The following is a 140,851-nucleotide window of genomic DNA, read 5'->3' as shown; positions in this document are numbered from 1 at the left end:
GATCCAGATTAAATCTCCGAGGAAGGAGGAGGACATGAAGGACACAATAACTAAGATATGGATCATCGGGTCCAGCTACGTTCGACGAGCGGAGGAAGGAGCGCTTCAGAACTTCGGGGAGAACTTCGGACTCAACGCCAAAGTTGAATGGTTTGGCAAAGGAGGCCTTTGCTGGAGCGGCATCCTTCCTCGCTTTAATGCAGAGTTAAAAACTCAAAGTCCGCCTGACATTTTGGTGATCCACGCCGGTGGCAACGACCTTGGACTGACCCCCGCCAAGGAACTCGCCTCCATAATGACAAAAGACCTGATGCAGCTGCACGCAAAGTTTCATCAAATGACAATTGCATTTTCCTGCATCAACGAGCGTCAAGTGTGGAGACACGGTCAGCCAGGGAAGGTCAATTATGATAGGAAGATCGTCAACAACTACGTGAGGAAGGCTGTTGGTAACTGTGACGGCGAAGTGATCGAGCATCCCCAACTGAGATACAACGACAAGAACATATTCGTGTCCGATGGAGTTCACTTCACCAGAGAGGGGAATGGAATATTTGTGAGCAGCATCCACTGCGTCCTGATGAAGATCCTTCAGAAACGCCACACATAACTGCTCAGCATGCTTATTTTCTCTGGTCTCTCAAACTGTATGTGTTAATGTAAATGCCTGTCTATTTATATGTGTCATCAAATAAAAATGTACAGCGTTGCAATGTTAAAACCTTTTTTTTTTTTTACAAGTACAGTAGGTTAAAAGTCTTCCGATTCATAATCCGCAAAAACTACAAAAGACTTGCAGCCTTTTATCTGTTTACATCCCTTGATAAAAGCTCTTTTGTATTTGGGTCAGCTGTGGTCATGTGATGCACAGAGCCTTGACGGCCTCTTTAGTCAGAAGCCGTGCAGCGATTTAGTTAATGGTTTCATCATGTTGGTTATTTGCTTGTGTCTCATCCACTATAGGATGTTTGCATGTGAAACAAAGCTGACGGCATAAACAAAGTAAGCTGGCCTGATTTCAGAGTCTGAAATCAAAATGTAATCCGACACCTAAACACGTCTGCCACACACACATACATAACCAGAGGACCGTCTATACATTATTACTTCAGCTCAGACTGCATGAAACTTTGATGATCCCCGTGAGGAATTTGGCTACACGCAGCTAATTTTGCAGTGTTAATAAGTGTTGATTTTTCTGCAGCAATTATTCCAAGTTAATTGGGGAGCTGTTTGTCTGCTTTTAGGGCTGAAACAGCTCTGAGGCGACCGCTCCAAAAATGATTGCAAAATGGTAATTTACCCGTGCCACTGTGGAAAAATAATTTTCTTATTTTGAGAACAGACTTATTCAAGCCATTTAAAGGATTCCCCCCCATACATTTCTAAGTAGTTTGTCATTTTTCTGAGGGAAATTAAAGATATTTTTCAGGATTGTTAAGTTAACTAGCTGCAGGATGCATTAAGGAAAGTCAAAAAGAAAAAAGTATTGAAACTAGAAAGCCATTAGGTGACTAAAAATATCACACAATAAGCCCTGTAGATCTGGAGAACAAGTAATCACTCAACAATTCTTTCATTCTTTTCAGTGTAATGGATGTTGCACACCTTTGAACTATGTTGACACTTGGAATTAACACTGTTGTATAGTTTATTCTAATCTGTTACTACCTTTTCAAGGTGATACACTGTGTGATTCTGTGAAAAACAGAACAGTAAAATGCAATCACACAAAGGAAGATTCAAATTACTGATTGTACAAGTGAGAAAAAAAGCTTGAGGATGTATTAAAGAAAAAAAGAAAATGTAGGATGAGAGAAAATAGTTGCATTAAATTAAAAGGTTGGAGATGCATTTGACGTTGTAAGAGGAAGAGGTGACCTACAGTATGAAGTGACAGCGTCCGATGCAGTTTGACACATCCAGTACTCTAAAGGACACAATAGTGAGCCATTTACACAACATGAGGCTTCATGCTGTCACAGCATCACTGCTGACTCTGCCCGGACTTCTCCTTACATCACTTTCAGAGCAGCACGGAGACAGGACGGGAACACACAGCCCTTCTTGTTTCAGCACCGCCACGCTTTACGGCACGCCTCGAAGGGATAACCGGAGCCAAGTCGCGCCCTGCGCCCGTCGACTCGTGATCTCTGGAAACACGCCCTGCACCCTGCCAGGTCGGATGTGAAGCCATGCCAGGAGATGTCTCATACCAGCTGGGGGGCGATTCGCCACGGCTTATTGTGCCCCGTCACCAAGTGTTTCGCTCTCTCTTATCAAGTGACACCAACCGCGGACCTCTGCGTCTTTACATCTTCCTGCTGTGTCTAATCAAGGCCCAGCAGTTTGGTTTATCCGGACTGCAATCTGTGATATCCATGAAATGTTCGGCCTAGTTCTGCCGCTGCGACACATTTCTGCTCTTTAAATCATCTTATAGGGTGAAATCACACTTTAAGAGTTTGTTAAAAAGGCAGTTTAACCATTTTTGCTGCAAGGATTTTACGAATATCTGACACGTCTGACAAAGCAGAAAACCTTTCAGCCACTACATTAATTGTACGGCACTCAACAATCATACAGAGAGAAATCATCAGAGGCAAAGCAGAGATACCACTTACAGTACAACACCCACAAAAGACCTCACTGCCGTGCTTCCTGCTTTTGTTTTGCCATCTCTCCTGCTCCCTTCTCCTACACATGCAACCCATAGATGGATTAAAACACTCCACGTCTCTTTATGCGCCCTAAACGCCCACTTTTGATGCAACAAGTTGTGCTTGTTCTCTGAGGGCTGTCAGAAGGCATTCTGGGAGACGGGGAGAAGTCGCTAAATAGACGAGGCAGGTGGAGGCAAACTAAGGTTCACTAAGAGAGTAAATCACTCCAGGAAACGCAAAGAGCATCACAGATTAATGCGATTTGAAACCATCAGAGGGTGGATTTTCCTCTTTGATTTCCACTAGAGAAATCAGCTTGATGTTCCACCACTGTGACTTTGCTGCGGACTGATAACACGACACGCAACCATGAGCACCCGTGATCTTGAGTCAAGAAGGCAGGCTGCAACAACAGACCATCATGAGCTCTCTCTCTCTCTTTCCAAAAATATGACAGCGAGCATGCATTCAAATCGGGGCAGATGTCAAACAGCAACAGTTCTGTGCCTCAGATATGATCAAGGACAGGGCGGCGGTGACATAACAGCATCGACAGAGTGGGTTTAACCCTCAGATTTAGCTTGTGACCCTGCAGAGGAGAAACTCTTGCATGAACAGCGACCACACGGCTCCATCAATCATCCGTATCGACGTTCGGTGAATTTACTTGGACGACGCTTTAGGTGTTTCTAGCCCTTAATCGTAGAAATCAATCCGAGTGTGCAGAGCGCTGACTTGGCCCAGTTGTTGTTGTTTTATTGAGTTTTTTTCTTCCCACCCCACCCCCCCTTCTCTATCTTGGGAGGGTTTTTTTTTCGCTGAGCATGCATGTTCTTTTTCAGCAGCGCCATGCGTCACATTCAGAGGGACCCTGCTCTTACACCTGGTAGCTGCACAACAACAGTCCGCTAGTGTCTGAAACGGGAGACAAACGAGTCCTGGGATAATTATCTGATAAGATTTTAGCAGACAGGATCGATATGTTTTAGAACTAATGGAAGATTGACTTGCTTTGTTTTTTTAAAGTGATGTTATTGCTGTTCATTGAAAACACATTGTTTGGGCCACCATTGCAAGTTCATGCTGTTCAGCCAAACATATTTTTTATTGTAGTCAAGTAAACAAAACTTCCAATTTCATGAAGTATAGCTAAACTCAGTTACAGAGAAATGTGTAAAATTAGGAACAAGACATTTAGAATATTTACAGTTGTAATTTGTTGTTTTATATTTTACGCATTTGTCCGTCCATGCTTAAAGAAACATTGAAAAAAGTGTTTCTGTCAGGTGATGTTGATGAAGAAGTTGAACGTCTGTCAGTTAAATATCAAGCTACAACTAGCAGTTGGTTAGCGTAGCTTAGCACAAAGATGACAAATCTGCCTCCAAGCATCACTAACTAACACATATCTTTTATTTAATCCGTACAAAAAAAGAAATGTAAAAGGCTACCGAGCAAGTATGCTGATATGCAGTTGGAGGTCAATTTCAATGTCAACCCAAACAAGCCCAAACTCTCATAACTCAGTACTTTGGCACGGTGAAGCATCATATTGTGACAGCGCTGTAAACTGTTTAGATCTGATATCAGAGACACATTTCAGTCTTGATTTCACAGAACGATGCAAAATAGCAGCGACACACGTCTCATCTTTCGTTTTGGAGCATCTCTGCTGCAAGCTGTTGTCTCTACATCTAATCAATCTCACAGTGTTTGCTCAAGACGTGACAAAATCAAACTGCGCACTGTCGCAGCGTAGGTTTTAGGTTTCCAAGTCACCACATATCTCCAGCTCTGGTATTTCCCCGCTCGCGTCTATCACTCTCCCACTTTTAATGGGCTAAATGAAAGCAAAGTGGCGACGCGTCGGGGCCCTAACACAATGGTAGGCCATAAGTGATGTGCTCCATTTAGCATGCCTAATTTGACATTTCTGTAGAGGAACTGCAGGCTGGCGGTAGATATAACGCTTGAGCAGCGCTGATGCTTGCATTTCAACAAATAAAAAAGGTAAAGATACTTGATTATATTTTCTGTTCGCAGCCAAGACAGCTACACGAACTTTAAAGTAAAAAATGCAATCACGCTTAACGTTGTTAGCTGTTCATCCTCCATATAACGCTGTCTTGTTATCAACATGCTGCTCCTGTAATCTGGTGATGAATTAAGCTTCTGTATGCATGCTAACTATGAATGAATGATCTCATCATTAAGGTATTAGAGAGAGCTACAAATGCATCGACACAACCCATGCATCTCCATCACTGCAAGGCCGTGCATGTGCAGGGAAATGATGCAGCAGTCTAGGATCCTCATGTGTGAAATGAGTGGGTTTCCAGCAGCAGGCAGAGCTTTTGAGGCATTAAGTATGATCAAGGGGTGACGAAGCAGCTCCTGCTGTGCCCGACGAAAACCAAAGCTACATGAAGGAAGCCAAACAGCCTAAACTCCACATCAGTTGAGATTTAAGAGCAATCTGAGGCAGGCGTTTTTTTTTTACTGATATCTCCAAAGAGATTGTAGATTAAAAGTAAGAGCAGATTCTCGTTTCTAGGACATCATAAGCCTTTAAATAGCAGTGCGTCTGATTCAGAGTCACACACCCGGAGTGGAGAATATGGCCACTGTCCAGGCATAATTAAGAGCAGGATAACTGACAGGCTCCCATGTCGACGGGACAGAAAGCCGCATAAAAATAACAGCAGGGATGGAGACAGACGGAGACAGACGGAGAGAGACGGAGGCGGTGTTCACACTGCAGCTGCAACTGTCTCTGTATATGTCACACAAATTCGATGTTTTTCAATAGGCTGCAAAAAGTTAGTGGCAGGAAAAGCAGATCTCTGACTGTCACTTCATATCAATGTACAGACCTAAAAATATGTCAGTGAGACATTAATAACATTTTCCATAATTTAACCAGAGACGTTGAAATCGCACATTGCCTTAGCAGTGATAGCGAGGTCGACAACTTGACAAAAAAAAGAGGAAAATATGAAATACTGGAGTCCACTATTTGGGGAGAAGCTTTCAGTTCAGTGAAAAGCAGCAGACACAACTGTAACTGAAGTGTGTGAAAGGAAACAGGTTCAAAACACAATTTCTTTCTTTCGCTGTCAGTTCGTATAAAGGCTTATTCTCACAGCACAAATATTAATATCTTTTTGTATTGTCTTACACTTTTTCCATCCTTCTTGGGGTGCAGAATTATGGGAGTTCTGGGAAATTGTTAGTGAGAGTTTTAATAGAATTTGGGGTGCGAATTCGGGAGGCTCAGCATAGAAAGGAGACCCATTATTGTGTAGTCTCATCTGGAGATAATCCTCAGGATTTGCTCAGTAAATTTGAGTGAATCACAGACTTCATGTATCCCGTGAGCAGGGGCGGGACCAGAGCGGTGGGGCCAGAGCGGTGGTGCCCCCCAACAGGCCTATTGGGTCCATGCACCAGAGCCTCTGTATGAAGTGACTAAAAATAGATGCAAAACGACCACAAAGAGATGCACACGACCACAAAGAGATGCAAAACGACCATGAAGAGATGCAAAACGACCGCAAAGAGATGAAAAACGTGAATTAAGAGACGCAAAACGACAACAAATGGATGCAAAACGACCACAAATAGACACAAAACAGCCATAAACGGATTCAAAATGTCATTAAGATATGCAAAAGTACCACAAAGAGATGCAAAAGGCTGTTAAGAGATGCAAATTTCCACGCTGCGGGGACTAATAAAGGATTATCTTATCTTAATACGACCACAAAGAGAAGCAAAATGATCATGAAGAGACGCAAAGTGACCACAAACAATATGGCCACGTTTTGTGTCTCTTTCAGCCTTGGTCCTGTTGTTATGTAGGTGGTATCGGGGCCTTTTACATGTCAGTAATCAGGGACCCATTGTCTTACAATCTGTCTATTTAGAGATACAAACAGTAGCTATTTATTAATGCTATTTTAAATACTGTAACTATTAATTATGTGCAGTTATTTAGACAATTTTAGTCCAATGCAATCAGGGGCACATTGGTTACATCCTGGAGAAGATAGGAGCTCCAGACAAAAAGTAAGAACGCTGTTAGCCACTAGATCGGAAGAGAATGAATATGTAGAGTAAAGGTGAGAGAATAAAACACACAGGACAACAAGGGTGTGACTGCAGCATCTTCTGCCTCCTACCTGCTCTTTGACAGAAGCCAGGAGGTTGGTGGTGGTGGTGCTGCTGGCGTTGGGCTGGAGGCCGTGACCGCTCGGCACTTCTCTGACCGCCACGGGCCCTTCCCCCTCCGCGTCGCCCTCCTCCATCTCCTCCACCTCCCCACGATAGTCCAGGGCCGGCTGGCTGATGAGGTGCCCTCTCTGACCCTGCAGAAAGACTACAAGCCGGTTAGGATGTGGACAAGGAGGACGCTCGGTGAACAGAAGATCAGTGTCGAGGCCCCGGGGGGCCAATGAGAGGGTCAGCATGCAGGTTTACAGGGATCACTGTGTTTCACCTGCTGTAATAATCCTGCCGGGACTCATAGTGGATTTATGGCGACTTCAAATATAAATATAATAAACCCCAATGGGGACGTACAGCGTGGCTGCTTTTTATGCAGCGATAGTATCCATTCCTGTAGGGATTCATAATAATAATAATATCATAATGCTTTAATCTTCTTATTATGAGGGGATTTAACCCTCACTGAGCATGTTATTGTACATTTACCCATAAAGCCATAGTTTCACCTTAAAAGGGTATGCATTGCATGTGCAGGTGAGCATGCATGCTGCACAAAAACCATGTCACGTTCATGATTTTTCTTTTTTTTGGGACCTTGAGCATCCTCTATGAGCTTTTTCATTTATTTATTTTTTTCCCCCCAATCACATGCTTCAAGCTGCCTCTCTGTCAAACGTGCACATCAATCACTCATCCAGCATCCTGCGGGCCAAGGACGAGGTCACACACCGACCGACCCACCGGAGACCTGAGCCTCTCCATCTCCATCTCCATCTCCATCTTTCTGTGCCCCTGGTACAACCGTGCAGAGCGGCTGCGGCTGTCAGTGCGACTCACCGGCCAGATGTTGCCGTCAGCAGCAGGCCACAGCTGGCTCAGTCCGTCCTGTCACGCATCCATCCGGCTCCTACATCCCCCACGCGTTGTCACGACAGAAAAATAAACAAAAACAATGAAAAGGGACAGTCCCCGTGCGCGTCCACGCTGTGTTTGTCCTCCTCTTTCTGTGATCCGGTGTGATGATCCAATGCACCCGTCTGCACCCTGACGTCCGTCCGTCCAACCAAACCAAACCCGCCCAGAGACTGCTTACCGATCAGCGGCGTGACGTCACCATGCGGACACGGGGATCGGTTTCCGATACAGTGGGGGGGGGATCGATCCGCCGTCGTTTGCGTCCGTCGCGGCTGCAGGAGAGAAAGAGTCGTGGAGCGAAATGAAGAGGATGAGATGTCGGGAGAGGATGCAGCCTGCAGGGCGACTGTGCACGTGAGTGTGCATGTGTGAGTGAGTGTGTGCATGTGTGAGTGTGCATGTGTGAGTGTGTGTGTGTGTGTGTGTGTGTGTGTGTGTGTGTGTGCATGTGTGAGTGTGCATGTGTGTGTGAGTGTGTGATGTGTGTGTGTGTGTGTGCAGTGTGTGTGCAGTGTGTGTGTGCATGTGAGTGTGCATGTGTGTGTGTGTGTGTGTGAGTGTGTGTGTGTGAGTGTGTGTGTGTGTGTGTGTGCATGTGTGTGAGTGTGTGCATGTGTGTGTGTGAGTGTTTGTGTGTGTGTGCATGTGTGTGCATGTGTGTGTGTGTGTGTGAGTGTGCATGTGTGTGTTTGTGTGAGTGTGTGTGTGAGTGTGAATGTGCATGTATGTGTGTGTGTGAGTGTGCATGTGTGTGTGTGTGCGTGTGTGTGTGAGTGTGCATGTGTGTGAGTGTGCATGTTTATGTGTGTGAGTGTGTGCATGTGTGAGTGTGCATGTGTGTGTGTGCATTTATATGTGTGTGTGTGAGTGTGCATGTGTGTGTGCACACATGTGGGGCGGCTGTGGCGTAGTGGAGAGCAAGGTAGTTCTCCAATCAGAGGGTCGGTGGTTCGATACCCGGCTGTGTCGATGTGTCCTTGGGCAAGACACTTAACCCCAAGTTGCTCCTGAAGGCTTGCATGGTGTGACTGGATGATGAATGTTAGTTAGAGTCTGATGGTGGCACCTTGCATGGTAGCCTGTCATCAGTGTGTGAATGGGTGAATGATATGTAATATACTACTGATTGTAAGTCGCTTTGGATAAAAGCGTCTGCTAAATGACTGTAATGTAATGTAGTGTGCGTGTGTGTGAGTGTGCATGTGTGTTTTCTTCCACTCCACAGTTGCTGTAGGCCTGACTGGTCCTTATGGGACCCACACTGGATACTGAAATAGTGAAAGTGTATGAAGTATGTCTGAGTAAATGATGCAAGTCTGTTAAAAATGATCATTTAAGATAAAATAATCCTTTGTGTTTCCTTAGATGGCTTAGATTGTTTTCTAGTAATGTACAGTACCAGTCAAAAGTTTGGACACTCCTTCTCATTCAATGGTTTTTCTTTATTTTTTTCTACATTGTAGATTAATATTGAAGACCTCAAATCTATGAAGGAACACATGTGGAATTATGTGGTAAACAAACAAATGCTCAACAAGATTTTAGATTTTTCAAAGTAGTTGGATGAGAAGGTGTGTCCAAACTTTTGATTGGTACTGTATAAGATTTTCTTCCTGAATTGTTTCATTTGGTTAAAGAAAAGAAACACACACGAGTACATGCACATGCCCATTTATTGAAATGATAATTGAGAGTGTGTGTGTGCAGTCATCAAGAAATGCGGGGTCTTACATTGTGTCAGGTGGAGTTTCGCCTCACTACAAACACTTGAGGGATCTTCTATTTAAAAGCTGCCTTCTTCATTCTCTTCTGGTACATTTGAATTTTAAAAAAAATGAACCATTTGCAGATGAAAAATAAGCAAGAGGGGAGAATACAAGCGACAAGACTTCAGGGAGGACTTTGTAGAGTTAAGCCACTAAAGGTTCCCGCTAATGGTTTGTAAACGTATATGCCACCAGCTCACACTGGGAGAAGAGGAAGCAACTTGACGAAAACACTATTTGAACTAAACATACTGTACCTGAATATCTAACGGTTCATAAAAGATAAACCTTTTCTTTAAAGCAAACTATATCAAAAAGATACATTCGCTATTCCTGCAAAATAAAATCCAGTGCGACTAGTTTTCAATACTTTTTAGTACCACAGGTAAATTATGCATCAACAGTTAAATATACGGAGATGAAAAAAATAAGTGACGGCCCTAAATAGGACAGTTGTGTTGAACATGACACATATCTTGTTAGAGTTTTACTGCAGGTTCTTTCCAAATGACAGACTGCTACTGCTGCATCATTTTTTTAGAGACGCAGGTGATGAATGTGTTGGATTTACGAGGACAAACTCAGAGCTTTAATCTTGCTGTTAACACCCGAATAAATCATTCCTATCCTTTTCAATTTTAAAAGAATTCTCTCCGCCTGACAAATGTCCCTGTAGGATTAGGATTTTACTGTCAGTTAGGTTCACAGTTACAGCTAAAAAAACAAAACTAGAACTGTTAAATGACTCAAAGCTGAACTGGCAATCAAATCAAAAGAAATCAATTTTTGAGATGTCCTGACAGTCAAACTACTTCTGCAACCTTTCCTATTGTCATAAAGGAAAGACTCCTCCACTTAACTTGAGGATTTAAGGCAAAAAATGTAACACGTTTTTTTTATTAAAACAAAAGGTGTGAAAGTGCTTCAAACGCTCTGTCGACTGTTTCTTCAGAGTTCAAAAAGTCCAATTTATGACATTTTAAGATCTTATTAATGCCACATGAATTGGAATATATAACAATAATTCCTAGTGTTATAATCAATGAAATGAATGCAACCTGGATGTGGATAGATGCACTCATTGATTAGCAATTAAGCCTAATTAAGTTTCTGCTAAAATCTACATTTGCCAATTACGTAACAAGGAGCAATGCTGACAGTTTTTGTTACACATAAAATGAACTTTTAAGATAAATATAGGTTAATTTATTTATTCCTTAGTATGTTTTGAGAATATTTTAAACAATCGACCTGCAGCAGATGCTTTTTTTTACGCTGCTTCCAAGATTAAAGTTTTAAAATTCAAAAATGTTGCCGCAGTAACCGTTTCTCTCATCTGAACAGAATAGACACCGGATGGACAAACACGTCATGAGATGGAGGGTTTGTTGTGATCAGGCTGTGCACTAACACTAACTTCTCCTACTAAAAAAAAACACTGCATGAGCAGGGACAAACTGCTTGGTTGGCATATTCAGAACTCACTTTTTAAAAACTCGTCTGCCTTAAATTTCACAGGGAATTACACTGGACTTGACTTTCAACTCGGCAGTCTGCTGAAGGTGGCCCCTAAATTACCCAGAATGCTTTATCTGTTGTTGCATGAGTGTTGGGTGTATAAGGCTGAATGGGAAAGCATAAACATTAACACTGGAGGGCTTTAGCATGAAGAATAGACCTAATTTAGTTCCATCATTAGCAAGCTTCTGACACATTTTGGACTGGCATCAAACACATGGCACTGTTATTGATTTACTGTCCAGCTTCCTAATAAGGAGGAAATTGATCCTGCAGCACCTGATAGCATCCAAACAAACTTGAATTCAATTTCTTGATTTTAGATCTCAAAAACAACAGATTTGTGGGGGAGTATTAGAGCAGGGCAACCTTTTGCAGAGCAGCAACCTAAAGAAATCATCTCTGGCCCCTTTTTATCCAATCAAACCACGGCGGCTGTGGCCATCAGGATGCACTTTGGCATGTGGTCACGGCTGCAGGGAGGCTGTCTCAACAAATGATCGTTCCCACCCCGCAGCTGAAAACACACAGACCTCCACAACATCCCTTCAGAGAGAAGGAGCCCTTGATCGAAACAAATAATATTTCACGTCACTGGAACCACATTTCATTAGCACAAACACTTTAAATTCACTAACTCGATCTTCATACAACCAGGGAGGGAAACTAACAGACACCTGTCGGAAACAGGTGGATTTAAGCTTTAGCTCCGCTTTGGGGTCAAAATCAAACTGGCCGGTAAAACAGTTGGGATTTCTCACTCAACCAGCTTCTTTGGACCCAAAATCAGTTAGTTTCCTGCCCTGTGCACAACTCGTCTTTCAAATCGAGGAACAACAACAACAACAACACGGAAATAAAAAATACTGCGAGCACCAACACGTCTACTCAACAAAATCCGCGTGAACTCTTTTTTACAAATTAAAGCAAATAAATAGAGGACAGTACCTTTTGCATAAACATGAGTACAAAACCTAACAGTCAGTGGATGTACAATAAATGCGAAGTGAATCCGAGGAGGAGCGGAGTAGTGTGTTCGTAGATTTGTAGGGAACCATGAACCAGTGTTAGGACGAACCCCCTTTTCCCTCCAGACCAGGAGCCTGAATGCACTACTCCAGGTCTTCCACGTCCTCAGTCATGATGGTGCTGGTCTGTTCTGAGGTCACACCTGGAAAGTAGAGCAAAACATCAGCATTTGAAAGAAACTGGACTCCAAATGCCTGCAAACTTTCCCTCTAACTAAATTACTTTTAGTTTAGTTTAATTGCATGACCCCAAAAAGAAAACCACATCATACTTGAAGCATCGTCGTCATTAGGAGACTTCTTCTTGTCCTCAACATAGCCATGACTCAGCAGCTTGGTCATGCTGACCGGTGGAGCCTTCTTCTCATAACACCTGAAGACGAAGGCGAGACATCTTTAGAACATCCCTGATGCTGAGCAAATAAACTTTAGTCTTATGGAGCTTTCATGGTGCAGTCACATAGGATTTTCATTGTTGTTAAAGATTCATACTCACGTTCTCTTGTACTTGTTGGTCATGGACAGACCTTCCATCTCATTGGCAACTCCATCAGGAGACATCTGTTGGATGGAAAAGTTACCCAGATTAACGATATTTGTGCAGCACTTAATGACAGTTACAACATTAATATAGCAGCCACATTATTAGACCAAAACATGAGCGCAGCTCTGACTTCTGCACTGCAGAATTAACTTTATTGCCAAATATACAAGCAAGTTAAACAGATTGTGGTGACAGAGCAAAGGATGGAGTGATGGGAGGAAAACTTCAGATGCAGTTTATCATGCAATGGGGAATGATTAATGAGAATGGCATGAACAAGAACCGGCTTGAACCCAACAGCAAAAGCAAATATTATTTCATATTCACTAATTTCATTTTCCTACAAGATAAACTGATTTAAACCTGACCTGATACTACCAAAGGGTTACTTTAATATGTATACTCTCCTATAAATATGATATGTATATACACACATAAGAAAAACAGGGTTTCTATTCTCTCTATCTGAAACCTCCTCAGTCTAATACGAAACATTTTCAGTTACTTTGACATAAAAAGAAGAACATTGCTTGAAATATACTTAATATTTTATCTGTATTTTATACAGTCCTTTCGATACATCGCTCAAACTTACCTGAAACTTTTAGAAATATTTCCACAAAGCTACCACACAGCCAAAGCACGGGCAGGAAATGAAACCCAAATGAATTTGAACCAAAAATTCGGATGCGACGATGGAGCAAAATTAGGTGAAAAAAAGGGGAAAGGTGGTGGTAAAAATGTAAAATAAATAAATAAAAGGATGGAAGACACGGTATAAATGTTTGGGGGTGACTAGTTTGGTCCATTCACCTTCTCTTTATCAGGGGAATTTCTATCATCTTTTTCCCAGGACGAACTGATATCAGTGCCAAACGGTGCAGCCAGAGGCTGCATGCCCGCCTTCATCTCGCTGTCGGGAGACGTTGCTTTGCTTCCGCTGTAAGCACAAAACCACGGTGATATATATACGATGTGAAATTACTGCTCATCATATTTCTGGGAAATGTTGGCTGTGGCCCGTTTGCTCGGAGAGAGCTGCACCCGGCTCTTAGGAGGATCAAGAAGCATTTAGAAATGGTGTGTTTAATCTTGAAGAAATCCAGTTGGCTGATCAAATACTTGATCAAATTCTCTTTGACTTTGATCCAAGTAAATCCCAGTGAAAGATTTGTGCTTTTATAAGCTTCATATTTATTGAGCTACCATATGTTTTCCAGGTTAAAAAAAAAAGGGTGTGGTGAGCGTGTGTCGGGAAACGGACTTTTAAAAGTTGTTTGGCTGGTTTTGAAACGCACACAAACACATCATCTCCTCGTTAGATTGCTCATTTGTGTTTGCTCTCACCCCTTTGACTCATCTCCAAACCAGTTGGGTGGATTGTAGGACATCATGGGCTTGTCATCAGCATCGTCATCATGACTCAACAGCCCTGCAGGAGGGAGGGAGGGACAATGTTGGCAATGAAACACTGCCAGCAATTATGTAGCACTGCACTGTATCTCACCTTTAGAAAAAGCTCAGTTGGTCATTTAACTTGCAGTCTATTCAGCCAAGGGCATTAACAATTACTCAACTACAAAACAAATGTTAGACTCATTCTACTAGGCAGCATATGCTTTATTTTATGCTGCCATTTCCTAACTCTCTGCTATACTCCAGCAAAGCTAATACAGTGGTGAAAAGAGAAACATTCATATAGAGGGATTTAACTTTTCAGTACAGGAGACTTAAGTGTGCACAACAAAATATACATAGCAACAGATTTTATTCAACATATATCCCAAAAAATGAATGCCATTTGACTTTTTCTCTAACACTACAAAATCATAAGGAGAAATTGAGATTTTTTTTTTTTAATAAGTTGCTATTTAGTAGATACTATGTGTGCCAAATTTACAAAAAGAATAAATAAAAGATAGCAGATCGGTGAATAGAAACAAAGCAGTCTTGAATTGGCAATTTTTCTAATGGAGTTTGGCAGACAAGGACAACCCCTTAACATCATACTTTTTATTATGCACAACAAACATGACACAAGGTCACTGAAAACAGAGATGTTGCAGTTTCAACAAACAACAGCGGTTGTTGTTTCCCCTAAATGCTTATAAAGTATTTTTGGAATATCCTCTTTAATGGAGTGAACCGGCAGGCTACGTGTTCAGGATTTGCATTTCAAAGAGTGTTAACATCAATCAAATAACTTTTGTTAGCGTTTCTTTCACAAAACTGCATGAGGATACTGTAAAACAACACATTTTAAGTTCAAACCTTTACCTTTGTGTCCACCTCCCTTTGCGAGCTTGACATACTCAGAGTCGGACTCAAAGATCCCAACACGCCTCCCGCTGGTCCTCTCCACCGGAGAAGTCTCGTCAGCAGTCTGGGACAGACCCGGGATCTGGGATGTCGGTCCAGTCGCGCCGCTGTTCACAACCACGGTCTTTAATCCTGCAATGACCTGAGAATTAAGCTCCATCCAATTTGCTTTGCTCCTAATATATGCATACTCAAAAATATATGCAGTCCTGGAAAACCCACATCTAAAGCCATTCTTTTTTTCTTTTATTGTTGTAACATGCATGCAAACTGTATTACAGCTACAATACACTTGAAAAATGTTGAATGATTTAGGTGATGGAGACAGGAAATCCTTGGAAAGTTTAATTTAGCCTCACCACCGGGCTTGGTCTTCCGATGGTTGGGCACTGCAGCGTTCATTTCAGCTGAAGACATTTTAAATCTGATGAGCAAAGGGAATTATTTACAGCCTGTTAACAACGCATTCAAACAAAACATACATTCAAACCCACCTCCCTTATTAACAAGCATTTAAAATACAACTGAAGGCCTACATTAGTGAAAGTAGTTTATTTTAAATCTGACACATGCAAAAGTCAAAGCACTACTTGTTGATCACATCATTTCTACTATGGATGTCTTGTCCATTTTTCCTTACTCATCTTCCACCAAAATGGACGGACAGGGACAGTGGCCTAGACCTATTAGGATTAACAGATACTGTTATATGCATGAGTTAATATGCATTTATATCTGTGCCGAATGCACCCAGAATACAGAATAGTGCTAAAGCATTGCAAGGGCTGTTAATCAAGTATGGACAGGCTACAGCAAATGGCCAAGCCTTCTTATGTCATCGATTATTCTGATGGAGCCTGGCCTTCTGTTCCCTGCAGCCCCATATGGACCAGAGCGGCCTGTCTGCGCCCTCACATCCCCACACATGCTGCAATGATGATGCATAATTAAAACATTAATATTTGTGCATGTGAAGCAATAAACTTACCCAATAACACCATGCATTTCTCAAAAAATGCATTAATTTGAATAGAAAAGTGAGCCCACTTTGCAGAGGATGCATAATGCTGCAAAGGAGGCTGGCGTTCAGATGCATTTAGAGCATGCATATAGTGTAAATATTATATATAAATGCATTCAATACTGACAGACATAGAATAAGCATGTTTTCCAAGCGGTGTAGTTTAACAAAGCCATGCTAATCCAGCTAGCCGCCTAGCTAGCTGCCGCAGTGGCTTCCCCGCCGCTTAACCTCACTTCTCGCTCAACAAAGCTCTTTTTTCACGTATGCAAGTATTATTATAACAGTTTGAATATATAAATTAAAACACATTACTTACATTATATGCTGTTTTTCTTTTTTTGTTTTAATTACTGGGCGGCTTGTTGCAATTAAACGCCGTTAGCTCCCTCCCTTTCTGCAGGCAAAGGCTGGGTAGGACACACTTTCCGGTGGCACCTGCTGCCGACTTCCGGTACGCCAAACAAAGATCGTGTGTGTGCAACAGAGGGCTGACGCGGTTTTGTAGGCTGGGACGTTTTTCGTTTGTGATCCGCACGTTGATGCACAGCAAAATCGAATCTTGAAATAAGACAGAGTGAGAGCTCATTATGATATTCATGTTGTTACTACATAGTACAGACGATCTTTGTCTGTTCAGAGGACAATCTGGACCAAAAGACATTTATTAAGATAAGATAAGATAAGATAAGATAAGATAAGATAAGATAAGATAAGATAAGATAAGATAAGATAAGATAAGATAAGATAAGATAAGATAAGATAAGATAAGATAATTTGCAGGCTTACAGCAGCATAGAGTAAAGTGCACACAAGAGACATAGTAGAAAATTAAAAAAAAAAAACCAAGTATGATAAATAAGCAATAAAAAACAGTAGAAAATCAATAATAACTGAAATATTATATTTACAGACAGAAAAAACTATTTTAACTATTATTGCACAGTGTAATGTATTGCACAGGTTTTTATTGTCATGTTTTTATTGTCATGTTTTTATTGTCATGTGGTCAAGTGGTCTGCTGGGAGCAGAGCTGGTTGTGCAGCCTGACAGCAGCAGGAAGGAAGGACCTGCGGTACCTCTCCTTCACACACCGGGGGTGAAGCAGCCGGTGGCTGAAGGAGCTGCACAGAGCTGCCAGGGTGTCCTGCATGGGGGGGGGAGGTATTGTTCATCAGGGATGACAGCTTGGCCATCACCCTCCTGTCTCCCACCACCTCCACCGTATCCAGTGGACACCCCAGCACACTGCTGGCCTTCCTGACAAGCTTGTTCAGTCTCTTCTTGTCGGCTGCTGAGATGCTGCTGCTCCAGCAGACCACTGCATAAAAAATGGCTGATGCCACCACAGAGTTGAAAAAGGTCCTCAGGAGGTCTCCCTGCACTCCTGAGGACCTCAGTCTCCTCAGCAGATAGAGTCTGCTCTGACCCTTTTTACAGTTTAACGGTTACAACCGAAAATGTATTATTTATTTTATTATTATTTGTATTAGCTTAATAGCATTAACTTCCCACTTGTAAAAATACATGAGATTGTGTTGATGAATTACAATATTTCTAACTGTATTAATGTCACAAGTTGACAACCCAAAAACTATTTAAAATTAATTCATTTCATAAGCCTTTAGCTACACTTTAAGGGCCATTCATTATTTTACTTTGAAGATGCACAATTCTAAAAACAGAACTTTTAATAAAGTGTTATTCCAGTATGGTATTGTGGTGCATGTGGTTTTAATCATGACCAATAAACATTCATCAAATCCAAACAATCTTTATTATGCTTGACAGTTTTAACTCCATTAAACAGAATGTATGTATTTAGAACAAACAGTATTAGTAGCATTATATAGTTGAATTATATTAACTCTGTTAGGAACAATTGCAATCACTGACATGTGCTTAATATGCTTTAATATAGCTATCAAAATGGTTATTTTGGTGCAACACAGACAGTTTCATACCAAAATTAGATAAACATTCTTCTTGACATTGCTTTTCAAATGGGAATGTTTCAGAGAAACAACAATACATTCAGCAAAACAGAAAAAAATACATTTTAGAATGAAGGCTTCAACTCATTTACATTAAACACACTCTCATCAGCACATGTAGTAAACGTCTTAGTAGTAAGAGCAGGTTAATGTGTGACAAATTAATACATGGGAGGTTAGGAGAATACTGCCAGTGCTCTCTGATTTGGAGCTCGGTAGTTGAACTTGGAGATCTCTCAGAAGTCTTTGACGCAGTCGGGGCAGATGATGTCCTCTTTGCACGTCATGAAACCTCGACCCACCAGAGACACGCAGCACCTTTTGCAGTTGAAGCAGTCGTTGTGCCACTGACGCTGCTCAAACGAGATGTACTTGCTGCCCCCGAGACCTGAGAGAGAAAGCAACAAAGTGGAGCCATGAGTGGCCGACGAACAGTCCCATGATCTCTGTAATGTAATAATCCTGTAATTGATGGTGATTTGATACACCGAGGGATGCACATAAAGGTGTCATTTATGCTGTGGTTGATTGTTCACGTTACAATGCTACACGTAATGAGATTTTAGCAGATGACATTACAGTATGGCATGCAAACATTAAACCCTTCTGACCCCATGTCTGGGTCAAACTTTACCACTGATCGGGGTGGTGCAGGAGGCACATTTCTTGGCAAACAGGTTGCAGAAGCAGTCAAGGCAGTAGGCGAAGTCGTCCCGAGAGGTGAACCGCTGGCCGGCCAGCTGCTGCTTGCAGCCGATGCACACAAAGCACTCCTTGTGCCAGGGCTGGTCCCGGTAGTTCACTCCTCCAGTGGTGATGGGCTGAAAGATATAGTACCAAATGTGTCATGTATATAGTCTGAATACCTATTGATTAAAGTATAGTTAGACATAACTACTATGTGTTATCCAGACATATAATATTTAGTATCAAAGACATTTATAAGCATTTTTCAACAGGAAAAAACATCTCAAGAGATCCAATGTGTCATTTATGCTGTTTGGAGCCCAATGACCACCAGCTTTTAGCACAAAAAGACACTTCTGATTGATTCTTGGACATGCGTTTCCAGCCCAAAACTGTTATATATACATACAACTCTCATTGAATGTCTATCTTCTCATAAATGCACCAGTGATTTGGACATCAAGGCTCCCAGTGAGCACAGTACTTAAATACTAAATTCCAGTCAAAATCCACAACGTTCAATCATCCATTTTTGGGAAACTTCTTCAATTTGACGCAACTGTGCAGCCCGTGCTCTTGTGTTTGAATATTTGATTCAATAGCAGCATTACAGAACCACAGTGTCTTTAACTTTAAAGCTACCCTAGGGGACTTCTAGGGGAATTATTCATGGTTAACTCTGCTCTTAAATGCCTCTCAAACAGAATATTGATCTAGTTAGGATCTCCCGGATGAAAGAATTTCTTATTAGAGATCTTTCCACAACCTCAGGAGCATTAAGCAACAATAAAATCAGTTGCATTTGAACAAAACTATTGATTTTTGGGCTACTTTTAGGGTTGTTTTACCTTCTTGCAGTGGATGCACTGCATGGCAAACTGCTTCTCATAGCAGGACAGGCAGTAGTTGTTGCATTCCTTCTGGATGAAGCTCCTGATGCCCATGGGCTGCTGGCAACGGTTGCAGGTGAAGCAATTCTCGTGCCAACTGTTGCCCTTATGCTCCATCTTTTTGGAGCCTGGTGGGTGGAGAGAGAGAGGGAGAGGGAGGGAGAGTGGGGGAGGGAAGGAGAAGGAGAGAGATCGATAATTAAATGTACAGTATGTTCCACTACCGGTAGTCAGATCAGCCTCAACCAATTACAGCTAATTGCAATTTCCTGATGTCATGTGAGCTTGTTAAAGTGAGTGTGCAGTGAAATGTAAAGACTATCAAACCTCCTCGTGGCCTTTGTACAGTAGTCCAACAGTAGTCAGACGGTTTCTAACCTGATTCAATTTATAAAAATATAAGCATAGAGTCCTGAGAGAAAAATACTGAAAAAAGGCATATTCACCTGGCATGATGGTCTTGAGGCACGCATGGCACTTGGAGGAGTACTCGCTGCTGTAGCACTCGATGCACATCGGCATGTCGTCCTTGGTGGAAAAAGGCCGATCCACCAGCGACCGCTCGCACTTGATGCAGAGGAAGCATTCGCTGTGCCAGTGGCGGTCCTTGTACGAGAGATCCTGCAGAGACCATGATGGGAGAGGGTGCTTGTTAAGCTATAAATCAGAGACTGTTATATTTGTGCATTTGCTTGTGAAAGACCTGTTCAAGCCTTCATGCTGGTTCATATGGGAACTAAAACTGGCCTTGGGTGTCAAAGTTTCAGGTTTTCTGCAGACATGAATGGTATAACATGGGTGAGGGAAGTTAAAGTGTGACTGGGTAAAGAATAATTTGACCTTGCTGGTGCAGCTAATGAGCTTGTGGCACACTTCACAGTTGCTGGAGAATTGATCCTCGTAGCACATCACACAGTACGGGTTGTCGTCCTTCAGGATGTACTTCTGTCCATACAGAGACTTTGTACACTCTGCACAATCGTAGAGCTCAGCCATTGTGACTGAATCTCCTCTCTGAGTCTTCTGTCCTGTTAAGATAAAATATAAAGACCTTTAAAAAAAGCATTCCTCAAGATGATGTAGCTGCAGCCGAGATGTCTGGCGAACTAAACTTTGAAACTTGGATTGGATTTCTGTAATTTAGCTGACTCCTTTATCAGAAAGCACTAAACATAATCTGATAAATTAAACGTAATGCCTTCATGTCCACGTACTAGGTATAAAGAAACTTAATTGAGCACTGTGCACAACAAATTAGTCCAAGGAATGTAACAAACAGCCCCTTATTTGGCACATACTGTAGAGTAAATGGCTTCAACGTCATTAATGGACATAATGTGACTTTTAAATTTGGTTTACTTGCTCCGAGAGAGACTTAATCCAGGTTTTAGGAGGTCTTAATTTGCTCGGCGTCCTTTTAAATTCCCTGGAGAAAATCGAATGAGTTGAATCATGAGTAAGACAAAATAAAAGGAGGTTTGGATGGAAGAGTGCCAATGAGGAGAAAAGGATAAGGAAAGAAACAACAAAAGTTATTATACAAATTAAGATAGAAGAAAGAGAAGAAACGAAGGAGCAGCAGAAAAAAAGCAAAGAAACATACAAGAAGAAGAAATGAAAGAAACACTTGCATCATCATCTACAGCAGACTTTTTAAACTTTTATTCTGCTGGAAGATGACTTTGAGAGCCATTGGTCGGCAAATAGCACCATTAGAGGTTTAAATATTTAAGAGGTAGTAGATTTTCTTTGAAGAAGGATTTCTGCATAAAATCTTATGCAACCTCTGAAAGTCAGATCTTGGAAGAAATGCAACTGGAGGCTCTTTAAAAAGGAATGATCATGCTCTTCTAGGTCATTTCAGTACACATTTGATATCATCAATACATTTCTCTGAAACCACCAGACAGCTGAGATTATTCTCAATGAAGCGGCCTCACGGACAACAAACAGGAAGTTGATTTCAGGAGAGCGAATGTCTTGCTCTGGCACAAATGGGAAGGAAAAGCAGCGCTGTGTCCTTTCCCAAGAATTCAAGTAATTTAATAAGGTGTGCTCGCCAAAACACAAAATTGATTGGATAATTAATTAGATGCAATGCAGTCAGAGTTGTCATGAAGCCATGTAGATGAAAGTCACTGATGTAATTCATTGCCAGATAGTTTTTGAATGACTTTCATCTAATTTATTTTTAATCTAATATATATAAGACCTCTGAAACACTTTTCTCTAATTCTTGACAAATAAAGTATTCTATTAAAGAATGAGTTTCTCACCCTCTATTTGAAAGACCTCAGCAAGCAGCTTCAAATAAGCCTCCAAAAAACCTGGACTATGCTGAGTATACATATGTGGATTCTATTTAATCAAAAAACCCTAAAACCCCTCTATACTCTATACAATTCATACCCCTATCTAAACCAACTACACTCTTCTACAAACACAATACACCCTTTTCTAAATCCTCTGTACCCCCTATTTCTCCTACAAACTTTAATACATAATCTTCATGATCCTAAAAACCCACAAACATCCTGTACCCCTTCATATCCTTATTTAAACCCAATAGCATCCTATAAAGCCCCTGTAATACTTTGCTGAAGTACATTTTAAGATATAGTTATTAAGTTGAAATCTTAATACCTGACAAAAAACACCACAACTTTCAACTCATTCAAAAACGTGGAACTGAAATAATCCTCTAATCCTCTTTATACACCACAATTAGATTCATCTAATGATGATGAATTTAGCAATACAATGACTTTTTAGAATGTGAGGCTGTCACAAGGTATTTTATGAGGCACACATAACACACAAAGACTTGAAAAATTCTTATAGATAACTTGTAAAATAACAGAGAAAAAGCAGGAAGACAGAGAGGGAAGTGTAAAGAACATCGGGTCAAAGAAAAGACAAGAAGGTGAGGAAAAGAAGTCTTACCTGTCAGAGGAAGAGCCGGCGTGCAGACTGTGACCAGAGGTGTCGTCTGAGCGCTGTCGTCCATCTGCCTTTTAATATTAAGGGCTAAATGTGACACGCACCGGGGCAGGGTTGGCCCAGAGGGGGCAGGTCAGATTATATTTAGATCTCTATATATTAAAGCCCAAATGCAGAGAATCCCAGCAAACCTGTGCTGTGAAATGTGGAAACTTTTGAGCATGCAATCACTTATACAGGACGCAACTTGTAGAATATGAATACAATGTCAGAATAAATGTGACATAAGCAGAAGAGGTGCTCAGAAAAACGATCATCTACAGCTTCATGACAATTTAACAAACTCGATAAAGACTGTGTGATGTGGTTGAAAGCCCCGGAACAAGTTTAAAAACTCAAATAAACACACATTAATACTGGAGTTATGTTTGATAAGCTGAGAACCAAATTGTAAATCAAGGACAACTGATTTATCTTCATCTCAACAGTTGAGGTCATAAAAGAACCATTCAGATGAATGACCTGAAATCCAACCAGCATGATATATAAAAAAAACACCTTGATCTGTTGATTTGATTGCATTTAATTTAATGATGATTCATAGGGAGATCAGTTGAGTTCGGTTTACGGACAGCGTGCTTTTCATTTCACCATTCTATAGTTAACTATTGTGCTGAGATTGCTTTACTTGTATCTATTTCTGCAACTTCAAATAAAAACTCTAATGAGACAAAGGAGTAATAGGTTATATAAAACAAAAATCCCCATGCCAGCTTTGTGTCTTTTAATGGTTCAAAGAATCATTAATCAGTCATGTAAGAGCTAAACAGCAGCCACTTGATAGTCCTTAGCTTAATTTCTGCAGCGAAAAAGTTTGACTGGAATAATCTGTCCATGTGTGACTCCAATGAGTGTCAGTGTGTGCTGCAGTTGACATTTAAGTAGTTCTTGTAGAATTACGTTTTCTAAAGCGTCATGTTTGTTTGAACCCTTTGTCTCTGTACACTGAAACAAAGGCCACTTCAAAATAAGGTAAAAGAAACAATACATGCAAATCATTTTTGCTTGTAATAAGTAAAGAAAATCTTCCAATTGATCAAATTTTTAAGGCTAAACATGAGTTCTTACTCAGAAAGATCTTGTAAACAACTCATTAAGCTATTTGCCAAAAGACCCCAATGTACCACAGGCTGAAGAAAAACACTGTTCTGATTTGAAATACAGGGTTGTTAAAAGCAAACATGAGGAGATAATCAAGTGAACAGACAACTAAGTAAGGAATTTTTCCAAGGGAAAGCAGTTTATTAAATTAAGTAAATACCGAGCTGTTATTGCATAAAATGTGGCTTTGATTTCAGTTTTATATTTCCGGCTTGACTTCTTTTGGTTTTGACATTGATTGGGCTATATTTGGATTGTTTGTGTTTTTTACCAGCTGTTATAAAAATGAATACATACAGTACCAGTTAAAAGTTTGGACACACCTTCTCATTCAACTACTTTGAAGAATCTAAAATATTGCAGGAGCATATTCTGGTTGGTTGAGCATTTGTTTGTTTGCCACATAATTCCATATGTGTTCCTTCATAGTTTGGATGTCTTCAATATTAATCTACAATGTAAACATTTTTTTTTTTTTACAAATAAAGAAAAACCATTGAATGAGAAGGTGTGTCCAAACTTTTGACTGGTACTGTATATTTCAATAGCCTTTTGTATTTAAATAATGCAAGTTGTGTACAAGCCTAACTATATTTTAGAATTGAAAACTGTCAAAAATTAGCACACAAATATTTAGTATTCTAATTTTATTGTTGTTTCAATAATAATATATATATATAATATATTTGGAAGGGGGCAGCTTTTTATTTGACCTTGAAATCAACTTTTCACACATTGTTTACGTGTTTTTTTACCAGTTGTTATAAAAATGAATGCCTTTTGTATTTAAATAAAAGGTCTGATAATATGCAAGTTGTGTCCAAGCCTAACTATAATTTAGAATAGAAAACTGGCAAAAAAAAAAATTAGCACACAAATATTTAGTATTCTAATTTTATTGTTGTTTCAATAATAATATATACATATATAATATATTTGGAAGGGGGCAGCTTTTTATTTGACCTTGAAATCAACTTTTCACACATTGTTTACGTGTTTTTTTTACCAGTTGTTATAAAAATGAATGCCTTTTGTATTTAAATAAAAGTTGTGTCCAAGCCTAACTATAATTTAGAATAGAAAACTGGCAACAAAAAAAAATTAGCACACAAATATTTTGTAGTCTAATTTTATTGTTGTTACAAAAAACTAATTCCGGTGCCAAACATTTCCGGTTACAGCTTAATAGTTCCGGGGAAGAACATGGAAGACGAGAAGCCGTTCCAGGAAACAGGGAACCCGGACTGGATGTCCTGTCTGCCTGAGGAGCTGCAGGATGTCCCTCTGTGGGACCTGGCTTTACCTGGTAAAACAGGAGAACCATGTGGACAGGAACACTTGTTTGCACATGCATTGTTTTGTCTGAAAGCCCTCCATCTCTCACCACAGGGAGCCACGACAGCATGTCTTTCTGCCTGGATGTCTCTTCTCCAGTCCTGAGATCACAGCCCTGCATCCTCAGAGCCACAGACAGGCTGTTTCCCTGCTGGACTCGACCCTGTGTCTCCAGCTGGGCCACCACACAGGTAGAGGAGCAGACATTTCTGCCATTTGAGCCCCAATATAGTCAATAAATGAAGTGGCCACCACTTGAACGCACCATCAAAGTGGCCTCTGGAGGTGCGTTCAAGGGGTGTCAAACATTTGCAAGCTTATAATCACTGTATGTGCTCAAAGCCACCTGGAGAAGCACCTTTACAAAGTACAGATTATGAGCAGATAATAAAGCATTTTGCATTAAAAACACACTTTGCTACTACTAAAAGTACTTCTTGCAAAATCTAATTGCAGTAGAAGTACAGAGGTTTCATCAAAGTACTCTTAAAGGACTCATTTAGCAGCAGGATTACTATGTATAATACATTACATTACATTACATTACAGTCATTTAGCAGACGCTTTTATCCAAAGCGACTTACAGGAAGTGTATTCAACATAGGTATTCAAGAGAACTACTAGTCACCAGAAGTCATAAGTGCATCTCCTTTCTTAAACAAGCATCTTAAAGCATAAACCAGAGCAAAAGTATAGTGCAGAGGCAAGTTACTACGAGAACAATAATTGCAACAGACTAATACGAATATAATAAGTGCTACAAACTACTACATAATATATTTATATACATAATATTATTTGATCACTAGTGTTAAGATGTAAACAACATTTTAACAGTGTGGCTGGTGGAGCTAATTGTAATTACTACATATATAAACAATATGTATATAAACAAATACACAGTTTGCCTCTGAGATGTGAGGTAGGAGTACTTCATTATCTGGTTAAAATGTATTTTGTTGAATCTAATCTGATCTAAAGTAGCACTCACTGCAAGACCTGTAAAATACAAGTGCTCCTCTTTTGAAAAAGACACTGCTGAGTTGCTGCCACGTGCATTGAGTTATTGTACATTTTTCAATGTTTTATATTTATTTGTTTCTCTTCTTCCCCGTGTGTGTGCAGCAATCGGTCCTCAGTGATCAGTGTGAACTTGGTGTTCGTTTCTTGGACCTGCGGATCGCCAGGAAGCCATCAGGTGGCAACAAATTGTTCTTCGCACACGGCATCTACACACTGATGACTGTGAAGGTACACACAGTCTAAAGTTTGAATGAGATTTTAGATTCAACCACATACACACAATCCAGACGCAAGAAAAAGACGCAGTTACTGAGAAGAAATTGAATTACAAATGATATGTTTGTGTTTCCGCAGGAGGCTCTGGATGAACTGGCTAACTGGTTGGACGCTCATCCAAAAGAGATTTTAATTATTTCCTGCTCGCATTTTGAATCGCTGACCGATGAAGATCACTTCCACCTTGCAGAGTTCATCATCACACTGTTTGGGAAGAAACTCTGCCCCCCACAGGTTACTGGGCCTCTAGGGAGTCAGAGACAGAGAATTAATCCACAATCATATTTTTGATAAATGAAATCCTCAAAACATGAAACATTTGCTGCTTCCAGCTTGAGGATTTGCTGTTTAATATAATTTTAAATTGAATATATTTAGGTTTTAGTTTTGAATATATGGAATACTTACTGCGTTTATGTGATTATATGCAGGACATTCCCACTCTGCGTTCCTGTTGGTCCAGAGGTCAGCAGGTCGTTGTTTCCTATGGCAACCAGCAGATGGTGCTGCAGCACCCTGAGCTGTGGACTGGAATACCTTACTGGTATACACAACAGGGATGCTTTAAACTTTTATCTTGAATAGTTCTTACTTAAAGATGTGTTAACGTATTATGTTCACATTTATCACACTTTGCTGGCTGCAGAATTTATCATGTTTTGCTAATTTAGGTTTCCATGACCTTGCACAACAACATCTTTGCTGTAAGCTTCTCTTTAATAGGAGATATAAATCAAATAAGAACTAATTCAAACTATTAAACTGACTCCAGGTATGCCGACAGCCCTGATCCTAATAAGGTGATTGCCTACCTGGAGGACCAGAAGCACAGAGGAAGACCAGGTATGCAGTGGTGGAGGAAATCACTTTTTCAAAGTAAAAGCAAAATTACATTATAAAACATTTACAATTACAAGTTAAAGTTCTGCAGTAAAAGTAAGTACAAATATAGAAGCATGAACAACACAATTTATGTTATAATAATATATATATAATAATTTATAATGCAAAATGGCCCATGTTACTGGATCATTAATATTGGTTTATAAAAATATTTTAATGGTACTCTAATGTTAAAGTTGGTCAAGATAAAGCCACTTTGCATTATATTCTTTTATACTTACTCTTTACTTGTTTGTTTTCTAGCTGGTTTCTACGTCAGCGGTCTGAACCTGACAGAAGACGCTCCTTACGTCCTCCTCCATCCCCTCCAGGGCATGAAGAAGATGACGATGAGGGCTCTTTCTCTGCTGCTCCACTGGGCGAGCGAGCAGCTGCCGGGCAGAGAGGCAGGCCGGGTCAACATCCTCTGCTGCGACTTTGTGGCCGTCAGTCAGTTCTGCTCGCTTGTGATTGGACTAAATTACAAACTACTGGGTGCTCATCCTCCTCCCGTCTGAAGGATGCCACAAACTCCCACAGATGGCATTGGCTGTTGTCGTAGCAACCAGACTGGAGAGCCAACATAGAAAGACAAATCGGAAAAACTTTTTTGCACTATTTTCTTTGTATTATTTTCAGATTGTACATATTGTTTTTACCAATGTTTTGGAATTTTATACACTTTTTTTTGCTTTGCACACTGTTTAAAACATACACTTTTATATTTATTATTTTTGGAGCTCTCTATGTGTAAAAGTATAATGTAATCACATTGTTTCGTTTGCAAAACTTTCATGTCCCTGAGGGGGCTTAAGGCAGCAGTCAATAATAATATATGCAAAAAGAAAGCAATAAAAAAAAAAAAGCAATAAATGAACAAACGAACAAAACACAAACATCACTGTTTCTAATGTAAATGTAAAAGTATAAATATTTTACGGTCTGCTCAATAATTTGTGTGTGTATTAACATGTTTGGCCATAATAGGATTGTTGATACAGAATTATATCTCCTGAGAACAAACACAATTTCCACACAGGTTTATTCAATAAGATTTCAAAATGTTGCTCACACAAGGAGAAAAAACAAACAGAAAATGATACAAATCTTGCTGCATTTGTTATGGCACATGAAAACATCACTATTCTCCACTTAAGAATGAAACTAAGGAATGATAAAGTCTGACGTTTTACCATAGTGATTGTAAGATAGCTGCAGTGCATTTACTGCAGAACAAATAAAAACAAGCAACAGTGCATAGACAAACATTTATGGCTGAATCCTATCCAGATATCTAATTTTCAATAAGCTTTACACATCTTTGTGTAGGGTTTGCACATTTGCTGGATATATTTGGAAATGTTATTCTTTGTGAAAGCATTCACATCACATTATAGAAAATGCACGGTTTATAAAAAATAAATATCCCTTATGTTATTTTGAAAAAACATCTTCCCAAGAAAGACAGTCGCAAACATAAAAAAAGGCTATAACTCAAGTGCTATGGGTTACAGATAACATCAGTGTAAAGGAAGAGCAGTTAAAAAACATATTTCATATACAATAACTCAGGTTTATGTTGCTCTTTAACGCTGAAATGTGTTAAAAAAAACTGTGCCGATACTCAACTGAGTATTTCAATTACTCTATTTTCAACTACAGCACCGACAAATACTGTAAAAAAATAAGTATTTGAGTTGTAAATGTGCTGTGTTATATACTTTTTTCAGGTCTTTGTGGTATGTTCAAATGTAATTTCTACGTATGATCACAGTGGTATATCCCTCTCTGAGATAAACTTTCTTTCTGGACATATGGACAAGAATGAGAGGGGGTTTGCTGTTGTGTGACAAAGATATTCCTTATTAATATTTTGTCCCGCCAAAATAAGATAGAGATCACAGGATTGAAAAATGACATGCTATAATAGCAACATGTCTTACTAGATTCGCCCCGACTTGTGCCTCTCGTACCATCGACTATCCTCATCCAGCCCCTTTGTTTGAATATGTTACTGATTTATTTTGCAGTAGAAATTTGGCAGAACACAGTTCATTTCCAGCTCCCATCTTTGTTTAATTTCATCCTGATCATGAAAGGTAAAAGGGTATAGAATAATTTCTATTGTGCATTCAATTTAACTGTTTTTAAACCTGATTGTTTGGGGGGAAAAACCCATGAACATTAGCTCTGTGACTTCAATGTAACGGTCAAACATGAGCGGCACAAACTGGGGGAATCTAGAACCTGTGAGCCTGTTACTTTGGATAATCCATTCATCACGCTGTTAACAGTTTTGGAACTACTAATAGATCTTTTTAAATCAGTCCTGAGCTTAACTTAGGTTCAATAAGTGGGATGATCCTGTTTAGCACCATATAAGAGGGGCTACCAAACAAACTATTTATTCATGAGAAAAAAATACTTATTTACAGTAGATAGAAAAGTATGTGTGGACAAAAGCATGACTCCTTCGTCTAGTGTGTGTGTGTGTGTGTGTGTGTGTGTGTGTGTGTGTGTGTGTGTGTGTGTGTGTGTGTGTTGTGTCTATCTCTTGGCGTGGCTGGTGTAGCTGTTCTCGATGCACAGCACGACGTAGGAGCTGGAGCAGCTTCCGGCGCTCTGCTGCAGCAGACTGCCGCTCTGCAGCGACGAAGCCATGCCGGTTACCGCCCGGTTGTCCACGCGCCACATCTCGCATAAGCTGTCCATGTGGCCCTGCCCGGCGCCGGTCGACCCGTGCCACAGCATCTTCTCTGGCCTTGTTATTAAAAGAGAAAAAATGGCATGAATTTAGAAAGTTTGGTGAATTTTTTACGTTTAATTTGTGATTTTTCTCCTTTGTAACAGAGTACGTTTCTCCCTTTGTTTATATGTATATTGTGTTATACATTTATAGGACATTTTCTCACCATGTGCTGTCATTAAGAACGTCTTTTCCATCAAAGGAGTAGATCGGCACGTTGTCCTTCATCCTGCCATCATTGAAGACGGCGTCCCAGCTGTCAAACAGAACCTCGTCCTGACAGAGATTAGATAATTAGTAACAAAAAAATATTGTATGCAGATTTAGTTGCCCTTGAACAGAGCCAGGCTAGCTGTTTCCACCTGTTTCCAGTATTTGTGCTAAGCAGCTGCTGTTTTTTATTCATATGCGCTTTAAAGTATTCCTTTAAATGGTAGCAGAACCACCATTGGATACCTTCAGGTTGACTATCGGCATGCGGTCCCTGTCGGCCCTGCGGACGATGCTGTGCAGATCCTGGAGTTTGGCGGACAGGAAGGCCCTGAACGTCCCCTTCATCCCGATGGCCTGAGCCTGAGTGAAGCACATGTAGTCTGCACCGCGGATGCCCCGCATGGAGCCGGTCTGAGGGCTGTTCAGGGCGATGAGGTGGAGCTGCAGGAACACAAATATGCTCAATTGTAATAGTTCAATTAACAGTAAAACCTAGAGCAGAAATGTGATGGTTTAAAAGTGGCCTCTCTTACCCCTGGACCTGAGGTATGATGGTGGACTGGGGTCTGGGGCACAGGAGGAGGTGGTCTCCGCTGGGTGACTGCGTACCGAGTGTCCGGGTAGGCAGGGCGTTCCTGGGCCGTATTCACAGAAGACCTACCGTCTGGTTGGTTTATCCGGTCGGTGTAACTCGGAAACCTTGGATCTGTGGGAGCTGGGAACCGCGGATCCGCCTTGTACCGGCTGTCAGGTAGGTATCTGGGATCAGAGTGGGTTGGGTATTGGGGATCAGAGTGTGTTGGGTATCTGGGGTCAGGGTTTGCCGGGTATCTGGGGTCAGGGTTCGCCGGATATCTGGGGTCAGGGTTCGCCGGGTATCTGGGGTCAGGGTTCGCCGGGTATCGAGGGTCCGGCTGACGGGGGTCCGGGTGTGACTGGTGCCCAGAGTCGCCGTGGACCGGAGTCTCAGGTTGCCTCTGCGGGTCTGTGTTGGAGTGGTGGTCTGGGGAATAAGGGACAACTGGAGGGGGCTCCACCGCTGCTACCTCATTACCCTGAAGATTAAATGCATTAAATGTATTAAAACACGGCATTATATGTTCTGAAGAAGAGATAAAAAAGGAAGAATTTCACTCACATCCTCACTGGGCAAAGCAATGTAGCTCCCAAGCTGAAAAAATAAATGAGAAAACAGCATGAATATACATAGGAAGTGTTTTAATGACTCTCCTGCAGATTTACATTTTTTTTATTTTTTACCTGGACTTGACGAACTCCATCTCGGACCCGTAAGTAGAGATCTGTTTGTTCTATGATGTAGACCAGAGAGCCCTCAGGCTGCCTTCTAGCGGTGGCTGTCATGGTGTCATAAGACCTCAAAATTGTCACCTGCAAACACATAAACAACACTCTTACGTGAACCAGGCTTTTGTCCTACAGCTAAGATGACAGTGAATTTGTATTTCATGTAATAAAGTTAGATAATAAAGCAGAAAAATCTGACCCATGCAAACAAGTTCTTACCCCTGATGAGCGTCCAGGTAGTCCAGGGACTCCAGGTGGTCCAGGAATATTGATAGCTGTCATTCAAAAATAGGACTGAACTTTCTGTTGTTCTTTTATAAAACAACAGAAAAATGCAGAATACTTGCATACGAATGTTTTGCATACAAACAGCTGTTACTGGCAGAAATGCAAATCTGCAACAATTGAAACACTTTTAAATAAAAGTGAATCTATGTGAATTTGAGTCGCCTCTGGCAAACTGTTACGCATGTCTAAGGCTTTTATTGTGAAAGGTAAGAACAGAGGTTTGGGCAGGTGGAAAGGAGTAATAAAGTCTTTGGAGCCTCCATGTTGTTGTACAAGTTAGTGTCCTTTTTGAAGACTTTATTACTATAACTATGTTACTTTTTTGACACATAATATTCACGTTCTGTGTGAAAGTATTCATGACAAAAACGACATAAAGTGATGTGAGCACGAAACAAACGCCCCCGTTTTGTAAGGGCGTTTAATGGTGAATATGTGTCTGTGTTTATGGTCATAACTCACTCTGTGCGCCCCAGGGAACTCCAGGTAAGGAGGCTCCTGGAGGTCCAGGCGGCCCTGGTGGTCCAGGTTGGCCATCATAACCTCTTCCTGGTTGACCTGATGGCCCCTGAGGGCCTGGTGGGCCAACGGTGGATTCTCCTTTTGGGCCCTGATGGAACAAGGATGGAAAAGGGTTTTTTTAATTAATATTTTGTCTTATTTAAACATAAAGGTTAATGTTTTAACAGAGGGATCTTACAGGAGGTCCAGGTGCTCCTGGGACTCCGGCTCCGCCTGCTCCATAAGGACGGTCATAATATCCTCCACCCGGTTCTCCTTTCTCTCCTTTGAAACCCGGACTCCCTGATTCACCTTTCAACTCATTCTGGACACAAACATCCAAGACATATTCATAAAAAATCCTACTGATGCTAATAGTGAACCAAAATCTTCAGAGTGGAAGCTTACCCTCAAAGTGTAAAGGTCAAAGGTTGATCCGGCACCTGGATCAGAAACAAAACGCTTTGCTTTGAATTTGTCCTAATTTTTTTTTTTTACTTTTCTGCTATTTCTGCAAACGTGCACAGACGAAGAGGTGCTACCTGTAATTTCAACTCTCCCCGGTGGTCCTTGATCACCTTTCTCTCCTTTAACAGCTACAAACAAGAGGAACAGCAACAAAGTATTAACAGGCTATCTATTTACCCCCGTTTCCAGTCTTTATGCTAGGCTAAGCTAAGTGACATGGGAGTGGTATCAAAAAGCGTCAAACTATTCCTTTATGAAGTAAGTTTACCTGGGTAAGACCTGGAGTTATCCTCAAATCCCTGAAAAAAACCCAAAGATGATCATTCACAAACAACTTATTACTTTTTATATATTGGACAGAAATAAGAAAAAACAATAAATAAAAGAAATGCTTCGTGTGTTGACTCACTCTGAGTCTGTCTGTGGGACCAGAAGGTCCTGGAGGTCCAGGAGGGCCCGGTGGACCTGGAGGACCCTGGAACACAAGAACAAACATTGATTACTGTGTGCTGATGGCCTGATGAGAAAAGGTTCAAAGCAAATGGGACTGAAGCTCAGGGAACTTTAGTGTCTGCTAAATGACTGTAATGTAATGTAATGTAACTTTTAAATAGGACAAAATCTGTGATACTCACATGGTAACCAAATCCAGATCCAGATCCAGTTCCTGAGTCTCCCTTCTCTCCTCTGGCGCCGTTCAGCCCCGGTCGACCCTACGAGGAAACACATCTCGACATCAAAGATGAACAAGATGAAAGCTCCTATGTGTATAAATTAAACAAATCTGACTCCTCGTGGAAGGGTGGACTTGTTTGTATTAATATTAAAGTGACTTACAGGTCTACCTGGTATCCCAATCTCTCCCTTCTGTCCTGAAGAACCAGAAGGACCCTGGAGAAGAAAATAATAATCACAAAGGTTTATTATACTGATTTGATGCTGTAAGTTACTCAAAACATGGTAAATAAAAATACTGTACGCACTGGCGGTCCCTCAGGGCCAGGAAGTCCTCTATCGCCCTGTAAATAAATACACAAACACACTGTAAACTTTGGCATTATAGGCAATTAATCACTTATATAAAGAAAGCTACATGTAACATGTCATATAATTTGAGCTGTGATGCAGAAATGTCGTGATTGTATCCTTGTAGCTCGTTATCCGGTCATTCATAAAGGTTTTTACCGGCCGTCCTGCCAGCCCACCGATGTACTGAGGTCTACCGTCAGCTCCAATGATTAGACCCGGCTCTCCTTTCTCCCCCTGAACAAAACAACATGTGGAACTCAAAACATACCAACAACTACTCAGATAACAAAGTACAGTATTGTGATGCTTTTAATTTGTAGGGCAGGATATTGGCATCGTTTTCCAAAACTTAATTAAACATCCCATATTATCCAGAAAAAAGTCATGCTTTAACTTGCAATCTCTGTCGTAAAGTTGCAGAAAATATATATTTATGTTTTCTAGATAAATAGAAAGTAATAGAATATTTATACTGTAATCATAGGGAGATACTATTCATATCTCAAAATAACAAAATACTCTATCTTAAAAATGTATATGAATGCAAATAAATTATGATTTTTTATTTAATTTCACAATTATGAGATAGTTTAGTCATGAATTTGAGCTGTCAGATGGACAGTAGGTAAATTAAACTGACAGATTATGTTGATGATAATAGTAATTATTTAATAGATTAACTTGGAGTAATTATGTGTCTTTTTTTGTTCTTTTGTGTAATGTTTTAGTCAATTTGGATATCTTTTTGGTTTGTACACGTCTAACTGATCTAGGGTGGATCTATCTACGCAATACTGCTCAAAGAAAAACATTCAGCATGCATCTTTCAGTGTATGAAATGCTACATTAACTTATTAAAATATGAATTATCTTACTTTAGGTGCATATCCTGGAGGACCTGAGTCTCCTTTGTCTCCTTTTGGTCCTGAGGGCCCCTAAATAAAAACACATAATACACTCACTTCTGTCTTTTTTTGTCATATTCATTTCTAATCTTTGGGATATTAGTAAAGATACATACCGGGAATCCTGCTCGACCTGGAAGTCCATTCCCTCCCTGGAGAAGAGAGAGTGATAACACATGAAGAAAGTATATAAGAAAAATAACATGCAAACATGTTAAAACATCTTTAGTTTAGTTAAGCTGTCTGGTGAGGTCAGTCAGGGAAAAACTCACCTGCCACCCTTCGCTCCAATAAACGTCATTATACTACAGCAAGACAAAGTTAGGACAGTTAGTGTGGCGGTGAACAAACAGCTCTGCAGGCAGTGACCGTTAGTGAATATGAGTAACTTACACATTAATGAGTGATTAAATGGCAGGCTTTAGTGTGGGGGTTAAATTAATTCTTCATATGTTATGGATCTCTGACTCACATCGCTCGTCTGGTAGGTGACTTGTCCTGGAGGACCGGGAGGCCCTGGAGGTCCAGGTAGCACACTATCTCGCCCTGGAACACCCTGCCGCAAAAAAAACATCCAGAAGAAGAGCATGTTGACATTGACATAGGTTGAGAAATAAAATAATAACTGTGGTTTATGAGCAAATTGGAGTGCTATTATATATTCACCACCAAAAAATGATGCTCATAAAGGCTAAACAAATTATATATATATATATATATATATATAATATTTATCCCATGACTCACCGGCTCTCCTTTCAGTCCTCCGTCTCCCTTTTCACCCTTAAAATAATAAAAATATATTAACATTATTAATTAAATTATTAAAATACGTTTTATCGTTTACAAAAACTCCCATAATTCATCTGGGCTCCTACCGGCTGTCCTGTGAACCCGTCCAGACCTGGAATCCCAGGAGCTCCCCTTGGCCCCTCTGATCCCTTGTCTCCATGGTTACCTGGCAGACCTGGCCTACCCTGGAAATCATGATAAAACATTTCTAATACCAACAATATCCCTCCATTAATAATTATACCAACAATAACAGCTACTCTGCAGTACTTACAGGTAGACCTGCGATACCAGTTGGACCCTAGAAGACAGAACAAATAGAAACATGAGGCGAGGCGTCGTCTGCAAAGAGAAGGTTTAAGGTTTGGGTGATTGGGTACCTGAGGTCCAGGTGGGCCACTGAGTCCAAGCAAGCCATTGTTGGTCTCATATCCATCATGGTTACCCTGTAAGGAGAGAGGAGGAGAAGGTTTCTGTCCATCACAAATGTAATGATACGGTATAATCTTCTTTTATACATTTGTACATGGCATTTCCTTTCTCCTACTGGCTCACTTTCTACATGTTTTTATTGATTATTTTACAGTTAGAGCAGTTAAATATTCTCTGTTTGGATTCATGTCTAAAACTGTGTGCAGAAATATGCATCATTTTCAGATTCATAAAGTCTGTGCACCTGTATGTGTTTCACATGTACATACCTGACCAAAGCGGTGCGGAGGCCCTGGTGGCCCAGGGGGTCCTGGTGGTCCCACTGGTCCCATTGGACCTGGAAGCCCTGCCAGCCCAGACTGCCCTGAGGCACCTGGCAGTCCTAGGTCACCCTGAGAACCCTGAGGTGAGGAAGGACAGTTTGACTCTTCTTATCAGCGGGTTAAGAGACTTTTAACACAGGTGAGGGTAAATGCAGGAGACGTGTGCAGAGATAGAAAGAAGTCTCAACAAAAAAACAGAAGTGAGATACATCAGACTGGAAAAGTGAAAGTTTCAGAATAAAAGTGGACTCACTCACAGCGACATATGTTAAGAGGTGAAATGGAAACTGATTAAAGCTTGAAAGAAAGGAAACCACCAAAGCAGAGCCCCCCCAGTACCTGCTACCCATTACACACCGTAGAGGATGGAGCAAAATAAGAAAACAGGCCGCTGAAAAAGTCTTGCGAGGTTTGCTAGAGGAAGGCAACAAACACGGAGGACAGAATCTATCCAGATGCACCCGCCACAAATTTTGCTTTTGAAATTTAAAGTTCAGGAGCAAACATTAAGATTTAATTCTCTAGTATAAAATCACCTTTTCTCCAGCTGCTCCTGGGAGACCAAGGTCACCGCTGTCACCCTGCAGGGGAAAGATTTTTGTGATGAAAAACAAAGGTTTTATTTGCAATCTGTGAGAAATATTCAGCAGTTGACATCAATCTGTGCTTTCTCACCTTCTCTCCTGTAGGACCTGGTTGACCTATTCTACCAGGAGGACCAGGAGGACCCTGTAACAGCACACAATCAATATTATTATTACTTATTATCACAAAATAGTGAGGAATGGCTTCACAAGTTCCCACAACCCAAAGTGAGGTATTTAAATGATTTGACACTTCTGACAAAATCTGCAATTCTTCACATTGAGAAGCTAGAACCTGTTTGGAGCATTTTTGATTAAAAAAATGACTTTAAACATTCATTTTACAATAATCTATTCCATTAAAATACTAATCATTTCAGCTCTCTAGTGTGGAATGAAGACTGTATCATATTAACTCACTGGTAGACCGGGGATTCCATCCTGTCCAGGTGGTCCAGCGGGTCCGAAAGTGACTGGACCGTTGGGTCCCAGTTCCACTGAAACCCCAGGAGGGCCAGGAGGTCCTGGGGGGCCCGGAGGACCACGGCCACCCTGGATAACAAATCACACCGTCATTATGTTGTAAAATAAAATCTAAATCATATTTAGTTTGAATGATCGTCAATGTACCTGGATTTTGTCCAAATCTGGGAATCCTGAGCCCTCCATGTCGAAAAACGTCTGTTGAAACAAAATAAAATACAGTGAAAGAGTCTTGAAACAATAAAAACTGAATAAAGAGGGTGTTTAGAGTGTGGACGTACTGGGCGGTCACCGGTCCCAGGTCCAGGAGGTCCTGGTAGACCCGGGGGGCCTCTGGGTCCTGGTTGACCCTCTCCAAGCTCACCCTAGAAATATCACACATTATTACGCTAAATAAACCTTTTTTTTTTTATATATATATATATATATATATATATAATATAAGAATTTAACATAATGGATCCATCTTATTCCTCTACAACCTTCTCGCCTTTAGCCCCAGATGTTCCTGGACTTCCTGGAAAACCTGGTGTTCCAGCGGGACCCTGAGAACAGGAGCAAAACCACAGAATTACCCTGCTGATATTTTTATTACCTAGAGAAGTCCATAACTAAATCTGTGCAATAAAAAAAACAAAAACACTTACAGACTTTCCATCTTCTCCTGGATCACCCTAGGAGATAACCAACAACCAGTGAGTGAAGTTTAAATATTAAAACATAACATTTGTTGAAAAGACTTTGTGTACTAACAGGTTCTCCATCATCTCCTGCAGGTCCCAAGGGTCCTTGTGACCCCGGTGGTCCCGGTGGTCCCGGGGATCCAGACACCTGCTGCACAACAGCACCATTCCCAAGTCGGACCACCTCAGCTGCAGGTCCGGGAGGACCAGGGGGCCCGGGAGGCCCCTGAGCCCCACGCTCTCCTTTATTACCAGAGTAACCGAAGCCAGAATTACCCTGGAGAGGAAGGAGAACATCTTATTCAGCTAAAACTGTTGTGTGATGAGGTTGAAAGCTTGAGAAAAAAGCTGGTAAGTGGATCTCCAGCTGGGATTTCTTCATCAAACTACTATTTTTTAAGAGATCGCATGCAAAAAGAGCCAAACTAAATTAAAGTTAACGTACCTTTGCACCTTTATCTCCCTGAAATAAAGAAAAACACACAAATATTAAGTATTATTTGCAGCTGATAACACATTTCATGCACACAGAGTGATGTTTTCTACCTTCTCTCCTCCTTCTCCACCCTGAGAGGAGGAACCGGAGGAACCAGAGCTGGAGCCCGACTCTCCCTTCGGCCCTGCGAGGCCCGTGTCCCCCTTCGAACCTTTCTCTCCTCTGTCACCTTTCGCTCCGCCGGGACCTGAAGGACGGGTCACATTAGAGAAGTCAGGAACTAATTGATTCAATAAATCGTGCAGAGGACGGTTATCTGCTCCGCTTGCAAATGCACGCTCAAAACAAAAGCAAAAGCAGACATACTGACTGCACATTTTATGCACTGAAAGCATTATTGATTATGGGATTATTGTCTTCAGTCACATGTACTACAATGTCTCATCAACACAAGCGTAAAATGTTGTAAGAAAAATGTAAAAATAATTATTCAAGATAGTCTTGATTGCCATGATCACTGTATGAGATGAAAGCAATGCAATTAGCAAAACAAAAATGTAAGTAAATATATAAGACATTTCTCTAATTATTCAGCATGAATTTTACACCGACTGTGCAGAAATCAGCTCAAACTGATCCACTTTTTATGAGAAAGAATAAAGAGTCATACAGCAATAATAACAACAACAACAACAACTATAAAGTGTAAAAAAAACCACCAAAAGAAAAGCCAGTGTAACTATGAAGGAAAAGATGTGTTTGCATCAGTTTGAGACAGTTTAAGGTTTTTCTCACTACTCTGGCGCCATCTAGTGACCAAACTCCGCTCAGTGGAAGCAGTGAAGCCATCTGTTCTGCAGAGGGCACTACTGCTTAACTCATAATTACCAAGAACATTTTCACATGTATATTTACTATTTGTTCTGTATTCATGTCAGTTTTCACTGAGAACCAAACAAATAAACTAACTTGTGAGTTAAAACTACATTTTATTTAATTTGGTAGATATTTATTTTGGATTCTTGTAGCTTCTGTTGCTTAATAAAGATAACTTAATGTACATAAACTGATTAAGTTAGAATAATGATGATTTATTTTACGAATTACTTACAGCAAGTACTTCTCTTGAACATTTCCTTTACATATATGGTAATACTTGATTACTAATTGTTGGAACAACTTTTTTGGATCCCACATCAGATGCTTTGTGAGCAGCAGCATGTTTTCTGTGATAATTTGACTAAAAACACATTCATTTAGGAATAAGCAACATGTAAGCACAATATCCTCTGAAATAATGAGTCATAAAGTTAGATTTTGACACTGGGCCTTAATAAATGTCAGTGGATGTTGTACTTTAACAGAAAAAAAAAACTGTAAAACTGTAAACTTTGACTGCTTGCACTAAAGCATAATATGTTGAATCAAGCACAGATTGTAAAGAAACCACATGTAAGCCTCCACCAACATGCTCACAGCTCCAACACCTGAGAAACCACAGAAGCAGGAGACACACTGCTCATTCTATACGGTGATAGGATGGCCACATGTGGATCAGGACATAATCCTAATCTTAATCTGCATTTCTGCAAGGCGCGACCCGATCCGTTTGCCCCCCAGTGACCCACCTCTCTGGCCTTGTGATCCGGACCGACTGTTGTCCACCGACGGCCGCTGATACCTGACATCTAAAGTCAACACAGACACAATTTAACCGGCTGCATGAGGCCTGCAAGTGTTGGCCTGTAGAGCGGAGAATGTGCTGACTCATTAATGTCTGTCTGAAGTTTTTGAATGAGGTGACGGAAGAAGAAACTTGTAGGATTTTCAGACGTGTTTATCTGCAAATGCAGGTCTCTAAAGAAGATTTTAAAGACAAAAGTGCATTTCCTGAACCACTTCTTCAGCACTTAAGTGACATTGTTAAAGCAAACTTCTCTAAGTATCCACTTGGGGGCGCTGAAGAGTTTAATGTCACCAGAACATTAAAACCCTGCAGCAAAACTCCCCTCACCTTCAGGTCCAGACAAGTACCCTTTTGCACGTATTAATGCATTCAAGCACGGTGAATCTACAAGACGTTTTATTGGCAGCGTCTGTCGTATGATTAAAAACTTCCATTACACATTTTTTCCCGCAGTGTGTTGGTCGACTTGGCAGCTACACACTGAAGATTTGCAGGAGTAAGCGATTTACTGATGGAGATGAGGAGGTTTTACCTGATTCTTTAAGTCTGGTTCCATCTGAGGATATCAGAGGGGGTTCAGGTACCGGCCTCAAGGGAGGAGCTGTGGTCTGGAGACATAATGCAATAGTTAAAAATGATAAATATCCCCAAACTTTAATACCTCATTATCAGATGTTTTCACATATTATTTGTACATTTGCGTATGATTGTGGGGTTTTTTGCACAAAGCTACAAATAGCTTGATATTTAACATATATATTCACTATTTTCCATCAGCTTTATTCTTGAGACTCTGAAACATTATTTAGAAAAACAAACGGCGTCTTTACACGGACAACTTTTTTTTTGCAAGTGGGTTAAATTCACCTATATTTTGTGTATCGAGTTCTGCAATTAACTGAAAGGTTGCATGCGACATAAGTGCTTAAACATTTTGCACCAGGCTAAAATAGAACTGCGAGAAGTGAAAAAACAAACCTGTCCCGTCTGCCTCCTGTCGCCTTCACCGCTGCCAAAGTCTCCAGAGGCCTACAGACAGAGAAAGAAAATATGTTACACACAAAAGCATTCAGACACTTTGAATGGAATATTGTCTTCTTTATGCTCACAGCGTCAGAGTCGTCCTCGTCGTCACACAATCGCTCCGCTGCCCGATGGTTTCCCACCACTTTCAGATCTGCAATTTCACCCTAAAAACAAAACACAGAATGCATTTTTCTTTGTGTGACTCATCAGTCATGACTTTAGCTTCCTCTGAAATCTCCAAAGAGAAGGAAAATATGCTAAAATGAGTCAGAGCAGAATATTGTGTCAGCTGCTTTTAACACCATCTTTAAACACTTTAACAGAGCCCGTATGTTGGCTCTTTAACACGACACAGACATTTGCAGTCAAGGTTGACTTTATGATGCTTTACACGTGAGAATATTCTGCCTTAAAGACCAGTATGTGACTTGAACATGTATTTTTTTGCAGGATTTTGGCCCAGAGATGCAGCTCAGAATAGAAGAATTTGGACCAAATTTCATCTTTTATCATGAATCAATTTCCTCTCCACTTCAAAGGCCATGTGATCGTCACCTGGGTCACTGACTGGGTGCAAGCCGAGAGGTCAGAGGTCAAAAGGTGAGAGGGGTCAAGTAAAAGATTTACAAGAACGATCAGGGTGAAGTCCACCCTTCCTGTTGCATAGTGCGCCCCTGACCCGCTATGAGGTGCAACAGGGAGATATTAAAAAAGGGATCTGACCCGACGGAGAGGTCAGACCTCCACACACAAACCTGCTCTTTAAGCACACAGTGAATTACTCTGACTTCTCCAGCTCCCGTGGGTGACATCTGGACGAGGATTCGTGGCTGTTTTTCATTAATTTCTGTCAAAAATGTGATGAGCAAACATCTCTTCAGCACTTGAGCATTTCCTCTGCTGGTACCCTGGAGTGTATGGTCAGGAGATAGACCTCTCCAAATGCTAAAGTGTGAAATCTGTCTGTGAAAAGTCTGTAAAAGTGATCAGTTTGCTAAAAATATGTGTTGCTTAAGTTATATAATGTACTCTGGTGTTGTGCATTTATTTTATATAAAAGTAGGTGTTATTTTTCCTTGTATTAATAGATGAATATGTTCCTATTTTGGATTTAAAGTAAGATGATTTTGCAGCCGTCTTCTGTCCAAATTTGGAAAAGACAAACCTCATCAGCTCCTACAATAAATGTGTGACACAAATCCTCTTTTTTTTGTACCTCCATTTGGGATTCAAACATTACCTGGAACTTGTCAGTGTCAGCTCCTCCCGCCTGACCCACAAAGATCCCCGCCGCGCTGTCGAGCTCCATGGGATCCGGTGAGCGCTCGAACTTCACCACCTGTGGCTCAGAGTCGCATCCCTGGTAGAAAGTCACCTGCTCCTCATAGACTGACAGCGAGAAGCGGCTCCAGGTGTCCACCAGGCTCGGCACCTCAAAGCTCGCGGCCTCGTACGAAGCCTCGGAGTCGGGCTCGGTGTAGAAGAACTGCACCCTCTGGCGGCCAGACTTCACCGCGCTGAGCTTGACGCCGACGTACATGAGCCTCTGGTTCCCGTCGGTGATGGAGAAGAGCACGGAGGCGGCGGGGGTGGAGGGCTTGATGTGGAAGAGGAGGGAGAAGTGGCGGTGGAAAGGGTTGGGGACATGGGCCAGAGCCGGCTGGCCCGACACTGCCCCCGAGGTGAAGACGTAGGCCGTCTCCCTCCTCGGCCCGTAGGTCTTGGTGATGGAATCTGGTGGAGGGTCTCCGATCAGCTGGAGCAAAGAAACGCCGCTCTCCTCTGCAGGAAGGAAGGAGACAGAATGCTGAAAGACATACTTTTTAAAAAAGCAGCTTCAAATGCAGCTGTAAATTAACTGAACATGAATTCATTTCTAGAGATTCCTGAACAAAATCAGCAGCCAACAAAAACTACTTTGTTTCTACAACATATTTTATAGTTATTTCTCCTTGAAAATGTGTCTCCAAAAAGCTTGTAAAGTAGGAGTTTATGAGGTGCACTTGAAGGCAGCATGAGATCCAAAGTTTGAAGCACAGAAATGATCAGCAAATCACAAGTTCTTTGAAAAGGAAATCTGTTCAAGTGGTTCAGAGCAAAGTCTCTCCGACATGATGTGTCCCTTAAGTTGTTCTTAGGAATCTTTCTTGACACAATATAGGTTCAGATGTGTAAAAACTTTCACAGCAGAAAGCGCTACAAGTTAGGAAACTGCTTTTAATGAGTCACCGACTCAACAGACCCACGACAAGCGCCTCTGGAAAAACAAACACACTGACCTTTGAGGTCAAACCACAGATCAGTGGTTGCTCTACAGTAGTTTGTCTGACTAGGTGGTTTAACCAATGCTGGATTCCACTTTCTACTTTTATGCAACAATGAGAATTAATGGAAAAAACTGCTGATGTTTCAGTTCCCATAGATTCAAACAGCCCAAGAGACCAACAGATAATATTCCCATAAATCCACATCACAGGGGAGAAAGCAGTTATAGACCGCGGACACTTCTCCTCTGAGGGCGGCCTGTCACCGAAGATTCATGAGAAGGGACGACCAAAAAGTACAATGTGTGCATGAAATGGTGACAGGGGTCAGAGGTCTTGGGGGTTTCCCGAGGTTTATTAATGATGTTAAAGTATTACATGAAGCTAAGTTTAGTGTTTAGACAAAGAACGTAAAGGAAGCTGTAACTCTGACAAAGACCAGCTGCCTGCACAATTAAAATAAACATAATGTTTAACAGAAAATAGTAAAATTGTTGCAGATTAATTTCCTGTCGATTTGCTAATCTTTTTAGCCTTAAAGTTAAACAGAAAAAGAAACATCACATTCTTCATATTGACACATTTTTCACCCTCACATTTACTTTAAAGTTATAAATGGGTGTTGATAGGATAAAGCGTTTTTTCTGTTTCTGTTTTTTGCACACGTTTCCACTTGCTGAGAGTAAATTCACATTATTCTGACCCACATTCCTCAGCTCATATCAAACTGCACATCTGCACTCGCCAACTTAAATCCTCAACACTTGTTCTCACAACCACTTGTTGCATGAATGGTGGTGTTATCTGGTGTCTAGATGCACAGCAACTACAGCTAAGCCTTGTATTCTGTCGGGATTTCGTCCAATTGGAGGACACGCCGGGTGGTCAGCTTCCCACTGAGGGCACCTGCTATTGATTCATCTCACAGTGACACAGCTGCTGCAGCTGTTGCACAAAATCAGCTGGTCAAATTATGTAGAATTACATTTCTTGTTAAAATCTTAATAAGGAAACTTCCTCTTCCGCAGCAGCGTTATAACTTAACATCCTGTAACGCTGTACACATTCACATCTGGAAGCTGTACAGTCCAACCACAGCTCTCCCACTAAACAGGCCAAGTTAAGGCTCCCACGAACAAGAACAATGTCTGCAAACTATTCTGTCCTCCAGCTACACACTTTTCTAATTTCTTTATCAGAGTTGCAATCTCAGTCTCAGGCTCTGAATTTATTTATGTTTTTCCTGTGAACCAAACTGCAAAGCAGGAGAAATGATTAACAGGAGACAATTTAGGCTGTTCATTTCTGCATAATTGTACCCATTTATAACTATTTTTATTAGTCTAGCAGTATGTGATCAGCTGTTTCTTCATCTGTAAATGCTCCAGAGAACAGATGGAAGCTGGCATGACACCCAAACGTGTGAGCTTGGCCTCTGAAACTGTTAACCCTGCTTCTGTCTGCTCTCGTCTTCATGCTAACATGGGTCTTTGTGTGGAGGAACAACATACAGCACTGTTTCACAGCCCTGCTGAAGGCATGGGCAATTAAAACATGACCTCATGTATTCTGTTACAGAGGATTACTGAAGTGCCATGTCTGTAGTTTACAACATTTAACCCCAGAGAAATCCGATGCCTGTTTTACCGTGTGAAGAAGGAAAAGATGCTGCCAGTGAAGAGAGGCTCAGGCAGACAGATGTAGAGGAAATGCGTGTCAGATGTCCATGGGAAAGTGGACCATGAGGGACTCTACGATGAAGCACACACACAGAATGAATCCAAAAAGTCTGTACGGACACAACATGCCAGATAAAACAAGCTGAAATGTCATCAAGGAACTGATGGACCCCTCCAGGAGCTTAGGAGTGTAAAGTCCCTCCTCAGTGGGAAGAAAACAGCTTCCCTGGAGGCCAAGAACCATAAAGAGAAGATGCACAAGTAATACTTTTAAAATATACAGTAGATCAGAATTTGCATCTATAGTCTCTTTTAATTGGGGCCAAAGAAGCTGTTCATCAGGGATGGGCTAATCAAAGGAAGTGAAGAATGGTTTGATGCATTTTGGGGATGGATAGTTAGTCTTTCTATGTATGACCACAATGTGTGCAATGCCACGCCAGTATATCACACGGTGCACGAGTGTTTTAGCGGACAGAAAGAAACGTTTGAATCTTCAACACCACAAACTTGCAGAGGAATATAATTCCATCCAGACAGCAACCAAACAAAGCTGAAAGCAAAGAAAATTATGGAATTTCTTGTTCTGGATGACCCTTAATGGGCTGCAAAGTATGAACAGCTCAAGTCTCACTGCAGACTGTATTGCCAAATCTCAAAATAAGCAGTTCCACATCTGCACAAGTAAGTTTTCCTTTTAAAACAATAGTGGCCTTTATTGCTGTTATATGATGTGGACTATGTGATAACCAAATCTGAGAGCAGACTGGACAGACTCAAGTATTGCAACAGAAATGTCATATAAAATACACATTTTAAAGATTTAAGTGCATGTTATCTTACAATACAATGCAAGCTGCAGATAACTTAATAACAACAATGAAATACTGGACTGCTATTGGTATCTCTGCTGCAGTATTTATATTTTTGGAGGAGGACTTCAAGGTACATCGCAACCTAAATTGACCGAATTTACAAAATGAAAACCTTCTCATTCCACGTCTATAATTACACAAAAACATTTATTTCTATTCTGTGTGAGCAAACGTTGAACGAAAAAGGTTACAGAACATTACGCCATTATCAAAGTATGCCTCAACCAGAGCGTTTGACTTTACCTCCAGTTGAAAGCTTCAGTCCTTATTTGGAAAAGTAAGCGCTGCACTAAAAAGATAATTTAATTGTTTCATGATACACTACAAGGAATCTGAGGTATTTATTCAGTTGAGATTGCTTTTCCATCTTAGAACACATTAGGAAGCACAAATGTTTAGCCTCAAAGTCATGAGTGTCTATCAGATACCAAACAAACCAGTTAAACCAGTGGGTTTGACCATTAACACCACCAGCTGTGGGTCTACCCTCTTGGGACCGAACCAACTGGACTTCACTCATGTGAACAACAGAGTGGCATCAGTTAACTCTTCAAACGGAGGCGACGCAGCTGTGACATCTACAGCTTCTCTGCTCCTCCTCAGACCTTAATCCATGTTTGAACACACAGATTAAAGCTGACTGATGGGGATCAGTGAGGAGCTCAGACAGACATTATCTTTTTATTCCCATCTTGCTTTTCTTAAGATTTGATATAGTCTGGTTTCTTGGCTGCAATCCAATTTAAATATTATTCGTGCAGTGTGGAGAAATGTTTCAGCAGGTACAATCTAGTTGAAGTTTTTATTTTTATATATTTTTATTTTATTCCTTTTTAATACTGTATTTCTTCCCCCCCCAAACATGGGACCATCTGATAAAATGCTTGCAGCAGAGGCAGCCAAGTCCTAAAAGCAACTCCATAATGTCTCTGCAATAAAGATATTTCAGGATATACCACTGCCTGCACATTAAATATGAAGCTCGAACCAGCAGCTTGTTATCTTAGCTTAGCATAAAGTATAAAAACAAGGGGAAACAGCTAGCATGGCTCCATCTGAAGCTCATGCAGCTGTTTCTCCCCATGACTAACAGGTGAATTTCTCCTTAAGGGCTTTGCTTTTGTTTCCTGCATACAGTTTTCCAAGTTTGTTGCTATGGCTACAGGGGCCACAACCAGCTCACCACAAACTTGGGTCAAACAGGAAGGACTCGGATTAATTCTGTATAATTGCAAATTGGCCCAACATGCAACTTAAAACCATTTAAGTGTTTTTAAAGAACCGACTGTGAACCACTTCTCTTAAAGAAGAGGGTAATTCCCACTCTCATAAAAGTCCCCCTTTATGTCCCACTCTCTGTCTCTGCTCATCTTCTAATGCTCGGATGAACACTTAATTACCACCCATCAAGTGTCACTGGTTTGAGAGGGTAGGCGACTGGCGGTGCCCTCTGACCCCTGGCAGAGACTTCGAGCCGCCCAGTCTCCTCCCGGTCACAAGGCTCTCTTGTTACTTAACACCGCTGACCTTTTCTCACAAACCGAGCACACAATCGTCACACTCTTTCTTCGGGTGCAGACCGTTTTCCCTCCCACACAGCCGCTATCATGAATGCCATCCTCCCCAACACAGACGACCCGATTGTTTCCGTCTCTGGGACTCTAGAAGCTTTACCAGGATTCGCCCCTAAATCCACACAGAATGCCTCGCCAGCTGATCAGAAATATGACGACTAGTAGATAACCCAGGACAGAAATGGGTGACAGGCATGCATGAGTAGGATGTGATGGAATGGAATGATTATTGTTGGACCAGACTTATGCTGCATGTAGGAAACCAAGAGAATAGAGCATAAAGACAATTATATGCAATAAATAGAACTAATAAATACATCTTATTTTCCCTGATAAAACATAATGTCCTTATAACCTAGTTGTTTAGTCCATTTATTCACCTCCTTGCATGCATGAGGTAGCTAATGCAGGTGTTTCCACAATTCACACCCAATAAAAACAGTCTAATGACAAAAACATTGATGTCTCATATCCTGTACTGCATGATGTCAAAAGTGTCCATTTAAGGAGCTACTTTCACTACATTTTATGTTTATAATATGAGAATAACAAAATTTTCCACCTCATAAAAGGACTGTAGATGTAAGAGTAAAACTATCATCCCACGTATCTGTGTTCAACAGTATGGTTTATGTCTGAGGTTAAAGGTTATCCAAACAAGAACCCTACTTGTGGAAAATTACAAAAAAGCTGCCACTTAAACCCAGAACATTTCCATTAAATTATCCTGTGGGAAAACACATAATAAAGCTGGTTTTATGCAGCTACAATTTATGACGCCACCGAAAGACCGGACGTGGGCCTCTGGAGCATTTCCTGTCTTAAGGGTTTTATACTCAGGAAAAGGCTTCTGATTTTCTATGTAATGTCTTTTCTTAAGATAGATGAACTTTGAAACCTTTGACTCATTGCAGAAAGTACTTCTAAAGTGGGTTTATGCACCCAGAATGGACATAATCATATAATAAGTTGCTTTTAAGCATGTTTGGTCTTCAAAATAAAAGGCTGCAAAGAACCTGTAACCTTGCTGTCCATTGCTGACACACAAAAACGGTGCTTTTTGCAGATGCACTTCTGCACGGTGCAGTTGACAAGACAATGACATGGAGGTGGCATGCAGCCTGGGACAGTGACGTGAACATCCTCACGACACGTGCAGTGGACAGAAAGCAACAGTTTTGCATGTTTTAACGTATTAATTGCTGATTATTTTACCTTAAATTATTGGGAATTATTTTCCAGCTTCCAGGCATCATTCAGTTTTAATGTATGTCTTGGAGATTCAACGTGCAGAGCCTTGAAACATGCCCGAGTTGGAGCATTCATCACCGCAAACATCATGTCAAATCAATCGGCACCTACATAATGCAACAGAAATGTAACAATGAAAGCAGACATGATGTTTACCGTGATGGATGGCTTTAAAGGGGAACAGAGTTGGTAGGGTTTAGAGACTACAATTAAGGAAAAAAAAAAATAATCTGGGTGTGTGGAGTTAAAGCCTGCTGCTCATTTCTGCATAAGGCTCCTGACTACATTAGCTGTTACTAGCGTAACACACCTGAATATCTGAGTGTGTGATGTGGGTGCCAGTTTTTGACCTGGAAGAAGAATGTGTGAATTAAATATTCAGGTTATTTTGATTTGAAGACTTTATAAGTTTGATAATGTTATAACTCAAGTCCCTGCAGGTTGAATAAATGTGCAAAAGGTTGCTTAAAATTTGCAATTCAAGCATTTTGAACACTAAATGTGGTTTGAAAAAAGGTCAGCTGTGATGTAACGTATTCTTTAATGGCATTAAAACATGCAAAATCAAGTTTAAAGTGAATCACGAAAGCCAAAATGTGCTTGGACACGTGTGTTACCAAAACAAACACACACACAGAGACGGAAACGCTGAAACACCGACAAAAAAGTGACGTGACATCGGATTCAAAATGTATCAGCAAACCGGATACATTCTAACCCGCCGGGGTTACCTTTCAGGTTACTAACTGACGCGCACGCTCTCTCGGGCAGCAGGTGACACTCCACCGGGAGACGCCCGTCCTCCAGAGACGCCCAGCAGCTGTCCTGCAGCACCTGGCAGAAGCTGCGGCAGGGCAGGTGCAGGGGCGGCACGGTGGGCGGCGGGCACCCAGGCGCCAGCAGGAGGCAGAGGAACCACTCGGCGCTGTGGTGACACCCCGCCCTTGCGAGCCACACCCACTCCTCTAGGACCGCCCTCGCCTCCTCCACAGATGTGTGGTTAAAAAAGTTGGGCAGCGTGAACAATTTGGGGCGTTTGTCGGAGCAAATGGGCCAATCGGAGGGCACCGGGAGACAAGATCGGTCGGAACCATTGAGGCGACTATCAGGGGGGGTTAGCGTGACAGTCTCATTGATTTTAGAAACATCAGCTATAATCGTGGTTAAATTAAGAGCCAGGGCTTTATCACCTTCTACATCTAACCCAAGAGCAGACCCTGACCCATCCTCTACCCCGATCCCAGACCCCTTCACCACCCTCTCCCCTCTGAACCAGTTTGTATTACCCGTCGTGTTAGGGCTAGCGCTCTCCGCCTTCTCCGTCAGGCTTCCGTTAGTAGTCTGGGTGCTCGGGGTCACGGTCACGTTCCACGCCTCCACAGTCACACGGGTTCCTGTGAATTTGATTATCTCTTCCCCAACCCCGGATAAGTTGTCATCCTCCTCTTCCTCCGTCAGCGTGCCATTGGCCATCGTCGTGTTGACACCTGTCATACCTGCTGGCGTTGTCGGCGCCGGAGCCTCCGTGGTGGCCTCTGCAGCCAGGGGCCAAAACCAGGCGTCCAGGCTCCCGGCACAGAGAACCAAGAGAAGCAACGAGGTCTGGATCCTCAACATGCTGCTGGATCCTGCAACAGTCCTCCAAGTGTCTTAGCGTGCAGCAGCACTCTACAGTCCTCTCACTGTTTCCACCTGTTAGCCAGCCGGTCAACAGTTAAATCCAAGCAGATCAAGGGCCACTTAACATCCACTGAATGAAAACTAAGACATTAAAACTCTGCTCTCTCTCTCTGAGACCCTCCCACTAAATGCAAACTCATGAGAAAGCACTTACATGGGCAGGGGGAGACCCAAAGTGTGGAGGCAGGCTTGCTTCACCGCTGATGGATGTTATTGGTTACACAAAGTTGCCCCAACACACACTAAAAACTCCTCCCCTGTGTGAGTTGATGAGTGGGTCCCCTAAGACCTTCTCTGCAGCACGGAGAAAAAAAGCATGCAAGCGTTCGTGCTACCACAACGACACACCCGTTCCTCCTCGGATATAACCTCAGGGATATATGGAGTTTTTAAATATACACATAAGCCATAATGGACAGGTTTAGTTCACATTGTGCCAAGCGGATCAAAACGGGCATCAAGTTCAGAAGCAACATGCTGAACTGCAGCCTCCTCAGTAATCATCCAAGTATTTAAGAAACAGTAAATTTACAGTAATGTTTGCCCAATATATTGAGGAAAAAACAGACTAGAATAAATGCAAGTAAAAGTAATAATCATAGTGAGAGTAGAGCTGTGGTACCCTACCCGGAGCATTAATCTAAAGGGTCAACAGGGTATGAAATACTCATAATTATGAGTATCATCTGGATTATTGCTCATCTTTGCATGTCCCTTGTGAAATACACTAAATTTCCCGAGACAAGGGTTAACAAGTTCACGTGGCTTTGTAGCACAAGGTCACAAGTAAAAAGTGGAATAATGGACTCTGCAGCCGACAGGTTTAGATAACAGAGATAAAGTTGAGAAGAGAAATGATGAAGATAAAGTTAAAGAGGGCTTCGGAACAAACGTGGTGTTCGGTAACACAATACTGAGATGTCGGGATGATTCATTGGCTTGGGGGGAAAAGAAAACAGTCAGAAGTGATGTTATGTGTGACAGTACTTAACACTGATGTATCTGATATAGCTTGGTGGAAAAAGAGCAGAGCAGCAGGAGTGTGAGGCATGAATGAGAGACGGCAGCTGAGGGAGAGAGGGCGTATCCGATTTGATCGGTGTCTTAAGCTCCATGACCTCATCGGAGAAAATCCTCGGAAAATGCTCCACTTCCAGGTTCTCACAGATGGGCGATAGGGGACGGAGGGATCCCCCCACCAACACCCCCTCCTCCTCCTCCTCACAGCCCTGTGTGCCCCCTTCTTCCAGCTACCCGCCTCATCTGCCAAGCCAGGACATCCAGCTGTTTCACATTCCAGCCCTCAGACCTCCCACGCCCACGCTGCATGACATTTGGAGGTTCTGGAAACTGCCGCATATTGACAATTTGTGCGTTCATACATCGCCGCTACCGCTGTCAGCATATGTGAACAGGAAAAGAGCTAAGTGGCAGACTTGCTTTTTGGAGAGTGTGTGAAAACCAGCTGAAGTCTGAAGACAAAATAAATGCTAGTGAGGGGATCAGCTTTCCTTCAAAGCCTCTTAACAGCTTGATAAAGTGAATCTTGACTTGTTAAACCTTTAAAGAAGGATGCGTAACACTTTATGTGTCTTAACGCAGAGATAAGTTCATTATCGTCTTCTTATCTGGAACAGATCAGCACTGGAAAAGTGTCTTTTGCATGCATCCAGCTATTTCTGCTCTACTTTTAAAAAAACTTGGATATTATTAAGCAGCAGCATCTGAAAACAATGAGCGTTCACTTTGTTCTCACAGCACGAGAGAGGCATTTTCATACAAAAACAATGCATGAAAATGAAAACTGCACCAGCAAGCACGGAAAACAAACAATAACAGAAAAGCTCAGATATCTCAGTCTTGCAGTAATTACCAAAAGCAATTACAGAGAGTGAGTTTGGGGAGAGCTATAGACTTCCTGTCTGCTTTGTATTCGATTGTGCCACAACATTTATTTATTTTCTCCATCACAGCAGAAGAATAGTGGATAACATACATCAGAAGCATGAGTTTACCAAGCAAACACATTTTCCCTGATCTGTTCAGGTTCAACACACGAGTCAATAAATCACCATAAATGCCCTGCAGACTCTCCCACAACATGTTAACCCCCCTCTGTTTTTGCAACACTTTTCATCGCCATCAGCTGTCAGCTGCTCTGACCTGCACAGGGCCACGGGTCGGGTAAGTAAACACACCGCGGCTTCAGCGAGTTAGTGAATGTCAGTTTATGAAGGCGTCTGGTGCTTTCCATTTAGGACATTACATATGCATGCAGCTATATGCAATACGGTCCGCTGCTACAGCTGCACATTACCGCTCCAGTGGGACAGTTCTGTCTTCTTCCTGCTTAAACGGTTCTATAGCGTCAGTTTGGGACATTTGCTGCATGTTTTTAAGCTTTCTACCATCGTCTACTGTTTGTCTGCTTCAGTTAGTGAGGCCTTGAACCTCCCAGAATGCCTTTCAGCAACCACAATAAAATGTGCATCAACTGAACATGCTGATTCCTTTAAGAGGAAGGATGTTTTGTGCTTTGTATTGAAATTATTGTCCTCAAAATCTGGAACCAACAGAGATGCTGGAAAGAAGATTTTGAACAGAGCCAGGCTAGTTGTTTCCCATTGTTTCCAGCCTTTATGCTAAGATAACTTAGCCTGCTTTTTATCCATGGTAAAATACATTACAATTGTATTAAAGTGACAATAGACAACTTATAAATAATTGCCTTCCTCTTTCCTCAGAGCCTCCTACTAGCAACCAATTTATTCAGATATGTTACATTCCATTTCTGTCATTAGATCCCCCAAAATTCAACAAAACATTATAAACAGCCCAAAAACAGAAATACAGGCGCACATAAGTGTCCATATAGGTATGACCATGAAGGTTAGATAGAACGGCTACTTTGTCATAAAGCACTGAAAAATATTAGTCTAAGAGAGAGAGAGAAGAAATAAAAGAGAGGGGGTGTATAATTACAGCTGTGCTAAATTAGCAGGGCGTCTAAATGGCCCTAACCTCAACTAATTGCCATGGCAACCACATTCCCCCTGCCCTGTAAGACTGTCAGGGGACTTATGAGTTCAAGTGTGTTTAACTTTCTTAAACCTGCAAAAAAAAGCTCTCTACATTCAGTTTAAATGGGCTCCTGTTAAGAAGGTTGTGTTTTAATTGATTAAAAATCTCCATATTTGGGATTCAGTTTCTGTCTGACATCGTGAGGAGGAGGTGCACAGAGTTCTTAGTCTGTCTCCAGGATGTAATCACGGTGGTTGGTTGCATTTCCGTCTTTACAACTTGTCGCACACACGCACACACACACACACACACACACACACACACACACACACACACACACACACACACACACACACACACACACACCAACAAATGCAAAACACAGATATTAACAAATTAAAGGTTAACATACTTTTAGAGTCGTTCATCATCAACTTCCTTTGACTCATTTCACCTCTTTGTTGAGACATGAAGCCTCTCTCACTCCGCTTCTCAAACAAATGCAAAACTACAGATATTAACAAATGAGGACTTTCCTTTAACCAGCAGATGGCAGCAGCACTCAAGCTGCAGGAGTCAGATCAACCAGACCTTACTTATTTATCACCGGTTTGAACTTGCTTTGCTCAACAGATCAATCATCGTATTACAGTCTTAAGTAAGATTAAATAGGACGGCTTAAGTTCTTTGTATCACTGTTTGCAAAAACTCTGCTCTTATTAATAATTGCCTGCATTTTCCTACCATTAACTCTTTGATCTCTTTTACCAGAAGCACTTTCTGATCTGCACTAGAAATCATGAGCCTTGATCTAGTTCTGACTGCACAGGTGAGGTATTTTCACTAAAAAACAAAGCACAAAATAATACAATTGCGACTTAAACAAGCTCAGACAATTAGCAAAAACCTCTACCTTTGTAAATGTTTTGGTTATTGTGTTAATCCTCTTTCTTTGGAGGCGAAAAAACCCCCATAATTACTTTCCTAAGAGTACTCTGCAAACTCCAAACAACTGTATTTCTTGTTTGCTGCACAGTGTAAATAAATAAGATGTTTTGTATGCAGTGTAAATATATATAAAGAATAAAGATGAAATGCTGCCACCTGCTGTTAAAGTCTAGTACTACAGAGATTTACTGAGGAGTCTCTGCACCAAATCTGTACATATATATATATTTGTGTAATTTGGTTTAAATATCACATTAACAAACATAGAAACTTCTCCATCATGGCAGTAAGACGCTCCTCACTGACTTCTATCTGTGCCTGCTGTGCTTTACAGTTATCAAATAACTCAAATTCTTCAAACCAAAGAAGAAGAAAAAACGTCCCCGTGGGGCATCTTGGCAGAAGCGCAGCAGAAATCAACACCCATGACACTCTCCCCCCTCCTCCCCCCCTGATCCTTACACCCTGCGGTATGTTGAAGTGGGTTTTTTTTTTTGGCACAGACAAAAGCAGGGCATTTTCAGACAAGAGGGTGTGAGACAGTCTTCTTATCGCGCCTCAATGCACGATTCATTAAGCAACACGGGAGTTCGAGGACAAGACAGTCGACTCCTTGTGTTGAGGATCTCTGTCTGCTGAAAGGGGACGTTTGTTTTAGAAACCAGGGAGGGGGAGAATAATGGGAGGTGAGTGTTGTGGCTTCTGAATGTGAGAAAAAGAAAAAAAAAAAAGTTTTGTTCCAGAGTGAGAAGATATACACTAAAGTGATCGACAGCAGACAATTACAGCAATTACAGAGCGTTTAACGTGATTTAAAAAAGGTCATTTCAGTTCTGTCTTGACGTAAATGAAGGTTCTGCTGCAGCTGTCAGAGGTACATTTTTGCATCGTGAGCCTGAAGAGACGTGACATTCAAGGGCCCTCGTAACTTGAGGCCTCAGTGCTGCAGGTGAGTTCAAATTCCTGCAGACCAGATACTGTACTCGAGGGCAAGTACTGCTCATAACCCCGCTGATGCTCACGGTGAGTCATAAAATGGTACACCGCAAAAACACGGACACTAAGAGGAAAACTAACCGCTCAATTTATATCCAAAATATGACGTCAACACAGAAATCAAATCTGCTTCTAACCTTTCTAACCTCCTACATTCCTCCATCATGACACTTGTCCTCATTTTAAAAGAATGACGCCCATCATTTCACCCATCATTGCACATGTCACTCCCACCAGCGATTCACTGGACTATCTACTAAATATTGTGCACTAGTATGTGTTGCAAAAAAAAAAAAAGCAACTCGCAGTGCAAATGTCCAAATAAGCAGCTGAGATAATACAGACGATGGGAAGATCATGTTGAGTCTGGTCTTTGAGAAAATAATCTGAAGAAACGTTTCATATACTTACTTCTTTTTAGTCAAAATAATCAGTTTTAAAACGCTGAAGGTCACTTTGAGAGGTATTTTGTTTGATGTACATTGGTGGAAACTTCATTCTGCACAACTAGACAAGTTTGTTAGTGCATTCTTAACATCTATAAGTTTATAACAGGCGTAAATCCTTCTTTCTTTTACGATTATTTTGGGGCATTTCACTTGTATTGGATTGGGCGGATTATGAGAAAACAGGCCCCTGGTCACGGACTAGCTAAAGGCTCCACTACCAGACTTTACAGTTGTTAAGCATCTTTTTGGTTGTTGTTTTTTTGTCTCTTTGTGGTCAATTTATGTTTCTTTGCATTTTCTTAAGTGTCTCTTTATGGTTGTTTTCCCCCTTTTTGTGTTGTTTTGTGTTTCTTTCTGGTCATTTTGTGTCTCTTTATAGTTACTACGTGTCTTTTTAAGTTACATTTTGTAAGTGAAATGTAAAGGGGGGCCCTGGCACTTTGGGCCCCTGTGCCTCTCCTCGGTCAGCCCCATCTGTAATTCATCCATTAAAGTATAGTGTAGAAACAGTTACAGTAAATACAGTTTGAGTTTTAACCACAAAACCAGCGGAACACCAAGAAACGGGTCATTCTTTCCCCACATATCTACCGACCTGCCTCTCATCACCTTCCCTTTTTTCTCTGATCTGGAACACAAAGCCAGAAAAACAACCGTAAACCAACTTAATGCACGAGTGGAACGCAGTCATTAATCTCTGCATGTCAGTATAAGACTGACCGGCCTGTGAGCTTCCTCTGTGTGTCGGTGTCACTTCTTGGCTGATGAACAGCGGCGTGAATCATTCTCAAAGAGTGCTCCGTCTTGGCCGCTTGCCAGACGCCCCCTCTGGATGATACGAGCACAGAGTCCGTTTGGTTCTCCGCGGTGAAAAAAACGACTAATAGACTGATGTGATGTGCCACACATGGAAAAAGATGACAATGGGTGAGTTGGCTCTGCTTCGAGGGTTCAGCCTGAAGTCTTGCACGAAGCGACAGAGGAAGGTTTCACTGTAGAGCAGCTTCACAGACAGTAAACTGTTTTTATGTGCACTAGGAACAAGTGAGGCTGTAAATAAAGCTACTGATTAACATCTGCTGTGAACAAAAGGATCCTGTTTCTAAGAAGGTATCATGGCCTGTGCATTCAAGTGCAATTAAAATAGTTAGTCTTTTATATGAAACTGGCTTCAGGGTAAAGTTTATCTTCTTGTGAACACTCTCAGCTCTTAGGCCTGCATAAACCTGTAACGTTACGTCACACATTTTATAACTTTTGAATGGTTGAAACACTTAAGAGAAGAAAAACAGCTACTTTAAATTTGTTTCCCACATTAAAAGGAACATGCAACAATACAATTTTACTCTTTAAAGCCCATTAAGATACCATTTATTGATCTTTATTTTAAGGAAAATCACTAAGGGGAAAAAAAAATCCTGAACCGAAGCTGAAACAATCAATTATTTGATATGATAATCACAAATTTGAACAATGATATTTTAGTTTCCTCTACTCAGAAAAATCTCATGCACAGGAAAGGCTTGTTTCTCGAAAGCAGCAATCTGCTGGGATTAAAAATAAGACCTTAAAACAAATATGAAGCCATTAGAAACAACAGCGTGCTGGTTCAGACACGCCCGGTCTTCGTCTCATCACCAAAAGAAAGTCACTGGAATAAGGAAAAACAACAATCTTGCAGTATGTTTTTTAAGCTTACACTAATGTCCACATAGACTTAAACTAAATATCTTGCTTCAGGGCACATCTGCTGCATTGTTTCAGGAGACACAAATCCAAAACTCCAACCAGAAGTCATATTCTTGCTGCTGCATTTTTAGAAATCAATCTTTCAATGAACCCTAATCTTTACACGCCATTTGTGGGCAACCAGCTGATTAGATCTTAAAGAGCGGAGGAGGTGGTGAGAAGCGAACCACAGCCTCCATTGTCAGCGTCTCTGCAGCTGGGAAAACAAAGCATTCCCCAGGAACAGATAGCAGCGTCAGACCGATAAGTTCAGGTGGCAGATTGCATAGAAAGCCAAACATCCTCTCTCTCCTCCAGCATGATATCATGCATACATACACTTCCTCTGGCAGCAGGTAGAAAACACCCACATCTGCCTCTATGGGGCTTTTAAAGTCCTCTAAAGTGAAGGTATCATTATTTACATACTGTTCTAAAAGGGCTTTGATGTTTCTTTTGCTACTGTCTGCAGGTCTGATCAGTCACACGGCTGAATATGAGACGCGCACAGGATAAAAGCTGTAATTACACATAAAAATGGGAGTTAACTGCAGAAGAGAAATGTGCTCCAGGCTGCATGGAATAAAGAGAAAAATTTGAACTATACTTGTACTTTGAAGTGGAACTGGAGGAGAAAAAGAAGCCAAATAAGCAGAGGAAATTATTTCTGCTTTAGTTACTTTTCAAATCAACATTTTGGTTACACTTTCTATGATGCACATGTCTTTAATGCATTGTAAGCATATGTATAATGTGTTCTAATCTTATTTTAGCACCATATATAACTATAAGTATAAGAACTAATAATGATCACAATGCTTTATATCAATAATCTTTACATTATGAAGCATTTTGTGATGTTTAATAAGGTCAAGTATAATACTTTTATATAATTCCCATGGAAGTAATATTATTATAATGCATTATAATCACTGTTACAATGCATTATAATGTGATTTTAAGTTTCTCTTAGTGGTCATTGTTGCTTAAAATAAGGTTTGAGAAACGTTATAAGTACTTTGAAATAACTTGGACCAAAATAAACATGACAATTCTGATGTAATATGACAAAAATAAGGTCAGTCTTTAGGTCCATATTTATACTTGCAACAAATCAGCAATTCTGTGAAAAAGAAGTGCAAAAAACAAAAACCCAACATGCTGACATTGCAGTAACAACAGGGCTGAATACGCTAAACATCTACTTCCTGTCCAGTCAGAAGCTCTTTGATGTCGTCATGGTGACAGAAGGGTCAAGTGTCCAGTGTCCATTCATTTAACCCACCCATCCAACTCCAGACATACAATTTAAAACCTTTAATCTCAACGAGTGACGCACAGGAGCTAATATAATATCAAAATAAGTCATAAATATGTCACTAAAATGTTAAAATCAAAAGGCAGCTGAGCGAGACATTTATTTAAGTCAAACCCAAACAGTGAGTTTTCATCACAGCTTAATTACACCACACCATAATTAGATGTTCAACTGATCAGACACTAATTAATGATCAGCTTTGTTTTTATGTAAATAATATATGTTGAGCTACTGTCAACCACTGATTGATCTAAAGAAACTGTGATTAAAAGATGATCCGGCTAATCAAAACTGTGGTACTGTGGTACCTTGTGTGGGGGAAAAATTCATCTGATGTGCAGGAAATAAGGTGTTTAAAGTAATCAGACTATAAAATGTTCAAATTGTTTATTTTTTTCTCAAGAATATTAAAAGTTTAATTATATAAAAAGATTAGAGCAGCAGATTTGTATTTATTTGAGAAGCTGGAACCATTCAATCGTGTTTTTGCTTGATAAATAAATGTGTTCAATTATGCGCTAATAAAAGGATGCATTGTCTTGAATTTGGCCTGCAGAAACACATTGTACATTTTCCTTCTGATGTATATTATATTCCCTTTACATCCTGATTATAAACCACACAGCTACTAATTTTACACGACACAGTACACTAGTTTTATTACCATTTGTAAAACACAGCGTCGTATATAACGGACCACCCAGGGGAGACGTCTGCTGCTTGTGTCCCAGCATACTTTTGATAAGTGCTTACATGTTGCATAAACACTGTAAATCTGAGAGGAGTTATGTTAAAACGCAGAGAAAGAAAACAAAGAGGTTATTGTACATTCTGATGATTTGCTTCCAACAGTGTTAAGACGGTAAATTATCAGTTAATGATGCTCAGTGTGTGACAGGAGGTTTGCTATAAACTGATTCATCCTTTTCTACATCTGTTATTGATTTCCTACATTTCCCAGAAGACCTTTCAAACCAGCTGCTTTTATATGAAGTAACAACAGCTTTAGCACAATGTCAATGTGCAAAACTCCTCATATAGAATTGTATGACAGACTGACACCAAAATCTGATGGATATGTTTACAATCAGTTGCAGAAAAGGTTTCTTCATCTGCGATGGAAACATCTCAACAAATATCTTTGTGTCATGTGATTCAAAAATAAGAAAAAAGTGCAACAACACTAACAGAATAAGTTCCATAGTCTTTGAGCAGATTTTACATTAACTACTTACAAACAATGCACAAGCCTGAATTCTTGTGTGAAGTCTGTCGAAAGGGTTTCTGCATGGGTCTCTACATGAATGTGTGGGCACGCCTGGGTGTCAGCACAATGTTTGTCTATTTTTATGTCTCAGTGTGTGTGTGTGTGTGTGTGTGTGTGTGTGTGTGTGTGTGTGTGTGTGTGTGTGTGTGTGTGTGTGTGTGTGTAACCACAGCAAGGTAAAATTTTGGGAGAGGATTAAGTGAGCCCTCAAGAAGGGAAAATCTGAACAAACCACAAATCTCCACCTCCCACACGCACACACACACACACACACACACACACTCAACGCAACATACTGAACTGTTCTGCACTACAACACAAAGAAAAGCACCTTCACAAGTAACATTCCTCGCTGCACAAACCTTTAATTCTTTACTCTAAACCTAAATAGTAATCCTAAAGAATTGACGATCTGTAAAATATAATTTTTGTAATAAAACACCAATACTCACACAAGCATAAAATAAGGGATGGATTACTGAATGGGCAAACCGGGAACAGGCACAGAGGCTCGAAGGGTCAGGGGGTTCCTGGGCTGGAGCCTCTACCGAAGTGACTTATTATACAGTTAATGGTTAAACAGTTAAACAAAGAGATACAATACAACTACAAGTTGTAACAGGACCAGAAAGAGATGCTAAACTACAAAAAAAAGATGTCAAACAACCACAAATGGATGCAAAACAACCGCAGAGACATAGAAAACCACAAAAGCAATGTAAAATTACTACAAAGAGGCGCAAAACAACAATAAAAAAGACATAAAGCATGTATGTGTTTTATGGGGGCTCACTGTCTCATACTGTCATCCATTTCCAAAATGGTGCAAAAGCAAACAAGCTTATTGAGCAAACCTGAAAACCAGCCAGACAACAGGCAGGAAATGGCAGCAAATACAAAACAATAAATGCAAATTCTTGGAATACCCTAAAAGAAACTCACTACTTGCTATTCTAACAGTGAAGAAGAGCAGGCCGGAGCGTGATTTGATGAATGCACATGTAACATCCTTCACTTTTACAAACCAAACAAGCAGCCACAGAGGTACAGCAGAGGAGATGCTTCAGAACTGTAAATGACAAGTCCAGACATTCACATCAACCAAAGCCTCATTCCAGCGTGAAGAAAACTCAAAAATCAGCAGGAGTGGATGATAATGTATGCATTTAAATTACAAGTTCAAAGTTTGTGGATTGATTGAGATCAGATGTGCTGCAGAGCCAATTAAAAAAAAGAGGTTACCTAAAAAGATACCAAACTTGCTGGAGTATTTTTCTGCACCTTTTCTCTACTATTTCTGCATAAAATGTAAGTTTTGCAGCAACATTTACAAACATGCAAAAACTTAACAGAATAACAGAATGATGCAGCTTTTACTCACCATTCCACTGAGACTGTATCTGTGTGACCCCCAGCAGCAGGAGGATGCAGGTCTGCAAGGTCAACATGGACCACCTGTGGTGTCGACTCATCCTCGAACTGTTTTTGTTATTTATGGTTATAACAAAGAAGAAAAAACAATTTAAATCCTTTCAGAGGCTCAGGGTTGAGATCATCTCCAGAGGACACTTCCAGCAGCTTGTGAGGGAAAATAAATCACTGAGAGGGAAACTATACCACCTCCCGTCTACCTGGAGGCTGTGCGCACCTTTACGCACCTTTACGCACAAGGAGCGGTGCGCAAATGAGCTCTGTGCAGAACTGGAGAGAACTTCCTGCGGGTTCTTTTCAAAGTAAAAGCTCTACTGATGAACAATCTCTGCAGCAACACACTGCAAGCAACATTAGACAATCTGAAGTTCAGTTTATTTGATTAAAAATGACTATTGCACCTGTTTTGAATGCTTTAAACTCTGGAGAAGCAGCAAATGTATCATGTGACACTCATTATAACAAGGATTTCACCCCATATTTAATATAAATCAATGATAAAAAAATATATCATTCATTGTATTTATCCCACTGATAAAGAAAATGCTTTTATCTTGAAATCCATATTCTAGCAGGACTCGGTCCTTTCTAACTTCACACACCTGCCACCAATTAGTTCACAGTTCAGCCTCGAGGCCTCACAATTCAAATTAATTGATGAAGTTTAAAAAAAAAACGTCCCCTGAGGCTCCACAGAGCTGTTTGACTCACTGTGTCCAATCAGTTAACAGTAGAGTGGCAGCTGACAGAAATAGAGAAGTTTAGTGTGCTCACCTGAGCTGAAAAAATGGTGCTTCACTATGTTTAGGTGAGTTAACCCACCAATGACCCTCCAGGACTAATCAGACACCAAACACCTGTGTGAGCTGTGACCTCGTTAAAGCATGCACAGTAATGAGGCAGACGTGGGAAATTACTGTCTGACAATTAAAGCCCAATAATTATGACTGATGGATTATAAATGAAGGGAGTGTGATGAGTGGACTGTCGGAAGTTTTTTCACACACATTAAGACTGAAAGAAACTATTAAAATGATCAAATAAAGAACTGCAGGGTTGTTTTATATATAATTGTGTATCATATTAATCTTCAAATGTAGTAGAATACAGGGATACAGTAAGTGCATTCACTGAATGCTCATTTAGTTATGAGCTACAGTATTTTACTTCCATTTTATGCAACTTTAGATTGACTTCTATAGGAGAGATTCAGCCTTTTTTAAAGCGTTGAACTAGTTATTCTACTATCTTAAACTCACAGGTGTGATAAACAAATACAATATGATGTTATATTTAATATTTAGGTCTTTAAAATGAGCTCCATCTTGAAGAGACTTTAAGAAAATGTAAGTTAATTAGTTTTTTTTCACTTTAAACATAGTATTTTTACAGCTTGTGATCAATAATCTTACTTAAATAAAAGTGGGTAAACACTGTGCAGATTAAGCTCCATTGTTTGAATAAACTTTATTGGAATTGTCGCTGGACAAAACCAGCCAAGGCTTGTTTGTTTACGTAGTTTCATTGCAGCACTTCTCAAAAGTTATCCAAAACCAAATCTTTACCACATGAGGAGTCTAACCCTTTATAACAGCGACAGAGAGAGTATCATAAACTCGGGCTGATGTAAGTTTTCTGTGTTTGATTCTCTGTTCAGACATGTTGGCCTTCAGTGTGGCACCTGTCTGAGGTCCGGGACTGAACACTGCATTCCTTAAAGAGAGAATGCTGAAACACCACCACCACCTCTCACATAAAACACATAAATCCCCCTTTTTTTTTTTAAGAAAGCTGCATATTTCTGCAGGGAATAAAAGAAAAGTTTGAGTATAAATCACAATGATTCCCCCACAAAAATATGCAAGAAGCTGCTTTGTTATTTCACAGCTCAGCAGGCAGAAGGAAAGTTTCATAGGTTTTGTCAGAACTTGTCCTCAACAGCCCCTGAACTATACGACTGAATAGAAAAATCCGTCTGACACATCTCTCCCTGTGGTACTCCGGATTCCCCAGCTCCCCGTTTCAGCGTTAATCCTGTGAGCACACGCAAAGATAAGTCCACTTTTTCTCCCCATCGGCTGTATTCTCAGGAGGGGGGTTATGTGTCCTCCCGCTCACATGCTTCAAATTTAAATTCCATCCATCTTCCCTCTTTGCTCTCAGCTGTCAACGCTCAGGAAGAGTCATCTCCAAGGTAGCACTTATGTTGTAAACGCGTGCAACACTCTATAAATAACGCCTGTCATTTCGGTCCGAGAGGTACACAATATAAGAGTTGTTGAGGAGAAGAATAGTGTTCTCTGTCTCTCTTTAACAGGTGAAGTTAAATATTCCACATCCTGATGCATCATGTATACACTGTGAGATGCAGTCTGCAATAAATAAACCCCTCTGGATACAAAAACCAAATGAGGTACTTTGCTTTACACCCATCTCTTACCCAGATATGCTCTTTTTATCCTTTAATCATCAAACTACAGGTTAGATTTTTGTTTAAAATATTTTACATTTGCCTCCAGATGTTTTAAGTTTGCACCCTCAGGATGTTTCCTAAAGCCATGCTGCTAGCTGGGCTAAAAACACACATTTATTTTGGGGATATGCACCATTTTAACACAGTATCACCTCAATAAATACATTTTTAAAACAAGAAAAGGACTCTAACCCTCTCAAAACAGCTTTTCAGCTAAAAATGTGCATATTCACAAGATTTAAAGAAATAAAATTGCAATAAATGAAATGACTGCAAACAAAACAGAACACAGTGTTTATAGTGACCAGTAATTCATCAGTTTTATAAGTTTAAAGACAGTTTTAAAGACATGAGTGTAGAGCGTGAGAACAGACAGATGTTTTAACCACAGAACACATAGTGGCTGATTTCAAAGTGTATTACTGTGAACAGATACTATCTTTCTACCGCTGTTACATGATAGTGTACTGAGTGACGCTGTGACAATGGACCATAGAGCACCTGTCCGTTAGGTGTGGTGACACTTTTGTCACATTATAAACTGAGCTGGGACGAAATCTGAAACCAGAGTTCTTTCAATGAGCAGAAAAAATGGTTAAATTTAAAATATATGATGAGCTGATATGAACATGTGAAGACCATCTAGTTTTACTATTCAAAATTGGTAAACTTTTGAGTGTTCCATCTCCCACAATGTTCACTTATATAAACAAATTGTGATAAAAAAGCTGCAGAAACGTCCATATTGTCTCACTTCCTGTTAGTGTAAAGCATTACAGCATTACAGCGTTACATATGTTGAAGTTCTTGTATACAAACTGCTGCAAGTACACAGTGTACTGAAGTAGTACTTAGTATGTATTTGGGACACAGCTTCACAGTTTAACCTCTTTAAAAAAATAAAATTGTGCACACAGAGATTCATAAGAAAACTTATTTCATATACTTCAGCATCACAAACAATGATAACAATCATTATAATAATGCAAAAGTTAATACAACTAAATAAATTAAATCGAAATGATCTATCAGGATTCACAAATGGAGTCAGTGTCTCACAGTCAGTGTAAAGTCACTTTAAAAAACAGCTGATTTAACTGTAACAGTGTTATGACGTCCTCTGGTGGACAAAAAAGGAAAGACACTAAACACATCTACCTCAAAATACAACAAATAAAATAGTTTTCTTCCATTGAACAAAACACTTTCTTCTGAGTTGTAACAATACAGAATATATTAAATATTTCTTCTCTTTGGTATGTTTAAAAATCTTTCTTGTGATAACATGATTCTAGGATTTAAGAGGATTTATTTTAGCAGTATATATGACAAAAACAGAAAAGAAAATCACTGAATATATTATATCGGATAAATATTTAGATTATACAGCAATCTTATTCACATTGGTAACAATTCACTGCATTCATTTGTTGAAACACTCTCTTTCATTAAAGCACCTGATAAAATAAATATTAAAAATATCCTGATGTTGTCAGCTCAATAAAAAGACCAGTGATTAAATGAGTTGTAAATAATCAGAGGGAGATTTTTGGTCAAACTTTTAGATCTACTTATAACAGATAATATGCGTAGTAATTACCATTTGCTTCAATCATATTTCCCTGAGCCGGAGCTGCAGTAAACCATTAAAGTTCATATATTAAAAGGCAGAAAGGAGCTGCAGGAGACCGACATTTACAGGCTGTTGCTTTGCTGCAGTTTTGTCACTTTTGTGCTGGAATAAGAGCTCCACTGAAGGAACTTTGCACAGGAATTTAAGTGCAAAAAGTACATACTGCATTAGAACACACCAGAAAAAAAGCATCAGTGCAAATCCCTTGTAAATATCCACTTTCTCCCTCATTTGAAAATGTAACTTACCCAAATAATGTACAACCAAAACATCTCTCTTGCAGTAGCAGTCATTTGGTCCGGCCCTGGACCTGACTGCCTGCTTTTAAAACAGCTTTTAGCAGCTTTTGCATGAAGCTCATAGGAGTTACAAACAAGAGGTAAAACTGACAGACACAGATTCTGTCATTTGAAGTCTAACGTACTTCAGCTTCACACCACCGGTGGCTCCTGGTCGGTTGCAATCATTACTAAATTCTCTGTCAAATGAAAAATAACATTGTGTTATCCACATTGTATTTCTCCCAGGATGCATGTTATTGTACCGTCTAATAGAAAGTGTCATGGCGTGTATGAAGTCATTCCCTTTGGCCTTAACATCTTCATGCTCGAATCAGAAGTGTGACAGTTGTTGGACTAATAAAACTTTGATCATGTTGTAAATTTATTGGAAAATCCTTTAAATTAGTAAAAATACCATTTAACACTGTATACAAACTCCACAACACTGGTTTGTACTTGTAAAGGTTTAAAAGCATGTTTTGCATGGTATGAAAACACAAAATGACTAAAGTAGACTACACTAAAGATGAGACGTATGTGAAATGATTCAAAACAAATGAAATGGAAACAGTAGATGTGGTGTCTTACCTTGAGTTTTCCCATCAACACGTTGTCCTGTATCAAACATGAACACATGCATGTTTCATCATGAATCATCATGTTTTGCTTTGTTATTCCGGTTTATGTGATGCAACATGTATTACGCAGTTAAAGTCGTCATGAGCTCAAACCCACACAACAAATGAAGCATGTGAAGTTTCAACACAGACGAGGAAAAGCTGACTGAGTTACACTTTTCTTGGATCGTGGTTTAGTTGCATAAACAGAAACATCTCCCATCTTGTTTAGAGTAGGAAGTTGAAGAGTTGAGCTTTTTTTGTTTTGAAAGACACACATCCTGTAAGAAGGTTTATTGTCGTGAGTCAGAAAGCTACTACTTGAGCAACACATTAACACACATTTATATCATCAAAAGTTTGTTGAATCAGCTTTTAGCACTTCCTGTTCACAGTGTACAACTGTTCCTGTAGGAAAGTCCTGCTTTGCCTCATATTGTTTCACAATGCTGTCACTGTCTCCACTGCTGACTTGTGCTCTTTTTAAATACTTTTTGCATCCTTTTGCAACTGCCTTCATTAAATGCATATAATCCCACAACCAATTCAAATCTACAGAGATTAACACACCGAAAGACATGCGAATAATTTAAATTAGAGGAAAATATTTTGGTAAATATATTCATTATGATAATACATATAGAATAAATACAATATTTTTATGGCTTCTTACCTTTTTTGAACATTAGGAGGATGCAAAGGAGGACACACACAAGCACAATCACCACTAATTCAGATATGATGAAGATGAAACTGAAATCCTCAAACCCTACAATAACAACAAAAAGAAGTGAATAAATAAATAAAACAGCAAATACTTTGCGAGTATCCAAATGTAGAAACTGTGACAACTCACTAGCCGGAAAGGGGTTGGGGATACTGTCACTGAAGCTGTAGCTGACCGGGTTCTCCAAACCACATGCAAATCTATGTTCTCTGTACTCCTAGAAGTTGAGGGAAAGATAGTGTAACAAACATTAATATTTTTTTTTAGGACCTCAAAGTTTGAAATCAAACCTCTTGATTGACTGATGACACATTGATCTTGTTCATACCTTTGTGAATTTGTGCACCTTTGTTGAAGTAATGTGGTAGTCGCCTATCACCCAACTGTAGGTGATCGGTTCAGCACCTGTGGTGTTGCCCTCACAGGTGAACAGACAGTAGTCCATCTGAGGGTCGCACCAGATGGAGATGTGGGGTTTAGAGACAGGAGCTTATAGAAACAACAACAAAAAAAGGAATTTGCAGGTGAAGACTTAACAAACCACCTCTGTCAGCCAGACTTCATTTAGAAACCGCCCACTTACAGATGACCAGCAGCTGAATGGAGTTGGATGGTTTCTTGTTGTTGATCTCTGCGGAGAATCTGCCACTGTCATTTCTACTCAGTCCTGTGATCGTCAGTGCTCCAGATGAAATATTCAGCGTACTACGACCTATAAATATGTGTAGTCATGATTACAATGCACCCAGGAAACACTTAAAAAAACCTTAATACATCACAATCCATTCATGTATCTATTACTTCTGTACACCTCTGGGGTGAAGCTTATTAAATGCCATTTAAGCCAATATTTAATAATTAAGTGAAATAAATAAATGTGTATTCATATTTAGATGTATTTACTGTCTCATTTATGTATTTCAGGATATATTTCATAGGCACATTTATTAAGTTTTATATTAATTTGGCTTAAATGGCCTTCCATAGACGCTATCATCTACATTTAGATGTGATTTCAATATATTCTGCAGGTTTAAGATTTTTTTAAGATGTAGAAAATAGCCAAATACTTTCAAGCAGTCCCTTAATTTACATTATACCTTAATTGATCTTTTTTTTTCAATTGGAACTGTATAATCTGGATAAACCTATTAAGATACATGAATCCTGAATATGAATCCCTATTATATTCAATTTACACCTAACAATATGTCATACTGCTGATATAAAACCATAATAATAACTTTGATTCTAAGTTTTTACCCGTTAAATCACTTCAATCCAATTAATATATCGCAATCCATTGATAAGGCACATATCTGGGGATGACCTATTAAAACACCTGAAAACAAATCCCTTTAAAATGTCATTTCATTTGTCAATTAAGGTCTTTTTTAACGATAAAATCAGAGTGTACATTAACTAGCTGCCCTGCATTTGAATCCCAAGTGAAGTTGTGTATAAATACCTTCAAAGTGGCGATAATAGGACAGCTCTTCTCCGTCCCAATCCGCTGCAATGTCTTGTCCATGTGTCCACCTTATGCTTTTAATGGGAGCACTGGGATTAACAGCAGAGTCTGGTTTGAGGACCACTGAGTTGCCTATTTTCTTGTAATCTGGTATGTCTGCAAAAAAAACCACAAGATGACATGATTTCATATTTTATACTTTTAAAAAGCGAGTCCATTAATATCAGTACATATTGTACCTACAATACATAAAGTAAGTACAAATACTAAGTAAAAGTACTCTTGAGGCAGGCCTGTTTAAAAGTATGTCATTGTTATATTTTATGTATGTTATACTATTGTATTATATATTACAGAAATTGGAATATTAAACAGGATTATAATGCAGTGGCTTGTTATTTAAGTAACTACTTCATGTAGTTTCATTCATAAAAATACATTCTTGCAACCTCATCATATGTTTTGTGATGGACAACCTTTACTCAAGTACAAATCTGAGGTTCTTATGAGGTTATTTCCTTTTTCTTCTTCTTTATAATCCACTAGATTTTAATTTAACATATAGAGTTACTAGCTACTATTTTACAATAAAACAAGTGATGAGCGTAAATTGGATCAGTAATAACTATTTAATGATATACTGTAATATTAAGATAGTAATAGTAGCTGGATGGATACTTTTACTTTGAAGAGTATTTTTTACAGTGTGCTGCTTCTTCCCCTTTAGTAAATTACATATTTTTAATATATAAGATATGGTGGAGAAAAAAAAAGTACAATAATCTGCCCCTGAAATGTAGTAATTTATAAGTACCTCAAACTTGTACGCGTAAAATAAGCCAAAAACATCCTTCAAGTATCCATTCAAATGCTTCTTTAAATATGCTCACACCTTAATCATTCAGTATTTCTTAAATCTGATTTAAAAACAGTTTACAGGCATATCTGTGCTTTCTTATGGGATTTAAACAGGATAGTAATACAGATAAATGGCCGATTGTCAAAGGTAATTGAATTTACGCACGTGTTTTTCCAAAAACTTACCGGCTGCAGCTGAAGAGAGCTGGAGAAAAAGAAGCACAAACACCACCTTCAACATTTCCTCCTCAATGGATTAAAACAACACAAAAAACTACTTCTAAATACTTAGACTTAAACTATTAAAAGTCGTAAAAGACAAGCTGAGAGTCCTAGAAGAAGTGCTATTATATATACAAGAGGAAAGGGTGGTGCCCAAAGAGATCACACCTATTGCATCAGGAGAACACTCCTCACACTTTCTTTTATTTCTTTCACATCAAACAGGAAGAACAGAAGTAAAAAGATGGAAACTCAAAGATTACTCAATAGCCATAAAACCACAATTAATCATGGAACAACTCATGCATGCGTATTACTATGATGTACTCAAATGAAGAGGAATGTTTATTTATGAAATAACTCAGATGCAGGATTATAAGTTTGCTTCCAACATATTTTAGATTTGTGGTAGTTTGATAACTCAAAATATATTCAAGTTTGTTAAAGTGACAATTCAGCAGAGCCTCCAAGTAAAGCTGGAAAAAGGTTGAGATAAGTGACAAGACAGGAAAAACACATTTCTGCTACATAAATGATGTATTTCTTACTTTTCTTAAATTTTTTCTGTTATAAAATAGTGAAACACTTAATAGTTTTAAATCTTAAGGCCTCTACAAACCATTAAATTAAAACATCAAACACCATTAAGTGACTTTAGACTCTTTTAAGGCACGCAACTGGTGATTTTGACTTTAAAAAAAAAAAGTGTTTTCCTGTAAATTATTGCAACTACGACAACTTCTCTAAGTCTCAGAAGGTGCATCATTTGCATATAAAAATAACAAATTTATGTGAGATTTTTCCAGTGCACACACTCTACTCTTGTGGACTAATTTTCCCAGAAGCCCAGGCTGCTTTCCAATAAAATAAAACATAAAAAAACAAGAACCAAGCACCAATAAATCTTAATAACTTTATTGTCTTTGTTCTCATGATTTTACAAATATGATACTTCTGCAATTCAACTTTAACTGTGCAACACAATGGCATTATGGACTGTTAGACTGGACATCCCGGAGGACGTCTGTGACTCCAGGGAGCTGTGAATCCTGCAGACCAACGGGCCTTGTTTTGCTTTTGTTTTTTAGTGTTATGAAACAAGAGTACAATTTAGTTTGGGGGTCTTTAGTCCACAGGATTCACTAGCAGCTTTAAAAAACACATGTTTCACCACTGACGTAATGACGGCTAATGTCCGGGTCAGAGGTCACAGGTCACTCCTCCTCGGACGTGCGCTTGACTTTAGTTCAGTCTCTTTGGATGAGGCTGGTGTTTCCTGGTCAGAGCTGCAGGGCTGCTTGTCTTTTTTTAAGAATGGGTGATCGATCTCTCCACGTAGGTTTTTTTTTGGGACACCAGTACAGATAAGAACAATGGCATGCAAGACTCACATACACACCCACTTGTTATTATTTCTTTTCCTTTTTTTTGTTTTTTTAATAGAAAATAAAGATTCTGACATAAGTACAAGCACTGAGCCCTCGCAAACACCCAACAGCCAAGCGTTATTGGAAACGTAGCGGAGGACGAACGACGCCTAAACCGACGGCGCTGAGAATATCTGGGGGGGGCGGGGGCCTGCGACCGACGCTTAAAACCATTTCAACACAACAGCTGGCATCTTTTCATATTCAATGAGTCCTGTTTTGAGGACATAATACATCTCACATTTATACGATTTCTTCTTCTACACCTTTTTTACTACAAATGTATGTGCTTTTGAATTAAAACAACTCTGGGAAAACTGAAAAAAAGAAGAATATGTAGATGTGGAGTTCGACGACAGTCCAAACACCCACTGTGGCCAATTTATTGCAAATGAAGTGATAAAACCTCTGAACAGCAACACACACTTCAATATGGCACAAGCATCTTAGAAATGACCCTAAATGCATCGTTGACGTCGTCGTGGGTGAATATCAAAAACCAAACCACACCATATCTAAAAATATTAAGACATTAATCATCAGTAGAGCAGAAAAGAAATGGTTTTTTTTACTCCTTGTCGAAACATGCAGTCTGCCGCTCTGCAAGCAAGACCCCGATTCTGGACCTCTTGGTAAACGCCAAAAATAAAAATTAAATCATTGTTTCAAATGCATATGAACACTGCAAATGATTAGCCGCGTCAGTCGAGTTTATATACTTCTATTATTCATGACAGGAGCTGCAGAGTAAGACTTCAAAAATCCAGGTCATTGTGCAACTGAGGATCTCGCTCTCCTCTCTTATTTGAGGGCTGGATGACGATTCCTTCTCGTTAAAAAAGAAAATGCACACTGGCCAGCAAAGTGAAGCATGTGGAGACTAAATTCGCCTCTTCCAGTTAAACCTCGGACTCCCGTGATGCAAAATATATCAGATTAAAATAAAAAATAAGCAAATAAATCTGGGTTTAAAGCACTCTTGGGGCTCGACGTCTTTTCTGACCCACTTTAATCTAGCTTTGTGTGTCACCATAAGACATCTGATGTGCTTTTCTTAGTGAATGTCAGCTTTGGCACACTCTCTGCTGAGGTACCTAAACAAATATCTTGTCAAGTACGGAAACTACAGTTTATCTCCCACCGATGATATTGTTGTTGCATTATACTTTATATATATATAGAGAGGAGTACTTTTTCTCTAAATTGTCTCTGGAGTGTTGTGGAGAAAATGGACACATGAAGGCATTCTCCTCCAGCCCTTTTCTCCGAAAGGCTGCGACATGGAAACCCCCGACTCAGCAGTCCCACAAAACCTGCTCACCATTTATCCCACTACAAAAATCCAAATAAATATTCTTTAAAATAAGGGCAAAATGGTTAAAAAACAGAACAAAAAAATGAAGCAAAAATCAATGTAGTGGCCTCGTTATGTAACACAAAACTCTCTAAATACAATAAATCCATCACCGTCCAGTCCTCCTCAGTCAACTTAAGAATTAAAGAAAGAAATATTACAAGGAAGAATATATCTAGAGTAGTGGTTGTTTTACAATGGCGCCTATGTCGAGAGAGTGACTGGGCATCAGTTTGTCATGTTGCAGCTTCTTTAAAAAAAACTGCTTCTTCTCTCTTTTCTCTCCTCGCCCGGAGGTGATCATGCTCTGTCTGATCAAAGTCTTTGACCTTTAACCCTTGGCTCCCCTCCCTCCCCTCTCCTTCCCCATCAAAACGCTCCTCCCTCTCCTCCCTCTCGTCCACTCAGAGAGGGGTGGGGGGGGATTGTTCAGTCGGCGTAGTGCATGATCGACTCCACGTAGTTGCCGGGGAAGAGGCCCGTGGTCCCGTTCATCACGCCCTCGTACCAGCCGTCGTCGTTCTTCTTGATCACGTAGATGATGGCGCCCTCCTGGAACGACAGCTCGTCTTCCTTGTCGCGAGCGTAGTCGTAGATGGCCACCACTGCGGGAACATAACGGGGGGAGGAAGTGGGCAAAAAAAAGAAAAAAAGGAAGAAATAAATCATGATTTAAGTGTGAATGTGAGACAAATGCAGGTTTTTCAACATTCTAAACCTTGATTATACAACTTCCCTTATTTGTGATTACAAACTATTTTAAATTCTAGAGGAAAACTCAAAATTTCTAAATATGTTGGGCTACATTTTTGGGGGACCTGTGCAACCCAAATATCAGTTTCAGTGTTTCTCCTGAGCAGTGAAGGCAGACCTTTCTCCAGGTAGGTGCGTGGAGCCCAGGGCGGGTCCTCCTCGGCGTAGGGGTCGCTGTACTCCACCACCGCCGACTCCTCCTCGTCCTCTTCGTCTTCGTAGTCCTCCGGCGGTGGAGGAGGAGGTGTAGGTTCCTCAAACACCGGATCGTCGGAGGGCGGAGGTGGAGGTGGCACGTCTGAGACTGGAAATAGTTTTCAGACAGGTGGGAAGAGAGAAGAGAACGAATCAGAGGCGAAGAAAGGAGCATGAAAATGAGGGTCACAATATTTATCATGCATCGGAGAAGGAAAGAGAAACAGTCCATGCTGGATGCATGAAGACAACATTCACATGCTCAGTACTACTGAACTGTAAACACAGACTGTACAAACACAGAACGCTTCGACAAGACAGGAACAAAAACGTGCATTAAAAAGGACATTTAATTAGGTAGCTTAATTACACTGAAACATGATCATGCTCATGAACAAATATGCCTCATTTATATATCATGCTTTACTTAATTTGCTCGCATATATTATAGTGTTAACAAGTGATCAACCACCAACATTTGCTGCCAAAGGGACCAGAAGTTATCTCACACTTTTGTTGTTCAAAATTCACACCTATTTTAACAGGTGAAGTCAGCAAAAACAATCCCAAAAATAATCATTCTGGAATCAGTATCATGAACTTGAAGAGGACATGATTTGTATCCACCTCGATTTGTTACTACATACAGGCAAATAGGAAAACTGTAAATAAAAATCTATTTGGCAGATTTAAAAGGACAAAAAGTCAATGTAATAAAAATCTGATTAATGCATTTATAATCCAAGCTCAAGGTACATAAAGCTGGGATGTGTAAACCTAAATGTGGTGGCAGCAGATCCCTAAACCAGCTGCTGTTGGAGGTTGATCTCTTGTTTACTTTAATAAGAAAAAGGGGACGAATCACTGACTAACTGTCGGGGAGAGGATTTCAATCGATTGGCGATCATGCAGGACGAGGAGCGAGGAGCTAAAGGCCACTTACTAGTCTCCTGAACTCGGGCCACAAAGCCCATCAGAGGCAGCTGAGGGGTGATCTGCATGGAAGGGGGAGGGGGCGCGAGTGGGCCGGCTATCACTGAAGAGCATCGTTAAAACAAAGATGGAAGAAGACGAAGAAGACAGAGAGGAGGAGGAACAAGAGGAAGAGGACAGACATGAGAACATTAGAATAACCCAGAACAGGAGAGCGGTAAAGAACAGGAATAAGAATAACATAAATGCAACATTAGTGTATGTAGACAATAATTTAGTAAAAAATGCGTAATTATTATCATCATCAATGCTCCACCACCTGTGGCTATAGAGATAAAAATATTTTGGACAGGACTCCCATGTCGCAGGCTCCAATTATTTAAACCACCAGTTAATCCAAAAATTGCAATATATCTACTGATTAATTGTAAGATAACATGAAATAATAAAGATTAACTGTCAGTTTCCCGGAGAGCAAAGTAGCGTCTTAAAAATAGCTTTAAATGTTGCTTTTTTGAACAACATTTAATTTAAAATGATATAAAAAGAGAAAAGATTGTGACCACTTAAAAATTTATAAATCTGGACTAAAACTCATTTAAATAAAGATATCAATTAAAAAATGTATTTATTATAGAATAAGCCTTTATATTTGTCTGTCAAACTGGACCTCTGTGTTTTAATGGTAAAATATATAACAGTAAATTGTTGCTGTCAACGCCAGAAAAATACAGTCAAAATGTTTTTTCCCCCCCCGATATGTTTACCCACTATGTCTTCAAACAGCATTTAAGAATACTATAAAAGTTATGGCAAAAATTATCCAAACTGTTACAGTTAAATGCCAAAAAACTATTTGCTCTAGCTTTGTAGATGTGAATATTTGCTGGTGTTCTTTAATGATAGTAATATATTTGTTTTAAACCTCTGGTCGGACGAAACAAGACATTTTAAATATGTCAACTTGAGGTCTGGGAGCTTGAGATGGAGATTTGTCTCTATTTTCTTACATTTTTATTAACCGATGTTAAACAAGTTACAGAGATTAGCTTCAGCCCTAAATTACTTTTAATTTATTTAATTGCTTTCTCCTCCACATAAATAAATGTTCAGAACATTACGCAGAGTGTCATTTCAGTTTTAATATATACACGACAGAAATAAACTCGCGGCACTAAAGCCAGACAGTTGGAGAGACAAATGGAGGAAAAGAGATTGCAGAGAGAGCTGGTGAAGTGACGTTGATGAGAAATGACAGACCATAAAACCCGACAGGAGATCTTTTCATAAAAGATGCAGAAACACGACGAAGTCAGACTCTGGTGAATTGCTCCCCCTGAAATCTAAAAGGCTGGGAGAGGAGCTGGACTCTCTTTGAACCAGAAAAAAGAAGAGAATAATCTGCTGTATGTACTGTTATTAATACAACAAGATTAATGTATTTAAGGGAATTATATGACTTTGGAATACCTGTCAAAAAACATTCATGACGTATGTGGATTATCATTTTTACAGATTTAGTTTTTGTGTTCTTAGCTTTATATAAAGAACAATTGTAATCATAATTTCTCAGTTTTAATGAACATATAATTTCGATTGTGTTGCAAGACTGTGCACTGTTTGACAGGCAAAAAATATCATGTTGTTTGTCACAGTTTTAAGATCTTTTTGCATTGATCAATAATGGAAAGACAAAGTTTCTTTTCTTTTTTGCTTGTATGTAACTTGGTCATGAGAAGGGAAAATCTAGAAGGACTTGTATATAAAACCTTATATTTATGATGTTTACTTGGAAACTAAAAGATTTACGGGCATAAGTATGAAAATAAGAACTGTTTCTTTTCCTGCACACACATGTAAGCGGTACCTTGGTTCTGGGCGAAGTGTGGCCCCCCGTTGAGCTGGCTCTGGTTGAGGGCCACGTTGGGCTGACCGGTGACGGAGGCGGGTCGGCGGTACGGCAGCGAGCCTCCCACCTGAGAGTTTACGGGCGGCTGCACTGGGCGGTTCATGCTGTAGAACTGAGCAGCACCTGCAGAGGGCAGCAAAGAGTCTATAACAGAGGGACAGGAGGTATTATTTGTCATTCTTCTGGTGTCCTGAACAGAGAGGTCAAGTTGCTTTCTGTTTTGCTTTCATTAAAAACAGGGGTTGGTTCAGAATGTTTTAGAGTTTAGCTCAGTGGAAATTCATTGCAGAAGCTGTCACAAAATGGCCAAAGAAAAAAACACTATAAGTTTTCCTAAAGTCTGTGTCTTTGAATGAGAAATACAAACAATTTCCATAAATCATGACTATTAACATTTGACTAAAAGTGTTCATCTGCTAACCTGAACAGCAACACTGCCAATTAATTACAATATTCAGCCACACACAACAACAAAAAAGAGCAGAATAAATACACATAAATGAAGAATTCACTGTAAAGCATTTCACCACACAGCTCATGCATTATACATCAGAAAAGCATCTTCATCATCAACACACACAGACACACAAACACAGGCAGCTGATGAGATGCGGTGAGGGATGAAGAGCAGTAGTGGAAAATGAAAAACCTGAGGAAGATGCGCAACTGTAAGAATATTCAGTTTTGATTAATATTCTGAAGTGAAATGCTCTCCCATGACCTTTAAAGTTGAATTTCTTTTTAAGCACTTAATTGTTTGGGGATAAAAGTCACATATGTGACAAAGTCAGACTTTGTTGCTAAATGGAAAGCCTTCCTTTGAAATGCAGATAAGAGATTCTGCACTACGTTATCTTGTTCACCTTCTTTTTCCGTACTCGAGATTGTATTTTCAAAATAAATTGATTAGGTGTGCAGCCCTTGAGAATATAAAGCAGAGGAGACTGGTGGTTGGTATCTTAAAGCTCAATCTACCCCTGAAATAACCTTAAACAACTGACTAGATCCATCTGATTTTTTATTGGGTTTTGTGCCTTTACTTGGTGCTTTAAAGCAGACCTTGAACCCTCTTTTTCAGAAGCTCTCAGTCCACATCAGAGCTCAATTAAAGCTTTTACACCAGCCTGAACAAAATCGACGAAGGCCCCAGAACCAAAACAAACAGGTGAGGTGTGAAATAGCTTTAAACTGAGATTAGAAGAAAGTTACCTGATGTGCGGCATGACTAAGATTTCTTAATTTATAATTCTGGACAATTAACTAAAGTTTCCCATTAACTCTGCTTGTGTTGATACTGTTATTTCAGACCTTCTTTCTAAGAGAAACCTTCTCCCATCCGTTTCCAGGGTGATGACATGCGAGTGGAAGAACAAATCTGGGCCTTGCAAGCAGGAGGATGCATGTAAGAGGAAGCAGGATGGAGGTTTGTGCATAGGAGTGGGCGAGCTTCTCCCACCGGGTGACACTCACCTTGTGCAGGGTTGCCGTAAGCAGCAGGGCCCGTGCCAGTGGGGGCCGCAGAGGCAGGGAGCTGGGGAGGGGGCGGGGGTACAGGCGGGATCTCTACTGGGGGGTTGGGGGCCTGTGGGGGGCCGTCTAGGGCAGAGGTAGGGGGTCCAGGGGTGGTGGCAGTGTTCGGGGAGGTTTAGCTGGGTTGGATGGGACGGGGGCTGAACCAGGAGAAGGGGAGAGAAAGATTGGAGAGGTAAAAGGTAAAAGGAGGGAGAGAAAAGACAGGTGAGGGAGGTCAGGACAAGATCAGAGTGAGAAGGGAGGAAAGGATTTCAGTAGATCCAGGGTTCCTACACACCCTCATTTAAGTTTATTTCACACTAGAGCATGCAGGAATCCTGGATACTGAACAGATATTAGTCAAGTTAGTTAGTCTCACACACACACACAAACACACACACACACACACACACAGATCCTGCAGTCATCTGTTCAGGGAAAAGAAACAGGAAGCAGGCGTTACCTGGGAAGGCGTTGGGCGGGGCTGGGGTCGGCACGGCGATGGGCACGCCGACGCTGCCACTGCCGCTGTTCTCTCGGCTGCTGCTGCGGCTGCTGCTGGGGTGGCTGCCTCCGCTGCTCCCACTGCTGGTGGTGAGTAGGGCAGCAAACACGTCAGACCACAAACACACACACACTAGTACACGATGCACCCCTGTGGATCGTGAAAACGAAATCTTCACAAATGGCCCTTTTTTTAACCAAATAGTTCTAGGAACTATGGAGCCCAAGGAACTGAACTCATGAATTAAACAGCATTCCTGTTTGGGTTCCCATCATATGTTATGAACCATGAAGATTTGGGAAATTAGTCTGATGGCTGAGAAAACAACGACAGGTAAAAAGAATAACTGTTATTCTGTGTATTTATTTCTGTGCTACTCTGCTATTTGAATGGATGTTAGGAATAAAAGGAAAGGAGACAAACAGAGGAGGAAAAGGAGACAAACTCCAAAGAAGACAATGTGTTAAGTTCTTTATGGTTATTTATATCTGCATTAGTAACCGTGACGAAATACATAGCAAATTAAGTTTTGTTTTCTCCATTTTTTAATCACAAGATATGTCTGTCCTTCGTCCTAATATTAATACTTGATGCATCCACTTTCCGAAAATCTTTCTAAGTAGGTATGAATAGTTTAGCACTTTTTTAAAAAAGTTTTTTTTACACATAACAAATTCCAGAAATCATTTTGTAAAAAATGAAATAGCATCATGCACATTAGTCACACAGTTAAAGCTCCTGAGTTCCTGAACTAGTTCCTGGGCCTCTGGAAAAAATCCTGTCTAAAACACATCATTTTCTTTAAATGCAGTTTAGTGGGAAATGACATAAAATTAGTGCATCTCTCATTTTGGAATCAAACTCCTCATTCATCTTTCTAATCCTGCTTTGTATTACAGTTGCAACACAATGCTGTAAAAATACAGTTAAAGTAATCTCTGTTTCCTTCATAATAACTCACATTATTAACGTTGCACCCTGAAGAGTATTGATGTGTTAGTGTGAGCCGCTATGCCTTTGAAATGATGTCACAGTGATAAAAAAAAAAAAAAAAAAGCAGCTGCAAGGCCTCACCAAGGACACATGACACAGGTGACGCAGCAGCAGCGACGCAGGACAAAGACAAAGATGTGACACGTATGTGAAAGCATCGAGACACATGTTTTGTACGACAAAAAAAGAGCGTGTTGGATGAGAGATGAAGAAGATGAGCGGTGGATGGAGCGGTGCAGATAAAGCCTGGTGCTGAGAGGAGAGGCAGGGGAAGATTTTTAGGACCAGAAATATTTAAAAATATTTGGCCAACAGATGGGGCGCAATGACGAAACGTTTCATGTTGTTCTCCCCCTTAAACCCAAGCTTTTACTTCTCTCACGGCACACGGAGACATCTATGAATATCTCTGGGGTTTTGGATGAAAGAGTCTCGTCTTTTGGGTTGACAGGACTGTGGAGGCGACGCTGCTTATTTAATGACTATTACCATAGGAACCTGTGTCTCGCCGTGCTAATACAGCTTTAAATCTCTACCTCGCCCTCATTTCTTTGTCCTTATCTGGGCTGGGAGGAGAGCACACAGGTGGGGGCTTTCCAAATAAACCAACTCCCTGGGAGCAGGAACTCTTGATTAAAAAAGGTGAATGTTGGTCAAACTTTAGGTGGAATAATAAAAAATGTAGAAGGGATTTCCACGTGGAGTCATTTCAGAGAAGAAGAAGGGGAAAGGCATGTTCACAGGAGCTGGCTCGCATTTTAAGTGTTGGAGAGGAGAAGAAGAAAGGGGGAGGGGTTTTAAGAAAGTGTAGAGGCATGCTGGGAAAGGGGGGAGGGGGTACCTGTACGTGCGGTTCCTCTGATTAACGGATGTAGTGCGTGCAGGGCTCTGCTGGGGGAGCGCCATGTTGCGCGTCGGGCTCGAGACGTAGTCGTTAGGGACAACGGGCGGACGCACCGGCTCAAGCGTCCTATAGGGGGAGTGGCGCCTGCGAGAGGGTCAGGAGGACAGGAGTCGAAGGGGGGAGAGGGTACCCATAGAGAAGTGTAGGGGAGGGGGAGGAGGAAGAGGAGGAGAGCAAGAAACAAACAAGTGCAAACTTAAAAAACGGGGTATGACAGGTGGTGAGCATTGGGGGCTGGGGTGAATCCAAAAGGCGGAGTTAGGACGATGCACTGACGCTGCTGTCGGCTAGAAAACACACTTCTATAAGCTTAACCAAAAGGGTTCAAATTACTCTTTTGTGTATTAACATTCAGATTCTGGTGGATGTTGACCAGTATCTTTTATCAGTTGTTCCCAAAAGGTTATATAAACACAGCAGATGTGTGTAGATATGATTGCGGGACTGCTGTGTCGTTGACTTTAGTAAAGGTTGAGTCACTTTATCACCAAATTAAAAGCTTTTAAAATTATTTTTCTAATGTAATAAAGAAGAAAATAATGCTATGAGTGTCTTTCCAAACAGAAATCATAATAACTATTTTGAACTGAAAACAACAAGTAAAGTTGTGTGAAACATGGAGGCTAGAATCATAAAAAAACATTATCAGACTGACCGCTGGTTTAAATTAAAGGTCACTGAAACCCTGCCTACATATTCTGAATTCAAAACCTGCTAATGAAAAACATAGAAAGTGTTTTATAACCCGACAGCAGCGCCACGCTGATAATGGAAAAGAAAAACCCAACCCAGAGATGTATTGATCTGGGCCTGAAAAGATGTACTGGCATGTCAGTTTCACGTCTGACACAGCGGGGTGACCCGTCTCTGAGCACCGTTGCCATGGCGAAACGTTGCTATGAGGAATATGGGGCAGCCAGGAGTGGGCGGGTCACAAAACACACAAACTGAAAAGTAAATTTGAAGTTGAATAACAGAAGACAAATTAAAAGTAAGATGTCTGCTCGTAGAAGGTGCATCATGGAGGGTCGGAGCTGAGGTTGATCGGCATGCGCCTTGAAGGGACGGACACACAAACATATACACACATATACACCTTCGAAGGCCAATATGAAGGGGTGGACACACTCACAAACTCAAGAGACAGACACACAAACAGCACTTGGCGCTCAAGAAGGTCCCAAGAGAGACAAGAAGATAACTTTTATGTGCTTCGCTAGCAGAGAGTCCCTGTGGAGTAAGAGAGACCTTCAACAGTCAGACACACAACAGAAACACATCAAAAACATCTATATCTTTAGGATTATGAGCTCTCACCAACAATACTAACAGCTTTTACCATTAATTTTACCCGTATTGTTAGCACACTGTTCCAAACTTTTGTGGCTAATCAAGAGGTCCGACTCCAATTAGAAAGTAAAGCAGAACATATGATAGCTGTTGGTAATTTCCCACCTTGGTTAATACCGCCATGAAGAGCAGTTCCTGACTGTGACCTTTCTGATCACGCCTCTCCTGACCCCTGACATTACACAAATGCCAATAAAAAGGTTGAAGACTGGCAGATCTGAGAGCTGCGTACAGCGGTGCACTAAAACCCTGCATCACTTCAGAGGTAATTACAAGCCTTCTTTGTATTTTATCAAACTGCTCGCTAAAATGTGACAGTTTCATGCTTCCTGCGCTCTTTAGTTCTGTTAAATGTCAATGTTTTTAGCCTGAAGCAGCACAGTGGCTGTGTGGTCTCACTGCAAGAAGGATTTGCTTTCAGGCCTCAGTTCTTTTGAATGGACTTTGCATATTGCTCTGGTTTCTTCCCACAGTCCAAAGACATGCAAGTCAGGAGGGCTGGAGACTCAGAAATGACCACAAATAGAAAAGCAAGTGTTTTTATCTAAAGCTGCTTTCACTCTGGACTACAATCATATATTAAATCAGTTTCAATTCAAGAATTCAAAGAATTTCTCCTCAGGTTCATTAAAATGCCACCAGTGCTCTTGATACAGAGCGGTGGCATTTTAATGCATCAACAAGTTTGTAAGTGCTGAAACTATGAAGCCCAGCTGGACTTTTGTGTCCTTGTGTGCAATAAAACACAAATAAAGTTTATTTAAATGAACTATTTGATTAAAGAATATGTTTTGTTCCTGTATGAGTGCCTTCCTTGCTCATGAAAGAAACAAAAACATGTCTATATTTCAAAAAGCATTGTTCTATATTATTATAGAAACATGGTTATCAGCTCTTTTCTTCAGCTCTCCTTCCTGTGTCTTGAAATCTAAACCAGTCTTCTCCTTTTCATGTTCAATTTGTCCCAACAAAAGTTTGTTTTAAGTGACAAGTATTGAGCATTTTCCTTCCCCATCCTCCAAACCAGACGAGGAACATTCGTTTGATGCATTGAGAGGAAATGTTTTTAAATGATCTCAAGCCTTTAAAAAGTTAAAGTCTGAGGTAAATAAATAATATTAATCCGCAAACTGTCTTAATATATATGCTTTGTGAGATATGTACAGTATCTGTGTGCAAGAACCAATAAGAGACAGTTTTGTGTGAAAGTCTCTCCTACACATGGAGAGGGAAACTAGGATAAGAAGCTTTTTAAAAAAGGGACGCTGAAGACCCTCTCACCAGCACGGATGAGAAAATCTACACAACGAATACCACTGCGCTGAGAACTGGCACTGAAGTGGATTTTAAACCACCCAAAGGACACTAATTAAACAAGGAGGTAAAAAGGGGCGATGATGAAACTGGGAGCAACCAGGCCCATCTGGAGAGCTCCTGGTTTGTTCCAAAAAACACACAAAAAAAACCACAGCTACAGTCCTCTGACGGACAAATAACTCCGCACTCCTTACGTCCACCTGGACACGCGTCACCGTTACATACCCAAGGGTCCCTTTCCCCGACATCGGCGGGCTTGGGGGCTTCTGTGTGGGGGGGTTTGTGCGCGGGAGTACAGCTCCTCCTCCGGCCTTCATGTTCTGAGCGCTGGCCTATAGGAGGAGAATATGATGGTGAGAATCTGTTGGTTAACGCAGAGGACTTCAGAGACAGGCTGTCTTTTAAAGGAACTGTTTGACACATTGAGCGTTATATTTATTCACTTTCATGTCATGTTACACGAGAAGATCGATAACACTCTCATAGCTGTGTGATCAATATGAACCTGGAGCCAACAGCTAGTCTGGCTCTGTCAAAGGGAACTAAATCCAAATACTAGCACCTCTATAACTCACAAATTCACAATTTATATCTTGTTTGTTTTAACTACAAAAAATGTGTAAAAACTAAACTGCAACATGTCATTTTCTGACAAAGCTAATACACTTAGCTTTACATATTAAAAAAATAAGATTAAAAATCCTAAATGAGCTTTAGAGGTACCTTTTAGTTAGCTTCGAACAGACCCAGGCTAGCAGTTTCCACCTGTTTTCAGTCTGTATGCTAAACTAAGCTAAGCGTCTGACAGAAATGAGAGCGGTATCAATCTCACTCTTAACATAACAAACAAGTATATTTGCCAAAATGAATAACCAATCCTCTCAAAGAAAACCAACTCCTTGAACAAACAGAAAATAAAGAAAAATACATCTCTCACAGCATTTCAAAACAAAACAAACAAACACAGAAAACCCTCTTTCATTTGAGGCTCTTACTTTGAAAGTCTTACCTTAAACCTTTGCAACCACTACGGTTGATTATAAAGATAGAATTAGGCAAGCAAAGGAGAGAGAGAGAGAGAGAGAGAGAAGAAGAAATCAGAGGATTAGTGAGTGAAGGAGAAGAGAAAACAATTATTCATGCATGAGGCACATAAAGCCAAGCTGGTTAGAGTCAGGCAACAATGGCTCAGTGTTAAAATCTGAAGAATTTCTTCTTTGAGACCTTTGTAAGGTTGAAACTAAGGATTTGATTTTTTGGAAAACAAGCTTCTCTTTGTTCAGAGACTCAGTGGGAAGCTAGCTTCCCAAAAAAATCAGCCACTTTCCCCATTTTATTAAAGAAACCTGTGCAATGAAGAGCAGTAAGCAAGTGACAGATTAACAACAAGGGAGTATATTTAGCAGAATTTATGTCCTGGGTGACATGAATATCCCACCATGCTGAAAAGTTATTGATTCTTTTCCTACATTACTCGTCACTGAAATCCAATAGTGATTGTTTGACCTCTAAAAGTCCTTTACATTTGATTTTCTGCAGTGAATAACCCACATTAATCCCACAACACAATTTCTGAATTCAACACTTCTTCCAGACATTTTTTAAACTTTCATCCCTCTGTTACTAACAAATAAAATATGTAAATATGTAAAATCTGACCCTTTTCTGCTTGTCAAACAATAATATAAAGTATAATCAAATAGTGATCATTTTCTGAAAGCCTGAGGAGGTTAAACTTCCCAGTTATTAAAAAAATGGTAGAACAACTAACAATTTTAGTGGAGCAGATTTCTTTTTTTTTTTCCTAGCACATAATTATTTATAAAATCCAGATAGGAAACCGCAGCTCTAGAGCAATTTAAGCCTCCTTTTTTAAAGACTGACACATCAGATTAACTCCATAAACTGGCTTGAAATGAGTGTGTTTCCTCTTTATTTCACCAGCAGGTCTTTCTGTTTAAATATCTTATTTAGGACTTCTCTATTCCCACTTGCAGCAGTGATTCATCCACACAAATATGTCTAATAAATCAGATTAAGGGGAAAAGAGCAAAATGGCCACCTTGACTCCGTGGCCCATGTCGTCCAGCATGCTGTAGTCGACGGGCTTGCGGATGTAGCGCACGGGCCTCTCTGGATTGGCCGGGGCGATGATCTTGTGTGTGCGGGAAGTGTTCTTGTTGGTGGTCAGGATGCCGATCTCCCGCCGGGCCACCTTCTCTTTGTGGATGTCCACCGTCTGATAACAAGAGGACCGGGTATTTTCTTTAATTTCATGTATTTTTGCTCTTTTAAATAAAAGTATTTTGCTTCTTTTTTACCTGTGAGATGTGGTTGATGGAGGACTCCATGCGACGGAGCTGGGAGGCCTGGATGTCCAGCATCTGCAGGACATTGTTGGCCAGCGTGTTGATCAGGTAGGCTACGCTGGCCAGAGACTGGGTAGTGTAGTTCTTCGTCTCCTCCAGAGCCCTCTGCTTGTCTGGAGACTGAATGAAAGAAAAGAGACATTTGACTTTTAAAAAAAAGATATATTTGCATTTTATAAGTTGCACAGAAAGACATCTGAGTCGTAGGAGGTTGAAAAGTCTCAAGCTTTTTGAAAATATAGGTCGTTCTGACTTCCTATTTGTGCACATTTTTTAACTATTCCCATTTTTAATTTTTCCAAAATTCAAATTCATGCTTGCTGCACAGACTAAAAAATAACAATCCTGGAGCAGATAGTTAAGCAAAAAGGGAACGAGAATGCAATTTGTGGCAGCAGGATGGAGGGAAACTGCTGCATCAAAAGGTTTATGTGCCAAGAAGTAACATTTTAAGTGAAAAGAAACTTTAATGGAGCTGCAGCCAGTGTGAAAAGAGACTTCTGTGGCAGCATGGGCACATCAACAGGAGCATCAAAAGACAGATGGATCTACTTATGCATCTGCTGGGAAACTGTTCTTTACCGACACTGAATGTATCGCTGCATGCAAGGCGGAGGTACAGAATATGAGTATCTAATTATTTGAGTAAAAGTGCCTTTATTTAAGATCAATGCATTGCAGAAATCCAACAAAATAGCTTGATCACACTACTAAAATGTGAGGACTTGCAGCATTAATTTCTTCTATTTGATAGTTAACTGACTGACTATCTTTATGTTCTGCATTGTTGTCACACAAACAATTTAAAGACGACATGTTGGGCTTGTCTTTAAGCTTGTCTTATCTAAAGTTTATTTGATAATCTTTCGGTTTTGAACAGGTGGAAACCAGCCACACAAGTGAAAATATCAATGTCCATTTCAATAGATTCATCTAGAAAATAATCTCCACAGTAATGACAATAAAAATAATTTGTCGCAGCCCTGAAACAAAACCTTTCAATATTCATTCAACATCAACTATGTGCATAGCAGCAGCAGATTGATTTACAACATACTGTGGGTCACAGCAGCCTTTGGTTTGTGATTGGATATTGAGTTATTGATTGATTTTATTCTACTCTTTTCAATTCTAAATTACAGTTATCCTATAGATTATTTTTTTATTTTTGTTGCATCCCAAGATATTGACACCATGTGGAATGAAATCAGAAATCAGAAGAATATTTCTGGGTCTTTACAAGATAAACTGAATCATAATAATCCGATCACTTTTTTTTGACTGAAGTGACATTAAATAATTATGAAACTGAATAAAGATAAAACATAATGAGAGGCAGCACAATAAAGCTACAGCAGGGGTCGTCCTCACTAGTTGAAACAGCAGCATCCTCAGAGTTATGACATGTCTATTCTCTTTTATGTGAAACACAGTGAGCTTGTGATGCAAGATAATTCACAATCCAATCCAACAATTCATCAAGCTTCTGCAAACAAGCTGCATCATTTAAAGGGTGGAGGGTGCAGCATTCCTGGAGCATGAAGACAAACAGGTTATGTGGTAAACGTTGAGTTGTAGCTGCTACCTCCAGGGCAGCTGCTACCTGCAGGGCAGGAAAATATATATTTTTTTATCTACTCCCAACACTGGTGATACAATGTTTGGAGGGAGAGGATGGATGCACGGACCATCCATGGAGCCACAGTGAAATCGTATATGACTGATGAGAAGATAAAGTAAAATGCAGTAAAATGCAGTAAAATGCATCCTCCAACAGCCTTGAGGGTGAAATACTTTGCACTCCTGGGACCATTTAGTTTGGTGTCTTGTTCTTAAACACATATTTTCTCTCCTGATACTTATACCTAAACTAAAGATACATTGTGCTGATAACAGATCTGTTTCCTGTGCACTCTTTTGATTGAACCTCTGCACAACAGTGTGAACAAACTGATTTATCTAAGGTAACATGATGCAAGGGATTGTTGTGACACCTAGAACTGGTAGAGGAAACACTGAATTATGGGTCACTGATGAATACACAGTTTATAATATTGATTGGTCACAACTGGCTGGTACTAGATCCTCTTATTAAGGTCAGTATTGGCCCTGATATTGAGCTAGAGGATCATATTGTTGCATCCCCATTTACAAACTGTAAGGCTTTTGAGATTTTTTTTAAATGCACAAATCATGGGTATGGTCAAAAAATAAATAAATTACAGACTAAAAAAATTCTGTAATCCAAAATACATAAATGACCTTGGGAAGAAATCCCCAAAAAATATTTTACTCCCAGTGGTTGAAAATTGTCCAGGGTGCAATGCAATCACTGGAAAGCCTCTGGATCTGACACAACCGTCTCTCACTATGACTCTGCAGAAACACCCATCTTCTGAATGAAACCAGCCAACCTTACTCATCAGGTGGTGGATGAAAGTAACTGTGGGAACAAAAAAATTAACTCCTGCATGCACTCAGCATCAGACTAACACTCTTAAAATAAAAGTTGCTTGTTTAAGAAAGGAGATGCACTTATGACTTCTGGTGACTCGTAGTTCTCTTGAATACCTATGTTGAATACACTTATAGTAAGTCGCTTTGGATAAAAGCGTCTACTAAATGACTGTAATGTAATGTAGTTTGCACACCTGTAACATGTGAATTACAACTAAAAAAAGTAATCTGCGGGAAAACAGTAGTTTTTTGTGTCAAGATTATGAAAATCAACAATCCAACATGACGACTGTTACAAGAAACCTGGCTTTAATGCAGGGCAGACATGACTTTCAGGCCTCATCAGCACCCAAAAGTGAAGTCTATCTTTCAGGTTTAAAATATTGATTTGTGTAATTTCTGATCAGGTGATTCTTGTGGCATCTCTTTCGATTTGTCCCGGATCGATTTGAGGAGGAATCAGTCGAGAAGAGACGTAAATTATAAGTGAAGTATAGTATCGAACAAATACTTTTGTCCAGCTGATTTATGAATTACAATATCCATCTGACAGCCAGGGGGAGAAGTAAACCGGGCCAGCCTGCCAGACAGCAAGCTGCCAACATCCAAGGGCCGCCGCCGCCTCCTCAGAGCAACCTGTCAGACCTGATCAGCCCTGTTCATCATGTCACACTTAAGTATCACACCTAGTCTACCAGTCTGTGGTAGCCAGCGCCCTCTTCTTCGCTGTAGCGTGATGGGGTGGTGGCATCAGGACTGGAGATGCCAACAAACTTAATAAGCTGGTGAGGAAAGCCAGCTCTGTGGTGGGTCTGGAGCTGGACAGTCTGGAGTCAGTGGGTGAGAGGAGGATGAAGGCCAAACTCGGAGCCATCCTGGACAATCCCTCTCACCCTCTCCATGAGGAACTGTGGCAGCTGGGCAGCCCTTTCAGTCATCGGCTGATTCTACCAAAGAGCAGGACGGAGCGCTTCAGACGCTCATTTGTGCCCACTGCCATCAGACTGTACAACAACAGCGGAGACCACAGTCAACATGCTGATATACTGTACATTTTTATTCTTATTTCTGTTCCATCTTTAAGTTGTTGTATAGTATGTGTATTTATTGTCTGCGTCCCCCCATGGGGATCAATAAAGTAACATAATAATAGTCAAAAACCTCTCCCTGCCAACACTGTGGTCCCAGATGTGTAAACCCCCTGTGAGGGATGAGAGAAAGCAAAAACAGCTCCCACCTGCAGAATACTGAAAGCAAATGATTGATTACACACACACACACACACACACACACACACACACACACACACACACACACACTGAATCACATCAACACAACACTGTCCTTTACAACCTGATGAGCAAAGTATGAATGAAGCTGATAAAATCACAGCAATGCATGCTTTAAAAGAAGCATTTTTAGAGGGTTAAAGGGCAATAAATCACGTGTTTTATGTGTCTGTGAGACACATCGATTTGCATGGTGCCTGTGGGCTGAAGCCTAGGAGGGCTGGCTAGCAAGCTAGCATGCTAACGACGTAGCCCACGGTGGATGTACGAGCCACACACACGTGTATGTGGAATAAAACATAAACCCACAAGCAGCAGTGAAGCCTCTTGACACAACTACAGCAGCAAGAACAGGAATTATTTATTCAAAACGACGTGACAGTTGTTTGTTTTTGCGTTAGCCGAGGCTAGCTCGCAGCTAGCTCGCAGCTAGCTAGCAGCTAGCCTAGCCTAGCATCGCCCCACCGTGACAGCCGCTCTCCCCCTAAAAAAAAAAACTACACCGTATTTTCTTCCACATTTTGGGGAGCCTACCTGGACATAGTTGCTCTCGCAGTATTCCGCGACTCTTTCCAGATTAGTGAAGCTGTCCAGTAGTGCGCTTCGTCCAGCTGGGATCTCCTCTTCCAGAAGCATTTGTAGCTCCGCCATTTTCACATCTTTAGCCGAGCGGTGTGTGTGTGAGAGAGAAGCGCCTCTCTAGCGCCACCGCGGCGGTGTGCGGTACTGCAGGGCTCCCGCACCAGCAACTAGTGGAGTAAAAATAAATAAATAATTGTATTAATAAATACAGGAATAAAAAAAAAAAAAATTTTGAATATAGAAATAAATAAGTAAAAGAATAATTACATGCTGAAATAAATAAATGCTTAAATAAATGAAGGTGAACGTAAATGTAGTAATAGATTTATTTATTTATGTCCCATTTAGGAATTAACTTTTATTAATTAATTTCAGCATTTATTTATTCATTTATTTATTCATTTATTTATTCATTTCTGTATTTATACATTTATTTAAGCATTTATTTATTCATTCATTTATTTATTCCTGTATTTATACATTTATTTAAGCATTTATTTATTTATTCCTGTATTTATCTATACACTTGTTTATGCTATTATACAATTATTATTTATAATGCTTAAATAAATGTTTGAATATAGAAATAAATAAGTAAAAGAATAATTAAATGCTGAAATAAATACAGTAATAAAAATAAATAAATACAGTAATAAATAAATGAAGGTGAACGTAAATGTAGTAATAGATTTATTTATTTATGTCCCATTTAGGAATCAACTTTTATTAATTAATTTCAGCATTTATTTATTAATTTCTGTATTTATACATTTATTTAAGCATTTATTTATTTATTCCTGTATTTATTTATACAATTATTTATGCTATTATACAATTATTATTTATAATGCTTAAATAAATGTTTGAATATAGAAATAAATAAGTAAAAGAATAATTAAATGCTAAAATAAATAAATGCTTAAATAAATGAAGGTGAACGTAAATGTAGTAATAGATTTATTTATTTATGTCCCATTTAGGAATTAACTTTTATTAATTAATTTCAATTTATTTATTCATTTATTTATTAATTTCTGTATTTATACATTATTTCATTTAATTTTTCTGTATTTATACATGTATTTAAGCATTTATTTATACAATTATATGCTAAATGACATAAATATAAATACATAAATGCATAAATTTGCGTATAAATAAATACAAGAATAAATAAATAAATGCTTAAATAAATGTATAAATACAGAAATTAATAAATAAATGAATAAATAAATGCTGAAATAAATACAGAAATATTTAAATGCATTAATAAATGCAGAAATAAATAAATAAAATAATATATAAATAAATAAATGCTGAAATTAATTAATAAACGTTGATTCCTAAATGGGACATAAATAAATAAATAAATCTATTACTACATTTATGTTCACCTTCATTTATTTATTTAAGCATTTATTTATTACTGTATTTATTTCAGCATTTAATTATTCTTTTACTTATTTATTTCTGTTTTCAAACATTTATTTAAGCATTTATTTATTCCTGTCTTTATTTATTCAATTATTTATGCATTTATTTATTTATACTTATGTCATAGAGAGCAGGGGTTCCCCAAATTAATAATGTTTGCATTAAAGCAGACTGCCAATGGGTGAAATGTTTTTGTGAATATGTGGTGCGCAAAAAACAGCTCATGGAGAAGGGATCACCCTAGGGCCTAGGGTGATCCCTTTTTATTTATTCTTTTATCACTCCCTCTCCACAGGCTCAGTTGCAGAGCAGCAGGCCTGGATCATGTGAGGAAATAAAGTCTTGCCCAAGGGACCTTCAGAAGGACACGTACTAGCTGATGAAAGGCGTAATATAATTAGTTCAATTAAAAATTACCATATGCAGGCTGAAACTGGATTTATGAGGAGTGGCACTCCTATTCCCCCCTGATACAAATTAAAATGTCTTTATTTGATGTAGGAAACTTGCTGTTTAAGGCATGGAAAATGAAAAGTATGACACAAACACTCAAAAATCAAACATATTTAATAATATGTCAGATGCAACAGTGTTTATAAAGGGAATGAAATGTCTAAATGCCACATGGGTCATATAAATGGACAAACAAGCCCCCATGTTAATGGGGATTTTGACTCAAAGCAGCTGTTCTAGGATTTATAGAAAAATGTTTGGTAGCACAAGTGGTTTTCCTCTACATTGTAAGTATTTAACCACAAAGATTCCCCATGTTAACAGATTTCAACAAGTGCAAAACTATCCTGTGAAGGTGATAACGTGCTTAAGGCCTCAGATTACTGTACAAAAAAAAGCACCAAAAAGACAACTGGGAAAACTGTGATGGTGCTACTATGACTACATAAAAAAATCTACCAAATTGAGAAAAAGCACTTAAGAATGATGCAAATTAAGAGTATAAATCCAAAAAGTGTCAACTACCATAAAAATTGTTCAAAGATTGAAGTTAAAGTGATAAATTAACTATCTGGCATTAAGGAAACACTTTACTGGTTGTTCCTTTAATTAAGACAAATAGTTATCTAGAAATCAAACGTGTCAGTTCTTCAGAAGATTAGCTTCTTCTGCTGACGGTGATCCAGGTTTCGTCTTTGGGTGTGGATACCAGCTCAGATCGGACCTCCATGAGCTGTCCCTTCAACTGGTGGAGCTTCAGCTGGCGCACCAACGTGCTGAGCAGGACAGTAGCGACAGTGTAGGCGAACCTGTCAGAGATAAAATATAATCTATTGTGAAAATATCTTTGAAGTATGCAGGACATCTAAATTCAGAGACATAATCCTGGTCCTTTAATCAAACTCTCAGAACGTTCAAAGTCAGATTATCTTATTTTTACAGCTCCAAGAAAGCTTTAAGTGTCTTCAGTGTCACTTCTTTTCACTTTAAATGCTCACATTAGCTCATTTTACGCTCAGAGGGATAATATTGTAGTAATATCAGTCTTTACCTGAGCTCGGGGCATGTTTGATTCCCTGAGAACCCGAGCAGACAAAAGCTCTTCTCGACTGATTCCTCCTCAAATCGATCCGGGACAAATCTAAAGGGATGTCACAGGAATCACCTCATCAGAAATCAGACAAATCAATATTTTAAACCTGAAAGATAGACTCCATTTTTGGATGCTGATGAGGCCTGAAAATGATGGACAACCATCATGAAATGCATTGCTGAGCTGAGTTTGTATGTAAAGTGAACCTGTATGGGGCGCTCCAGGTGTCAGAATCCTGCAGGACCACTCCCAAAGCGTAGATGACCAAAGTCTGAAATATATCAAAAAGAAAACTTCTCAACCTCTTTACAATTTCTTTATCACCTGCACTTCTCTTGTGATGAGCTGAAGATAAATAACCAGACAGAGAGCCACAGACAGCAGGAAACCAGATACCTCTTTGGGGATGACGTGCTGATCGACTTTGCCCTCCACTCCCTGAAGCCGAGCCGCGACGGGGGTCAGCTTGGCAGTCCTCACCGTCTCGTTGAGGACCTGCTGGCAGTATCTTTGCAAGGACAGACATGTGATAAGATCAAGGTTATCGGACACAACATCCGTGTCTGGAGGTGCATGAATATTGTTAAAACTTTGTAATTGTGATATTCAATTATTACACCACAATCTGGCAAATCTGTGTACGTTTTCAAATGCATTATCTTTCTGTTTAACCCCAAAATTTGACCAATGCAGATGTTTATTCTGAGATATAAACTGAGATTATACATTTCATGTATTAGTAGTCAAACCAGGTCCAAAGTTCTTACCTGAGCTGAGGGATTTTGTCCAAGGAAATTGGGTCTGAACCCAAAACCTCATCCAGCTCTTTGTACAGTTTGTCCTGAACTTCCTCTGAGGTGGACAGGAAGTGAAGTGCCCAGATGCACACTGCCGAAACACAACATTTAACATTTTAGCCTTAGCGATTCATGAAAAAGGGAGTGTTTTGATGCTTGATTTCTTGTTCTAGGACACTTTAGATACTTATGGACATGGTGTTTTGGTTGTTGTCACTTACAGTTCGCAGCGATGACGCATCCAGCCAAAGTGAAAACCATACAGTCCTCCATGATCTGAAACAAACAGACACAACATCATTTAGTGCTTTTTCCAGGAACAATAGCAATCGTTCAGTTGCCTTTTGGGTTTTGAACTAGAATCGGTGACTCCATCAGTATTCACCTGTCGCTCTGTGAGGCTGGACTGAAGCAGAGAGTCTACAAATGCCGTCTGCTTCCTCTGGGCTTTTCTCTCCTTTGCCACTGACAACAGCATGGACTCCATCTCTGACAGAGCTGAACACCCAGGGAGATAAAAATAGAAAAATAATTGTCATTTTTATACATTTTTGGCATGAACACACCACTGACTGACACTCAAGGTTAAAAAGACTGCATTTCAAACATTCGTCTCGCTTTTCAACCCTTCAGGCAGCATCCAAAATGAACTCCAGCGAGTACCAAGCCCCAGTTACAATTGTCCTTGACAGATAAATCAATAAAAGTCCACCTAAACAGTGTCTGTTCACTGTTTAATGCAATAACACTGGATGTTTTGGTTATGCACAGTCTTTTTCTGTTCTCAGACTCTGTTTCGAGCTGTATGTCATGCTGCTCCACAAACACATAGATCACGTCTGAGCCTCTGCAAACTTCTTCCTCCTGTTTCTCCACAGCTGGAAAAACAATAGAAGCCCAACGGTGCTCCCACATGTCAACACACAGCAAGAACAAGAGATCAAGAGGAAAACCTGAGACATTAGACTCAAAAAATGACAGACAGCAGTCCAACAACTCAACCTACATAACGTCAGCTCTGTTAAAGCTGAGAGAACTCAAGAAGCAAACCTCACTCACCTTTCTCATAATGTCCTTTCCTGCTGGAGCTCTTCTCCAGGGAGCCATCCAAGTAGCCTTTTCCAATTTCTGACCAGATCTGGTGAGTTGGAAGAACAGAAAAACGAAATCAAGTGACCCATTTCAGCAGAACGTAAGCAGCCAAGATAACTTGTTTGTAGAGTATTTCAAAACCCCATTGAACTCGACTGATATGTAAGAAAACAGTGATTGTAGATGATGCAAAATCCCACATTTGACACCAACAGGGGGAGAGAAAAAGACCAGAATGCCCCAAAGCAATTGAGGTGTTGTTATCTCACCGCATCGTGGTTCTTGCGGAAGGACAGGACCTTAGTGTCGTCTCCGAAGCTCTCGCCCAGAGCCAGCTGGGTGACAGTCTTCATGGCCAGACCCAGCAGGTGGGCACATAGCGGGGTATGCTGAGAGTCCGGGTATGACTTCCACTTTCCCACAAGCTCCTCCACCAGCTACGTAAAAGAAGATGCATTCAAAATGAATGTCTGAATGCTAAATTTCATTGAGTTTTGCAGTGGTTATTTGTCTTTTCATGAGAGATACAAACCTTGAGCACAAGAGGGAAGTTGTTCTTCAGCGTGTTGTTGATGGCATTCTCGTACACCTTTTTCCTTATTACTGTCTCGGCGGCCCCGCCTCCCATTCCTGACTGGTAACCTAGCAACGACTTCAGCATCGTCTCAAAGGAGTCAGCTAAAAAAAGCGAAAAAAAAGTGTTTTTTGTATATTTATGTATAGAAAGTCCTTTCTCATTTTATGATCAGTTTGGCAACAGTCAAATCAAAGCAGCATGGGAAATGCTGGTGCTCTTACTGGTGTGGTTGGGGTTGATGTGTTGCTGTAGCTGGTGTACAGAGCCCAGGCTGACCACCGGTCTACCTCCGAACCAGAACGACGCCACGGACCCAAACTCCTGATGCAGACTGACGAGGAACTCGTGCAGACTGCCTCTGCTCACAATGTCCTGCAGGTTCCCATCTCTAAAGAGAGTGGAAGGCAATGATTTGAGTATTATGTAATAGGAAACAATGTGCATTTGCTGCATGCTGCCCTCTACAGGTGAAATATCATAAGACAGTTCCTTTATAGGCCTGACAACTGCAAACATCTGGGAAACTGTTCCAAATTACAATCATTACACCTTAAACATGCTTTATGTTGAAGGACAGTCATCAAGATATTCTATTTGTTTAGATGTAACTGACTTTATGGCTGCAAAAGCAGGTAGAGATACTTCTTACTTCTCATCTGTCGGATTGAGACCTGGGATGCCAGAGGCCCTTCTGGATGACTGAAAACATGATGAGAGATTTGATTTATGAATACATTTTTGACAATATATATATATAGACAATATAGTATGCTTCCTATATTGGCCTTCACACACATCTACTGTCTTCTCTGATAGGTTTGTTATTCATTTCCCAATTGCATGCAACTAAAGTAGGAAAGTTAGTGTCACATTCAGAAGTATGGAAACACATTGAAATACATGGCAATTGAATACTTTCTCACTTTCAGGGTAACACACACACATTGTGTGACACCAACATTGTCATCTGACAAATTCTTAAGGTCTTTGGGTAAAATCGGCATACACATGGGGTGCTTGACATCAACCACTAAAAAGAAAAACTTTAATAACTTTTAACAGAATCAGGTTAATAATAAGCTTGTTGTGTGTAAATGAAAAGGGGGTTGTCACAATGCGTTTGATATCTTACATGATGTTAAATGGGACGTTTCTGCAGACCCATGAGCAAAGTAACAGTAAATCAACACTTTTCTGAAGGGAGACTGGTGCTCCAAATACTAGGCCAGCTCACTGATGGTTAACTTCTGCAGGGACTCACCGGGTACAAATACAGCACAGCGCCCACCAATATGATGACAAACGTCACGGCAAAGATGGCAAAGTCCAGCATGACTTCTCGACTTTTTGCAAACTTTTTCTCATGAATATCTGTGCAACAGGCACAGTTAACCACGTCAACAGAAACAGTGCAGGAGGGGAGATCGTCGCTCTGCGTTCGACTGCAAGGTCTGGATCTCCGGCAGAGCGAACTAGTTGAACTCAGAAAGCATCGATATTTCAAGGGAAAAAAATCTATTTTGCAAAATAATTTAAACTTATCTAAACTCCTATCCCCTTTTAATCTATATCATCTAATACTTCTTACAATCATGCATGTCATTTTTGTATTTAATTAAGATTTATAGGGGTAATACATATTTAAGTAACAATACTATAACTATAATTATATCTGTATTTATGTTTAGTTTTTTTTAGTTATTGTGGATTTTTTATTTTTCTTACTTACTTATTTAAAATATTTGTTTTTTTTCTACTATGTACCTTGTTTGCACTACATCTATGCTGCTGTAATCCTGAAAGTTAGTAAATAATAAAGGATTATCTTATTTTATCACTGTGTACGATATGTTACAGTCATTTAGCAGATGCTTTTATCCAAAGAGACTTACAATAAGTGTATTCAACATAGGTATTCGAGAGAACTACTAGTCACCAGAAGTCATAAGTGCATCTCCTTTCTTAAACAAGCACCTAAGAGCATAAACCAGAGCAAAAGTTCAGTGCAGAAACAAACTAATACGAATACAATAAGTGCAACAAACTAATACGAATACAATAAGTGCAACAAACTAATATGAATACAATAAGTGCAACAAACTAATATGAATACAATAAGTGCCAAGTGGAGGGCCTGTATGTACCTGTAGAATGAACTTATCAAACTATAGGAGATATAAATATACTATTAAGTATGATAAGATCACATTCCCATATATTTATATAAAAATGTGTTATGCATAAGCACCTATATCCTTTAGAATGTAATAAAGACATATTGTTGGATTTATTGGATAAATATTTATAAAGAGACGAGCACATTCACATGTCAAAAATACAAAAATAATATAAATAACACATTCAGAGTTCACTGCCAAAAGCCAGTGCAAAAATATGTGCAAAATGACATTAAAGCTGTACAGTATGTGTCAGAGAAGATGTAAGGATTATTTTTTTTCCTCAGGCAGTCATTTCTGATTTGTCCTCTGGCTTGAGAGGTTCAATCTTCATGGTTTCCAGATACTCTGAAGAGAAAGAACAAGATAATACAATTATAGATTGCTTTGGAAAAATGTTTAAGGTGGATTTGAAGTATTTAACACAGACTATTCTCCCTCACCCTGAGTATAGTCTGTTTCTGGTCGGGTGGCCATGAAGATCCAGGCCAGCCCCACCAGCAGAGCCACCACCAGGTTGACTGTCACCCATGGGTGCAGAATCTGGTGCTCCAACCCTGGTGGCCTGGAGGAGAAAAGGGAAGACTGTCATGCATCATATCCATAATAAGATAGAAACATAAAATATCCAGCGAGCTCACCATAATGTAGTGTTGAGGGCTGGGTACAGGTTGATTCGATCGCTGGTCATCTGCTGGCTCAGAGAGAGGACCAACGCTGAGAAATACACTGGACGAGAAAAATGAACAAAGCTAGTGAAGTGACATCAAACACACCATGATGAAATTACCGTGGTGATAATAAATAGTGAGAACTCACAGAATGAGGCGAGAGCGACCGGGTTCAGTGTGATGAACTCATGCAGAGCCATGGAGCTTTTGGCCAAGTTCACTCTGAAAATATACAAAAGTTTAACTACTTCAGCTGAATATCTGTTCATACCTTATCATTTTTTATTTACATTAAAACACAGATTTGTTTGCATGTAGATTTCCATCAATTCCACATGCAACGTGGACTTTTATCATTAATTAAATAATTAAGACTTAGAGTCTGGTTTTTACATATGTGTCTAGTCAAAATTTCCACAATATATTTGTATCCATCATTTTTCCAAATACAAGCTTTTACATAACAAGTGGTTGCAACTTGTATGATTATTTTTTTGCTGTTCTTAGGTTAACCAATCAGCTTGCTTTGGAGCTTCTACCTGTCGAAGGCAGCCACCGTGCTGATGGCGAGCAGCATGTAGAGCAGGGACTGGGCCGGGTAGGCCAGGCTGTGGTACTGCTCCAGCAGGTTGGACAGAGCGGTGAGGTGCTGCCCGGCCAACATGTACACCACCACCACGTTCCACATGGCGTAGCCCGCCAGGAAGCCGTGGCAATACAGACCAAACACCCTGCACCACGAACAAAAGGAGAGGAGAGACATTTAGGGAGGATCAGATGCTAAAATATATCTAGCCTTGTACGAAACACCTTCCATCACCTGAAGCCTCCGTGAACTCTGAGAGAGACGTCTCTGGTGGTCCAGAGTGGCTGAATGTGTTGGAGATCTGTCATGTTATCCATCTGGTCGCTGGTCTTCCTCCAGTCTGAGCGCTCAGCAGCCTGGAAACGCTCTGCACGTGAACACATGAGAATTACCATTTTTATCTTTTCAACAGGCTCGACCAATTCTTCTTCTTCTTCTTCTGTCGTTACTCACTGTTCCTCTCCACAAAGACTTTGCCCACTGGCTGGCTCTGACCCAGCGGGGCCGAGAACAGGGCATGTTGGGGGATCGGAGGAGGCGTGTCGGTGATGATGTCGTCCTCTTCTACGTCCAACTCATTGGGAAGCTGCGTCTCAATGACTCTTGACTTCCTGAAATTACAAGAATAAAGGCCAAAGAGAAAATTGTACCATATATGAGTTACTTTTCTCTCCAGTCAACTCCAGATGTTTGACTTTTTTATAAAACCTGTTCACATAACAACATATGATGAGTTATAACTCCAGTAACTGTTATTTTCTTACTTTCTCTTTTTTGTTTTTTTGACCACTTCTTCTCCATCAGTGGTCTGATCCGCTGCATCTCCGTTCACCAGGTCGGCCTGGTCATCGTCCAGATCTAAAAACCATGAATTCAAACATCTGTAAACGTCTCGATGAACATCTGGGTTGGTCGTAGTTAAACACAAGTTACCGACGATGAACAGATCGGCCATAGTGACACTTTTTAAGGACACTTTGTTAAAGGGAAATTAATTTTCTTCTGATGGTTGAAAGCCTTCAAAATTGAGTTAGTAGAACTACAAGGCAGCATTAACAGACCAACCTACGTCCTCAGTCTCTACCTATAGTGGGTGCTTTCTTTTTCTTCCTCCTCCTCTGAGGAGGTGCGTCCGATGTGGTTTCAAGGGTAAGTTGCTCTCCGATCTCAGATTCCCTCCGGCTGCCCAGGCCTCCCATTTCCATCCCATGATCTAAACAGGAAACAGAAGAAGGAATGAAGAAACTTTCTGCGAGTAGTACAACTGAAATTACTCCACGGCAGCAGTTACGTACCGCTCAGGTCATCGACTCCATTCGTCTCCTTTCTCACCTTCTTCTTCTTTTGTTTCAGTGCTGGTACTTCTCCTGTTAAAGGTGATGAATAAATAAAGTTAAATTAAATAAAGAGTAAGAGTAAAAACATGACATTAATTCGTCTCATTCTGACTTACCAGCTGTGTCTTGACTTCATGTTTCCAGACGTCCCAAAAAAAAAGACAAGAAGTAGTTTGGTTTGACTGTTCAGGGTAATTCTGTAGATTAAGACATTATGTCACAGTAGAAAAACACAGTTACCTACCTCGACATTGAGGGAAGTGCTCGTTGTCCTCGCTAAGAGACAAAAAGAGAAGCATGAGTGAGGTTTTGTTCTTTGTGTTTGTTTATTTCAGTTTCAAATAACCTTTATCTAACAAATATATCTTATCTAAATTATATTTAAGACTTTTTTAAGGCACCAAAGTATTAAACTTCTTTATAAAAACCAGTAGGAATGATAGGACTTCTGTCAGTGCCACCCAGCAGTTTATAACAATAATTCTTCATAATATCATTAATCAATAATTAACCATGACCTGGATCAAACAGCAGAAATGGATGGATGGTTTTACTAATTAAAAAATAACAATCTCAGGTCATTGAAGTTTGGAACTAAAGTACAGTATACAAGAATATTATTATTATTGTTTCAAAAGAATAAAAAAAGAAAAGAAATCAGGAATAAATCCCCTCTTAGATAAACCTATACAACATGACCTTAAAGACTCTGACACTTAGCAGTCCGTAAAATTGGATTGAGAAGGTCCAATCAAACGGAGTATAACCGCATTAACAAATTTCCCCGCTGCGGGACTAATAAAGGATTATCTTATCTTATCTTATCTTATCTCTCCCCTCAGACACAACAAGCCCAGATACAAAGGAAGAGTTTCTTTTAAAATGTACAGAAACAGTGTGTGAGCCATTTTCATAAAATCTCAGTCACAGCGTTCAGTCAGATAAGACGAGACCTTACCGTCAACTTTCTGGCCATTCCACCCAAGAATCAAGAAAGAGTGGAGAGCAGCTTCACACAACATCCTGTTAAATCCTCAGCTAAATCTGTGTTCATTCATCCGCCAGGACTGGGGATTACCCAGGCAGAGGTCAGACGAGGCAAACCTTTTCTAACTCTTGAGTGTTTGTTAGGCAAACGTCCAGGAAGAGCGTCCGTCTGTGGTGTCTGGTTTCATCTTTCTTACAATGGTTGTCTTAAACACCAACAGTGTTTACTCTGCTTTATTGTCCCTACATGTGCTCAGACAACTTCTAAGGACCCTTTTAATTACATTTCAGGGTTTGATAGGTAACAATTAAGGTATAGAGTGTCATATTACTTTAGGTGAGACATGATTTGAATCAGTCCACACAGAGGTTTGCATTCACCGACTACGAAATCGAGTTATTTTAAAACACATGTTGCTCTATTTTGTGCAAATCTACAAACTTTCACAAATATCAAAGGTTTGTCATCTTGAGTTTCCAAATACCTGTCTGGCTAGATAAAGTTAGGGTATGTGCATTTGTCACAAATGTGTTTTTGTTGCCTTTATTACGTATTTTAAAGCTGCAAATAACAAAAATAAATTTCTAATCAGTTAATCAAGCTTCAAAATGACAAAAGAAAAAAAAGTGAAAAGCTTGATTTGTCTTGACTCTCAATATAATTGATTTGCACTCATGTAAAAGAGAGAAACATAGTGAATGCAAAATCTAATCCTTGCAGAAATAGTAGTAGTTTAATCAATTGCAAATCAGCATATTCTTCAGTTTAGTCTATTCTGACTTTTATTAGGTAAAACTACCAAATATTTAATGCAAACTATTTTTAAAAATGTATTTTATAATCATACATGCAGTTGTTTGGGTTTAAGCTAAGCAGTATATTACATTAAAGGTTACTTGCAATAGGTAGGAGGTTGTAATGGATGCCATTAATTTAACACTGTAAGTAAATGAGGTTAGGCTTATAACACCTGGAGTTAAATGACTTATCTAGCTAGTTACCTGTGGAAGAGGTGGGAGCTCCCTGGATCGCATTTTCTAGGAAAGAAAAACATAAATTGATACCAGATTTAAAATGCAACTTATTATAATTTATATATTAAATAGAAGTTAACGTTACCTTTGAGCCTCCTGCATCCATACTGTTATTTCTCCTACAAATGCACCTTTAAATATCACTTCAGTGAAATGTTCTTTAGTTTATAAGTGTATTTAAACGACAACAACTGTTCAAAAGTGAATAACTCATTTAGGTCTTATTATGATGATTTACTTTGTTTATCCTCTGCGAACGGAAAGGTTTTACCCGGATGCCTTTAAGCGTAGGACACACGACTTCCTGTATCGTAAAAAATAAAAGCTCGCATTATACGAAGCAACAGAAGAGTAAACTTCGGAAATTAAAGAGTAATTAACTATCATAAAGTGGTTAAATAATGTAATAAACACGTAAAACGCTAAAATAATCAATGCTTTGGTTGAATATCATAACATTTGGAAGTAAATAAAGGCAAAAAAGTAGTTTAAATACTTTGTTTACGTTCTGCGAGCGGAGAGGTTTTACCCGGATGCATTTAAGCGCAGGACTCACGACTTCCTGTATCTTCAAAATAAAAGCTCCCATACAAAGCAACCAACAGATGAATAAACTAGGTAAATTAATGAATACATCAGCTATCAGAAGTGGTTTATTGATGTTACAAACAAGTACAAATATTAAATTATCAATGCTTTGCTTGCACATTTGCATTTTATCACATTTTTTTTATGAAATAAGGACACAAAGCGTAATTTCTGTGCCAAACAGGTTTTGGGGTTTTTGGTTAGTGAATCTTCTTTTTTTGGCATGCAAAAAAAAATATTTTAGGCTATAGAAAAAAAAAAAAAATCACACAAATTCAGCATGAAAAACAAAACATATAACAAGAAACCACTTTGTTTTCTAGCTTGTAAACATCAATTGGAAACATTTCATGTTTTTTTACTGCAGGCCTGTGTAAAAGAAAAGGGAGCAGGGCAAGAAAGATATATAATAATAATAATAATAATAATAATAATAATAATAATAATAATAATAATAATAATAATAATAATTTCAAGAACCAAGTTTCAAACCAAGTAACAACAAGACTAAATTAAAATATTAAGATTTCTTTCATGCCCTACCCCCATAAAACATGAAAATTGATTTACATGTTAAGATTTCACAGTGAGGAATCTGTAAAATGAAAATGAAAATAATTGCTGCCATGATAATAGAGGATCACATTTCTCTTGTCCCCTACGCCTCCACCTTCGTCCTCTCTTACGTGGTCGTGGGTCGTATCCAGCTGGCAGGGACCCACTGCGGCTCGTCCTGCGCCTTCCTCATCGCGGTCAGCAGCTGGACGCAGGAGTCCTGCAGCTCATCGTTGATGATCACGTTGTCAAAGAACTGGCAGAAGTGAGACTCGATCTTCCGGGCGGCTTCTTCCATCTCCTGGAAGTCTTCATCCTGTTGGAGGAAACAAAAGTCAAAACTGATGATTTCTAATAGATGACCAAATCCCTTTTTCTTTATCCCACTCCTTTTTATTTTATTCTGAACTGTTTTATATTGATTTGAAAATTCAATAAAGTTGGATTTACGCTGTTAAACAACTCAGAAATGTACTTGTAGGCTATTAGAGTTTTTTTCTCTCGAGTCACTTTGATTTTAATGTTTTAAAGACCATCATAACATGAAAAATCAGAAGTAACAAAACTAAAATAAATATGTTGGTGTCAAGCTTGTCTTAACAATGTGCCCTTTATAACTTTAAATCAAAAAGAAAATTGCTTAGACCAGAAGAATATAATAGAATCTGGCCCGGGGGGAGTTTACCTTGAACGGTCGGTTGATGTAGTAGTTGGTGGTGATGTACGAGTCCCGTCGTGTCTCCTTGAGGCGCTCCTGTGACGGTGGCTTCACGTAGACGATGTAAGCCTTCAGCTCGTGGGTCCTCACAGCCTGAATGGCCTAAATGGAGAAATGACACATTCAACATAAAGCCTGTGTGTGCAGCATTTTATCGAAGTTATTGAAAGCACAAAAACTACTAGTTAGTGGTATTTTGAAGAGGACGATAATGTCACTGCTGCTCTTACGTTTGGATCGATGTCCATGACGCAGATCTTTCCGCTGTTTAAAACTTCCCTCACAGACTCAATGCTGGTGCCGTACAGATTCCCTTTGTACTCCCCGTAATCCAGAAACCTGCACGACATCATCGTTTATTTACTCAAACAAAGGATTTACTAGTACTTTATGCTTAAACATGAATTCCTGAATACATTTAATAAATATAGGGAGAGCTTTTAATAGTTATGATACATGCAAATCTCTTTTTATAGCTTGTGTACTATCAGCAGAGTTTATCTATACCTCCATGACTCTTATTTTGAAATTATGACCTTCATTCAAAGCTTCCATTGTTGTGTTGCAGACAGAATGAATAAGAAAAAAACAGCTCATAAATAAGTTGTTATATTCAGTAAAGGAGCATGAACATATTGTGTTCAGTGTGTCAGAGTCCCAACTACATTCATTATTCATGGATTCACAGCAGAGAAGGTTGTACCTGTTGTTGTACATCATGTGGTCAAAGACTTCTCTGCTGGTGAAGTGATATTCTCTGCCAGACTCCTCGTATCCTTTGGGTGCCCTTGTGGTATCTGGTGAAGGAAAATATGTTACTGTTTCTCTTAACAGCCAACAAAAGATAATCACACAAAGTTATTCACATCATTTAGTTGATGAAGATGATGATGAATGATTTATACGTACGAGGCACGGCTCCCTGAAAGATGTTGGGGTTCATCTCGATCAAGCGCCTCCGAAGTTCGTTCACGCCAACACCGGACGGACCTGAGAAAAAGAGGAAAACTTCTAATAATTAATTGAATCCCACTGAATTTGATAAATGAAATGATTTTTTATGTATAAACACTTTTAGTAAGAATTAAATGAGACCGCTAAACTCTACCTAAGAGGGCGATGAGGCGGTGTGCGTCCTGCGGGTGACGCTGGTAGCGCACCACATCCTCGTAGGGGCTGATGAGGGAGCTGGAGCAGCTGCTGGGGCAGCGGGTATGGCAGGACGGCCGGGTGATGCTGTGAGAGCGCCGCCGACACAGACGGATGCTGCGCCTGAAGCCAGCTGAGAGACAAAACAAAAGGTAATGTTTGAGAAATGGTACATGATGTGTGTAGCACTCATGTAAACTCTGATAAGAAACATAACTGATATATAAATGTGCAGAGATTTCAGATCTACCTAAGTAGATCCCTTCAGGTTTGCTGCAGAAGTCATCCTCCTCTGGTGGAAGAGAAGCAGAGTGGAACATATGAAAGCAAATCAAGAAAATATTCTTAATAACAGCAAAACCTTCTGAACAGTGTTTTCATGACAATAAAAGTCTATCCTACAATTCCCGTAATGCAATGGACCAAGTTTGAAAGCACAACTGAGGTTTTCTCACCTTCTTTGAGCTCGTCTGACATTTCCCAATCAGACAGCCGGAGAATTTGGAAAAGAAACAATAAGAAATGTTTCAGATGAACGACGGGAGACGGAGTGACACTGAACACAGAGTCTGAACCAGATGAAATCAACAAAGACTTACCTACCAGATTCAAATGCCTCCTCGTCTGACAGAAATGAAACAACACAGGAGGGGAATTAATCACAAGAAACCAAAGACAGCAAAAAAGGTGGTACAACAAGTTTGCACATAAAAGATTACATGGAGCTTTACCTGCTTCGACACATTTATCATCGATGGTCATCATGTCTTCCTCTGTGGGTGAAAAATGGAGGATTAAATCCGTAAAACATATAAATCAGTTATTTTTAAAGCTAAATGTTAAACTACATGATATTTAATCTGCTTACCTTCCTCTACAGTGCTCACTGCAGTATGCGCGGGGTGAAACAAAACAAAACTCAAATGTGAAACCAGGTTGTAGAGAAGCTGCCATTTCTGAAAAAGTTACGACTTTTGAGTCAAAGAATGTTTATGTGAACTCACAGGTCTTCATGCAGGCGTGTGGATGATAAGGCTGAGACCACCAGAACTCCTTCTGCTTCCTGTTACAACACGCACACAAAATAGAAACTACAACTTTATAAATATTAATCATCATCTTTTAAGTCACATTGCTGCTGCTGAACGAGTCTATTAATCTACGAAATGTCAGAAAATAGTATGAAAAAAAGCATAATTAAGTGTTTGTCTGATCAACAGTGGAAAATATACAAATATACTCAATTCACAATCATTAAAAAAACTAAAACAAAAAAAAAAGTTGTACATTTCTACTTGATTCATTAATCAAACAATTTATTGCTTATCAAAATTAGAGAATTAAGTGAGAAACTCATTGATTATATACTGTAACTCCTGATTTAAATCAAAAGTTACTGTACAACTGCTTGTGTTTAGGCAACATTTAATATTTGAGAAGTTTAGCTTCTGTTGAATTAAATAAATGAGTGATTGTAGGAAATATTTTTCAAAGTAAAGCACCTTAAAATAAAAAGTATATTGTTTAGCAGCAATGCAGAAGTGAATTACTGTAGTAGACAACCTGACAAGCATTTATATTAAATTCATGTTATCTCAATAAATAAGAGAAACACGTTGACAGAACCAGTGGACTCTCTTTACCGTCTCAGCAGGCTGGCCGAGGGGATGAGGCCGGCACAGGCCGTGTTGCTGGGCAGTTTCTTGGCCTGCCACCAGAGGGCATCCGTCTGGTCCACGATCTCCAGGACGTCGCCTTTCCTGAAGTTCATACCGGCGTCGGCGCAGGGGATGGCCGTGTCCTGCTGGGGGCTATAGTCCACCATGACCCTCACGTAGAGCTGACCACAGAGGAGTTCAGTTAATGTGAGGAGATGTTGGTGTTTTAATGTTTGCATGGAGGAGGATTTACCATCGTCTGGTTGTGGACCGGCCTCTCTGTGATGGGAATGACCTTGAACATGATGGTGCCCTGCGACCTCGCTTGCTGATTGGTTGTAAAGGAACAAGATGGATTCATTAGCAGATATTAATGGCTCATAGACTTATCAGAAAATTGATATCACCAGACAGGACACTTCTTTAATATTTTTAGTAGCCTGGAAAAATGACGTACCACAACTTGGATGACTTGTTCAGGTTCCAACCCGTCCACAGGAAAACCATTCACCTCTATGATCCTGTCACCTGCATGGAGTAGACCTAAACACACACACAAACACATTAATAAAAATAAAAGTTGAATTAAAGGAACGCTGTCAAGTTCACATTTCCTCTAACATAGTTACCTTTAAACTGACTCTTTTAGTGTCTGAATATCTCCGAAGTCTACAAAAAGTGGTTACTTTATATATTTTTAAACCAACAGAAAAATGTACAGCTAAATAAAACCAAAGAAAGGTTTTTAAGGGCAGTACTCTCTCAGTTTCTACCTTATCATATCACCAACATATCATAAATACATTTCAAACTCTATTTAACTATACAAAGCTGGGATGTACAGTAGATTAAGGACATTATACTCGAGACAAAAGGCTCACCACTTCGATCAGCCAGCCCTCCATGAATCACCCGAGCAATAAAGATCTCTCCTGTGTTCTCATTCCTCTTTATAGTCGCTCCCTGGAACAGAAAAGATGAAAACAGAGAATAAATAAAAGCTGCTGTAAAGTGGAGTGAAGGTCAAACTGAAGCACACAGATGGAGTCATGACAGGACGTAAAGACCTGAGGATGAGATTGTAAAGGGTTTAATTCATGACAAAGTAACAACGACACAAATGAACGCTGATGAAGGTGCTGAAATGAGGGTCTCCAGGATGAAATGATCCACGAGACGACGGAAGAAGATGTTGAGAAATGCAACAAAAAGGACGTTATAAATGTCAGCTACCACCATGTTCGCTTGCAGATCAGCTTCTCTGAGGAGACGGCTTGAAAGGACCCAAGAAGTCCACTCTTTGGACACTCTTCTGCTTCTCATGTCGCCTTCCTCCTCCTCTTCTTCCGCTGGTTTGAGCGACCTCCCTTCGCAGTGTGTGATGTCTTCTTGGACTCATCCAGCAGTCCGTTGGTTAGAAGGCGCTTGGGCGATTGAAGCTCGGCGTGCTTCTTCTGCGGCGACGGGGTGTTCTTGGTTTTCATGGACGTGTGGGGGGAGCCACGGCAGGAAACAGAGAGACAGCTGGTCCCATGAGAGGTGGAGGTGGCGTCCAGGGAGCTGCAGAGGGAGCTGGAGGAGGAGGACGGAAGTGAGGGGAAGGAACATCCGGATTGATGCGTCAGCGATGGCTTTGGAGTTTTCTTGGGTTTGCCGTCTTGCTCAGCAGGTTTCGGGCGGTGGATTTCAGTCTTGGTGGAGACGAGGAGCGTCTGCAGCCGGTCCACCACCTGAGTGAGGAGGGCCAAGGCCTGGGAGTTGTCCTGGACCGTCTCTGACATGCGCTCAGTCGCCGCCGCCATCTTCTCCCCGAGGAGCTTGATGTCTTTGGTGCTGCTCTCCATGGAGCAGGCGGCCAGCTGGACCGACGTCCTCAGCTCGTCCAGACTCTCCTGCTTGGCGAGCTCCACGGGGGGTAAATCTACTGCGCGGCGAGGACGCATGGGGCTCGGGGGAGCGGTGTGGATGCGAGGGCTTTGGCTTCTAAGCCTTGGGGGAAGACCTGAGTGGAGGTAGTCGGTAGAGTAGTAAGGGACGGCGAGACACGGGGAGACATGGTCCACCGCCGGCCTGAGGGAAGCGGTGACTGGGCGTTTCTGGACTCTCCTGCTTCATCTTCATCTCCACTGTCCAGCTCTTCCATGATGTTGTCTCCAATGAAAAGAACAGACATTATTAATCCATGAAAACCCACGGGTAGGTGTGATGAATGATGGAGGAAGACGGATGGCAGATGATGGGTCTTTTCCTTACCAATCATTACCGAGCTGTAGACCGACGGCGCTGAGCGGTTCAGGCTTTGCTCCCAGAGCAGGTCGGAGTAACAAACTCTACACCGGCTCACCGGTTTGCTACAGCACGTCTGACAGTTACTCATCGGCTTATAGCGAGTCGGAGGAAACGGCCGAGCTGATGCTGAGTGACACAGTGGTTCACTCTGCGGGTAGCTGCCTCGGCGAACGCTACACCACAACGGGTTCAGGCTCCCCGCAGCAGGACTGTGGCCTCGGAGGAGCCTCTGCTGGGTCAGACGCCTCAGGGTGTCCCAGTGACTGCGGATCCTCCCTCTGGAGCTCCTCGGACCAGAGGAGGATGCACTGAGCAGCCCGACTCTCTGGTGGTCGCGGAGCTGTGAGACAAAATGATCACTCAAAGGCAGAGGGGAAGTAGGACTGAAGCTTCATTGATCATCTCTTATCATTCTCACAATAATATCAATACTTTTCTCTTTAAAGAGCTGCACAATAAAAGACCCAAAAGACTAACATATAAGTACTTTGATTATAAATGAGAGACAGATGTCTCCAAACTATTTTGTTTTTCTTAAAAAATCCTTATTTTTCAGTGGTTTCTGCTGTTAGGAGATCTGTAGCATTAACAGACAATTACTGAAATGAGAGATTATAAAATTCAATCTGGTCTCTGTTGGATGTAGTCAGCTGCTTGATTTATTAGGCACAAAACATTACATTCTGGTTTTATGTGCAAAAACCCTTTGAGTCTTCTGCATCCAACCATATACATGGACTCCATCAAAGCTCTTCTGAAATGTTTGTTTTTATATTTTTATATATTTAAAATGATTACTGAGAGGGATTCTAGCTGTGTAGCTCACCAGTGGCTGTTTGTTCTTGACCAGGCAGACGATCCTGGTGGCCTCCTCGTCGTCCGGCAGGTCGTCTGGCATCGGTGGCAGCACCGGCTCATAGTCCCTCTGGGCCACCGTATCATGAGCTGAGAGAAGAGCCTGCAAAACATGAAGATCAAACAGGGTTTTATTTTTTTTAAATCTGCTGCGCTGGTAGTAAAATTAACAACGTAGCTTTGATTGCATTTGTTTTTGTCTCATCTATAAGTCTGACTTATCATTTTGTCAATTTAGCAAAGTATAATGCTGACAGGAACCCTGCCTGTAGATGATACAGAAATAAAGTTATATTGCTATACATTTCCCCGCTGCAGGACTAATAAAGGATTATCTTATCTTAATACTTTTTACCTGCAGGTGCGGCTGTCTCAGGAGGCTGTAGAGCTCTTTGGCCTCTTCAGAGCCACTCTGCAACCCTCTGATGTCGATCAGCAACTACACAACAACAAAAAAACACATATCCATCATAAAAAAGAGACTTTAACGAAATTAATACGAGCAACAAATTATAATTAATACATAATCTTAAATGTAACCTGAAGTGAAAGTCCTGAAGCGTAGTCCAGAGCTGGTGCTGGAGAATCTCTCAGGTACCTTTGAAGACACTCATAAACCTGAAGACAGTGTTATCAAATGATTACAACTTAAACAACAAAAGCAGGTACAGTATGTTTCAGTGAGTATTTAAGAAGTTTGAAGGCGGACGGATTTGAAACATGAAAACAGTCACTAGAATAAGTTTGTTTTTCAGACCTTGAGCAGCGACTGCAGCCAGGATGCGTTCAGCAGACTGTGGAGGATCTCTGCTCCGTCGATGTCCTGATTCACCGACCGCCTTACCTCCTGGATAACATCACTCAAGATCTGACGCAGGCCTGAAGCACACCAGTGGATTATTAAGAGTGTGAATATAAGAGCTGGCATATTAACGTAATAAAATGTCTCCTACTGACCGTGTTCTCCAAGTTCACAGTGGGGGTTCAACACCTGAGCCTCCACCGCCTGCCTCATGGTCACTGGACCCCCGACCTTTGACCCCAACCAACCGCTGAATGCTTACAAGGGCCGAGAAAAACCTGGAAAAGTGAAGGAAACACAACAAACACCGTCATTTATTTTTACTTCGATTAATTGTTATCATTATTCGAGCAGAAATAGTGGGGGAAAAATACAGTATATATATAAAAGAATAATCAGCAGATAAATTGATGACGACAATAATTATGTATGTTACCCTGTTTCTTCCAAATCTCCCAAGTTCTTTGTGTTTGTGGTAATGTAATTGAAGAAAACGTAACTTTTTTGTGTGCACGCTGTACAAACAATATAAAACAAAATAATGAAAACCTCTACAAGATATGGCTGTAAAATGAGCAAATAATACAGTATATTCTTTATTTTTTATTTACCAAAACCAACTAACATGTAGAGAGACGATGAGGTCAGGTATTGAGTTGAAGTCACAGCCACATTAGAGGTTAGTGTGAACGAGGGTCAGGGGTTAATGGCACACTTGACAGCTGCTCGTAAGAGCAACGCTGGTGTCAACACAGAGATGTGCAGACCCTAATCTCTGGCTGGTGAACCATTACAGGAAAGCAAAGACCAGTATTAATTAAAAGTGTTCTTTTTTTAGTTAATAACTCAGCTGGGATGTAATTCTAACAAACATTAGGTCAATTTTACAATAATAAAAGACACTGACAGACAAATTAGGGTGATCTATATCCTTAATCATGACTCTAAATAGACCATCACAGTCATATTGGAAAGACATGTGATGTATTTAAGTAAAAACTGCTAAAGCAATAAATAAAACAGGAGGAGCTCCTCAAGAGGCTACTAATAAAGTAGGAGGGGATGATCCCTGTGGCCTTCCTTCAAGCCCTTCCCTTTTCAAAAAAGCATCTTACCTTTCAATCTGAATCCTTGAGGATGCCACAAGCTTTTATCCTGCAGCTCCTGCAGGTTTCAGCAACAACACTTGCAGGAAAAGGTGTTTATATGGTGGGGAAATATTCCCAGGAGACTGGACGGAGCACTACACTTTCATCGAGCTGCAGGGAGCGAGAGGGAGAGAGAGAGGGCTGTAATCTCCCCCGATCCCACTTAATCCCAGGCAAGTGAGCCGCCTGCCTCTGGCCACCGGAAGCCGGTTCCTCCCTCACCGGCTGGCTGGTTGCTGCGGAGCTACCAAATCTTCTTAGCTTTCAATGGCACGCAGGAGGAGCTGCGTTGAGAGGAAGGAGAGAGTTTAGGTGTCAGGAGGAAGGCTTAAAGATGATGAAGACTCTTCAGTGTTTTGTGCTCACAGTTTAGAGAAATGCTTTTAGTTTTAGGACGGAGACAAAGTTAGGTAGATTTGTGATTTAAAGGTTGTATTAAGACTTTAGTCAGTAATTAAAATATATGATAAACTGTATTAACAGCTGGAGGTAATGGAGTGGACATCAGATAATAATCACACATATTTAAGTCTCCTTACTCAAACCTAAAAAATTATCAGGAATGGGGCTAATCTCCTGATTCTTAATCTTATTCCCAAAGAATTACACAAAAATGTTCCCTCCCACCATCTGAAAAAGTCCTAAAATGCTTTATTGTACCCAAAACACTTAGATTATCTCTTTGCACTTGATGAAAATATGTCTTTATTGGCTAAGTCTCATCCCCAAGTCTCAAAAAAGAGCAACACTGAGGGGATTTGTCAGTTTAACACCAGAGCTCCTCACGACCTGCAAAAGAAACATCAGCAATTAAAAGTAAAATATCCACTTTGACACTCGTTTATTGATGTATTCAGTTCAGTTTTGACTTGTCTTCTAAAGTTTTAAACATGTAAAAAGGGTAAAGAAGACAAAACTCTTACTGTGGCGTTAAAAACTGGTCCGTTTCAGCTGCTGTTGGAGAAGATGTGGCTCTTTTTGTGGTTCTTCTACAATCAAAGTATCAATATTTGATCGTTTAGTCTATCAAAATCAAAGAAAATACTCCAAAAACACAAAAAAATGTTCAGTTTACACACATAAAACAGAGAGAAGCAACAAATCCTCATATTTGAGAAGCTGGAAGCAGAAACTTTTGCATTACAGTAGCAATGTCCATCAAATAAGTTTATTGCCATCTGTCATTATTTAAAGGTACAATACATTTGACATCATGTAAAAGACACACACAGGTGGGACTCATGTCAGCCAGCTGAATCACAAAATGTTGACTGATAACACCAAAGTCCATTGACAAAACAGTCATTTTAACACACAATGCAACAGCCTGTGGGGTGTTTTCATAGTAAACAAGTGTTGAGGACGGGAAACCCAACGTGAGCTTATGAACATTATCTTCAGTTTGTTTTTAATAACCATTCAGTTTGGAATTAAAATACCACTTCATGTAAGTGAGTCAGTCAGTTAAGGAACAACCGTTAGAAAAATTGTTTGGTTTGCAGGTCTGTTGTGTTGAATTTACCACTTTGTCTTTTTGTTTTAAGCGTCATAAGAAACCGTTAAGGAACTTTAGTTACACGACAAAGTAGTTGAATCATGAATCACAATCACATCGACTCACTGAACAGGAAGCTTTTTGTCAGTCAAAGAACTGCAGAAAAACTTAAAGCCTCTGGTCAACAAAATTATGTTATACCAGGAGAATGTTTTATCATTGCTTCAAGTGTGTCCAAAGCGTTTTGGGAATGAACTCCTTAGTTACAAAGACAATATTGCGTGTCAGGCACATACGGTCTCAGCAGTAACAAGAGCTCATAACCAGAGATGGAAGAGCGTTATTACAATCGTTTTTTTAAAGTCATAAAAGTGTGAGAGAGGCCTATACACTATGTGGGGGGATAATATCTGTTTGATTTCACAGCATTTCATAACAGTTGTAATGATTTGTGTGTGACCTTTACCCAACATTTCCAAATAAAACCAAATATCAGTTTTGATTTTACAGCCAAAGAGCACGTTCAACGACAGCATCATTAAATTCTAAACATTTGACACCTATTTTATGTTGCTAGATTTCCAAAATCCTGCAGGGGAAACACAGCAGCCTAAATTTAGTCCCTAACAAAAAGAGGCTTCTGATCCACAGGCTTTTCTATTGTTAAACCATTTGAGAAAAACAAAAGCCATGATATTAAAAAAAAAAAAAGGCTTGATCATCCTCTGAATCCTCTCTTAAGCCCTTTATAAACTGGCATGTGTGACGCAACTAACAAATAAGCAACAATGTCTGACAGTTAGTGCTGTAAATGGTTTAAAAAAAGAACAGTTAGTGTTAACAGATGGCGCAGAGAATCAGCTTTGAACATCACATCTATAAAAACAGTGTTTACATTAAGCCTACCGCCTGAATCTCTGCTGAAAAAACACTTGCAGGAGGAAAAATCCAATATTAAGCAAAGTTTTACCACTGATTATTTTACAGGTGTAGTAAAACCTTCATATGGTGGTTGGTTTCATGTGCTGACTTCTCTCCCTGCCTGCATGCAATGAACACTGTTATTCACAACAATACAGTTAATACAAAGATTATTTCAGCTCCCAAAAAGTCATTTTCTATTGGATGTCAGTGAAAATAAAGATGATCTCTGAAAGGGAACCTGCAGTTCTGTCCCAACTGTTAAAAAAAGACAAAAGTATACTGATGATTGCATTTCAAAACATTACAAACCAAGATTTGATAGCTAAGAGGAGAAGCATGTCCTGTAAAAACAAACATGCATCTCCAAAACCGCCCGGTTTTCAGTCGACTGACATTGCATTTACTGTAAATGGTTTATTTAACTTGAGAAGGATAATTTTGCATTCTATAAAATAAACACTTTTTAGATGCATAATTATTACCAAACAGTTATAATGTTTAGAAAGAACAAAACATTTAGGACTAGGATACTTTTTTTTGATTGTGCAGACCTGTGTCAGTATTTATTACATTAAAAGCATCTTTCTGCTCACTTTGGCTCGGAGTTCTTGCAAAGCTTTCTCTCAGCCTACTTTTGCATTAAAGCCTTCGTCATAGTTTCTGTTCAAGCTGGGGAACTAAACTACCATGAAACTTTAAGAGTCCATTTGGAAAATGTATGTGCTTTCAAGTCAACAGACACATTGATTTACCTTTAAAGTGTTGTCATGGTGACGATCTGTCTGGTTGAAAACAAAGATGGTGTAATAGACGGCTAATTTAGCCACTTACTAGGTTTTAACTTTATTCTGCTGTCAGATGGTGTAACAGGAGAATATAAGTATCATTTAGAGTTATAGCCAAGTCAGTTTACATTTTTTATACAGAAGCAAACCTTGCTGTGTTATAGCCCCTACAGTTCCCATAGAAAGAGGCTCAAGGAAGCAGCTGTGAGGTGGGGAAATTAACCAGATGTGAATTTGCTAAACCAACAAGTCAGTGCGCATCATGGGGTCTTTTCTTTTGATAAACTAGAAAATAAATATACTGTTGTCTCTGCTGACAGGGACGCTAAATAATAAAAAAAAGTTGGTAAATCTAGTAAAGTGACGTGCTTTCATGAGGATTATTTCCTTGTTATGTCCGTTTCTTCATGTAGGTGTCAGGTGAATAACAAGAGGTGGAAATGACCCCAAACACTGCAGGATAAAAAGGAATGTTTTCTTGCCAAAAAGTGGTTTTTCATGCTGAAAAACTGATTCTTCTGCAGGAAGAAAAAAAGAGGTCTGTGAGCTGAGGAACCAGAGAGCAAACCCCTCCCATTATCACTAAAAAAACACTAGTATGAACCTTGATTTTCCTCCAAGGTAACATACATCAGGATTTCCAACAGGAAGTCAGTCTTTTCAGATGTGGACAGTTTAAACTGGACGGTATGAAGTGGCTCATCTCTGGCAGTAAAACACAGACAATATTCACAAGTGTACCTTCATGATCAGCGGATAAGAAGCTGGTAGAGGTCACTAAAAGGGGGAAAAGTGTGGAGGAGGAGGTCCCGTCTCAGCAGCAGCAGATGGAGTTCAGTCAAAAACCTGTTCATATGATCCTTTGCTTCACATTGGCCGCTGCTCGCATCCGTCATCCTGACGCCTGGCTGATCCTGGCCCTCTGATTGGCCGGCTGTGGTAGTAGCCTGGGACAGCAGGAAGTAACGCCACGCTCGTGTTAAGTGATCTTCTCATGCTGGATCTGGTAGTAACAAGCCTGGAGGTGGAGAAGACACACAATTAAAAACACATAACGACAAGTGCATAGTGGGTTTAATGCTTTAAAAATCTTTGTAGAGTCATTTATTTAATGATAGATGTGTGTGTGATACCTTTAGTGTGGTGAACATGATTCCATGCTCTCCGTGCTGCACGCAGGGGTCCATCAGGTCTTCAATCAGGCTGACCTCTGACCCCAAGTTCCTGATTCTGAGGACAACAAATGTGCATGTTTCATACAATTTAGGGATTTTGAAACTGTTGTTTTTGAAAAACACTGAATATAATGTAGAATTCAAATTTCCCTAGTTCAAACAGTCATTTTCATTATCGATTAATCTCCTCATTATAATCTCTGTTATTATAAGGCCTGTTCTAATTTTCCTGAGCTCAAGGTGATGTGTTTAAATGCCTTGTGTCGTCTGATCAACAGTCCACAAGTTAAAGATATTCACTTAACTCTAATGTACGGCAAAGAAAAACATCATATTCTCACATTTGGGAAACTGGAACCAAAATTCTGCCAATCAACAAATGAATTAATTGTCAACCTAAATCGTTTAATACAACGTTTCATAAGTTATTTTTAAAGTTTGTGTGTTTCTTCAAACCTCACAGTTTTAATCTCTATCAACAGCATCAGTGTGTGTGGTTTTGTTTGTTTTGTGGCTGACCGTGCACGCAGCACCACGTAGAGGAAGACGGGGAAAAGGTCGTCCATCGACCACAGGAAGTCCTGCTTCAGCAGCGACTGGACCTCCTGGGTGATCTCCTCAAAGGTGAGCTGGATCACCTGCAGCTTGTCCGACGGGGTGAATGTTGTGCTGCAAACAAACAGGAACATTTGTTAGGAAATGCAGAGCAGTTATTCTAGGAATAAAATAACAAAGCACTTCATGCAGGTTTTAAAGTTGTTGAGCCGTACCTGATCTGTTGTAGTGTTTCCACTGCAGAGGCAAAGCAGGCGTCCTTGGTGCTGGAGAGGACCTGGAGACCAGAACAAATATGTTATACATCATTATTCTCATGGTGTCAAACTGTCATGTACTCTTTTATTGTGTTCAAACAGGTGTATATCCACAAAATATATCCACTTTACTATCATGGAATACTAATAAACCCACAAAATATTCACATTTGAGAAGCTGGAACCTGATAAATGAAACGGATTGATTCAGGTTTAGTAAAGTTGTAAAATCCTAATGTATAATAAACTGCTGTCAAGTGTTTTGGCGTCTGATAAGCCGTCAAACTCCAACATCTGTAACTCCAATTCTACTTCCTTCATCAGATTTATTTAACGCCAAATCATGATTGTGTGACTCTAAATAAAATAACCATGTTTTCTGGTAAACAAATAAACCGTACCTGCTGAATCTCCCCGAGTGCAGGCATGGAGACGACGGAAAAGGAAACAGGCCAAAACTTTCTGAGGAGAGGAAGTAAATGTTTAGGTTTAACATGGATATCATTAAACGAAGAATCTCTATTGCAGTGGCCGGTGTGTGACGTACTGCTGGACGCCCAGGAAGGCGAGCAGCGCCAGGTCGGGCTGCTTGTTGAGGCGGAGGACACAGTCCCAGTAGACGTCGTCCTCTCTCTCCTTGTCCAGCGCGTAGAGGGTGAAGAGCGGCGGGTAGAGACGAGGAAGCAGGACGGGAAGCAGCAGAGCCGAGCTGCTCACCACACGACTGAGGAGACATAAAGGAGAATTTAATGTGATGGGACTTAGAACCACTAAAGCTTAAAGAAAGGGGACATGTCCTGGTCTATACCCAGGTTTAGGTGACTCTAGTGGGGCATCGGTGGAGCCTGGCTCCTTCTTGTCCTGGAGGTTGGTGGACGGCTCAGGAATTAGACCGCCCTCTTCTGGCAGGTCCGAGAAAAGAAACCTGCAGAGCGTTCAACAACACACATAAATAAAACGTATCAATGAACTCCAGCATCTATTCCCATTTTATTTTAAGTTAAGCTATGGGCAGATCTGTGTGCTACCTGACAATCTGGAAGATGCGGTTGAGGTAGGACTGGATCTCGTTGACCGCCTGAGGCAGCAGCCGACGATTCGCTCCAACGCCCACGTAGGTCATCCTGTACACCGCCACCAGGGTTTCCACCAGCCGTCCCAGTGGGTGGAGCGGGGTGTCACACGCCTGGAGGAAGAAGGGAAAGATTATTGTTACAAGCACAAACAACTCCAGTATTTATCACTGCTTCCTCAGTAGAATAAAGTACAATTACATTTGATCTAATGTCATTTTATATCATTGCCAACAGTGTTTACTGTTGACTCTGTATCACAGCTGGATGAAGTCACTGTTAAGGCTAATCAAACATTTCCAACTGCTGCTGCTTCAAATTAAAACTGCAGCTGAAAACTACTCTCTCCGTGAAATCAGATCGCATGATCAAAACTTTAAGTTCTGCTCCGTGAATCTGTTGTTGGAGGTGCGGAGTGGTTGGTGGTCTTACTTTGAGGAGGTAGAGGCGGATGGTGTGGTATCTCTCCATGGTGATCGGTCCTGTATGCTGCGGGATGACCTCCAGACTCTCCAGGGTTCTGCTGTGACTCTGAGACAACATCTCCGGACTACACAGAAGAAAAAAACATTTACATAATCCCTTCAAGTGAACTATAACTTGCTCATTCTTTAAATTGGTGTGTGTGTGTACCTGTCCTGGATGTGTTGTCGGCTGGTGGTGAGGGCCACGGCGATGTTCTCCCAGGCCTTCCAGTTCTCTCCTTGACCTGCCGCCTCGCAGCCCAGCTGAGTCCAACACTCCTCGAACACCGCTTGCCACTTGTCCTCCGCACACACACACATACGCCCCAGCTTCCTGCCACAGCGCACACACAAGTATACAACAATGACAGGTAAATTAATTCTAATATAACATTTTCTTTTTTTCTGTACATTTCAGACGCTGTGTGAGCTTACACAGCGCAGGTCTTGTCCTTGTCGGTGTCGAACAGGTGTGGTTTGAAGTAGGACCCCGTCACTTTGAGGCCCGAGCCCCATTCGCCGTTGAAGGAGCCCTCCAGGAAGTCGCCGTTCGCCATGGTAAGCGTGCCCTGAGGAGAGAGCAATCAGTACAATCAATATTATCTTCTTTCATGTTATTGTTGGGTATTCCATTAAATTTGTTATTATTTTTAAGTCTTATTTAATCTGCTTTATTGCAGTCTTGGAATGTTGTAATCCTGATTCCAACCATGCAAAACACTTAAAAGGCTGCATAAATAAAGTTTTTGATTATTTATATTGCTAAAACCGAACTTCTTCTCAATCAATAAAAGTCAAGGGCTTTAGAGACGTTATACTAGCAGATAATAAGACAGTACAAATGAAGAAAGTAAAGCAAATTGAGACAATTGCATAGGAGAACAAAATATAAATATAAATAAAAAATGTAAGAGGGAGGAAAAACACACATAATAAGCCTTAAAACAAACTAAAAGTTAAAGATACATATTGTCATTGTGTTCATTCGTCACCTTTCCATTGAGGGTCCAGTCGTCGGAGAATTCTCCCTCATACGTGGTGTCGTCCTCTGACAGGAGGATCCCTGTACCCTAAAAGACAATATCTCCCTTCAGTTACTTGTTTTCTCCTGATTTCTCCAATTTCCTATTTAACCTGTTTATCTTAAATGGCACTTAAGCGTTAAAGGTTCTTAAACCCTGAAAAACTTAAAACTAAAGTCAGTCCTGTTACTCTCTTTATTTACTTTGCTTCCGTCCTGCTCAGACATTCATAATCAACACAAATCATATCTGATTTTGTGAATAAGTGGTTGAAAGTGTGCACTAAACCCAGGAGAGAAGTGCTCACCATCATCTTATTATCTTTGAAGGCTCCTTCATAATAAAGGCCAAACTGGGTGACGACGACGCCGGTGCCCTGCCGCTGGTGATCCTGCCACATGCCCATGTACTTCTCCCCTCTGTGCAGAAAGAAAACACATAATTAGAAACACATAATTAGAAACATTCTGTTAACGTGACTGCACTGAAGTCAGGTTGTTGTTGCAAATTATTTTTCTAACATGAAGCTGACACGTTAAAGAACGTACTTTGTGATGTCATCGAAGACTCCGTAGCCGGTCTTCTTGTCCTGCAGCCACTGGCCGATGAACACACTGGGGGAGGAGGTGTTGAGCTTGCCGCTGCGCAGCATGCCGTGGCCGTGTCGCATGCTGTCCTGGAAGGATCCGTCGTAAACTTCACCGCTGGCATACCTGCAGAGAGACGGGAGTATTTTGAGTATTTTACCACATTTGCTTATTAGCACACTTATATAACATATCTTATCCAACAACAAACATGACAATCCAGGAGGCTAAATTATTTTAAAATTAGTAAAACTTGGTGGAAAGTATTGTATTGTGGTGTTGATATATGTTAAAAAGAGAATAGTAAACATAGCTCGCTACCTGCTCGTAGCTACTTTAATCCAGCCCTTGTCCTCATCTTTGTCCTGTCCCACAATATGGATAATAAAGTTCCTATGACGCACTATTTTAATACACACCTGTATGTCCCGAGGCCGTGCATCTTGCCGTCTTTCCAGTAACCCTGATAGTGATCGTTCTTGTTCAGCGTCTTATTGGGAGCCACGAATTCACCATAGCTAAAGGAACACATAAAGACTCATGCATGAAGAAACAGATCACCTGACTTGTCATGAGGCTTGTGTTACACCGATTAGATGCACTCACCCGTCTTCCAATCCGTTCTTGAACGCCCCTGTGTATATTCTCCCATCAGTCCATTTTAACACACCTCTGAAAAACAATCAATCCCAATAATCACTACATATCATTTTATTTAAATTCAATCAAATTCCAAACAGGAAGTTCATGTCCAACCTGCCGTTGGGCTTCCCGTTGAGCCAGCGTCCTTCGTACGTCGCCTCTTTCAGCCGTCCATCCTTATAAAAAGTGTAGGAGGCCGTCCTGGAGATCGGAGGCTCCAGCTTCTGACTTGAGCTGACTGACGTGTTTTCCTGCGCCGCCCCGCTCAGGGCCTGGTCCACCGCCTGGTTGATGGAGCGAAGCCACTTGGTCTAGGAAGGATGACACACAGTCGTCCGGTTCATTTAAAAACAACAAATGAAAATGCTTTTCTTTTTCCTTTTATGTTATCATTTTGTCAATCAGAAGCATTAAAAGATTAACCTTCTCCATGGGAGAGGAGGCCAGCAGGGTGAACGTCTCCTCTGGTGTGATCATCTTTAATCCATGTCTGCAAACACACACACACACACACACACACACACACACACACACACACACACACACACACACACACACACACACACACACACACACACACACACACACACACACACACACACACACACACACACACACACACACACACACACACACACACACACACACACACTGGAAACAACAAGTGGTTTACAAACAAAGATATGTCAAGATTACGTCAGAATTATAACAATATGTTAAAGACTGAGAAGAAGTGCATTTTTAAAGGTTTTCAATAAATTCTACAAATTATTATTTATAAGTATTATTCCACATAAAACCTTTACACGTGTGATGAAGCAGACTTACAGGCAAGAGCTCTCCTCTGGGATCGGCTCCACCCAAAGCGTGGCCAAGGGGAAGACATGATGGGTGGAGAACTGGAGGCATGGAGGAAAGGAAAAGAAGGAGGGGAGAGGGGAGAAGAAAGAAAGGGGAAGGTGAGTGTGTTAACATATCTGACCACATTGAGGGACAATAACTGGAGTCTAACTGCTATGAAAACGCCCAAAAGGAGGTGAACTACAGTGTCTTTATTAGCAAGATGCTCATAATTAGGAGCAAAACTTAGAAGGTTAACAATATGTATTTAATGCTGTATAAATGAGAGACTTTGCTCCTGCTGCAGTTTATCTTGTTTATTGTTTACCTTACAGCCGATTTCCAATAATTAGTCATTAATAATCAGCCCTTTTATTTGAATGGAGGCTACTTAAAAGGACATAAAAAGGAAGTCGAGGAGGAAAGTAAAAAGGAAGTAAAGAAGGATACAAGACATAATCAAGATTTCACAAAAATAAAAAACTATGAAAAATACTTTGGGGGAATAAGATAATAAAGAATAAACTTTAAATTGGCTTAAATATCTTTATAACTGCACATTCAGGCAGACTTTGAAGACATAGAGACAAACGATGCATCTTCTTTAACGTAAGGAATGCCGGGGTCAGTCATGCAAGACAACATGTGTTTCACATGTTTTTAAAGAGGAATGTTAGTATGTAACCATGCATGCTCTTTTTTCAACGATACCCTGCTTCTCAGTCATACAAGATATTGTACAGATTCACATCACGAGACGCCCAGGACAATCACAGTCTACTGCTGCCAGTTACTGTCACTTATTTCTCAGCTTGCTTCAGGAATTAAAATACACAAAACTTGAGTTCTAATTTTACCTCCAGCTCATTTAATGTTTACAATTACAGACATTTAGTGCTGGAATGTGCAGGACTACCACACAACTTGTGCAGAATAGAAGAGATGAAGGGGATGGACGGAAACGCAAATTTAAAAAGAACAACTGTGAGGAAAAGGGGACAAACGGGGAGAGGGGAGAGGAAGGTGCTTTGGAAAAGTGAACCAGAAACTGTTGGTACGTTTAAAATCCTACGACAATCGTTAAATTAAACGTGAACCAACAGTATTAACCAAGGCTTCAGCAGGAAAAAATACTCTGATGTTTCAAAAGAGTTTTGGATTTCAAGGTTGATTGGTTGCAATGTGGCAAAATGAAGAACAAGAACAGTAATGTAGAGGAAATTAGGAATAGAACTAAAATGCATTAAAACCTATTGAGCCTTGGTTACAGTCCGTTCATTCTTCCATGCAGTCTCCCGTTTGTAGAGAGCAGGCAGAGGGCGAAGGTGGGGATAGGGCTGGGCATCACAAGACATATTTATGTTGTCATTTAAAAAGATGTAGATTTGAACCTATCCTTCAAACTCTGATTTGATTATAATTTTAGAATGAATGTGATGAAGTACATTAACTTGTCAGTATTTCATTTGTTGAATTAGCCGCAAACAAACATTTCATTTTATAAAATGAGCTACAGATTATAATTACAAATCTAATGGTTTATGTATTATAAAATAGCATCATTAAAAGTATACTGTAGTTACAATAAAATCTCAAATATATGCCAATATTATTTTTCATTTAATTACTGACAACACAATACTTAGATTGACTGTTGAGAGATCTTCCAAGAAAAAAATGTGTATCTTATCTTGTTGCAAGAACAGAAGATAAGACTAACACAACCTCATTCAAGATATGACTTTACGAGTTTATCGTGCTGTGTTTGACACTGAGCCCTAAGCCCTTCACACACACACACACACACACACACACACACACACACACACACACACACACACACACACACACACACACACACACACACACACACACACACACACACACACACACACACACACACACACACACACACACACACACACACACGAAAGGGAAAGTGGGTACAGGGGAGAGAACAGGTCACTCTGCTGACATTTGCTTCTGGCTGTATACTTACAAGATTTTTACAAGGCGCCACGCCCTGACAGCACGGAGGCAAGCACATACAAACGCTTGAAACACACCAAGTTATTGTGTCTAAAATATGGACGGCTTTAAAAAAAGTTAAAGCATGTGATGTAAAAGTGTGTGTGTGTGCATGTGTGTGGGGCTGACCTGCGCGTGGACCAAGGCGTCGTTGAAAACAATGAACCAGTTGACGGAGAACCTCCCGGCGTTCTGCAGCGTCAGAGCTTTGTTGCTGCTCTCGCAGATGAGCCGGCGGTGAGGCTTCCGCAGAGAGTCCTGAAGACACACACAATGACAGCATTCAGCCAGACGTGGCATCATGTGACACCTCGAGGACTCGATGTGAAGCACACAAATGTGGTGGTGATGAAAACAGACACACACAAACACACTCACACTCAGTGAGATTACCGTCATTTTGCCGGGGAAGCTCTTCCAGAAATGAAAGGTGTAGTCAGCGTCCTTCCTCTTTCTCTTCAGCTGGACGGCCAACGCTTCGAACATGGAGCAGCAGTCCTGCAGCCTCTGGTAGTCATTGGAGCACTGACACACACAAATTCATATTTGACGTGAAATGTGGAAAATAATAGCCAGATTCTGTTAATTCCGCCAATAGAAATATACAAACATTTAGAAAACAATTGCACTAAATGTAAACATTCTTAAACTTTTGAGTTTTAAACTTTTACTACTTAAAACTCAATATTGCTATAAACATATTAGGTGACACCATATTTTACCAGTCCCCTAAAAGAGGATGTTATTATAAATTCATCCTGAAATGTACTTTAATTTGGTAAAAATGATACTGAAAATGCACACAGTGCTCGATTTCTATGTCTATAAAAAGTTCTATGTTACCATAAAATCAATCAAATCAATTCTTCGATTCTTAAGATGAACAAGACATACCAGCAAAAGCAATGAAAAAAAAACAATATAACACTGAAAATAAAATACACAAATACTTGTTAGTAATCTTACAAACTACATAATCCAAAGTTTTCACTGACAGGATAAACCAGAATCATTTATGTGGTGAATAACAGTAAATAAAATATTCTTGTTTCACCCACCACTTCAAAGCAGGTGATCAGTTTGAGCAGCAACCGGCCGTATTCGTGAAGGTGGCGAGTTGGGAGGTAGAAGAGCGCCACCAGGAGGTCGGCCATGGTCGGGTTCTCCTCGCTGCACTCAGACAGCTTCTTGAGTAGCTCGGGACTTTTTCCAAAGAAATCTCTTCAAAAGGAAATCATCACTAGTTATTCAGCATTTAAAATAATGAGTAATCTCTTGTGTTTTTGGTCGTACTATTGTGTCACAGCATCTTATCAAAGATGGGTTTTTAATATGAAATAGTGTGTGTGTGTGTGTGTGTGTGTGTGTGTGTGTGTGTGTGTGTGTGTGTGTGTGTGTGTGTGTGTGTGTGCTCACAGTGAGGGTTTGGTCAGCGCCTGGAAACCTCCCATCACCTGGAAGTTGCCCACAGCGCTGCAGTACCTTTGATGAGAAGGAAAAGTGTCAGAAAACCATTTAAATAAAAAATCCAATCCATTGTTTTGAGTTTTACAAGTAATAAAATGATGATAATAGGGATCACATACTCATTGTAACAGTCGAGGAAGATGCTGGCGTGGTCGAGGACGAGCAGACTGTTGACGTCGCGGACGCGGCGCAGGTTGGCGGTGAGGCTGGCGGCGTGCTGCCCCGTTAGATGACACAAGAGGCTGAATCGACCGACCAGAGTGTGCAGGAGCGCGGTGGACACCTGGCCAAGAGCCGAACTCAGAGACTCTGGAGAAACAACAGACAGAAACATTTCAGCCAAAGCAGAAACTAAAGATGAAAGATGATTTCATTGATGTTAATCTTACCCATCTCCAGCAGGGGGCGCACTATCTGCGTCTTGATGTTACACAGCTTGCAGTAGAACTTCCTCTCGGCTGAGGCCAGCTCGTGGAGGCTGGCGATGAAGCCCATCACGTTCATGTCGGAGAGGGCCACGCAGCGCTGGCCGCCAGCAAACACGTTGCTCACATAACCAAGCTGGAGGAGAAAGTGATGAAAATATTTGATCTACAATAGATCTTTCTCTGCAGCTGCAAAGGCACAATAGGACCCTTCATGTTATATTACCTTTTAATTGTATTATAATCAAGGCATTACTGGAGGAGATCAGTTTATAAATGAAGACCTACAGTGGTGGAAACATGCTGGCTTTTTTAATGATTTACTACTACTAATAAAGGCTTTTTAATATTTCCTTCCTCGTTGATACGTCCCGGAGGGGCTGCAAGTCGAGCTGCCTTTAATGTTTCTTCAGCTTGTTTCTCTAATAATTTAAGATGATGACAAAAATCCTTCATCTAGTTAAAATATAGAGTTAAAAACCACCAAGGCTTAAAGCTGGGTAAAAAGTCAACTCATGGCAGCTAGCCGTTACTTTATGCTTACGTCCATGCAGAAGGGCAGCAGAACAGGCTGCTGGGTGTAGCTCCCCGCCTGCTGCTCCTCTTCCTCCCCTTCTTCCTGTTGACCCGGCTCCTTGGCGTTGCTCTCCTCCGCCTCCTCCTTCACCTGCTGTCCGCTGTAATAGATGATGGGCCGGAAGCAGTCTCCGTCTGCGAGCAGGAGGGTGTGTTTCTCTCCAGCGCTGATGTCCCAGGCTCGGATCCCCTCCGACAGCTGGTGGAGGAAGCAGAGAGGAACATGAACCCTTAAAGCTTTCTGTATCTGTGTGTGTTTGCATCGCACAGGACCTGGTTTCCTCACCTTGGCGAGGCGGGGGACAGTGCTGGGTGACTCCATGTGTCCAAGCTGACCAAAGCTGTTACTTCCCCATGAAAACACCTGGAGGATTTTTGCAAAAAATATACAAAAACAGGTTGAAAACGACGTTTTTTCTTCTGGAGTTTTGTACATTTTTTACAGGTAAAAAGCAGCACAGACTCACCTGAGACTGAGCAGTCAGAGCGAGGGAATGATGAGCGCCGGCCGCCACACGCACCACCTCCTTACTGTTCAGACTCTTGATGCACAGCGGCTGTAATCTGCAGACAGACACGTCACACTACCGTCAGATACCACATCAATATGATTATTATATCTGATTTCTCTCATATTTAGTTTGCTCCTGTATTAAAGAGTAAGTAAGATGTAAGATGTGAAAAAATGCAATCAATTTCTGACTCGACCAATTTTTGGAAAAAGTAATAAAAAGTGCAAAGGTGTCAAGCCTCATAGACAAACTACAGAATGGTAATGCAAGTATTTCATTTTTAATTTCAAATACTCTGAATGTTTTGTTCAATGGCTTATAATCTTTTAGAGACTTCCTCCAACCTGGCCAGACTGTCCCCGTGTCCCAGCTGTCCGTGCTCGCCGTTGCCCCAACTCCACACCTCCGTCTGCAGGGTGGGAAACACCTCCTGGGCCTCGGGGACCGCCCCTCCCAGTGGGGTGAGGGCGACGGCACGCATCCTCGGACGGCAGGCCTTCCTCAGCAGCCGTGGGGACACTGTGGGTGAAAAGACACAAAACATGTAGTGCTTAATGTTTTCTTTTATTCCTCCACTGCAAGATATTTATATCGGCTTCAGGCTGAGTGACATTAGCTGTCATACAAAACATGTGTATGCTGAGATGTTTATTTCTTTGAATATGAGGTGCAAAGTTCAGCAGAAGAAATCAATGTGTGTTATCAAAACAAAAACATGGCGGCGCAGAAACAGCAGTGACGATCAGCTCACATCAGGCGGTTCATGCCAAACACAGGTCGTCACACAGCAAACAAACAATGAGAGGAAGCCTGCAGGCGGCAAGTAGACCAAACACAGGTGGGTGATTAAGAATTACAGAAGAGTCATTAAATTGTACCTGCTTCCTACTGATTGAGACTAATTCTGCCATTTTGATGGTTTCTGAACTTTCGGCCTGACATTTATAAAAACCACAAGAGAAAAAACACTGATGATAAAAATCCACAGCAAATAATCTCTATGAGGAAAGAGAGATATGATGATAGAGAGGGGAAAGTCCATCCACCTCTCTACATTCTATACCTGCTTATTCCTGTTTGAGCTCACACAGAAGCTTTCCCATCATGCACTCTCTCCTAAATAACACCCAACACCTTAATTCTGCTCCATTAAATCTGCTTAATCCTTCTCTGTGCCCTAAAAAGTTTTCTTGATCACTTAAAATCCCTGTCATGTTGGAGGCTTAATATCAATCTGCATTCCTCAGTGTTTTTAAATCAGACAAAGGAGACCATTCAGACAGGCTAACCACGCTCACACCAGACCCGCAAATGAGAAGCACAAAGCAGGACACAAAGATTAAGTCCTGGATCACAATTTGCTGTTTCATTATGGCGATCATGAAGCAATTTTGTGAGAAAATGACAGAGCGCTGATTTCCTTTGGGAGCATTTTAAAAATAGCATTTTATCCGGTCTGCTTTGACATAAGTTGCAACTTAATATATAAATAGTCATTAGCTGCAGCCCGACAAAAAATGATGTAGGTGCAGCATAAATAAAAATAACTAAAGGTCTTCAAATTCTACTGAGAAAGACTTTCCCTACATACTTCTTGCCACTTCCTGTATCCAGCTAGATGGAGGTGACATACACAGAATATAAAAGGCTTAAGGTGTGACACGAGGATAAGCCTTTGCCGTGCATACAAGCTGGATGAGGAAGCCTGAAGCAAAGACAAACACACACACACATCTTCCTGCACATGCGTAAGATGTACTTACGCAGCATGGTATAGGAGGTGGATAAGAGGTGAACAGCGTATCTACCCTGAGAGAGGAGTCCCGGTAGCGAGAGGCGGCGCCGTAGACCCTCCGCCTCCTCCTCACGGATGTCCCCTGTGCTGGAGCTCTTCTTAGCCTGCATGGAGTCCTCCAGGCGGACGCGCTCTGTTGTGTTATCGCCCACGACAACCGCGAGCCCTGCTGGAACACCTGCCCTCGCCACTCCTGAGGGCAGGTAGTTCATCATCTTTTTGAGGGAAAGGGCCTCGTAGGTGGAGGCGACCCGTTCGCCCACTGCAGAGGCGCAGGAGGCCACCAGGCTGTTGAGCGTGGAGCTGGGGGTGGAGGAGGTCAGGCCTTCTGTGGAGGGCTGCAGGAGAAACAAAAGGTTAAATGTTTAAATGAGAGTAGCAGAGAGGGTCTGGGTATTAGTAGATCAGTCATTAAGTATATTAAGTTTATGAATGGTGGCATCCATTGCTGTCCTCATAACTGTGATACAGTCCAACTCACCAGCAGAGTGAGCGGTCCTCCAGCAGCTGCTTTAGCCATCTGCTCAGCCTCTGACAGTTTCTTTAGATAGTCTTTGACGGCCTGCTCATCTGGATAGGGTGAACTCTTGACCCCTGAAGCAGCACCACCTGTGGAATGAGCCGGGGGCGCAGAGTCCGAGGTTGTCAGTGCTCCGTTAGCCAAGGCTGATTCCTCTTTCTCCGAGTCCTGAGTGGGGTCAGCACCCTTACTAGGTGCTGGGGAGTTTGAGGTGGAGGTATGGGAGGAGAGAACCGGCTCGGACGGGGACATTTTGAGCCCTTGTGTCAGAGAAGGTGCCTCCAGCTGGCCCTCATCCTCCGTCAGCTCCACACCGAGCGGGCAGTAGTGACCATCAGAGATGATGACGTGGTCCTCTTTGTCGGTCATGGTGTACAGCAGCTGGTTACACTGTCTGCATTTGTCCACTGGGGGCCGGTGGATGTCCTGAGGGCCCAAGCAGCGCACCAGAGCCAGACTGTGTGAGGCCCCGCAGGCCACCTGTAACACATACCTGCCCGCCAAGTGCTCAACCTTCTGTGGTTTCCAGACAGGGAAGACGGAGACGTTGAGACCCAGCTGAGAACCGCTGCCCCATGCCCACACCTCCCGCTGGGCCGTCAGCGCCAGGGTGTGCTGCTCCCCGCAGGCCAGCTCCAGCACCGGGACAGTCTGCGGGGGGGTTGTGTCGGCGTCCACCAGAGCGACGGGAGTCGGGTTGGGGACTGTGCTGAGGCCCGACAGGCCGCACTGTCCCGAGGCGTTGTCCCCCCACATGTGGACGCCGCCGTCCTCTGTCACGGCCCCACTGTGGAAGCTTCCAGCTGCGACAGCGACCACCCTCTGGCCGCTGAGCGCGCTCTCCAGGGTCGGTTTCGCCGGCTCGGGCACTTGACTCTGCTTCCATGGCAACTCCCCAAAACTGTAAACCTGCCCTCCTGAAATGGAAGCAACAACAGCACAAAAATCAAAGAACATTGGAGTTTTTCCTTGTAAAAATATAATTGCAATATTATATTATAGCAATATTCTTTAACCAAGTCAATGTAGGCTTCCTTTGATCAATCAAACATCATTAGGTCCATGATTGATGAAAGAAGAAATACAAATTCCAGTCTCAGGAATTCAAAGGATCAGTATTTATCTAGTTTAAGAATTACATAAAATAGAGGGGAAAGAAACCACTCTCTGTAATCATCATAGATTATTATATATGTTTGCTTTAATAAATGTCCAATTGACCACTGCATTAATTATGTTTCCTACTTAAGGATGCAACATCCCATTTTCCTGTCAACTCTTCAAGCTTTGTTGGCGATAAAGGCCCCCAAAAATATGTCAAAAACCAATGACGTTACCTTCCACCAGCAGGACACCATGCCGTGTGCCCAGGGCGACCTGGAGGACCGGCCCGGGGAGGAGCAGCCTCTCTGGGGTGACACTGTAGGAGTAGCCCCTCCAGGTGTGGAGCAGGCCTCGCTCTCCACCACCGTCATCCCTGGAGCTGAGAGATCAATCGATTGAAGGTTAATCAATCACTGGGAAAGACTAAAACGACTTTAGCCTATACTTTTTGGGACTTTATAATATTTGAATAGAACTGTCTGTTTCGTACTAAGCAATATATTTGTTATTTTTTAAATTCCTTTAACAATCTTATCGTCATATATTTGCAGTATTATTGTTAAACTCACCATTGGAGGACTTCTTTTTCCTGAAGAAATATGTTTAACAATGTTTTTTATATTTCTATGAGGACTTAAAAGGATGATATTTCATCTTAATAGTGCTTTTATCGTGACTTTATAATATTTGGATCTTAATTTCACCTTCTAGTATAAATAAACAGAGTGATTTTGTCTCCTATAGGGGTTTTGTAATATTTATTTTACACCTATTAAACTGAGCAAATTCCCTAAAATATTAAATTAATTAAAGGGATTGGTTTAGTTCTGACTTTATTATCAAATATAGTATCTGGTATAGTTCTGACTTTATTATCAAATATAGTATCTGGTTTAGCTCTGACTTTATTATCAAATATAGTATCTGGTTTAGTTCTGACTTTATTATCAAATATAGTATCTGGTTTAGTCTTTTATTATCAAATATATATCTTTTATCAATTATCAAATATAGTATCTGGTTTAGTTCTGACTTTATTATCAAATATAGATCTGGTTTAGTTCTGACTTTATTATCAAATATAGATCTGGTTTAGTTCTGACTTTATTATCAAATTTCCCCGCTGCGGGACTAATAAAGGATTATCTTATCTTATTTTATCTTATCTTATCTTATCAAATATAGTATCTGGTTTAGTTCTGACTTTCCCAATCATTAGTTTCCCAATCATTAGTATCATGGTGGGAAATAATGATCCTCAGTGATGATTTTACAATGACTTCATGTAACAAACAAGACAAGGAACAGTACAGACAAACAGTAGACAAACAGTAGACAAACAGTACAGACAAACAGTACAGACACACAGTAGACAAACAGTACAGACAAACAACACTCCCCCTCCTCCTGTGCAGCAGCAACACATCTGAACAGCTGTTTTGTGGGTGAAAGCATAAGTGACCTCCATCCTTAGGCGGTTTAGTCACATGCTGATCACATCCAGCCTGAAAAATGTGAAAGCCACAGATGAGCAGAATCATCATTTTCATGCAGACTGTGGTTACCTCTTCCTCTCCATCAGTGCTGTCTATGTCTCCATCTCTGCAGCTGCTGTCAGACAAAAACACACACTTCATGAGCAGAGAGCTGGGGATGTTGTTGTCAATGCAAACACAGTTAAAGGGACATTTAAGGGGGGGGAAACCCATGCAACTACAATGATATGCTAACATTAGCTGCTAGCTAGCCAAGCAGCCAGCTAGCTCAAACCACAGGTGTCTCTTTTTTATTTTATTCATTTTAAATATTTCTTACCTGCAGGCCCCACACACACACACACACACACACACACACACCATCCTCACTCTCAGACAGGCAAGGACTACAAATGTGGTTTAGCAGCTCAACGCAGCTGGTTGTTGCTCATCTCTGAATGTTGACACCGCTGAAGACAAAGATCGTTTAATTACACGAAACGGGGATGCTCGCCGAGCAGCAGGACAGTATAGATAGACTGAGCCGAGCCGTTCCGCGAAAAAGCAGCAGAGTGGGAGCTCTTGTTATTTCTCTCCTCTTGGAACGTTTTCTTCTTCTACTACTTGTGCTTCTAAACTGAGTTACTCAACAGCACCAACTAGTGGCGAAAAGTGTACAGTACATTGATCACAAAAAAACAAGAATAATCCATTAATAATAATAATAATAATAATAATAATAATAATAATAATAATAATAATAATAATAATAATAATAATAATAATTAAATTAACAGTTAACATATACTGAAAATTCTAAATAAATTAATAAATATTTAATAATAAAAAACTTAATGTTGACACACTTGCTCTACTTTTACTTATATAAAATATCTTTAGAGTAATATTACTTTGACTTAAGTACAATATTCTAGTACTCTTTCCATCCTTGTCTAACGATATATTTAAATAAATCACATATATTGGGACTGTGTTGTGGTTTCACTGTGCAGTGGGATTAAAGGAAATGAAGAGCGTTGGCTCCCTCTTGTGGTACAGATAGGTCATTGCAGGTGTTCTTCTTCTACTACTTGTGCACCTTCAAAACATTGATTTACTCAACTTGTGCTTCTAAACTGATTTACTCAACGGCACCTACTAGTGGCGAAAAGCGTACAGTACACTGATCAATCCTGCATTTAGTTTAATTTAATTAATAGATTAAATGTAACAAATAATACAAAAAAACAAGAATAATCAATTAATAATAATAATAATAATAATAATAATAATAATAATAATAATAATAATAATAATAATTAAATTAACAGTTAACACCTACTGAAAACTCTAAATAAATTAATAAATATTTAATAATAAAAAAAAGAAGCAGGCAAATGTTAATGTTGACACACTTGCTCTACTTTTACTTATATAAAATATATTTAGAGTAATATTACTTTGACTTAAGTACAATATTCTAGTACTCTTTCCATCCTTGTCTAACGATATATTTAAATAAATCACATATATTGGGGCTGTGTTGTGGTTTCACTGTGCAGTGGGATTAAAGGAAATGAAGAGCGTTGGCTCCCTCTTGTGGTACAGATAGGTCATTGCAGGTGTTCTTCTTCTACTACTTGTGCTTCTAAACCGATTTACTCAACGGCACCTACTAGTGGCGAAAAGCGACATTGCAGGTGTTCTTCTTCTACTACTTGTGCTTCTAAACTGATTTACTCAACGGCACCTACTAGTGGCGAAAAGCGTACAGTACACTGATCAATCCTGCATTTAGTTTAATTTAATTAATAGATTAAATGTAACAAATAATACAAAAAAACAAGAATAATCAATTAATAATAATAATAATAATAATAATAATAATAATAATAATATAATAATTAAATTAACAGTTAACACATACTGAAAATTCTAAATAAATGAATAAATATTAAATTATAAAAAAAGAAGGCAGGCAAAATTAATGTTGACACACTTGCTCTACTTTTACTTATATAAAATATATTTAGATTAATATTACTTTGACTTAAGTACAATATTCTAGTACTCTTTCCATCCTTGTCTAACGATATATTTAAATAAATCACATATATTGGGGCTGTGTTGTGGTTTCACTGTGCAGTGGGATTAAAGGAAATGAAGAGCGTTGGCTCCCTCTTGTGGTACAGATAGGTCATTGCAGGTGTTCTTCTTCTACTACTTGTGCTTCTAAACCGATTTACTCAACGGCACCTACTAGTGGCGAAAAGCGTACAGTACTAAACTGATTTACAATCACCTACTAGTGGCGAAAAGCGTACAGTACACTGATCAATGATTAGTTTAATTTAATTAATAGATTAAATGTAACAAATAATACAAAAAAACAAGAATAATCAATTAATAATAATAATAATAATAATAATAATAATAATAATAAAAATAATTAAATTAACAGCTAACATATACTGAAAATTCTAAATAAATGAATAAATATTTAATTATTAAAAAAAAGGTGCAGGCAGAAATTAATGTTGAGACACTTGCTCTACTTTTACTTATATAAAATATATTTAGAGTAATATTAATTTGACTTAAGTACAATATTCTAGTACTCTTTCCATCCCTGTCTAACGATATATTTAAATAAATCACATATATTGGGGCTGTGTTGTGGTTTCACTGTGCAGTGGGATTAAAGGAAATGAAGAGCGTTGGCTCCCTCTTGTGGTACAGATAGGTCATTGCAGGTGGATTTGGCTTTCATAGTTTAACCTAAATGTAATTTATAAATTGATCTGCAAAATACCCAAGCAAAGCTATAAAATGAATGTAGTGGAGTAGAAGTATAAAGTGGTATAACATAGAAATTATCAAATAAAGTATAGTACTTTGAAAGACTGAGCCCTGTACAGGAGTAATATTATAGCATTCTGATGACAGTCATAATGTATACAGAGAGGATGTGATCCATCCAGCTGGTTGAACACGAACAGGACAGACTGTTTAATGGAGATGAACGATGGGGAAACAAAGGCAAAGCATCTTTGAGACAACCTGATTTTTTTTTTTACCAAACTGGAATGTGTTTCTGCTGATTGAAATGGAGCTGAAGAGAGATTTCATCCTGATTTCAGTGCTTTTCTGCTGCTGGATCTGCAACAACTCTGGTGAGTGTGACTGTGAAACCGCAGCTGAAATGATGACATTTAAATCATGCTGATATTGAACCTTTAGGCTACTGAATCAGTATTAAAAGGTGTCTTTTTTGTTGTTGTTAAAAAGCAAAACACTGGTGGAGTTTTTATCATATTCCTATCACGACTTTAGCCTATACTTTTTGGGACTTTATAATATTTGAATAGAAACGTCTGTTTGGTATTAAGCAATATATTTGTTATTTTTTAAATTCCTTTAACAATCTTATCGCCATATATTTGCAGTATTATTGTTAAACTCACCATTGGAGGACTTCTTTTTCCTGAAGAAATATGTTTAACAATTTTTTTATATATTTCTATGAGGACTTAAAAGGATGATTTTTCATCTTAATAGTGCTTTTATCGTGACTTTATAATATTTAGATCTTAATTTCACCTTCTAGTATAAATAAACAGAGTGATTTTGTCTCCTATAGGGGTTTTGTAATATTTATTTTACACCTATTAAACTGAGCAAATTCCCTAAAATATTAAATTAATTAAAGGGATTAACAGTTTTGGATATGATGTTGTTATATTTGAATAATATTTTCCTATAACTTCCATCCTTCTAAAACATAATAATCACTTTTAACTTTGTGTCTCAGAAACTAATTAATGGGATGTAAAACGTTTGCACTTATCATGTTATCAAGTAGCATTCTTTTTAGTCACACTGAATAATAAACAAGAAATGATCCTTGATGTTGGCATGGCGAGGAAGATTATCAAACCTTTTCGTTTAATAAATTGTTCATTTTTCTGCACCTGAAGGGTTTGAGCAGAGTAAACTGCATCGTAATCCAACAAGATGTTTCTCCTCCGCTGGCAGAGCCTCACCTGAAACATGATTTGGTCGTTTATAAATAGACAATATAATCACAGAAACTGGCATTACACACATTTGCACAGTTTGTGCTCCTGGCTGGCTGTTTCCTGCTCAGGCTAATCCTAAATTGCTTGCCAGTGATGCCAGATTGCCTGCCAGAGAGCCCAAAGCTGTGTTCAGAGAAGACAGAGGGAAGAAGAGAAGTGCACAGGAAAAAGAAGGAGATATATAAATATATATTTCATACCACATGAAGACACTTCCACTGATCATTTAACCTGAAAGACAAATCAAATCTCACACTTGGAATTAAAAAGGTTTATTGCAATAATTAAATTATGAATATAATGAACGATGACTGATAAAACATGTAAAATGCTTAGTCTTGATTTTGAAGTTCAATTATCTCTAATGATTTTTGCTGCGTGACATAAAATTAAATCAAACCAAGCTATACTTTTATGAACAATTAAATTCAGGTAATTGCTTTTTTTCCCAGAGAGGAGGTTCAGATACTCATTGTGTCAACTTTAAGGGCTTTTGGTTTTCGCAGAAATAAGAGGATATAAAGAGAATATCGCTAAAACCTCGGAGGGAGAGGAGAGATAAATCAGAGACACCATGGATAAGTTAAAAAACTAAACTTAAACATTAAATTGCAAACAGAAAACGTGGTTGTTTGTTGGATTTTATCGGCCATCTTGTTTTTCATGAACACACAACATGGTGATGTCTCTGGTCTCCATCTCTCTCCGTCAGTTCTGGCTGAAGACTGGACTCGTGTCCACACTGAGGACGAGCTCTTCAGGACTTTGTTTGGCGGCTACAGCAAGTGGACGCGACCGGCGCGAAACATCAGCGACGTGGTCATCGTCAAGTTCGGCCTCTCGATCGCACAGCTGATAGACGTGGTGGGAACTCTAAATATCACATCTATTGTTGCTTTATAAATATGTTGCAGTTTACAAGAGTCTAATAATACAAATTACTTCTAATCAGGTTGTTTTTGTCAATGTTTGTCTCCAAAACAGGACGAGAAAAATCAGATGATGACGACAAACGTGTGGCTGAAACAGGTATAAAAGAAACTTCTCAATTTGACCTTTCTTGTATGAAAACTATGAAACTAAAAGATTGTTTGTCCTAAAAACTGTGTTTTTATTGGCAGGAATGGACCGACTACAAGCTGCAGTGGAGTCCGTCCGACTTCGACAATGTGACGTCCATCAGAGTCCCGTCTGAGCTCATCTGGGTGCCGGACATTGTGCTGTACAACAAGTAAAAAACACTTAACAGTTTGTTCAAATCTTGCAGAAAGCTGGACTGAGAACAAAAAAAAAATACAGTAGTTAAAGGACAAAAACACAAGTTTCAAATAAAGTTTGTTGAGGAAAAGTTTACAAGTGAAGGGCGCAATTTATTCTAAGGAAGTCCTACTTTTTAGTCTTGAGTTTGTTGCCATTTTTCCTGCACACAAAGATGTCTACCTCACAAACCAAACAGTCAAGGACACACTTCAACCGACACCACTTTGAATTTTCAGTGGGTGGAGCTGGAAATGATCTGTAGTGATCAATTACCCGCTTGATCCATAACAGCGTCCTCGTCCACTGAAGAGCGAGTGAACGAGTGAAGGTCACTTATAGAGGGGGCCGAACAGCTCGATGAAACGACGGCACTTCTGCATTTTCCTGCACGGAAATCTGTGGAAACATGCAAATCATCCTGTTGAATAAATGACCCCGATTCTGTTGCGTCTGTGCAGCGATATTGCATCACACAGATTTAGTCAAAGTCTGGTTTCCTCCACCTCAAAGGGGCCCTAGAGGAATTATTAAACCTTCAATTAGTCTGGATGGAGAGGAAACTTTTCTCCTGCATCAGCATATGTAAATGAGCTTGCATCATGAATACAGTTTAACATTCGGGGATAAATGATTAAACATCGTCTGTGTAAAAAGGGGCATCGCTGGAGGTTTATTGATTCAGCTTTTTGAGTTTGAGACGGAAACTTGGGAGCCGTGCTGCACAAAAAACATCTGAAAAACAATCCTCAATTTATGTGTCTTGGTATTGGTGTCAACTTTCAACACTTCAAATGTCTTTAATGCTTCACTTCTTCGCCGCATCTTCTTCTTTCTCCAGTGCAGACGGAGAGTTCGCCGTCACCCACATGACCAAGGCCCACGTCTTCCACACAGGTCGTGTCCGCTGGGTTCCTCCGGCCATCTACAAGTCCTCCTGCTCCATCGACGTCACCTTCTTCCCTTTCGACCAGCAGAGCTGCAAGATGAAGTTCGGCTCCTGGACGTATGACCGCGCCAAGATCGACCTGGAGCCCTTCGAGAACACCGTGGACCTGAAGGTGTGTTTGAACATTTTTGAGTTTGTGCCATTTAGACATTTGGCGCTTCTGTCCTGATTTTCCAGCTCTGCCTCTTTACCTTCCTCTTATCTTCAGTTCACACATGCTCTTTCTCCACAATTTTGTTTTTGCAGACGGATGCCAGCTAAACGCTCTGTCTGCTTACTTTTTAATCAACAAAAATATTTCTCAGCGAGTTGCATTAACTTCTGGAGAAAACAAAACGCATGAATAAGCTTTCCTGGAGAGATATCTCAAGTTTTCTTATTGTCGTTTTAATTCTTATTCTTCTGTATTGAAAGATACTGACATCAGTCGGTCTAGAGTGACATATTTTCACACAAATTGAATAGATTGTCATGAAATTTGTTGCAGATATTCATGGTTTCAAGAGGATGAAGGCCACTGACTTGTGTGATTGTGTGACTTTTTCCTCTTACGCCACTTCAAGGCTCCCTTTTGTGCTTTTTAGCTGCAAAATATTGGGAAATTAGTTCAAACATTCTTGTTCCTGGTTGGTGAGCCATTAACTTTTAACCCAGCGCCATTATCAGAAAGGATTCATCCTCTGTGGACCATGAATGTCTCTCTAAAATAAGTCTAACTCCTAGGACTACTGGGAGAGCGGAGAGTGGGCCATCGTCAACGCCGTTGGAACCTACAACACCAAGAAGTACGACTGCTGCCACGAGATCTACCCCGACATCACCTACTACTTCGTTATCCGCCGCCTCCCGCTCTTCTACACCATCAACCTCATCATCCCCTGCCTCCTCATCTCCTTCCTCACCGTCCTGGTCTTCTACCTGCCGTCGGACTGCGGTGAGAAGATCACGCTGTGCATCTCCGTGCTTCTGTCGCTCACCGTCTTCCTGCTGCTCATCACGGAGATCATCCCGTCCACGTCGCTGGTCATACCGCTCATCGGGGAGTATCTGCTCTTCACCATGATCTTCGTCACGCTGTCCATTGTCATCACCGTGTTCGTGCTGAACGTGCACCACCGCTCGTCGGAGACGCACACAATGCCGCGATGGGTTTGTCGGCTTTTCCTGTCGGCGGTGCCACGCTGGCTGTGCATGAAGCGACCAGAACACGGTGTCAGGCCTGGGAGGTGAGAAAAACAAGGAGGGCTTCCAGTTCTGCATCTTAAAGCTGCTTTCTCTCTACTGTCCATCAGGGGGCGACTCCTCTGGTTGTATGGAAGTCTATGAGAAAATGACTCTACTTCTCTCTTGATTTATTCCCTCAGTAAACATTGTAAACATGAGTTTATGGTCTCAATCTCTAGTTTCAAGTCTTCTTCAATACAGCATGATGTTCATTTAGTAAATTATGCTCCATTTAGAGTCAAACAGACCATAAAGAGAAGTTTGCTTTAGGGCGGGTAACTACCTTTTATTGGCTTCAACAAGACAACATCGCAACGCCCGTAATCCAAGATGGCGACGGCAAAATCTGTGAACTCAAGGTTGCTGTGCTTCAAAAAGGAAGTCCTTTTTGAAGCACAGCAACTTTTTAGAACCTTGTCTTCGTATGTTGAATATTAAAGTGTACATTGTTGTGCCCAAACTCAGGCGACGTCACCTGACTGATAAACTCCTCCCTCTCCGGACTCCAGGCCCCGCCCACAGATCATCCACCTGGGTCACTCAGGAGTCTGACATCGATCTCCATGGTTACCAGGAGGATGCCTCGGATGAAACTCACTACTGCGATCTCCATGGTTACACAGATAATCTAGGGAGGTTTGTGAAGGTAGCCGGCCGGCCGAGGATTTCTCCCCTCTCTCCCCCTTTCCCTCCATCTCTGGGTTACATCCTCCTCCCACGGGGACTCTCCTCCATCAGCTCGGACACCCCTCCTGTGCAGCATGGCTCGACCTGGAGCCCGTCGGCCTCCGCTCTGTCCCCTGCGGTGGTTTCGGCCCTGGAGGGGGTGACCTACATCGCGGAGCATCTCAGAGCCGAGGATGCCGACCTATCAGTGAGTGCAAACCTGACGTCAGGAAGTGATTTATTTTAAACTCCTGTCTAATCTTCTTTTTTTTGTCTTTTTCCGTCTCTACAGGTGAAGGAGGACTGGAAGTATGTGGCCATGGTTGTGGACCGGATCTTCCTGTGGATGTTTATTATGGTGTGTCTGCTGGGGACCGTCGGACTCTTCCTGCCTCCGTGGCTCTCTGGGATGTTTTAGAGCCAAACTGGGAATCAACATTGTGTATAGAACAAAATCACTAAAGTTTCCATTTATACAGACATTTTATAATCAATTAATCTGCATTTTTGCTTGAGGAAATACTCAAAGGATTAATAGATTATCAAAATTGTTGTTTTAGCTCTACTACAAAATCTTAAAAAGAATGTAACTTCTTTCAAACAAGTGGAATAAAATGTCCTTTGTGTTCTTTTTTAATACTGTGAATGTCTTTTAATTTAGCAGAATAAAGTTTATCTGAGTCTGACTTTGCCTCTTATGACATTTGAAGGCTAAAAAGGTGATGCCAAAATGATATACTCAGCTCTACTTTGCACTTCCCTTTGCAGGCCTCAATTCAATCATACAATAACAGTAAAATGACACATGCAAAGTCAATATTCATCCAAGTTGCTAACTAGCATAAGAAAAATGTTCATTGCTTTACTGAAAACTTGCAGCCTCAAAGACCCAAATTTGAGTCACAAGATTCACTTGATCCAGTTTCTCCAATGAATATTAATAAAAAGGCGTTTTTCTCGGAAATAATGAAAGAAATGATGCCCTCTCAGTGTTAAAAGGCAGACATGTGACTGATGAACTGGATCAAACAGAGCGGTCTAAAGTATGGTTTGGTGCTTGATGGAGGGATCTCATGAATTAAACAATAATATGACATGCTGCTTTAGTTATACTTTTAACAATTTCTTAGAAAGCACAGAACCCTGAGGAATAAAATAAAAACATACAACCAGAAAGCACAAAAGAGTCAGTTTCTTTTCACACTTTTTGATAACTTGATACCTAAAAATCTAAATGAATAAAAATGTGCAG

The 140,851-nt window shown here is 40.3% G+C and overlaps 11 protein-coding genes across 21 annotated transcripts; 2 read left to right on the top strand and 9 right to left on the bottom strand.

Annotated features, from left to right (window-relative positions):
- Positions 1-9,467: 9,467 nt before the first annotated feature.
- LOC129111817 (uncharacterized protein C7orf57-like) lies at positions 9,468-16,454 on the bottom strand. The gene is made up of 8 exons (XM_054623937.1): positions 16,321-16,454; positions 15,340-15,404; positions 14,939-15,112; positions 14,009-14,093; positions 13,475-13,601; positions 12,614-12,678; positions 12,390-12,490; positions 9,468-12,260 (listed from the first exon to the last, which is right to left on the bottom strand). The coding sequence occupies exons 2-8, from the start codon at positions 15,395-15,397 to the stop codon at positions 12,202-12,204; spliced, it is 669 nt and encodes a 222-aa protein (XP_054479912.1). The 5' UTR covers positions 15,398-15,404; positions 16,321-16,454; the 3' UTR covers positions 9,468-12,201.
- A 1,777-nt stretch (positions 16,455-18,231) lies between these two features.
- Positions 18,232-20,568, bottom strand: LOC129111794 (four and a half LIM domains protein 2-like). Its single transcript, XM_054623898.1, has 5 exons — positions 20,413-20,568; positions 20,019-20,193; positions 19,531-19,700; positions 18,630-18,816; positions 18,232-18,383 (listed from the first exon to the last, which is right to left on the bottom strand). Exons 1-5 carry the CDS (start codon positions 20,566-20,568, stop codon positions 18,232-18,234), a joined length of 840 nt encoding a protein of 279 aa, XP_054479873.1.
- Positions 20,569-24,859: 4,291 nt separating this feature from the next.
- On the top strand, positions 24,860-28,196 carry LOC129111775 (PI-PLC X domain-containing protein 1-like). Its single transcript, XM_054623866.1, has 7 exons — positions 24,860-24,979; positions 25,063-25,199; positions 26,134-26,259; positions 26,386-26,541; positions 26,739-26,851; positions 27,080-27,150; positions 27,454-28,196. Exons 1-7 carry the CDS (start codon positions 24,877-24,879, stop codon positions 27,705-27,707), a joined length of 960 nt encoding a protein of 319 aa, XP_054479841.1. The 5' UTR covers positions 24,860-24,876; the 3' UTR covers positions 27,708-28,196.
- Positions 28,197-29,617: 1,421 nt separating this feature from the next.
- LOC129111774 (collagen alpha-1(XVIII) chain-like) lies at positions 29,618-61,701 on the bottom strand. 3 transcript variants are annotated; one of them, XM_054623863.1, is made up of 42 exons: positions 61,522-61,701; positions 42,331-42,872; positions 41,174-41,254; positions 41,043-41,093; positions 40,597-40,672; positions 40,006-40,065; positions 38,488-38,624; positions 38,387-38,404; positions 38,012-38,218; positions 37,906-37,932; positions 37,741-37,803; positions 37,540-37,623; positions 37,406-37,456; positions 37,196-37,327; positions 36,867-36,920; positions 36,728-36,772; positions 36,138-36,269; positions 35,817-35,882; positions 35,711-35,737; positions 35,523-35,621; positions 35,392-35,427; positions 35,117-35,200; positions 34,917-34,949; positions 34,761-34,796; positions 34,615-34,674; positions 33,896-33,973; positions 33,694-33,729; positions 33,548-33,601; positions 33,346-33,423; positions 33,120-33,185; positions 32,979-33,009; positions 32,785-32,838; positions 32,651-32,685; positions 32,442-32,567; positions 32,204-32,351; positions 31,673-31,728; positions 31,409-31,537; positions 31,287-31,319; positions 30,682-31,203; positions 30,392-30,589; positions 30,102-30,211; positions 29,618-29,950 (listed from the first exon to the last, which is right to left on the bottom strand). In XM_054623863.1, the coding sequence occupies exons 1-42, from the start codon at positions 61,610-61,612 to the stop codon at positions 29,737-29,739; spliced, it is 4,260 nt and encodes a 1,419-aa protein (XP_054479838.1). In that variant the 5' UTR covers positions 61,613-61,701; the 3' UTR covers positions 29,618-29,736. The 3 variants fall into 3 exon arrangements, with proteins under 3 accessions (XP_054479838.1, XP_054479839.1, XP_054479840.1); XM_054623864.1 differs by lacking the exon at positions 34,917-34,949; XM_054623865.1 differs by lacking the exon at positions 40,006-40,065.
- A 3,079-nt stretch (positions 61,702-64,780) lies between these two features.
- Positions 64,781-69,933, bottom strand: LOC129111945 (uncharacterized). Its single transcript, XM_054624109.1, has 8 exons — positions 69,818-69,933; positions 68,771-68,929; positions 67,886-68,014; positions 67,631-67,791; positions 67,432-67,519; positions 67,249-67,344; positions 66,547-66,573; positions 64,781-66,155 (listed from the first exon to the last, which is right to left on the bottom strand). Exons 1-8 carry the CDS (start codon positions 69,870-69,872, stop codon positions 66,109-66,111), a joined length of 762 nt encoding a protein of 253 aa, XP_054480084.1. The 5' UTR covers positions 69,873-69,933; the 3' UTR covers positions 64,781-66,108.
- Positions 69,934-70,685: 752 nt separating this feature from the next.
- On the bottom strand, positions 70,686-89,846 carry abi2b (abl-interactor 2b). Of its 7 annotated transcripts, none has more exons than XM_054624139.1 (10): positions 89,655-89,846; positions 85,327-85,494; positions 85,068-85,244; positions 83,231-83,337; positions 80,276-80,422; positions 78,400-78,524; positions 76,383-76,568; positions 74,526-74,618; positions 73,506-73,691; positions 70,686-73,239 (listed from the first exon to the last, which is right to left on the bottom strand). In XM_054624139.1, exons 1-10 carry the CDS (start codon positions 89,769-89,771, stop codon positions 73,064-73,066), a joined length of 1,482 nt encoding a protein of 493 aa, XP_054480114.1. In that variant the 5' UTR covers positions 89,772-89,846; the 3' UTR covers positions 70,686-73,063. The 7 variants fall into 7 exon arrangements, with proteins under 7 accessions (XP_054480114.1, XP_054480115.1, XP_054480118.1 ...); XM_054624140.1 differs by having other exon boundaries at positions 76,383-76,547; XM_054624143.1 differs by lacking the exon at positions 80,276-80,422.
- A 1,842-nt stretch (positions 89,847-91,688) lies between these two features.
- On the bottom strand, positions 91,689-96,606 carry LOC129111822 (cytochrome P450 20A1). The gene is made up of 13 exons (XM_054623946.1): positions 96,410-96,606; positions 95,798-95,847; positions 95,370-95,536; positions 95,104-95,249; positions 94,841-95,008; positions 94,539-94,617; positions 93,865-93,977; positions 93,701-93,755; positions 93,450-93,570; positions 93,079-93,190; positions 92,889-92,953; positions 92,641-92,730; positions 91,689-92,398 (listed from the first exon to the last, which is right to left on the bottom strand). The coding sequence occupies exons 1-13, from the start codon at positions 96,479-96,481 to the stop codon at positions 92,248-92,250; spliced, it is 1,389 nt and encodes a 462-aa protein (XP_054479921.1). The 5' UTR covers positions 96,482-96,606; the 3' UTR covers positions 91,689-92,247.
- An 828-nt stretch (positions 96,607-97,434) lies between these two features.
- On the bottom strand, positions 97,435-102,464 carry LOC129111841 (transmembrane protein 237A-like). Of its 2 annotated transcripts, XM_054623970.1 has the most exons (16): positions 102,447-102,464; positions 102,180-102,245; positions 102,027-102,060; positions 101,909-101,944; positions 100,164-100,195; positions 100,036-100,049; positions 99,878-99,949; positions 99,667-99,795; positions 99,347-99,440; positions 99,036-99,193; positions 98,817-98,949; positions 98,536-98,727; positions 98,145-98,218; positions 97,967-98,054; positions 97,769-97,890; positions 97,435-97,673 (listed from the first exon to the last, which is right to left on the bottom strand). In XM_054623970.1, exons 3-16 carry the CDS (start codon positions 102,045-102,047, stop codon positions 97,609-97,611), a joined length of 1,230 nt encoding a protein of 409 aa, XP_054479945.1. In that variant the 5' UTR covers positions 102,048-102,060; positions 102,180-102,245; positions 102,447-102,464; the 3' UTR covers positions 97,435-97,608. The 2 variants fall into 2 exon arrangements, with proteins under 2 accessions (XP_054479945.1, XP_054479944.1); XM_054623969.1 differs by lacking the exon at positions 102,447-102,464 and having other exon boundaries at positions 102,027-102,245.
- A 578-nt stretch (positions 102,465-103,042) lies between these two features.
- mpp4b (MAGUK p55 scaffold protein 4b) lies at positions 103,043-110,768 on the bottom strand. Its single transcript, XM_054624179.1, has 21 exons — positions 110,711-110,768; positions 110,511-110,632; positions 110,294-110,371; positions 110,109-110,192; positions 109,725-109,856; positions 107,491-107,572; positions 107,067-107,152; positions 106,863-106,937; positions 106,595-106,791; positions 105,956-106,014; positions 105,820-105,837; positions 105,683-105,724; positions 105,555-105,575; positions 105,407-105,421; positions 105,202-105,243; positions 104,911-105,084; positions 104,712-104,792; positions 104,506-104,599; positions 104,033-104,141; positions 103,770-103,904; positions 103,043-103,400 (listed from the first exon to the last, which is right to left on the bottom strand). Exons 1-21 carry the CDS (start codon positions 110,766-110,768, stop codon positions 103,212-103,214), a joined length of 1,893 nt encoding a protein of 630 aa, XP_054480154.1. The 3' UTR covers positions 103,043-103,211.
- A 2,087-nt stretch (positions 110,769-112,855) lies between these two features.
- Positions 112,856-131,910, bottom strand: als2b (alsin Rho guanine nucleotide exchange factor ALS2 b). Of its 2 annotated transcripts, none has more exons than XM_054623726.1 (34): positions 131,765-131,910; positions 131,515-131,560; positions 130,183-130,328; positions 128,807-129,762; positions 128,339-128,663; positions 126,875-127,049; positions 126,486-126,582; positions 126,305-126,382; positions 125,987-126,217; positions 125,407-125,578; positions 125,137-125,326; positions 124,967-125,032; positions 124,609-124,771; positions 123,929-124,075; positions 123,680-123,808; positions 121,511-121,581; positions 121,106-121,172; positions 120,797-120,993; positions 120,647-120,712; positions 120,460-120,558; positions 120,002-120,166; positions 119,761-119,872; positions 119,424-119,501; positions 118,867-119,000; positions 118,601-118,765; positions 118,400-118,517; positions 117,923-118,080; positions 117,703-117,819; positions 117,442-117,618; positions 117,296-117,356; positions 116,853-116,914; positions 116,602-116,751; positions 116,041-116,137; positions 112,856-115,925 (listed from the first exon to the last, which is right to left on the bottom strand). In XM_054623726.1, exons 2-34 carry the CDS (start codon positions 131,526-131,528, stop codon positions 115,887-115,889), a joined length of 5,022 nt encoding a protein of 1,673 aa, XP_054479701.1. In that variant the 5' UTR covers positions 131,529-131,560; positions 131,765-131,910; the 3' UTR covers positions 112,856-115,886. The 2 variants fall into 2 exon arrangements, with proteins under 2 accessions (XP_054479701.1, XP_054479703.1); XM_054623728.1 differs by having other exon boundaries at positions 123,944-124,075.
- Positions 131,911-134,530: 2,620 nt separating this feature from the next.
- Positions 134,531-140,017, top strand: LOC129111688 (neuronal acetylcholine receptor subunit alpha-2-like). Its single transcript, XM_054623746.1, has 8 exons — positions 134,531-134,597; positions 136,216-136,367; positions 136,488-136,532; positions 136,625-136,734; positions 137,602-137,821; positions 138,433-138,935; positions 139,399-139,807; positions 139,892-140,017. The coding sequence occupies exons 1-8, from the start codon at positions 134,531-134,533 to the stop codon at positions 140,015-140,017; spliced, it is 1,632 nt and encodes a 543-aa protein (XP_054479721.1).
- The last annotated feature ends 834 nt before the right edge of the window (positions 140,018-140,851 follow it).

This window comes from Anoplopoma fimbria, chromosome 22 (genome assembly GCF_027596085.1).
Source record: "Anoplopoma fimbria isolate UVic2021 breed Golden Eagle Sablefish chromosome 22, Afim_UVic_2022, whole genome shotgun sequence".
Classification (NCBI taxonomy): Eukaryota; Metazoa; Chordata; class Actinopteri; order Perciformes; family Anoplopomatidae; genus Anoplopoma; species Anoplopoma fimbria.
The sequence above is the reverse complement of the archived record's forward strand: the minus strand, read 5'-3'. Positions and strand labels throughout refer to the sequence as shown.

Excerpts from the sequence above, each read along its gene's own strand:
- LOC129111817 (XM_054623937.1), bottom strand. The coding sequence starts at position 15,397 with ATGTCTTCAGCTGAAATGAACGCTGCAGTGCCCAACCATCGGAAGACC. Across the intron at positions 15,113-15,339 it reads TCGGAAGACCAAGCCCGGTG|GATTAAAGACCGTGGTTGTG; the intron begins GTGAGGCTAAAT and ends AGGTCATTGCAG. Across the intron at positions 13,602-14,008 it reads TTTGGAGATGAGTCAAAGGG|CGGAAGCAAAGCAACGTCTC; the intron begins GTGAGAGCAAAC and ends TTGTGCTTACAG.
- LOC129111794 (XM_054623898.1), bottom strand. The coding sequence starts at position 20,568 with ATGGCTGAGCTCTACGATTGTGCAGAGTGTACAAAGTCTCTGTATGGA. Across the intron at positions 19,701-20,018 it reads CCTCAAGACCATCATGCCAG|GCTCCAAAAAGATGGAGCAT; the intron begins GTGAATATGCCT and ends TCCACCCACCAG. Across the intron at positions 18,384-18,629 it reads CTGCACCACCCCGATCAGTG|GTCTCGGGGGCAGCAAGTAC; the intron begins GTAAAGTTTGAC and ends TTTCTCTCTCAG.
- LOC129111775 (XM_054623866.1), top strand. The coding sequence starts at position 24,877 with ATGGAAGACGAGAAGCCGTTCCAGGAAACAGGGAACCCGGACTGGATG. Across the intron at positions 24,980-25,062 it reads GTGGGACCTGGCTTTACCTG|GGAGCCACGACAGCATGTCT; the intron begins GTAAAACAGGAG and ends CTCTCACCACAG. Across the intron at positions 26,542-26,738 it reads AGAAACTCTGCCCCCCACAG|GACATTCCCACTCTGCGTTC; the intron begins GTTACTGGGCCT and ends GATTATATGCAG.
- LOC129111774 (XM_054623863.1), bottom strand. The coding sequence starts at position 61,612 with ATGAGTCGACACCACAGGTGGTCCATGTTGACCTTGCAGACCTGCATC. Across the intron at positions 33,602-33,693 it reads CTGGCCCTGAGGGACCGCCA|GGTCCTTCTGGTTCTTCAGG; the intron begins GTGCGTACAGTA and ends TTTCTTCTCCAG. Across the intron at positions 32,839-32,978 it reads TAACTCCAGGTCTTACCCAG|CTGTTAAAGGAGAGAAAGGT; the intron begins GTAAACTTACTT and ends TCTTGTTTGTAG.
- LOC129111945 (XM_054624109.1), bottom strand. The coding sequence starts at position 69,872 with ATGTTGAAGGTGGTGTTTGTGCTTCTTTTTCTCCAGCTCTCTTCAGCT. Across the intron at positions 68,930-69,817 it reads GCTCTCTTCAGCTGCAGCCG|ACATACCAGATTACAAGAAA; the intron begins GTAAGTTTTTGG and ends TTTTTTTTGCAG. Across the intron at positions 66,156-66,546 it reads TGTTGATGGGAAAACTCAAG|AGAATTTAGTAATGATTGCA; the intron begins GTAAGACACCAC and ends TTCATTTGACAG.
- abi2b (XM_054624139.1), bottom strand. The coding sequence starts at position 89,771 with ATGGCGGAGCTACAAATGCTTCTGGAAGAGGAGATCCCAGCTGGACGA. Across the intron at positions 85,495-89,654 it reads GCGAGAGCAACTATGTCCAG|TCTCCAGACAAGCAGAGGGC; the intron begins GTAGGCTCCCCA and ends TCTTTCATTCAG. Across the intron at positions 78,525-80,275 it reads CAGAGGAACCGCACGTACAG|CAGTGGGAGCAGCGGAGGCA; the intron begins GTACCCCCTCCC and ends ACTCACCACCAG.
- LOC129111822 (XM_054623946.1), bottom strand. The coding sequence starts at position 96,481 with ATGCTGGACTTTGCCATCTTTGCCGTGACGTTTGTCATCATATTGGTG. Across the intron at positions 95,848-96,409 it reads CTGTGCTGTATTTGTACCCG|TCATCCAGAAGGGCCTCTGG; the intron begins GTGAGTCCCTGC and ends TCATGTTTTCAG. Across the intron at positions 92,731-92,888 it reads ACCTGGAGCGCCCCATACAG|ATTTGTCCCGGATCGATTTG; the intron begins GTTCACTTTACA and ends ACATCCCTTTAG.
- LOC129111841 (XM_054623970.1), bottom strand. The coding sequence starts at position 102,047 with ATGGATGCAGGAGGCTCAAAG. Across the intron at positions 100,196-101,908 it reads AGCTCCCACCTCTTCCACAG|CGAGGACAACGAGCACTTCC; the intron begins GTAACTAGCTAG and ends TTTGTCTCTTAG. Across the intron at positions 98,728-98,816 it reads AGAGTTCACGGAGGCTTCAG|GGTGTTTGGTCTGTATTGCC; the intron begins GTGATGGAAGGT and ends TTCGTGGTGCAG.
- mpp4b (XM_054624179.1), bottom strand. The coding sequence starts at position 110,768 with ATGAGGCAGGCGGTGGAGGCTCAGGTGTTGAACCCCCACTGTGAACTT. Across the intron at positions 105,576-105,682 it reads TGATAAATGTGTCGAAGCAG|ACGAGGAGGCATTTGAATCT; the intron begins GTAAAGCTCCAT and ends CATTTCTGTCAG. Across the intron at positions 104,600-104,711 it reads CTTTCAGGGAGCCGTGCCTC|ATACCACAAGGGCACCCAAA; the intron begins GTACGTATAAAT and ends TTCCTTCACCAG.
- als2b (XM_054623726.1), bottom strand. Across the intron at positions 125,579-125,986 it reads TGCTGCCCTTCTGCATGGAC|CTTGGTTATGTGAGCAACGT; the intron begins GTAAGCATAAAG and ends TTTCTCCTCCAG. Across the intron at positions 121,173-121,510 it reads CCAGAGGAGAGCTCTTGCCT|ACATGGATTAAAGATGATCA; the intron begins GTAAGTCTGCTT and ends GTGTGTTTGCAG.
- LOC129111688 (XM_054623746.1), top strand. The coding sequence starts at position 134,531 with ATGGAGCTGAAGAGAGATTTCATCCTGATTTCAGTGCTTTTCTGCTGC. Across the intron at positions 136,368-136,487 it reads TCGCACAGCTGATAGACGTG|GACGAGAAAAATCAGATGAT; the intron begins GTGGGAACTCTA and ends TCTCCAAAACAG. Across the intron at positions 136,735-137,601 it reads GACATTGTGCTGTACAACAA|TGCAGACGGAGAGTTCGCCG; the intron begins GTAAAAAACACT and ends TTCTTTCTCCAG.